Source organism: Dermacentor albipictus, chromosome 1 (genome assembly GCF_038994185.2).
Source record: "Dermacentor albipictus isolate Rhodes 1998 colony chromosome 1, USDA_Dalb.pri_finalv2, whole genome shotgun sequence".
Taxonomy (NCBI): Eukaryota; Metazoa; Arthropoda; class Arachnida; order Ixodida; family Ixodidae; genus Dermacentor; species Dermacentor albipictus.
The window spans coordinates 395,291,161-395,417,897 of record NC_091821.1 but is presented as its reverse complement, the minus strand read 5'-3'; the positions used below and the strand labels follow the sequence as shown (position 1 = coordinate 395,417,897).

The 126,737-nt window shown below is 44.8% G+C and overlaps 3 protein-coding genes across 9 annotated transcripts in view; 2 read left to right on the top strand and 1 right to left on the bottom strand.

Annotated features, from left to right (window-relative positions):
- Positions 1-12,479, top strand: part of LOC135913654 (uncharacterized) — a 51,244-nt gene extending 38,765 nt beyond the window's left edge. For 3 of the 4 annotated variants that reach the window (XM_065446219.2, XM_065446201.2, XM_065446229.1), the window contains 5 exons: positions 1,395-1,532; positions 5,667-6,211; positions 6,283-6,324; positions 9,333-9,357; positions 12,314-12,479. In XM_065446219.2, the coding sequence (XP_065302291.1) occupies positions 1,395-1,532; positions 5,667-5,739 (211 nt within the window). In that variant the 3' untranslated portion in view covers positions 5,740-6,211; positions 6,283-6,324; positions 9,333-9,357; positions 12,314-12,479. Of the gene's footprint in view, positions 1-1,394; positions 1,533-5,666; positions 6,212-6,282; positions 6,325-9,332; positions 9,364-12,313 lie in introns of all 4 variants that reach the window. The other variant, XM_065446209.2, reaches the window with a different exon arrangement.
- Positions 12,480-34,751: 22,272 nt separating this feature from the next.
- Positions 34,752-89,141, top strand: LOC135915030 (optineurin-like). Of its 2 annotated transcripts, none has more exons than XM_065448007.1 (13): positions 34,752-34,846; positions 35,589-35,863; positions 39,574-39,767; positions 47,598-47,708; positions 58,325-58,387; positions 59,008-59,094; positions 59,561-59,676; positions 64,199-64,297; positions 65,347-65,452; positions 70,101-70,286; positions 79,143-79,306; positions 84,722-84,767; positions 86,739-89,141. In XM_065448007.1, the coding sequence occupies exons 2-13, from the start codon at positions 35,593-35,595 to the stop codon at positions 86,844-86,846; spliced, it is 1,551 nt and encodes a 516-aa protein (XP_065304079.1). In that variant the 5' UTR covers positions 34,752-34,846; positions 35,589-35,592; the 3' UTR covers positions 86,847-89,141. The 2 variants fall into 2 exon arrangements, with proteins under 2 accessions (XP_065304079.1, XP_065304070.1); XM_065447998.1 differs by having other exon boundaries at positions 34,789-34,924.
- A 136-nt stretch (positions 89,142-89,277) lies between these two features.
- Positions 89,278-115,044, bottom strand: LOC135913758 (uncharacterized). 3 transcript variants are annotated; one of them, XR_011511409.1, is made up of 5 exons: positions 114,905-115,044; positions 106,731-106,766; positions 106,464-106,496; positions 98,958-99,029; positions 96,764-96,814 (listed from the first exon to the last, which is right to left on the bottom strand). XR_011511409.1 is itself a non-coding variant. In XM_070532056.1 (4 exons), exons 1-4 carry the CDS (start codon positions 100,550-100,552, stop codon positions 94,120-94,122), a joined length of 585 nt encoding a protein of 194 aa, XP_070388157.1. In that variant the 5' UTR covers positions 100,553-100,639; the 3' UTR covers positions 89,278-94,119. The 3 variants fall into 3 exon arrangements, 1 of the variants encoding a protein (XP_070388157.1); XM_070532056.1 differs by lacking the exons at positions 106,464-106,496; positions 106,731-106,766; positions 114,905-115,044 and adding exons at positions 89,278-94,360; positions 100,487-100,639 and having other exon boundaries at positions 96,609-96,814; XR_011511408.1 differs by lacking the exons at positions 96,764-96,814; positions 98,958-99,029 and adding an exon at positions 100,934-101,028.
- Between the last annotated feature and the right edge of the window lie 11,693 nt (positions 115,045-126,737).

Sequence of the window (126,737 nt, the reverse complement as noted above, 5' to 3'; positions counted from 1 at the left end):
CATTTGAGAGAGAAAGTTGAATTCTAGTGACTGTTGGAAGCAGAATTTCGATTTAGGGCTTGAATTTTGTTAAAAATATTTCCAAATATTCGACCTCCTGAAAAAAAGTAGAAGCACGAAGTTTAGAAATTCATAGCTCTGTAGCAAGAACAGGGATCGTGGTTCTGTAAACGGCATCCGTTAGATCATTCAAAGCGGACAACTTCGATATGTCATTCTACATATTACGTGAATTTGTTACGTTGGTTATAAGGGTTCTGCAAAAGCTGTATTTCCTTATTACTAAATTTGTTTATATTCATATGTAACATATCAATTTTGTCCGCTTTAGATGTACTATTAGATGCAATTCAGAGAATTGTATTTTCTCCTTGTTGAGTTACAGAGTTGGAAACTTGATAGTTTCGTTTTCTGAAAATTTTTGATTTTTGCCAATTTTTAACATAACGTTGACAACCTAACTAATAAATTCGAAACCAACCGTCACTAGACTTTAAGTGTTCCTTTTAAATGCAACAAACATTGTCAAATTTGGTACAGTGGTTCCCGAGAAAAACGAGTTCTCCTTTTACATGTATTTAGATAGGAGCACCTGAGCTTAAGCTTCCTCTTAAAAGACATGGTTTTGGCCGCAAGTTAAAGCACACACAAAAGGGAGACACACAAAGATAACACGGGCTGCCCGTGTTGTATTTATGTGTCTTTCTTTTGTGTGTGTTTTAACTTGAGGCAAAAAACATGTCTCTTGGCAAACACCAACTAGGCCAACAAGCAGTTATGTTGCAACATATTTCTTGTATTATATGTATTGACTACAATCAGTGTTGTAGAGCAGGATCTGCAATTGTAAAGAACGTTTATGCGTCAACGAAATTAGTGAACCAAATATGCACCGAAAGGAAAATAGCTTGGAGTGAATTATCCACTAGCAAAAGCCGGTCAAAATAATCTTGGCTGTGTATGTTCACCGAACAACGCTGAATTTCAAAGTGGGAATAACAAAGAAAAAATTTACGCCCCGATCATTGTGCACACAAAACCAAAAAACGTAGAACCCCCACTTAAAAATTTGTTTCTCTTTTTTTTATTTTTAGTTTTACTTTCTCAACCACTCAGTACCTCTCGGTGGGGATGCAAGGAATTTGTTTTAATTAAGATAATTCGTTCGATGTTAGTTTAGTTTAGCCAAAGTTACGTTAGGCTAGGCAAGGTTATTAGTTCCAAAGGGAGATACCATGGCTCTTTAATGGTTGCTACTGTTTTTCTCAGCTGTTTGCAAAGAAAGCGGCTTAAGGTTTTTATTTCACATTTATTTTGATTTATATTTCTTTGTTCAAAAAATGACACTCCCAAGGACAAAAAAAATATTTGTTTTACCTATTGCTACTTTTCAGGTCCGAATTAAGCCCGAACCCTGAGAAGTCATCCGAAGTTCTTCCGGAAACCGAAAAAATCGGACATGAAGTCCCCGAAGGTGGTGAGAAAACCGAGTTCGACCACACGACCGGCACGGACATGAAGAAGTCATCATCGTAAGTGCATCAGTCGACTGATGAGCGTAATTTTTGTTTTCGTCCCGCAATACTCGTTTTACGAAACTCGCGAACCAGGCAGTCATATGGGTCTCCGGTTCACGTTAGTGCGACTTAAAAAAAAAAACGACATTCTGCCCAGCTTTCGAAGCATTGACGTCAATATATTGTGGAGCACCGGACACACCCAACGCTTGTAAATTTTCACGTTTTTTTTTTCTTTTAGTCCGGACAGCAGTTATATGAGCTACGAAATCAGAACGACCGAACGGCCCACGTTTGTATTCGGGCACAGCACAACGTCACTTCCAACATAGCAGGTGTCTTTTTTTTTCTTCCTTTTTTTAAGCGAGGCTTTTGTTGATTCTTGTCTCACCTTGCGACTGCTGCATGGTTACTGTCATGCCGGGTATACAACAACTTGGGTCATTCGATGTGTGCAACTGGGCTCGCACCCCTGGGTCCGTGAACATTATTCGCCAATCCCCCAGAATGTGCCTATGTACCCCTGTGTAGGCGGTGTCCGAATAGAGCAAGGAGAACAAGAGGCAAGAAGTCGAAGGAAGGCGGCGACAAAAAATTTGATAAGTCGACTGGAAAGCAGCGAAGAACTGGGCAACAAAAACAGCATAGTGTGGAGAACGAAGTAAATGAAACAAAATATAGAACCAGAACATGCGTTGGAGCGAGGAGCGTTCAGCTACATATATATTGAAGAAGGAGTGAATACATTTCAGTAAACATCAAAGCAGGCGTCGCTATAGTAACCAATCCCATATGCGGGAGATGCGGGGAGTTGATTTTTTTTTCCTAGACCGTATAGAAATTACATGTGGCTGGTAGCACCATTCACGTCCTCGAGCTGGAGTGCTCCAAAAGGCGGACGTTAGTTCTCGCGAGAAATCGAAACATTCGAGAACATAGTTAACAAGATTTCACTGATTATGCTGCTTTAAATATAATTACCTTACGTCACAAATTCCTATTTCAGAACTGTCAGTGTGTATAATCACTCGGAACGAATTATGAGGACGGTCTCGATCCTAGCTGTTTCTGGACATGCGTCGTCAAACTTGCGGTGAAAATTCGCTGTTGTTGAACTTACCTTTTTTTTTTAAATAACACGTCGTTTTCTGCGTTGAGGCGCAAGAACGGCGAACACCAAGGTATTTTGTAGCACGTTTCGGGAATGAATATCTAGAAATTGATGTCATCCCGAGAATACGCCTTGCACAGTCATCGGCTAAAATTCGTAAGTTGCAATGTGTACTGTAAACTAGTTAGATGAAACCTAATTAGGAAAAGTGCGTTAATTAATCGAACATGCGTTTCGATTGCTTCTGCAAGTAATGTACGCCTCTTCGGATAATCCAGCCCAAGGAGTAGAATTATGCTATCTGCCAGAGGGGGTCTTTTTTTTTAATTCTGTATAGTCTGACAAAAAAAAAAAGCTGCCCTGCAAGTATTTATTACGCATAGACGTCCTGGTTCGTATATATCATAGACTACATGTTGGTTTATATTATGTATAGACTACCTTTCTCTTTCGCCAGTTGTCGTGGTGGTTGGTAGTAATCGGACTTTCACCACCGATGCAAAGGCGTCGATGCAAACGTGTCATCTCGCCCAATACGTGGTGTCCAAAACCCGACGTCCATGACGTGTTCCCGGCTCCCAAAAATCGCTTCCTCCGCATTCAACCTGCAGAAGCATAGCCTTTGAGATCCGCAATTGAATTTCAGAGGGCGCCCACCCTACGAGACGTAGATTTCGACACCACCTGTTGATTTGCAGGGCGTGTTCGTCACCGAACGCCAACTGTATCATAGTTTTTTGAGATGCACATGCTGTCACGAGGGAGCTTCGGGGGCATTAAAGATTTAGAGGCTTCTAAATCTTTAGATGTGCTGCACATAGACAGGCTATAGATGTGATGATTAAACGGCTTTGTTCTCTACGAACTCACGCGATGAAGCAATAAAACGGTACACTTATAAATATCCTCACTGCAACAAATATATATATATATATATATATATATATATATATATATATATATAATAGACTAAATGATATATTCGAGTGCTTCATCTTTTTAATGAAGTGAATAGTTTTCTAGAAGTGTATGGCTTTTCCCTTACATTGACAATCGTCGTCGATGGTTTATGCACATATATTTATTTTCCTCTATTAGGTCTCATAAAAAATACGCCTGTTACAGACAGCGCTGTCACACGCCTTTTCAGGTACATTTTTCGAAGAAGCGCAAATTATCTGCATGCGGATATCACAATGTCAAGCTGGCTAATTAGAAAGATTCAGTGAATAACGTTGTAGTTATTCACGTTATAACAAATGCTCCCTTTGCGATTGCGAAACTGAAGCGGAGCACTAGTGAAGTCGTGTTTATTAAGGAACATGTTGTTAGACCGGCAATACATTCGAGGTATCCGAACTATGATATCTTTTGGACATATCCCAGATATTCCGAGATGCACGATATTCGAGAAGTGGCGCTAGGAAATTCACTGGCGTTCCATTCCAGTCTCCCAAAGGCACGCGTCAAGCTGTTCGAAAGTATCTTACCTGTAAGGCAACTGCATATTTTAGCGGAATTTGGGGGCAGATATCTGGAGAGTGGCGCGAGCTTTAGCATTTCCACTGAACCGACATGGCTTCACTGCACAGCTCGGTTTCCACTTCCTAACTATATAACATGTCTCCTTAAGAGAATGATGTAAAAAGTTGTTTAATGAATTTCATTTAATTGTGAGTCCGCCTCTTAAAGTCACCTATACCTGAACGCACCAAATTACCTGTATGCACCATGCGTTCCTTCTTTTAAATTCTTCGTACAAAAGAAAAAAAATTGGTGGTATATATTCTGCCAGACCTAAGATCAAGTCAACTGGCGTGGATTATTATGCGAAGCATACTAGCCGCACAACCACGCTCTTCCTTGCTGCGCCGCGCGCGGCCGCGTAGCTACCATATGGCGTCATAACAGCTGCAAAAGCGGAGGCTCAACTCGTGCGCTCGCCTGCGGTCGCACAGATGGTACTGCGGCCTAACTCCCGCTCCTCCCGCTAGGGCACTGACGTCACAACAGCTGCAAGCCGGGCTCAACTCTTGCGCTCGCCTGCGGTCGCACAGCCGGTGCAGCGGCCTAACTACCGTTCCTCCCGCTAACGCATGAGTTGTTTCTTCGTCTAGGCGAACCAAATATAGCCAAGCAACAGCAGTTCACCAGGCTAAACAGTGGTTCAACAACTAAAATAAAGGCCAGTATGCTTCGCATCCTGGGTTTAACCTTAGCTAAGCCACAGCCATTTTTTTTATTGCGAGAGCAATTATATGGACACTCTAATCGAATTTTTGCCATCGTCGTCATCGCCGTGAGGGTCTGCATATATTTTGGTGTACGTATGCTGTATGCCACGCCCTGCTATATTACGTGCGGCATATACGGTTTTTTTTTTTATTGCCAAACCATTCTACCACCGAAGTTGCTCCACCGGGTTTTATATTCTTGACTACATTATTCCTCAGAATTAGGACAATGACAGCCCACAAACAAATGTCATGAAATAAAACACCTGCAGCACATGCCTTTCATCTTAAATCTTCTCAAACTACAATATTAAAAGTGCGCAACAATAACTGAGCCCAAGCCTTTAAATGACGTAATTTCATTGGCGCGCGGCTGTGCACTACCACCGGGATCGGCCCACACAAGAGGTTTGAAACATACCCTATACGGAAAAGGGGAGGTGGCAAATTCGCTAAGAAAGAGGTTGGCTTTTATTAATGAACATTGATGAAATTGTCCGATGGCATCATTTGAACACAGGACCCCGAGCATAACAGCTCGTTTTTACTTCGTCAGCTTACGTTTACTTCAAATTCATACTGCCACTACAGTTACGAGTCTTACTTCGTGTGATATTCTAACATGTTGTTATCGCATACATTGCTTCGCCAACCCTTTTTTACCAAGATTGCCTAAAAGCGGTAGCTATAAAAGAAAGTGAGGCACGAAGTTTACAAATCCTGCAGCCAAACTAGACTTCACAGTTCAGTAAAGGAGCATCCATCCTTGATATATTATTGTGTGCCTTTTAAATTATTTTGCAGAAGTGACGACACAGATGATAGCCGTAAGTCTGACAAGGCTGAGAGGGCTGAGAAGGGACCCAAATGGCGGTAAGGAGGATGGTCACGTCGTGTAGGTCACGTAGTGTCTACTGTATATTTATACTCATTCGCAATTCTTCTTCTTTTTTCTATTTCTTAGGAGAGGAAGAAGGTAAGAAGTTGTTAAGAACAGTGCGAAATATAACGGTCTGTTAAATGTTTTAAAGTAAAATACTCCGACGAAGAGCAGCATGCCGTGCTTGAATCTTTGAAAAAGTCCATAATTAGACGCAAGTCTGCCGAAAGGAGTGAATGCATGCTCGCACGCTCGTCTTAGTAGCGGAAGTTGCATGCATCTTTTCTGTTCTGAGCAATAAGTTGTTAGGTGAATGCTAAACTAACGTGACAGTTCAAGGTCTCATCAAGTTTCTCTATTGTCATGAGCACAATTCACAAATGCCTTCTTATAACTTGTTTATAACTTCTTAATCCTTGTTTGTTTGTCCGTTCGTTCGTCGACGCGGCGACAGGAAAAGTCAAGCCGGGTAAGCTCACAATTTTGTACAGTTTTACTGATCGTGCGGGCAAGATAACGTCGTGGTGGTCCTATTTGCAGAGCTCTTCAAGCGTCTACACTACACAGGTTGGAACTCGGAGAGTAAGTACATGGGATTCAACATTTCGTTATTTTTTTTTGTGCTTACTGTCAAGCCTCTCTGACATCGCGGCCTCTAAACATTCAGGATTTGAGAAATTAGTGAAACATAAGACGACGTGAAAGTTTCAGTGAGAACCTTTGGAACAATATTTCCGAGGTACGTGCCACCACTACTTGCTTAGCTCTGCAGGTTGTAGGTGTTAAAGATTGAATACACGAATCTTCTGTAGCGCAAGCTTCCTGCATAAAGTGTTCTTTTTATTGCGATTGCAGTAAGATTAGTCATTGGTTTAAGAGAGAACGCTTACCGTCTATCTCAATGAGCTGTGAAGCACGAATAAACCGATGGCTTCATCGAAAGTGCCGTCAAATTCACGTTGCTGTCTTTCTTATTGACCAAAGTTTGCTGGCGGCGAAATACTCAGCTCATCCAGTGGAAGTTTACTGTAGTAGAAAAGTATGCGTCAGACAAACACGCTGAAGAAATTTCAAAGCTGCGTGTTTACTAGATTTGCCGTACAAATCTGTCAAATTTGCAGACCTTCGGACCTTTGGAGCCCGTAAACCGGTCATTCGAGCTTCAAACTAATTATTCGAAGGGTGGCAGTTCGGACTATAGCTGGCATTGCATAGTCTAATAAGTTAACAGCGCGAACGAAGACGGGACGAAAATAAACACAGACCAAGCGTTTACTTCCAACTTGAGTTTAATGCTCAAAGCCGAGGATTCCAACTCAGTTGCAAGTAAGCGCAAGTAAGTGCATAGTCCCATCTTCGTTCCCGCTTTAAACTTATTAAGCTAAATATTTGAATTGTTGCTGCAGGCAAAAGAGGGCTCAGCATTTCTAAGGTGGAGCGTGTCGTGGATTATTAACGCCCCAGCACTGCATGTGGCTTTCACGGAACTTGTTATTACGGTAGCAATTATACAGACGTTCGAGGAGCATTTTCGCCGTCGTGCTGTCATGGCATCGACGGCGCATGCATGGCTACGAGACAGGGTAGTGGTCTGCCTTCCGCTGCTAGCGCGCGGAATCCACTGTTCCCATTTGTCAGCTATGTTCATGTACCACATCATGGTGCGTACATCGATATGTGCGTAACGAACTGCAACCATCCATCTAAGGCTATCTAAACTTTTATTTGATCGTTGGCAAATGCCGATCGCGTTCCGTTGATCTCATCTCCTGCACCATCGAGGCGCAACACCTGCAACGCCGCTGCCGGTGTTCATTACAGTGCCAACGTTATGATCTGCCACGGTACCCACCGCGGTAGCTTGACGACTGCCTCATCGTGGTTTCGGCACGTATAGTACCCTAGGATTTCATTGAGGTACTCTTCCAGGGGGCTGTTTTCTGCTGCGCAGCAGCGATTTACGTCGTTTGTACTGCGTCGTGTCAACATGTCGCCTCTGCGTATTGTTAGAACAGAAGGCGTATTGTTAGATACTCCCGTTTTCAGTATTAATACTTTGGGACCCTCATCTGTATAAGAGATTTATGTATTTAGGTTTTGCGCACGAATAACCTCAAAGTTCGAACTCCAAATACAGTGAGCCTGGAGATTACAGAGAACCTAGAGAGATTACATCAAGGACAGAGTGCATCATGCTGCCCTTTTGCCAGCATCTTCTGCAGCTACGGGTAGCCTACTATAATCACGCTTTAATCAGGTAAAAGAAACATCTTATGATAACTGAATGAGGCAGTACCCCATTGTTCAAAGCCAGATCAGAGCGTCCTATAACTCGGAGTTAAGGGGGAAAATTATCTGAATAATTTTCATGCGTAGCGTGCGAAAATAGGGCAGAAATTTCGAGTATATTTTGTTTACAGCCTATCGCCGCGTTCATCCACTGTTGAGAGAGAGGCGTAGTAATACTGGACCGAGGCCTTGGGTGTTAACGATAGCCCAGAATCTTTTATATATGTGCAGTGGAGAATAGTAAAAAAACACCTTGAAGATCAGTGCTGTTAAGACCGGGAAAACGAAATGAAAAGCACAATTTTCTTGATGCAGTAATATGTGTCAAGATTCTATGGTTGGTTCGCAGAGGCAATAAACGTAGAGTGCCGACAATAGACGCAGCAATATGGTTTGGTGGTATCACCCCGCTTAATAGCGGTTGCCTACAAAATCCATCCATCAACTCAACACTCAAACAACCAACTATTCAATCAACCCGCTCGTGCGTCCGACAATCAATCAACCAACTATTCAATCAACTCGCTCGTGCATCCAGCAATCATTCCGTCAATCCATCCATCAATACATCAAACGTCATAGGTGGAACACCGTCATAACCTTATGAAAGTCATCTTCCATGAATTAGGAACAGTGAATCAACACGGTAAGGCAAAAAGTATCGGATAAAACTACGCCCGGCTCTTCGTAATTCCGATACATGCAAGCTGCTCTAAAAAAACTGAATGAATGACTTCTGGGGTTTTAAGGTGCCAAAACCACGATTTGATTATGAGGCACGCCGTAGAGGAGGACTCCGGATTAATTTTTACCATAAGGGGATATTTAACTTATACTTAATGCACGGGACACGAAGTCTTTGCATTACGGCCCCATCGAAATGCGGCCGCCGCGGCCGGGGTTTCATCCCACGACGTCGTGCTTAGCAGCGCAGCACCATAGCCGCTAAGCCACCGTGGCAGATAAAAAAAAAGGAAAACTCGTGAAACTGTGTGCTTACATAACAAGGAGGATAAATGAGCTGTGATTTTTTTAGCACAAGAACCTAGGTAGAAACGAGTAGACAAGAAAACAATCTTCATCGTCCCGCATTTACCAACTATAGCCCACAAACGGGTGATGGCAGATTCCATAACAAAGCATGGAAGTTTGTCAGGTATAATGCTTTTGGGCATCCGTTAGAATATGTATGCTCAAACTCGAGCTCCAACCTTTGAACAGGACGCGCAATTGTCTTGATGTTTCTCTCTCTCTCTCTCTCTCTCTCTCTCTCTCTCTCTCTCTCTCTATTTTCAATGCAGCATACCGGAAGATCCTGCGCCAGGGGTAACGGTATTTCTGATCATTTGATTATTTTTCTAAGCGCATCAACATTCTTACCAACAAAATGTCATGCCTTGTCAAAATAGTGGTGTGGTGCTCCAAAAGTTAACTAGTTTTCGGAAAACATTGATAAGCAGCGTGACGGAAAGCGTAGTTTTATGCATTTTTATCGCACTCAGCTCTGGAAATGTTCTGAAAAAAATTATAATTTTTGAAAAAGCCTCAGCAGACACGTAGAGGTTGCTTTATGCACACCACCCAACCCAAGCTGAACAGAATTTAGATACAACTAATTGGGTGACTTGCGAGTGCCAAAGGAGAAATAGTCAGTCTGATAGCGTTCGGGCTTATGTAGGACTAATGATCACTTCACTCAATGGCTTTGTCACCTGCTCGTATGCAGTGCCGTCACACGCGACTGATGTGCGACCATTCATCTTCGTCTAAGTATTTGCAGTCCTCTTAGACTGTACAGCAATACATTGTTATTCCTTCAGAATGCATGTCAAATGGCGAACGACTTACTCTCTGGACGGTCCCTGCTCATGACTGTTTTTAGCGCTAATAAGACTTCCATTTGGCAGTCATATCCCAAGTCAAGTTTTGGCAGTTTCGTGCTGCAATAATCGGCGCAAGCTAGGTTCTAACTTCTGAATGTATGGCATCTCGTAAAATTATATGTCATCACTGTGAATCGATTTTTACTACTGTAATGTTAGTTTCAAAGTATGGCGGAAAAAGAGGCAGTCTTTCGTGGTTTTTTTGTCAAAATGTCCAGCCTTCTGGTTCTCAGGTCATTCGTCATTCTCCACAAGTCATTCGCTACAAGTCATTCGTCATGTCTTGCGTCTTGTTTGAAATGGGGCAAATGAATATTAATTTCTCCAAGCCGTTTTATTGTAATTTACAAAAAGCACAACTCCTTCGGTTCCTTCAGTAATCCCCCTTTAGGCAGGGTACCTAACTTTAAATATGTAGGTGCTGTTTTCGCCAACAATTTATCCTGGTCTCACAACGTACACGTGGCCGCTCATGACGTGCAAGAAAATTTTTGTGAGGTGCGCAATTCCATCTACGCCAAAGTATACGAAGGTGTTCTAATTCACACAATATAGAGACACCTGCCCATGGTGCGGGGCCACACCCACACTATACCATGTCACATGGGAATGTAAACACAATAAATCATTCCACCAACACAATAACCCGAGTGCGGAGCAATGGGAGAGTCGGCTTACCAGCTGCGAGCTCACGGCCCAAAGGGCCTTAGTGCAGCACGCTAGTGAGGTAGCTAGGCTCAGTGGAGCCCTGGAATAGGGGCCCACCCTTGCTGGAAGAGGCTCCAAGTCGCCGGCGCCCAAGACGACCGAGACCTCGAGACGCTAAATCCTTGAAGGAACCAAAATAAAGTTTCTCTCTCTCTCTCTCTCTAATTCACACAGGTGCCAGTGGTGTGGGCATTGGTGCTGTACTGGCACAACGCTGCGGTGGCAGTGAACATGTTATTTCTTACGCCAGCCACTCTCTAAGCAAGCCAGAGCGTAATTACACCGTGACCGAACAGGAATGTCTCGCCGTAATCTCTGCAGTTCAGAGGTTTCGTTCATACTTGTAAACGACGGGCACTTCACAATTGCCTTACACCACCACTCGCTCTGTTGGCTTGTGAACTTGCGGGATCCATCTGGTCCACTTGCGTGCTGGGACCTTAGACTGCAAGAGTATGATTTCCCTGTATCGTACAAGACCGCGATGTCGCTGACTGCCTTTAAAGGATTCCACTTGGTTCCACGGACTGCGACGCTGACAACTTTGACCACTACCTGGCTTCCCTGGCCCCTGCTTTTCCTAACAACAATGTGTCCATGGCTGCAGATCAGCCGAAGGACTCGAGTTTGCAGCTGTGCTTTTCCACCACGCAAAATTCTGCCCTCTGGCACGGTGTTTTTGTGTTCGCGATGGCCTATTATATATATAGGCAAAAAGAAATACACTACAACTGGTGCACCCCTACTATTGGTCGCTCTGGAGAACACCCGCGTATCATGCACAATGACCCCACCTCAGACCATTAGCGATCAGTGTGAACTCTATTATCGGGCTAAAGAACGCTTTTATTGGCCCAGAAATGCGTCAGGCTACCGATCGATACCCTGCCAGCTGCACGACGTGTCAGCGTCATAAGCGACCGGCTAAAGCTACCGCCGGTCAAATACAGCCTGCGCGGCCTCCCAGCTTCCCGTTTCACTAGGTTGACATTGATCTCCTGGGCCCTTTTCCGCGATCCTCCTCCAGAAATGTTACAAGGCGGGCGGCGTTTGTTTAGAAAGCTCAGTGATAAAGCACTGGATAGGCGAGGCCGTCAAACCAAAAGCCAAAGACCTCGTGTTTCTTCCCTTTCACAACTCCTTCTCTCCTTGTTCGTGTGCACAAACGCGCCGTTAGAATATAAAGCGTTAATGCGGCCGATAATACAATATGCACCAGCTGTCTGTCGTCTTCATCGTTTGTGTAATATGAAAAGTTGAGACTGTACACCTGAAGGCTGTGCACGTTACACGTATGCCGTAGATACGACAGATACTGTTCACCGTCCTCTTCTCTTTCATTTTTAAAGCTAGTTAGCTAAATAGCTAAGTAGCTTTTTGTGTTCATTGTTAGTTTAATTTCTGATTTTATTGCTCGAAACATTTCTACAGTTTTTAAAACATACTTCTGTAATTTTCTATTCTGCACCTACAACTTCAATAGCCTATTCTGTGCTGCAGTATGCTCGAACAAAAATTTTAAAGATCGTTTGCTTCGCGCCTGTTCCTACAAACCACTCTATAGTACGAAGTGCTTTGTGCATTACGCTTTAAGGCGTGTTGAAGCTTTTCATTTCTGAAAGTCACAATACCGACAAACGCGTCTATACCTCCTCAGGAAAGCGATATAACTTCTGTGTGTTCGTTCGCAGATGCAGAACGTGGTGACAGTGTCCTACATGTCCGTCTCCACTACGCGCAACTTCCGACCAAAATGAAGGCCACCGACTACGTGCCGAGGCTGCATCGCATGTGCTGTTTCGCGAAGCAGTTCAAGCAACCAAATATGCGTCGTGTAAAAAGAATGACATACCCTAATCGTTTGCTTGAATTATAATCCGTCAGTCGTGCCTTTCTGGTGGTACCAGCTCACGATGAAGACGAAGCTGACGATTAAGCGCCCACGGTCACCTGCGATACGTGTAATTCGCGGAGTGTTCCGTGTGGTGTAAATATTCTATGTTCGCGCGTCGTACGTCATGTAACATTCCTGGAGCCGTAGACAAACGGGACGGGAATCCTGATGTGCGAAGGATATCGACGCGATAAGCTGAGTTTTCTTCTTTTAATCCGACAAAATGTTTCCGCTATTACGACGGTATTTTTAATCGAAAGTATGTTCCCTTTTTTTCGGCTAGGATAGCAAAGCGACGAAAACAGCGTTTGTGATTAATCTGAAACCCGGTATTCAGAACTCGTGTAAGAAACTATACTTCGCAGCGTACCAACTGTCGCACCTGTGCCTATGCTGAACTTCGTGGGAAGATGGACGAGGCCAAGGAAGCGCCCCTCTACGCCATCCAGTTTTCCGTGAAGGGTGTATACGAATTCCCGCGTGTAATCATTAGCTTGTGCATATGCATTCCCAGAGGTCACTCAAATCAGAATAAAGGTTGCTAGAAACTTTGAGAACGCTCTGTTGCTGAAGACTAGTCAACTGGGTAAGTTATTAAAATGGCAAAAAGACAGAAAATTAAAAACAAAAAATATTACGCGATTTAGGCAGGTGCACAAAAAACGACACTATGTTGCTGCTTCCGCGGCGCCCGCCAACTTTGGTTACCAAGGTTTATTGCTTTGGCAACATTTTGCGGCCTTTAGCATTTTACTATATAATGTTTAGTGCTCTCAGTAGTACGTAAACGCAAAATGCTTACTCGGATGCTGCAATGTTGCTTGAATGAACTTTATTAAATGACCGTGGTGACTAGCTGTGCCTCGAAGTATTTCATCTTTATGTTGACGTCTTCTCGTCCACCTGTAGTGGCGTAGTATCCCGCACACTCCTGATGGAATGAACTATTATTGGCTGACGCTGGCATGTCCAAATGGCTAAGCCGGATAGAAAAGGACGGATTGGGATGAAATAAAATGTTTTTTTTTTCGGCAATAAATGGCTCACGCAGTAGCTCCCGTCAATATATAAACATATTTTATTCGAATATATTTTACCTCGGTTGGCACCACGTGCTTTATTGACAGTGTTTTTCCCCGGTTACAGAGGATTCAGCCAGACCATCGATTTCAGTAGCTCCTGGTAGTTGCAACAGATTTAGCTTGTGCGTTTACGTATACATGCACCCTGATGTTGGTTATTGGCGTCCCATTTGAAACGGGGCCGGGATACATAGGCAGTTAGCCTGCTTGAGCTAACCTTGAAGGTAACCTATAATGGGCACCTCAGCAACGTCTTGTGGCACGCTTATTCAATAGCGACTTCTTATAAAAGGCTCAGTTCCATGAGTGTTTGGGTCGGTATGCATTGGGCGGTAATAATCATGTTGCTACTGATAGTTTCCGCCAGCAGTTGTAATTCGAATATGATTGGTCGTTGCAGGAAGCTGTGCGTGTTGTGATTGAACTCAGTGCCGCAAGATAGCACCGCCAGCCCGACTGCTCGGTGTAAGACTCCAGCATTCCTGCATTCCGTAAAATGACCATAAATGCGCGGACAAGCTCAAGGTGTCTAACATACTATAGTTACGGATTGACATGCATATTTTCTTCTTGTGGCCAAGCTCCTTGGCTGCTCGCGACTTAAATCAAACGCTAACAGTAGCGATAAAATCCAATTACCCAAAGGGAAATTTTAAGCAACTCATTTTGCGCGAACAGCGTTTTTTTTTTTTTAACGAACAATTGTCGATCATGGCTCTTCTATTGTGTGAGCGTGCCTTTATGAGTTAGTCGTCCATTCCCTCCGCCCCCCTCCCCACCCTAAGTTTCTTTTAATCCATAGCAATGCCCCAACAACTAAACTACTGCAGGTAGAGATTCTGCACAAGCATATGAATCGAGGTTCAATATGTAAGCATTATTTATCGGTGTGAATTATGAGCAGAGCGTTCGTTCGTTGACGGTTAAAAAATTTACGTTGCCCGCTCCCAAGCTCAACGGGAGTGCAGTTTTTTTTTTTCTCTCAAATCTGCGACTTCAATAATTTCGACGAAAAGAATGTCTATAGATACGCGCAGCAAAGAGGGGGGAGGGGGGAATAAAAAGCAATAAATGGCTGCTCTTGCATACGCGTGCCCTCGGGCACCTTCATTCGCCATATTTCAGGCTCACAGTCTCCAGGCAAATCGCCCCGCCGCTATTACACTGTCGCGGAAGTTTCCTTCCGCTTTTCTGATTTCCGCCGAGCGGCGTTTCCTCCCCTTCCTCCCCGACGACGTCTCCGCTATACAGCACTGCGTATGTGGGCGGTGGAAGTAACTACGCTGGCGCCTTTATCGTGGGAGGAGGAGGAGATTTTTCTCATCAACGAGACGGCAATATAGCGCTTTCTGCTGATGCGCCTGTGACGCGTCTTCAAACCGAGTTTCGAGAACAAACTCGCACAAAAAATATATATATGTATATATATATCGAGGCGCAGATTACGAGCGTCCGCACGACCTGCGAGCTTCGGTCTCGCGCTGTCGATTCCATCCAATTTGTCATATCGCATTTATCGGGTACGCTCCCCAAACTGTTCGCTTTTTGGGCACCAAACTCACTTCGGGCGCTGAAGTTTGCGCCGACTTATAAGGGAACTTATTTATGGCCTCGCCTCGGAGATTTACTTTGTCAAGATGCCCCGCGGCTGATGGAAAGAAAGAAAGAAAGAATCAGGATAGCTGATTTGATCCTCCATCGCCAGTGTGTGGTTTTTAATTTTTTTTGTGTGTTCTAACTATTCTTTTCTCATACCCCTCCCCTTCCTTCTTTTCCCTTCGTTTTAAGCCAAACTTGGCTAGTGACGTTCCAAAGGGCAGACTGGTGGGCTAGTCGGTATGGCATTATCTGCACTGCAGTAGCGCAGAAGCACACGGACGACGAAAGAAAAAGACGGTAAACAGCGCTAACAGCTGAGTGTGTATTGCACTAGAGCAGATATATATATCACCACGCAAAAGGAAGGGCAAAGGTATGCGACTGCAGAACGAAAGTTGTCCGATTATCCTCAGGAGGATTCAACTTGAGACGCATTACGTGATGTACGTGTAGAGCAAACGGGGCATGCAAGACGACCGAGATTACTAACTTCTATGTCGCTTAGCGTGCCCCGTTTGAGCTATACGCATCGCTTCATTCTTAAGGTATCTCCGTGGAACGGAATCAAATTAGGTACGTTTGACCGATAATTTTTGCCAGCCCGTCAATGCCTTGCCCCTTTAATGTCTATCGTTCGCTTATAGTGCGCATGTGAAGTGCACGATGGCTCTTCATATCCCGCCTTTTCAATTCCACGCACTTTTCTCGCGACGAGGCAAAGTACTGCCCCGCATACAGTTCAATGACAGTGCATGAACTTCAAATTGTTTAGCTTTTCTGACAGACAATACCATTTCCGCCACTTCAATCGAGTACACGGGGGCAACTTGCGGAGTACATGGGGAGTAACCATGGCCATTCATCCCCCCATTGCTCTCTTTCCGACCAGGGAGGGACTAAACCCTCCGAAATTTTCAGACGCCGCACACACTGCTGCAGTTAGTCCTTTGAGGGACGAATGCGCTTTTTTGTAGGACTAATTGTCCCCTCACTCCCGTCTTTCCCGGCACTTGTCTTATGGAGTATATATGGCCCCATATAACGTGAATAGTGCGCGTTTTATCATATCGGCTTCCCCTTTACACACGCTTAGCGCTCTCTTCATCTTTCCTGGTTCTTTCTTTCTGTTGTGCTCTCTCTCTCTATCTCTCTCTCTCTCTCTCTCAGGCACGTGATCTCGAATATCGCGACTAATATGGCGCCACGCGCAAGGAAGAAGCGGATCTCATTTCGTTCGCTTGTCAGGCCGTATCAGTTCATGCCCCGTGCAGCGCGATCATGACGAGACTCGGTAAACTCGAGGGATTATCAAAAAGCCTCCCGAACGGAGGCACAGGCGCTGCTTGCAGAGTGCTATGTAGGAAGGGCTGAGAGGCAGGAAAGAAAATTTTCAGAGCAAATGAAAGAAGAAAGAAAAGAAAGAAGGTCGGCGCTATTTAGATAGGCGCAATTTGTTCCCCGAGCGCAATAAAGAGAGATTTATTGACTGGACGATCTCGCCGCATATATACACTTGTCTTCCGGTTCAAAGAGCAGGTCGCATGAAGGGGAATCGCCTCATCCGAGTGAGCGGAGGTCTGCGTAAGCTTCTTAAGCACTCGACCCAGTTTTTTTTTTTCTCTGTGTGGGCGTGTGTTTGTGTGCTTTTATCCATTTCTATGTATCTGAGGCGCAACCTGCGCACAACGAGCTTCTTCCTTAGCGCTGAGGCGTATATAAGTATCGAGAAACTCTCGCCGCTGTACTTTCGCTATCGCTCGATTGAGCTCTTCTTACTCATAATATTCTTCTTCCTTGTAGAAATCTTCTTCGTTGTGTTATTCTTCCTCGCTGCTTAGATAACGATCCGCTTTCTGCTTCGCTGGAGGACAAGCGATGTATATAACGTGGAGTGACTGGCCGATTACGGCAGTTTACTGCCACCCGTTTAAAGTTTGCTTCAGCGGCAAATTACGTTTTCACGCAGTCAAGGCTACGTGAGCGAAGAAATAGAAGCAAAACATGGTGGCTCAACGTATAAGCCAAGTGTCAAATCCGCTAAATGAACTTTTGGCATCTATCCTTAAGGTTCTGGACTCAGAACGTTATATCGGTTTAAAAGTGCTTTGACGGAGGCTCGTTTGTATACGGCGCGAGTGTATACGGTTGCGCTGCTGTGGTGGCGCACAAATAGACAAGCAATTACGAAACGCACACTGATTCTTCGCACTATGGGAACTATTTCTTCATTCACTTGACGCAAGATCCGTTTCGTGTTTGCGTATCAATGTCCCCGTGTGTGCCACCCTAACAGCGCAAACATCTATCATATATAGATTGTTTCGTGACAAGTGCGGATATTTACAGCGGCACAGATTCAAACAATTGTTTAATGAGAAATGTGCAGTGTTTTCTCACACTCATGTGTGCAAAGAAGCGATCTTGTGACATTGTCAAGGTATAAACGAGCGATGTGTTTGTAATGTAACGCACATTGTGATCTCGTTTTCTGTACTGACGCCAAGTGAGTTTGGCATGTGTGGCATTCATGATGAGCCTCGGCTGTCGCCATATACGTCTTTGGAGTGGTTGTCGCCGGCTCATGCATCAAAAGTTCCGGAGAACTACAAGCTTTAGCGTGGCACCGATAACCCGAATCTTCATCCGGTGAATGGATTTGCTCGCTTGCGGAGGAACAAAGTTATTTAGTGGAAAATAAATCTTTGTGTATTTTAAACATTCATTTGATTGGATGACTGGGCTTGGTAGGTCGACCGAAAGACCGCGCCATAATAGAGCTGCTTAGCGTAATCACTTCTTTTTATCATCTTAGTTATCATGTCAGGAACAGGTGTAGCCGGCGTCACCTGCAGGTGTCAACATCTCTTTGAGCGCATGCAGCTGGTACTACTGATATTGTTATTACTACCACCACCACCACCACCACAATGCGACAGGTCCTTTGGCTTCTGAGCCAAAGCGCTCCTCCAGGGAATGCATCACGGCACCCTATTTCTACAAGGTTAATCACGTGATGCAATTGTGATTCAACAGGTTCTAATGCTGAATAAGTGTTCCACTTTCTCCGCATAGTGGCTGAGGGACGTGTTCGTCACTGAAACGTGCAGCGTGTCTCTTGCCGTGACGCGCCGTTTTGCCTTGATGGCCCGTGATAAGCTTCGCCTATACCAATTCCCAGTGTGAGATCTGCACAATTTTCGGTTAGGCTGCCACTTTTTTTTACCAAAATTATTTAAAATTTCAAGATTTCAAAACAAAAAACCTAGGTACCAAGTTTACTACTCTATCTCAACAATAAAACATGCTAGCTCAATTCTATAAACTTTATCTAATTATACCTTTAAAGGGGACAAAACTGATTTATTACTCACTATATTTAAATGTGCCGCTAATTTGTGATTAAAATTTCCGCGGAGAAATTGTAAACATAGTAATAGTTTCACGTAAGTTGTACATTCCTATATCAAATTTGTTCGCTTCAGTTGCTATAACAGATGCAGCTTCTGTGATATGTGTTTTTGGTGCTAGGTTACAAATTTTTAAGCTTAGTGCTTCTATCTTCCTTGTTTTTCTCAACTTAACGACTTCATTAATTCAAAAAATTTGTCCGAAATGAAAATTTTGCTTCCTAGACTTACCATACAATTTAACTTCCTCTTTCACATGCAATAAATTTGATTCAAGTTGGTACAGCAATTATCTCATAAGCGCATTTCCGCGTTTTACATGTGCTTGAATAAGAAAAGTGGAGTTAGTCTAGAGCTATGGATTTCTATTAACAACAGAAGAGAAAGAGCGAAACAGTTATTCATCACACACACCCAAAAAGGTAACAGCGAGAATTACACCCCACATACTCATTATATTCCCATTTTTCTCCTTATGTATAAGGTATACGATTTCTTTGCAACATCAGGACGTTCAGCCCCGTTTCTCACTTCACTCGCTGCTTCTTTGCTAACTAGAAGCAAATGGGTTTTGTTGCTGTACGGAAGAGATCCGAAACCTTGCCAATATCTCAGGAATACGCGAAAATAGTTTTCTCTTGGGGAAACCTGATCCAACAACCAGCCACATCCTTTTTGGTTTTGTTTACTTGCTGATACCGTTTTTTTTCCTTTCCACTTCCGTTTTCCTCTCAACAAACTCTACTCTTAACTCCGAAGAGTCTTAAATTTGGAATGAGTTCTGCGGCATCCAAAGAAAGTTTTGCACGCGCGCCAGGCGGATCCTCCTTTCCTCAGTAATGAAGGACTTCCGCGCACTATGCTTAGACATTTCAACACGATCGAGCGACACTAACCTAATGCGCAGTCGTATTCTGCCTCAATTATCCTACGGTGTATTTTTTTTTATCCGCGTTTATTTCCGTCCCTTCCTCCCGTAGACACGGTGTAATTAAATTTGGCGAGTGCCCATGCAAAACACTACTGACACCATTGGGCAAGAGGCGTCTTTTTAGCTATTCTACATTTTCTCTTAGCCATACCAATTTCTTTTTATTATTTCCTTTTTTTTCATCGCTAGTGTCTTAGGTCTCCTATTTCTCTAGACAGCACTTGAAACGAGCACTGTGCCTTATTATGTGTCCGTTTCTGTGATTGCCACTGACATGGGTGGTTCTACACAGAATTCCTCCACATGGTCAAATTCGCTATACCTTGTCAGATCTTATTGGCCCAGAGGGCTGCTATACGGCCTCTCTGATTGGCTCAAAAAGCCACCAATGAAGTATTCGACAATTTGGTAGAAATTTAACAATGTCTATAGTAAGTCGCTAGTTCTAGTCAACCGAATAACCGTGCTCCCCACTGAGGCCGCAAGCCAGCCCTCTCTAATAATATAATAAACGGCCATCCATCCACCCATCCATCCATCCATCCATCCATCCATCCATCCATCCATCCATCCATCCATCCATCCATCCATCCATCCATCCATCCATCCATCCATCCATCCATCCATCCGTCCGTCCGTCCGTCCGTCCGTCCGTCAGTCCGTCCATTCATTCATTCATTCATTCATTCATTCACTTGAGTCGTCCGATTCTTGGCCGGTCCCTCAGTATTGGTAGTGTTATTCAAGCACAAGCTGTAGATCTACACCACTATGTTCATCATAAAAGAATGAAAAGGCACTAAAAGCAATACTTTTAGTCTGGTTCCCACCTACATCGATCGTATCGCTGCTCAGCAGTTACAGTAGCAAAGTGTCGCAGATGGCCCTTAGGTGGGCATGGGTACTTCTTGGAAAACCTGGTGCAGTGTGGACACGCCCAATCGCACCCGCTAAGGCCCCATCGGGCCTATTTACTTCGCATTCGGCTAAATGTTACAAACGCTAAATACTTCCTGTTTTAATTTAAACGACTAAGAGTGTCACCGTGCCCTGGAAAGCAACGTACAAAGGAAGACATAGCCCACTTAATGTGCCTTTGCAAGCTATTAACGAAATAGCCCTTACGTCCGCACTGAATATGTATAAAAAACCGTCATCACTTGAGCTACGACGCGTATACTTGGCCCATAGACTAATGCCACTTGTGCAACTCGCGCAACGAATGAGCTTTTAACCTTGCCACAGGCACTCGCCTTAATTAGATATACTTCATTTTGTAAAGCGTTGTATAGTGTGTCTCGCACATGTCGCGTATCCGTCACATGCACGCTGTTCATGTCGTTTCATTTTTCACCATACCCATCTGGAGTAGCATGCTATAATTATGTCGCCAGGCCAACCTTTTCAGGATTCATTAAAGACACAAGAAAAGTTGACCCGCTGGTCCTTGATTACGCATAGTTTGAACATATACGAAAAATATCGAAGCAAACGAATCTTTCCAGCGAGTGAAGCCCCCAGACTCGGCGATCGGACATAACGTCTTGCCTTGAGCGATAGAACATCGCCCCTGCAAGACCTTGGAACAACGAAGGAAAAAAAAAGGGAAAACGTAATGAAAGATGCGGGCAAAGTGAGTAAACGAACTGCTTTAATGGAATGCCTCGGTCTGCGAACCTTTCTTTCCCGTAGAGCCGCGCGAGTGTGTAGACTGATCTCGATTGGTTCCGGCATGTATCGAACGCGAGCGCTGGCGTTCAGCCGAAATAATATTCCTGCGCGGCGAGTGATGGATTGCCTCATTAATGCCAAGGCCCAGTGCGGCACATTCCTGAAGATCGTCTTTTTTTTTTTTTGGTCACTGTTACGGGTACCTCGGCTTCCTGAACGGTGGAGGGACGCCCGAGGCCCTGGTCCGAAGGCGATGATCGCGAGGAGTATCGATCTCACCGTCCACACACTCTACCGTCGACTCGGGAGGACAAAAAAAAAACGCAGCAAAATGATTAAACAAACCTCTACTCAGGCGAACGACGGCATAGTCCATGTAATGTCCAAATGCCGTCGGGGAGCCGTGACCGTCATGCCTTGATGAGAAACGATTTGATTACTCTGCTCGGTGGCGAACGTCGTTTTATGGTCATTGAGTCGTTGGAAAAGCCATCGCAATCTATTCCTGCAATCTAGCGGGGCTTCGACGTGTATATACGGTTGAATGGATATATATGTGTACACGTGCACACCAACGATTCAGCGGTTATCTAGATGACAATGCATTCGAGGGTGTCAGAACGCAGGTAGAAAGGTACAAGCGTGTAGGAGGGGCGGACCCGGGTGTGTATACTTTTACCTGTCCCATGTGCTTCTGCCTATTTGTACTCGTTTCGATTCGAACCAATCGGACGATGATTAGTGCAGCAGCCGTAGCCCAACAAAGTGTATACGGTAAGCGCACTTAGCCTTCCCCGCATAAACTACGGACTATAGAGATGGAAATTATTTGATCGGGAAATGCGACAAATACAGAGATGGAAAGTATCCGCGATAGGTCTTGTTCCGCAGCAAAAAAAGGTACATGTAGGGCGAACAGTTAACGAGGCCATATTCATGTTGCTGGAATCAGATATTGATCGGGTTGTTGTTGTCCTTACCAAGAAACTAGAGATCATAGCCTGAATGACCGATTTCCAAGCGAAATTGAATTTAGGGCGAAAGGTGGCACAAACCATGGACATACAAGCACTTACGCAAAACACGGCAACACAGCATATTAATGTTGCAATTTTTTTTATTATTTTGTTAAAGTGGTGAAACATTTAAAATTAAGACGAGGGAACTAACGCTCGCGCAATGTATTTTCCCAAAGGGTTAGAAAAAAAAATTACTCAAATGCAACGTACATGCTGGAATACTGCGTGAAACGAAGCTTTAGTGAAGTAGTAATTTAAATAAATTCAAATAATAGCAATGCTTAAAATGCATCCTGCTTAATTAAGGTGTCATATAACGCAGCATTTATGTTCACACAGAATACAGTCCTAACGTTAGTGTATTGTCGCGCTTATGTTTATGCCCTGCGCCGCTCAGAATGTATGCTGAAATGCAAACACGTATGCACCGGGTGATACGACGGAATGACGACTCGATGAAACGACCATGACGCTATGACGAGCGTAGCACGACCATTCTGTCTGATCTGTCTATGTGCGTGTGTGTGTATATATATATATATATATATATATATGTGTGTGTGTGTGTGTGTGTGTGTGTGTATATATTTAACAAAAATTACTAATTAGTAGTTTAACTAATTACCTGATCGCACATATTGCAATTCACAAATTCTAGCGGGTGAGACTGCAAGGAATGTCCACTTAAATATAATTGTGTGGACGACACCATTTACGAGATATACGCCATCAAACTTGCGGTAAAAATGCACTTTCGTTCTACTTACTTTCATTAAAGAAGTCGTTTTATGCATTGAAGCGCAAAAGTAACTCGAACGCCAATGCATTTCTCCGCAATGTTCGGGAATTTATATATCGAAACTGGTGTCATCTCGAGAACTCGTTCCAAGTGGATCCGCCTAGCGAACTCCCCGGCTAGAATTTGTAAATTGCAATATGCACCACGAGGTAATTAGCTAGAAGCCTAATTAATGTTCTTGTTGATTTATCGATTATGCATTTCGATTTTTTTGCTAGTAATGTCCACCTCTTGGGGTAGACCAGTTCACGGGCCAGAATTGTACTATCGGCCACAGGCAACTTCAAAAAATAATTTGAAGGTGTTCGCTGAAACACACGATATTTATTAAAGGGAAAGTCCACTAGTCCACATCCACTAGTTCGTAGCAAATGCTACAAAGGAAACCCATACGGGTTCCTCGAAAGATAAGCCTCGCAGTTGAAGATTATTAGCCTCTGTAGCATTTGGTACGAACAGGTGGATGTCTGATTTTCCCTTTAATAATTATTCTCTCCACCTTGCGGATTTCCGCAGAACTATTACGTCAAACACACGGTATGTACAGGGTGCCCCACGTAACTTCAGCCAAACATTTAACCCAACTAACATGCAACAAGATTTTAAAAATATGCAAATACGAAGTAGCTGGACAGAATCAAGATAGTGTTGTTTGTCGTCGCTTGGAGATACTCAGATTACTTTTTTCGTTCTGCATAATTAGATAATTAGCCTGAATTAATCAATCAGCTTCTCAAATATTATATTTAGATGAGAACTGTCGATGAGAAAACTGTAGAGCAACATGAAAATCTCCCTAAGCAGCTTTCTGTTCCTCTATAGGCGCTACATAAAAGTGTTTTGCCAAGCGTCAAAGTAAAAAAAAAAAACGCGAATATACGCAAAGCGCCTCGAGCGGCCAGTCTCCCGGCAGTTTCGTAGCATTCCCGTACACAGCGCTTGTGAAAAAAAAAAGAAGAGGAACGTGATAAAAATTATCTACGCAGAATACTGTTATCTGCTGTCATGAGTGTCATCGAACCCCGTCGCCGCTACTAGTGCATATTTTCGTCCGACGGGCGTGTCATTTTAACGTGAAGACAGACGAGGCAAGTTTGTACGAAAGAATAAGAAAAAGAAAAGCACACGAATGATCCAGATCTGTAAAGAACGGACGTGCAAATATTCAAACGCGTCGCCCAAGCACTTGCGGAAGCTCTAAAAGAAAAAAAAAAGAACTGCGATAGCCCATGTATTAAAGGGTGTCGTTTTTCCTCCGAGTTGGCTGATAGCATTGCGCTTCCCAGCCGCCGTTATAATGACAGCTTCGCATAATTGGTTTCTTGTTTATGCAATTCTTCTTATGCAGTTTTTCGGCGATGGGCAGCTAGGCTGTTCGGTTCAGTGTGACGCACAAAGGCTCGCACGCAAATAATACGCCCGTCTTTTCTTGTCCTCCTCTATATACATGGTAACGTCACATAATGATGCAGAGTCGGCGGTGTATATACGTTGATCTCCGATGCGCTATAGACTTTCACTGTATACTTTCCTTTCTCTTTTATATGTAGCTCTTCCTTTCTTTCTTCGCGAGCACATTCTATGTCTAAGTGCGAAAGCCCAGCTCCGAGATTCGCTTTAATGACACAAGCGATTTCGTTTCACCGAGGAAGACCTGCGTTACAGAATAGCTAACGTGCGTCCGTGCACGGTATGGTGCGTATATAAAATCCAAGAAATCGTTTCCGAGGAAGCGAGCGTATAAAAGTCGAGAAAGTCTTGATTGCATGCAGTTCTATACGTTTACGAAGAACCTTGGCGCTGTTGAATATCTGGATACTTCGTTGTGCACCGTCTTCGAAATTTATTGTTTTGACGATTTCTATAAAGCCTTTTAAGAAACGCTGAGCTGATTTTTAGAAGAAAAAACAAAACACAAAACAAAAGAAAGATACCTAAATGGCTTGGTTCCGGTGAGCACAATGAGGAGGCCTAATTCCTTACGGTTCCCCGAGTTTCTTCAACGCATGGCATTTATATCTCTCCCGTTCTCTCGTCCTCCTTTACTTTGTCTATATATTGCTCCCTTTAAATCTGGCGCAGTCAGCAGATAATGCGTCGGCAGAGTTCACTGCACACGTGTTCCTGCCGCAGGACGTAGCGTCAAATTACGTCTGCGCCTTTGCAAATTTCATTGACCTTGCAGACGACGTACAAGAATGCTAATGCCGCGTTCCTTTATGCTAATGTTGTTTTCACCGACCTAATTTAACTTTTCGGTTAGTTCGTTTCTTTCTTTTTTCGGTCTGCTTGCTGATGTGTTTTCTTTATAGCTATAGCTGCGCTATAGTGAGACTAGAAGCACTCTGAAAACGTTATATGCGTGTTTTCGCGACGTTACGGGAGAACTATAGATCATTCACCATGTTTGTGTACGGACTGAATAAGCGGCATGTCAGGAGTGCTGTGTGGGCAAAGTTTTAGACTCTGGTGGAAGTTTGTTGCGCCCTGAATGATAACGGCTAAACCCCCATTTTGTGTCTATAGAGGCGTTAATGAAACGCTTAAACTTTCAGCACTTTACTCTGCGAACCAAACATGGTAGCCACCGTACGCTGATTAGGGTCACGTAATGGGTGATGAAACCAAGCGTTTGAAATACAGTAGAATCTCGCCGAACAGAAATATTTGAAACAGCATTGCCGCCTAAACGAAACAGTAGTATCTAAATTTGTTGTTTTTGTATTCGGGTAATGCAAAACAACAACAGCAACAATAACAACAACAAAAGTTCGCTAATCGGAACCACATTTTTCGCAACTCTCTGTAAACGGAACCACAGAAGGAAGCTCTGAGAAAGAGGCAAGGTTGAAATATAGCCATCCTTAAGGAAGTGGTGCCAAATACTCAAGCCTGCAAGGAAAAAAATTCACACGTTTTTAATGCGCACGTACAGACCTGCACAGCTTCGCGGTACCGCCACTCGCCGCATGCACAGACGACTAAAACAGGGACAACTGAAATTTCAGACGCCTTAGAGCGCATTTTTGGGTGTTGCTTGGACTCGTTCTGCACGATCCCACGTGTTGTATATTGTACCGCCGATTCGATCACTAAGAGGTATATGTTTTTGTTTTAATACGTCGCCGCGGCGCCTCTTTGAAACCAAAACTAGTGAAGCTAGTTTTCCAGTAGCCGTCAACTGCTCCCAAACCACGGGACAAACTAGCTGCTATATTCACTACATCGTGCTTAACATGTCTAACAATGTTGAGAAGGTACTATGGCGAGTAGTATGAGCGGGAACACGCGAACGCGTGGCAAATAGCATCGAAACCGAGCTAGCGCGATACGGGGATAGCGCCGCCGAAAACAGAGGGGAAAGGGAGGCGCTCTTTCGCAAACTGTTTGCACTCCCGCCTCGATAGCGTTGTTACGAAACGGCAGCTGATTGTGTTTCACCGGCAGCTAGCGATGATAAGGCGGTTATATTGTCACGTGGTGGTGACGTTGAAGAACACAGTAGCAATACTGTGAACGACAAAACTAACTTTTATTGGGCGAACCTGTGCCCAAAAGACAGGATACACTTATAGCACAACGACAGCGGCGAACACGGTCGACGATCGTCGAAAATCTGATCAACGGGTCAAGCGCGTCGGCTTTTATACATCAATCGTCGAATGTTCCAGACTAATCGTTGGGACCCGCGTGCCTTCCACAAAGTTCTACACCATTCGCGTCAGGCGATGAAATCAGATAACATAAGGTTCGGCGACAACAGAAAGCGGATAGAAGCATCGATAACTTTCCAGAAGCTTCGGATACATGCAGGCGCGTCCCGCGCTGTGCGATAACATTTGTTAGGCGGCGAAACGTGGTCGCCCGATAAAGATAAGTACACGTGTCAATATCACGCAGGGGGTGGCAATGTGCTGCTTATAGTTCCGCGCAATATATATATATATATATATATATATATATATATATATATATATATATATATATATATATATATATATATATATATATATATATATATATATATATCTGTGTGTGTGTGTGTGTGTGTGTGTGTGCGCGTGTGTGTGTGTGTGTGTGTGTGTGTGTGTGTGTGTGTGTGTGACACGCACGGAATGTCTGGCAGTGATACCGGCAGTACCGGCTTGTTACTTTAGCGCCTGTAATAGCGTTCACGCGCAGGAAAAAGCAGTATTATTTCCTTACACCCATTTTGCTGTGTCCTGATTCTTGTGAACGGAAAGAAGTTGCACGCAGCAGTCAGTTGAAAAGTTGTTATTGGGTGCTTGCGACATAGTAACAAACTTTGAATGCACATAAAAAAAGTACTCAATTATATCAGCATTAGCTTGCCCTTGTGCGTTTGGTGGGCTAATAACGGGTCATGGCTCCGCCGGCTTGAATGACGGCCTCCATTATTTCCGGCAGAGATCCGTAGAGAGCCTCGACAAAGGCTATAACACCTTGAAGACGTTTCCATTCTTAATCGATAGCTTCTCACAGTTCATCAGCGGTCGCCAAGTTCAAGGAGAGCGTGGAAAGATCAGCATTCATAAGTGCTCAAACATGCTCTATTATGTTCACGTCCGCACGCTTCCCGCACCACTCAAGGTGTATTACCCTCCGTTCATCTAAAAGACGTGCCACGACCTTTGCTGTATGCACAGGAGGCAAGTCCTGTTGAAATAGATAGTACCAAGGACTCTGATATTACACATCCGGGCCTGGAACATTCAATGCATATTCATTCAATGCATAACATTCCGTGCTCCAGCAATGTGAAATACGCAGCACTCGTAAATCTACCAGAGATTCTTACAAGGGAACTCATCCGTCACGCGAAAAAGCCGTCCACACGTTCACTGGTACGCGTCCGCTTGCGGCCACCTCCTTGATGTTCTGCGGACAGAAGCGGATTCTCCATGCGGCACACTCTATTCTGGTTCCAGCGGCTGATAATCTAAAATAGATTAATCTATTTTAGATTAATTGGCTAAAGATAGATTAATCGGAGAAAATGACATATTTCCAATCCGCCACCCTCCAGCTGCGGTGGTCGTCAGCGAATTTCAGGCGGGCAGTTTTGTTGGCAGATGGGAGAGGGGGTTCTGATTGGCGATGCGACTTAACCTTCGCCGTACTGTGCTGTCACGTAGATTTTCCAGGTATAGAGTACTGCGCACGACCTTCGCACTTTGAAATGGCTTCTCATTGACTGCAGCAACAATTCGTAGGTCTTGGTCCATCGACGTGGCGCGGGGTCCCCTCTTGTGCGGCGAATCCTTAATGCGTCCTTCACCTCGGTATGCTTGGACTGTCCTGTTGACGGTCTGCAACTGGCAGCCTGTCAAGGCAGCAATGCTGCGCTGCGTGTAACCTTTCTTCGACAATTCGGCGACCTCTTCCCGCTTACGCAAAGGCACTCGCGACATCGTTGCGCTGAAACGCAGATCACTGCTGGGCAAGGACAGCCGCCTGGTCTGCTTCATAAGCATATTCCACGAAAAATAAAAAAAAGGTAGACATCCAACAGCACCTACACTCTAAGAAGAGTTTACACCCTTTGGCATGCCCCTTCTGCCACACAACAATAATCATCTGCCTTGATGCGTTTCCTTTCTTTAACGCTGCGAGCCCAGAACTTTCCAGTAACGAACGGCACGCGCGTTATCAGAAGGGGCACTCCAAAGGGTGTAAACTGTTCTATGCTGATAACCATGCTGATATATATATATATTTCTTGCGCTTCTAGAAACTTTGTGTGACCTCGAAGATTAGAGCGCTTAAGTGCCGGCGTAATACGAGTATACATACAAGACCTCATAGTAGGGGACAGTTCCATTTCACAGCGCGAGTCCTCTCGGTGCAATATTCCTTCGTGTAATTGTCGCATACTTCGCTATCACTGATACTGCTTCGCCTTTCCAGTGGAACTGCAGCGTCTCTTTCCTTTCTTTTTTCTTTTTCTGTGAGTGCGAGTATAAGCGCTGTGGCGCATGACTGCTGTTCATTCTGATTTCGACTGAATCCAACTTGGCCTCATCACGGTTACTGAGTGATTTATAGAGTATTCCACAACTATCATGCACCAAGACTTAAAGGAAAGAGCGGTTGCGTTACTCCAGGAAAACCAAGTGCATATTGTTTCCAGTGCAGTGGAGTATACCGCCACTAATTCTTTCGTTACTGAGATTTAATTCGGTAATTGCAATTAATTATCTAACTCTAGAAGTACTGTCCTAATCTTCAAGGTGTCGATGAGGCATTTGTAGGCACCCAGAATTACCTCTAGCGGCGGTGTTTTGAGCGACGTACTAATTGCATATATCATTTTTTTCCGAATGGCAAAGAAACCTCCCGAAGTATGAATAATACCACGTGAGTGCGCTCCCACCCGTATCATTAAACAGCACCCTCAAATAAGCTGATTGAAAGCAACTGCATTGCCTGTCGCAAGCCCGAAGAGGCAGCGTGGCACCTTGATTATGACACGGAAGGAGCACCAACAGCAGGTTTCGCGGCTTCGCAGCTATTCCTTCCTCTAATTTCTACGTCACACTTAATATCCGTCTCTCAAGGGCGACTGATCACATTGATAACAAAAGTCCCTTGATAACGCGGCCGAAGCGCCGCTCTGACCACGCACGAAATGCTAAAAGCAATGCAATAGGCATATGGAATGTTCCAAATCGCGGCTTTGCTCGCACCGCGTCGAAAGAGTGCGCGCGAAGCTATATTTTGCACCTGAAACTTCCTTCGGACCGAAGCCAAATTAAAGCGACCGTTTTATTTTTCATGGAAGTGTATACGAGCTGCAAAAACATGTTCGTGTAAAAAAAAATAATAAGTGCAATAAACAGACTGGGAAGCGACCAACGTGTAGAGGAAATGCGATACCGGTGCCTTCAAGAAAGTAAATATACAGCTTCTAAACGAGCTGAATTGGCAATCCCGCTCTCTGCCCGAAAAAAAAAAAAGAAAGAAAGAAAGAACATTTAAAAAATCAGATTTCAGTGTGCCCTTATTATCTATGAATTCGTAAGCTCCGTTAAACACCAGCTGCTGCCTACAGGACATGTTCGAATAGGTCTCCTTTTGCAGATCACATCTTTAGTGGCTTTCTTAATTGATGACCGACGCCGGAATTCTACGGCAGACATCCGTTATCCTTGCCTTGAACAAATCTGACGTCCGTCTCGATCATGTACGCACGATCTTTCACATAACCCCTAAGAAAGAAATCGAGTAGAGAGAGGTCAGGTGACTATGGCCAGCCAATTTACAGGCCCGTCCCTTCCAATCCATTGCGCATGAAAAGTCGCATCCGGCTAGTCTCGTGCTCGGCTGCTGCTTTGTGCTGGCGCCCGATCCTGCTGAACAGAAGTGGAAGATGTGACAGCGGTACCTCGCTGAGAAAGTCGTCCACCACTCCTTCGAGGATTTCATCTACGTAGAACTATCCAGTTCAGTGTGCGATCAAAGAAGATGGGACCGATTATAGCACCGGCGTAATTTCCGCACCACACATTGAACGACCACTGGGTACTGGCGCCGATAGCGCTTTACCCAGTGCGGATTGGAGTCACTCCTATAGTGTGCACTATGTAAATTCACCCTTCCGTTTCTGCAAAAATTGGCTTCATCTGTGCACATGATGTTGCTCAAGAAGTACGGTGACTCGTCGGCTTTTTCGAGGACCCAATTCGAGAAATCTAGACGACATTATAGGTCCCTATCTCCCAAGCATTGGTGCTGGTTAAAATGTTACTAGTGAAAAGCCGTCATTCACAATCCTCCAAACTGATGACTCGGAAATTGGTACCTGGACGGCCACGTCCCGCGCGCTAGCATGAGGGCTTGAGGCCATAAATGCTATGATGCGTGCGTAGGCTATAGGACTCAAAGATGGAGTCCTCCACCGCTGTTTCTTGAACCTGCCGGTTTGTCTCAGGTTTTCGTAATTTCTGATGATAGTCGATGCGTTTGGTCTACCGCCACACTTCCATGACTGATATATATGTTTACGGCCTTCCTCTTATTGCCATTTGCAGATCCCAAGGCAAGGATAATGTCTACTTTTTGCTCATTAGAGAAGGACATGGCGATTGGGACGAAACAAAACGCACCTTTACCTTTGCGCTGACTTGGACAATTCGCTTTTGTGGTGATAGGTGTTGTGGCGAAAAAAAAAGAAAAAAAAAACACATCCGTGCACTTTATCTACGCTAGACAACAGCTATCACAGCTTGTTTCCAACTATAGCACCAAACGCGACGTGTAACTTCGGCCGGGGCGCGGCAGATGAGGCACTAGCTCGATCACGATGCTTTTCTTTATTTCCTTTATTTCGCTCTGTCTAACTCAGAAGGAACCTGTTCGAGGGCGCTGCTTTATGATGCGGGTGGGAGCGCAGTCACGTGGTGTTCTCCATATTTTGCGGAGTTTGTCAGTCGGAAACAAATTTGTACGCATTTAGTACGTCGCTGAACATACCACAGTTAGATGTCCCTGTGCTGTGCCTTCAAATGCCTCATTGACACTTTGATAATCAGGATAGAATGTCTTGAGTTAGATAAGTAATTACAATTACCTAATTAAATCTCAGTAACGGAAAAGTTACTGGCAGCTACTCTATACTGTACTGTAAACAATATGCACTAGGTTTTCTTCGAGTAATGCATTGGTCTTTTTTAAAATCTTGGTGCACAATAGTTAATTGGGACATCCTGTATATATTTATGACATTTGCACGCAAGTGACTATGTTTCCGTCCCTAATAAATGTTGCAAATTATTAGAATTCTTTTTTCATGGGTCGTTAGCATTTCTTACAGGAAACAGAAGCGATACTGAGACACATAACATTCACGTGCATTTCACACGCCATTGATAAGACTCTGCCGAAGGGGTCACTGAAGTCTATAGGTTTTTTTTTTTTCATGGGCGAAAATTCCCGCAAAGCAATTTGAAGCGTGGTGAACATACAGCAACGTATTCATTCTCTAGGCATAGGCTATCCATAGTTTTAGAAATAATTTTTAATTGACTACCTCCATCTCTTTCAAAAACATAATAAACTTTGTCGTCCTGTATGTAGATCTAAATATGGTGTTTACAGTGGAAATTTAAAACAATGTTGAAGTGAGAAAATACGGATGAGGCAGCCACCGCTAGTGCTTCTAATGCGCGTGTCTACATATTGTCAGGATTTGCAGAAATAAAGCGAAAGTATGAATTAAAAGCCGTGCACATCCGCGCCAACAATGATGCAGTAAGCTGTTAGCCCCAGTAAAATTTCAAATGAAAAGGTTGAGGAAAGTCAAAAGAAACCTCAAACGATGTGTGTGACAAAGCTCTGGTAATGGCACTTTAAGTGTGTGTGTCTGGAGGGGGGGCACTCAGCCTCCCCCCTCCCCCCGGGAAACTCCGGAGGGGGCTCGGGCGCCCCCTCCCTGAGTCAGTGCCTATGCATGAAGGGGTAAGTCATTGATGTATGTTAAAAAAAACGAAGTGGACCAAGGACAGATCACTAAGAGACACCTGAAAATACCGGATGGACAGAAGACTGGTCGTTGATAGTAACAAATTGCTCACGGTTAGTGAGGAATGTTTCAGGCCATTTCAATACGTGCATCTTTAAATTCAAGAAAGAAAGTTTATGTAATAAATGACGGTGAGAGTCTTCGTCAAAAGCGTTTTCATAGTCGAGGAAAATAGCGTCAGTTTGTTGATTACAGTCAAGATTCGCATGAAGTTCATGAACGAAAAGAGCCAGTTGGGTCTCGCAAGTACGGCCCTTACGAAATCCATGCTATGCAGGATGAAAGAAATGGTTTGCGTCCAAATGGTCCATGATGAGTGAGTAAATGGCGTGCTTCATTATCTTACAAGGAAGACTCGTTTAGGAGATGGGGCAATAATTTAATGTGTTATTCCTGTTGCCTACTTTGCAGATAGGAATGACCTTTCCCACTTTCCAAGCATGAGGGATGCAGCCTGCGGAAAGTGATTGAGCAAACAAAAGACACAAAAATAAAACTTAGATATATTTAGTATTTTTTAACAGTTCCGAGTTAATTTTATCGACACCGGTGGAGGACGAGAGTTTGAAGTTATCAGTTACATTGGAGATACCATCTACGCAGAATGTGATGGCCGGCATTACATGTATACGTTGCTAGACAATAATGGTAGAGGAACACTAGTACATTTAGCAAAAACTGAGGCGAAGGCATTGTTGAAAGAAATGGCGCAGTCGGAATCAGTCATAATATATCCCGAATCGTCAGCAAGAGTTATGGCGTGAGCTTGAGTGAGGTTTATTACTTACCAGAATTTCTTGTGGTTTTCTCTGAGTGTTTTCGGCAAGTCGACGTGAAACAAAGTGTGCTTGGGACTGCGAACAGCAGATAAGTACATCTTTTTTTTTCAGCAGAGTAATACTTTTCCCGTGTGCTGGCATTCGTACTTTAATAATATTTGGGGTTTTACGTGCCAAAACCACTTTCTGATTATGAGGCACGCCGTAGTGGGGGACTCCGGAAATTTTGACCACCTGGGGTTCTTTAACGTGCACCTAAATTGTACACGGGTGTTTTCGCATTTCGCCCCCATCGAAATGCGGCCGCCGTGCCCGGGATACGATCCCGCGCATTCGTACTTTGCTCGGCAGCTCGAAAAAGTCATTTTTATTTTCTTATTTTCTAGTCGCTTTACATGGTTAATGAACCATAGGCTCTGACGATTGGCTTGGAAGGTAATTTTAGATATATGTTTATCTGCTAATTCAATCATTTTACTTTTAAACAGCATTCAATTATTGTGAATGGGTCCTTTGTAAAATCGAGATTGAAAGTTTGGTAGAAAGGCGGTCAGTTTGTAAATAATGGCTCCGAAGCAGTGGCGTAGCAATAGGGGGGGCCGGGGGGCCGTGGGCCCCGGGTGCAAGGGGCCAGTGAGGGAGGGGGGGGGGGTGTCATATACGTCTGAAGACACCCCTCTTTCAGCTGGCTACACACAGCGGGGGGGGGGGGGGGGGGAGGGAGGTGTGACAGAAGACCTAAGGGCCCCGGGTGCCACGTGACCTAGCTACGCCACTGCTCCGAAGTTTCCTTTATCGTACAAGCTGTTAATTTTGCTGTATGTTGCACTTGGTGGTGCGGAAAAGAAACAAGGTAGCGTTAAGAACTCTGTGGTCACTGATAGCAGGAAGGAAGGTTAAAGGTGATAAGCTGTTTGGATGATTAGTTAGTATAAGGTCTAAGATGTTTGCACAGTCACGCGAGGCACATGTTGGTTCAGAGCAAGCTGTGAAAGGTTAAAGTTCAAACAGACATCGATGAAGTCTCTAGCCTCAGCATTAGTTGATGCTGCTCAAGAGAGGTCATGCCCAGATGTCATGCCCATTGTGCGATACTAATCTTTCCATGAAGCTGCCATTAAATCGACATCGCTCGGAGGGTGGTCTCGGACGAGAGCCCTTACAATACTGCGTATGGATGGCTTCCGAGATTGCGACGTTCGCCAACCAAAAACTAGTTTCAAGTACACTACCAAAAACCAATCACCATCTCGCGAGAGAAAGGCTATCAAAGAGAACAAATACCCTTCGAGAAAGCCAATTTCACTTAGTGTACTGAAATTCAAGATTCCGTATTGTAGTGAGAAACTCTATGGTAAAGGGGGTATAAAGAAAAAAAGGGGGGAGCAAAAGGCTAGGTGGCGCCAGCCGCCGCCCGTTAGCCGCCAGTCATCCGTCCATCCATTTTGTTTTCACGTCCGCCGTCACAACAGAGAGGACCGGTGCTAGTGCTGTGAGCTGCCGTAAGCACTTGATACAGGAGCGTCTGTAGTGTTTACTAGTGCTTGTTTGCATATACATCACATAGAAGGTCACAGACGGTAAGCGCTCGGATGTTACGAAACCTAACGACTTTTTGAAATATGTAATCGATGGCGCTATTTTTGTGGTGCATGTCGTGAGTCATGTTGTTGACCTCGTTCGCTTATCGCTGTGTGCGTGTCGAGTGTTTTATGCGAAGGGAACTTTCCAGATCTTGACATGACATTTGACTGTCACCAGTCGATAGCCAACTGCTTAAATACTGCTACACATATATTGCACGATTGTGAGTGACTGTAGTATCCTTATTTTAAAACCTTTAAAAAGCTCAAACGCGGAAGTCTCAATGTTAGCACCTCCGCAATGGCGTCTTTCTTCGGCTTACCAGTCCCGTAGCGCAATAAGGCACAACGCCAATATCAATGCTCAGTGTTATCGCGCAGCATCTCGTCTAAGCTGTGCTGTCAGGCGTAAATAGGAAAGTAGATACCGGGTGTATTGGGGGTATTTCACAACCGTTTGCAATGGCGTCACGTCGTGTGCTGGCCATGCATTGTTTGTAAATCGCCCAGCTCAAATTGCTGCGACCGCGTTCGCGGCGCAGTCAACGACTTTCCTTGCATTCTTGACTGCGCCTTCTTTTCCTCCGTACTCCTGATGTAAGCTTCTTGAGTCGCCCGCTCTGCGTGTTCAACGACGTTTCCTCCTGTCACTTGCACGCAGAGAGATGATGGCCGTCAGCTCTCTTCAGGAGCACAACACCATGCCGGCTGGCTCAGATGGCAGCGACGACCTCATGTCGGATTTCGAAGTGCTACCGGCGAATGACGAAAGCCTCGCGTTTGGGCCTATCGCTGGCAACGGGCCTCTCGAGACCCTGCACCTGTCGCTGCCCCACGGTGACAGCACCTCGCTGTCCAGCGCGAGCGATGACCTGACTCATCAAGAGGCGGAAGAGCGCATCGCCAAAGTGCTCCAGGAAAACGCCAACCTAAAAGGTGATCTATGCTGCCTCTTTCAGGCACTAGAATATGCATGTGCATAGTATGCTGCGGACAAAGTCGCGGTATTATTTCATTTCCGAAAAGCGCTGGAGATGCAGTGCTTTGATGCCCGCGAATACATGGAATTCTCATTGTTCAATATCTTGATTTGGTTGAGATAACTTACGCGGCACTCACGGTGCGATCCCCAGCGTGATCGCCCAAAATAGATTGTGAAATTTGCGATACAATTGAGTACCTGCGGCAACTGTTGTGTTTTGCCTCATGGACTTTCAGCATATCGAAACATTTTTTTTTTTTAATGAGGATATGAGCAGAGGAATCAGTGATACAGATAAAATTTTACTGCAGGTCAGTGCCAGCTGCTTCACCTCATGCTTGAGTAGTGTAACCTGGTAGGATAGGTATTACTCTTAAGTAGTACCCCAACATCTTTTAATGTGACAAATTTAGAAAGCAAGCCAAGTGGAATGGGATTCGTGTAAAAGGCTTTTCTGTATGTCACAAAATTGGGATGTTAGGGTGGTAGGTCATGTATCACTGTTGTCATTGCTGACTTGTGCTTAGACTCGTGCTTAAGTGGTGTTGGCACAGTAGATGAGGCAGTTCTGTGATAGTTTTCCGAAAGCTTCAAAGGTGGTATGCAGGGCTTAAAGTGAACTTTTGAACCGTTGCATGGATATTTATAAAAATTTATAGGTCTGTGTGTCTTCTTGTTATAAGTACATATTCTAAATTTTATTAATGCAGATTAAATTGAAAAGAAGTTATGGCTGTAATATGGACCGATTAGGCATGTCACCTTAGGAAAACTATCATTTCATAATAATGAAGATGCACTGGTTGTTATTGTTAGCTACCTCCTAGGGGGGTTTTAGTGCAGGATAAGGCCAGTCGCATGTTTTTCATTACACATCTTTGAGGCTAAGTTAAAATCTTTTCATTGACATTATGTGTTAGATATGTAATACTTTTTTCTGTGAATAAAAATTCAGAAATATAAAAAGTACCTCACCTTGTTCCTGACAAAATTTCATCTGTGAGACAACTTTGAAAGCAGGTTTTGGCGAAGCAGGTTGAAAATATAGTTTTTCTAGAGGTTTTGCTCGGCCAAAATGTGCAAATTTAGAAAGATCAGCCCAACGATTTCAGAACATGCTATTTGTTTTTTAAGACAAAAAAAAATTTTGAGGACACATAACGTTTGCCATTAACAGTGGAACACGATAGCATTCAAAGACTCCTGATTGCTTCTCGCACTTCCAGGGCAACTGCACCTTATGTAACCTCAATGTTTAACGGAAAACGCTGGCAGCGAATGCTGTGCATGTAGGTGAGCTTTCTGGTACAAATGTGATCTGTTGTGTGGGCCGATCCAGGAGGTAGTGCACAGCTGCGCTAAAATAATTGCATCATTTTCAGGTTTCTTATATTGTTTTGCACTTTTAATATTTCAGTCTTAGACGAATTAACATAAAAGGCATGCGCTCTCGGTGTTTTGTTTCATGACATTTGTTTGTGGGCTGTCGTTCTCAAAATTCTGAGGAATAACTTTGTCAAGAACGTTAGACAAGGTATGAGCAACTTTAGTGATAGAGTGGTGTTGCAATATAGCTCGCATATACATATACCTAAATATATAGGAGAATTTTCACACGTGGGGACACCACTGATGGATGATGACACTGGATCTTCTGCGACACAGGGCTCTGAACGCTATGGCGTTAATAATTGACCAAAGTGCCCAGCTCCTTAGGTTGGACCCCCCTCTTCAGTTTGAACCTGCTCTGTGGCAATTGTTCCAAGGTGTCTTTCTTTTTTTTTTTCTGCTTCAGAGCAGTCCAGCACCCTTGTCTGCACTTAAATACAAGGACGCCGCAGCCAAAATTATGCCTCTTTTTTAGTTCTTACTTTGCACTCTGCTGTACTCTCTATGGAAGGTATCCCATGATCAAAACACGCGAAAAGCAGCCTTTCTAACGCAGGCAATCACTCTGTGCTTGGTTTGGGGCACGCTCTGTGGCCACGTCTCGAATACAGTGTTTGTGGGCACTATCGACAGTGAGCATGCTCCACCTTCACGAGAAGAGAATTCATTTTATTTTTTTCTACAGTGCAAATTGCAACCAAACTTGGGAATGAGCTTCTTTATACATACAATAAAACTTCGTTAAACCGTACCCGCTTAAACAGTAGTTTCGTTTTAAAAGTAGTAAACTCAAATCCCCAACTCAGCGGCCATTGAACATAATATGTTTTATATCAGGGTAAACAGTATTAGCTTATTGCGTTCGTATTGCTTAACACGTTGTGTTCCCACTTTTCGTTGCGCAAACATGGCGGTGCGTCGTCCCCATTGGGTCGCCCGGCAAAACAACAAGCCTCAGAGATCGGAACCATGTATCAGAACAACAGCCTCCAAGTGCCCTGTGTGTTTGCGCGTGAAGCCACATCAACATCATTTCGGTGCCATGCCAGAGAGTGCTGTGGTGTTGTGCAAACAAGCACTCGCGTCATGCCAAAGCTCAGATAAAAAAAAAAGATGCCAGGTGCTCAGTATAGAAGAAAAATTAGACATCGTTCGTGCTATCGAACGTGACATGAAGAAGTCAGCGCTGGCACGCAACAGGGGATTTACTGTTGACTACGGTGTGTGGCATTTGTAATGCGAAGAAGTTGATCGGCAGCGCTGTTGCGACTGCAAAGAGTTGTCGGTTAGGAGGTTCGACTTTTCGCCATCGTTGCCTCTGTTGTCGAAGTCGCCTAGCGACAGTGAAGGACGACATGGAAAAGTGACAGCACAGGTGATTCAGGCCTCACAGTGGCAGAAGCTGCACATTACGTCAGCCTCATGAATGCAATCGTTGCAACGAGAACAGCACCCCGCGACATCTGCAATGCTACCGCGCCTGTGCACGGAGAAAATGCAATGCCAACAAGGAATCTGCTATGCGAGTGTGCCAAGAAGAGGGGAATGACTGAAAAGCTGGCTCACAGCTTCAGTAAGTTTGAGGCAGAGGTCGTAACTGTTAGGTCGCTGCGGCATCAAACAAAAATAACACTTCTGTCGCGCGAAGTGAATAAATACTGCATGTTTTTTCCACTTTTGTCACACTCTCTCCGAGTTCCGTTTTTGACAGGTAAGTGGACAATTTCATGCTATTTCGGTTAAGCAGTACTACCGTTTAGTACATACGTTTTCCAAGCTCTGGCCAACTACGGTTTAACGAGGTTTCACTGTATATGAATCGAGAATAAACAAAATTGGAAAATGTGTTCTTCTGGCGAAAATTGCGACTTTATCCCCAGATCCCCCCTTTAACAACAGCAATGGACCAAGCTTATTATCCTCTGTCGAATGTGAAAAAGTGCAGAGTTAAACAAGAAATAATAGCTTGTGCAGTGTCCATTCTGTGCCACTGCATTGTAGTGATGCCTTTTCTCCTTAGTGAGTGGTCAAAGCGGTGCTTTAATTTGGTGCGCATCGAACGCGATCACTCACGAATGCAAAATGCATTCATGAACGCAAAGAGCAGCACCATGTTTGAACAAGGCAAGATGTGTTTACTGCTAGCACTCAACCTTCATCAGCCCTATAAATGGGCATAAAAGAATTTTAACTAAATGTTTTACCGGTCTAAATTGACTTCAAGTTACTCACCACTTTTCCTGTAATGAATTGCTCACCTCCAATGACCCCACAGGAAAGATGGCACATAGCACGGCCAAAATCCAGCAGCAGTACGACACCTTTGTGGCATGGCAGAAGAAACTGGCCGAGGCGCAGCTGGTGCTTAAAGAAGAGCTGGCAGACACGCGCCGCAGGCTGGAGGAAAAGTGCTGCTTGGAAGACGAGCTCAGGGAGATGGTGGAGAAGCTACAGGCTGCATGCACAGAGGTAAGTTGCAAAGCTTTACCTATGAACCAATGGAAATTTCCCTATTCAAGTACATGGAAAACAGAAGTGCACTTATTAGACTGATTAGAAAGCTGCATTCTACTGGTTATTTGAAGTAGAATTCATATTCGGAGCCTAAAATTTTTTTTTTTTCATTTGCTGGAAGTTTGAGCTTAAGAACATTGAAGTGTGACGTTTGCAAACTTGAAACTCTGTACCAAGAACAGATATCTTATCGAAAGTTATCTTCAAGCCAAAATGCATTGGCCTTCCCTCTTTCATAGTAAACTGGATTTCTGCCTTCTTGGCAAACTGCACACAGTTGGTTTAGGTTAATGGTCACCAGTCGCCTTGTTAGCCGGTTACTTCCGGGGTATCACAAGGTAGCGTACTGGGACCACTCTTATTTTTGATTTTTATTAATGATATTGTTAGCGTTATTACTGAACCAGTACAAATAGGTTTGTGGACGACTGCATTTTGTTTCATGAGATCGCTTGCCAAGAGGATCAGAAACTTTTAAATATTAACCTTCATAACATTTATTCATGGTGCAAAGAATGATATATGAAGCTGAAGGAAGGAAAAACAGTATACATGCAGATTACAAAAAAACAAAGAAGAGACGTAAGTGGGCGTTTCCCTATAGTCTTCTGTCTCATCTTCTCGTTGAAGTAAATGAATATAAATATTTGGGCGGGACAATAACTAACAACCTAATTGGAATTCTCATGTCTCAAATGTATTTGCTGCATCATTTCGCTAAATCTGTATTCTGCATCATAAACTAAAAGAAACATCCCCAGAAACTAACTTCATGCATACGAATCACTCACTAGGTTGAAAATAGAATACGCATGTGCCGTCTGGGTTCGACATAATAAACAAAATATTAATGCACTGGAAATGATTCAGTGGAAAGCGGTTAGATTTATTTTTTCCAAGTACCATGTAACTGACTCCCCAACCACTATCATGCACAATCATGGTATGCAGACATTATAACTATGGCGGAAAATTCTAAGGATTAAATTTCTTTTTCTACTCAAAAACAGTAAACTCTCGATCCATCCTTCTCCATATACCCGACAATTAACCACAAGGCAAACCAGACATCACCACTCTGAATCCTTAACTCCCTATCAAACAAGAACTAATGCCTTCAAATTTTCCTCTTTTCCCCATGCTATTTAAGAAAGGAACGCGCTACCATTATCATTCTTAAACAGCACTGACTGAATTGATCTAATTTTTTATCTGTTAATTTCGCAACAAAGATGTCAGCGTTTTGTTTTCTTCTGAATGCATGTATGATCTTTTTTTTTTGTAATTTTAGCACTCCTGCTTGGGCCTGCATGGGCCTGCAGTATTTTGTTCTTAAATAAATATATATTGCAGTTCTGTAATGTGCGTCTGTTAGAGCCTGCAATGGACAAATTAGGTATGAGTGCACAGCTTACCTGAAATAGTTTATAATGTTTACAAAGGTTTTGCAAAAGTCATGCCTATAAATTACCTAGACGTATCTTTCAAAGCAGTGCATAACACATCAATTTTGTCCACTTTAAATGTCTCAATATGTACTGCTTACAGAATTGTGATATCGTTCTTTTATTGCAGCGTTGCACATTTAATATTTCAGTTCTCTTTTGCTTTTTTAATTGTGCTATTTCCAACAAGCTTTACTAAAAAATAATTTGTGCCAATAATAAATAATTCGTTCCCAACTCTCGATAGATCTTAAGTTTTTTCATTAAATGCAACGAACTTGCCCAAATTTGATGCAGTTGGTGCCGAGCAAGTTTCCATGTATTTCGATGGGAGCTCCTGAACTAAAGCACCCTCCTGTAACATCTACCAAAAACTGAGATATTATTATACCTGATGTTTCAGCGCCAAGTTGACATTGTAGAACGCAGTGTGCATGCTCTATGTGTAATGACGAAGGCAACTCATAATGTTGTATGTGAGTCATCATCTCTGTTAGCTACGTCCAATTTCATTAGGTAGCTATTGATTTCCATGCTCTTCTTTTTTGCTGCTTCAGCATATTATCACCGATTTCCTCCTTAGCTTCTGTGATGTTTGGACTTGAGCCATTAGGTAACTTATGATAAGCCAATAGTATGAGCAGATGGTGAGGACCACTTGTCTTCTGCGTTCTTGTCTTTCGGTTTGGGCTATTAATTTGTTCGTCATGTTGAGATCTCTGTTTTCTTGCCAAGTTTTCTTAAGAGGGAAAACGGGCTCAGCGCCGAGCTGCGAAGATGGACTGGTGCCGCGCCCTGCCTTCTCAAAAGGTTTTCAAGGGGACATAATTATATATTCTGCTTCATGAAGTTGTACGGATCCTGTAGATATCAGAATCTTGGACTAGGAACAACTTTACAAGGAGAAACCATTTTCGGAAGTTTGGAAGCACATGTAAGGACGCTAACCCTCACAAGAACTATGGCTGGCATCGCGCGTTGCGGTAGACTTTCGCACGTGCAGCGTGTGATGGCTTTGTCTGTGTAAGGGCGCACGAACTAAGAGCCAGTGACCTTTAGACACTTCCCGACACGGACAAAGAACTCAAGGTGAGCGATATTTACCTTGCCTTCGTGCCTTTGTGTGTGAAACGATAAAAAACCAGCGGGAAACGTGTGAGCCTAATACCAGGCCTAGCCAAGCTTTTTTGCCATATGTAAGTGTAAAGAGCTTCCCGGTCACTATCAGGTGCCGAAATTTCTAACCAATTAAGTTTGGACAAGTTCAGATGTGGAACAGGCGCCTGCTGATGCGACTCTCGGAAACGAGAATAGCAACACAAACTGTTTGGAACGCCGCGCTTGGATTGAGGACGCTTGGCACACCGTCCTCTCGCACAGGCAACCAAAGAACCAATTAAAAAAGCAGAAATCCGAGATGGAGAAGCCTGCAAACATAAATGCACAATCCAAAAGCGATCCACTCGCTTAAAAAGAAAAAAGGCAAGCCATTCAGGGATTCCAACAGATGAAATGCCGCTGCCCACCTCCTCTGCCAAATGAGAATATCAAGGTAATTCTGAGGCCACACACGGGTCTTTTGGTGAAAAACATATTGGGACTGGAACTCTCCAGGGCGTTGATAGCTGCCTGCCAACAAAGTTTCAACGGCAATGACTTTCTTTTGCGGATCTACCTAGGATCAAACATTGTAATCATGTCTACGCCATGCGAAGACGTGGCAAGTAGACTGCGAGAGATCCACTAATTAAACATCAGGGAGCAAATTCCCTCCTTCAACACATACGTGGCCGACCCCGAAGGTGTCCTGCAGGGAATAGTTCACAGAATACCGCCCGAAACTTCTCAGGATGACCTTGGAGAACCTGCGTGTTTGGACACAAGGAGCGAAAATTCAGGGAGCAAGGATGTTGGGCTTGTCAAAGACAGCAATAAGCACATTTACGGGCAGTGTACTGCCAAGGAGTGTATACATGATGGGAGCCGAGTTAATCTGCTACCAATACAAGCCAACAGTACAGGTATGCAAGATATGCTTCTTAACCGGACACCGAACGGACGTATGTCCAACTCGAAATGTCAACGTGTGCCTCAAGTGCCGGGCAAGAGAACCAACACTAGGATACAACTCCACCCCCAAGTGTGCCATCTGTGATGGGGAACACACCATGGGAGACAGTCTATGCAAGAAAAAACTAAGCATTGCTCCTCCCAGAAAATAGAAGATAGAGCAGCCAAAACACAAGGGAGGCCCACCTGAGTGGACCGACAATGCCTATTCAGACAGAGAATTCCCTCAACTAGAACTGCACAAGCCTTGATGGTTCAGCTCGGATTGGGAGGAAGAGCACCAGTCGAGATCAAGATCCCAATCCCCAGCGAGTTCCCGATCAAGGAACTGGTGTCAAAACAACAGCATGGTACCTTTTTTTGCCTGGACATCCAGCCTAAACAAACAGTGAAGGACCCTAGACCAAAACGGGCATCCTCCAGGCCACGGAAGCAGAAAGCCGGCAATACCTGTCCAATGCCTTTGACAATATATCTCTTGAAGCTATACTCTTAGAGTTAAATATAATTGGTCGCAGGGAAAACATATACAGCTGTATAAGGGCTTTCATCACAGAGAGGAAGGCAACACATGGTACTTCACAAGTAAAGTCTGAACCTTTCCAAATGCCGAACAAAGGCACGCCTCAGGGAGCCATCATATCTCCATTGCTGTTTAACATTGCTATGCGCAGACTCATGCGGGTCTTGGACAGTGTCCTACAGCTGGGTTATACCCTCTGCTTGGATGGCATCACTCTATGGGCCATGCTCAGGTCTGGCCTGCAAGGAGCACACCCTACAGGAGGCAGTCCTCGCCTTAGAAAACTTTGCCAGAGCCAGCGGTCTCAGCTGCACTCCTGAAAAGTTGCAGGATATCCGCATACAGTAGAACCCCGCTGTTACGTTCCTCACTGCTGCGTTTTCCCGGCTGCTACGTCGTTTTCATCCGGTCCCGACATAGCTTCCATAGGATCCAATGTATAAGGAACCCTGCTGCTATGTAGTAGCTGTGAAAACATTCCCGCATGATACGTCGCAACTTAGCACCTCGAACCCACCTGGGCTAAATTAGGCAACGCGCTCCAACCGCCATTTTGGCTTTTGACGAGTGCCTGCACCTGCAAGCACCTGCATGTACACGTCCTCGATCACCAGGGCCGAGTGTTTCGCCATCCCCTTGGTAATTAAAGATTGAGAGTGAAAAGTCAGGAAGGTGTATATCATCATCATCTCAGATTTGCAGGAGGTGTGCCACCTCTTTACGAATGACCGCCTCCCATTAAAGATACGCAGCCTATCAGGAAAGGAACTGAAAAACACTTATAGGCTGGTCTGGAGCCCGGGACATGCAGGCCTAGAGGGTAACGAGAGGGCTGACACTCTAGCTCGAGAGCTCACAAACAGAGTGAAGCACCAGCCGCCTTCCCAATTACGTCCAACCCACACGACACAAGATGGCATTCGCAAGGAGCAGGACAGTGACCCTGCTCGGTTGACCCTGTGCGAGATTCTTGCTTATCAGTGAGGCGTGCAGCAAAACTATGGCACCCTACACAAATCTCTTGAAGGGGAAGATGCAATGGATCTCCGTAAAATTCAAATGGGGGTCAATCCAACTTCATTTCGATTGCACAAAAATTTTTCTACTCTGTATGGGCCTGATTGTCTATGGTGTTGCGACTTGCCACCGACCCTCTACCACATTTCATGGGGATGAAGTATAAGACCAACCAGATACACTAAATTCCTTACAGGATAGGTATAGAATAGAAAACTCTTTGGAGCAATGGGAGGTACTCCTTGCTAGCTCGGACCTGGAAGTGCAACTAGCCCTTCTGGGCCACGTCTACCTAGCAACAGAAGCCAGTGGAGCCCTGGACTTGGGGCTCCTCCTATCTAGCTCCTAAACCCTTTCGCTTTTACCTCAATAAAGGTTAGTCTTCTTTTTCTTCTTAAGAGCCCTAATTTCCTCTTGTCATCTGAGTAATTTGTCATAGCTCTGTATGGCTTTTGTCTTTCATTGTGTTAATGTCATAGATTTGCGCTTTTGTTGCAATTGTTGTGAATTCGACCATTCCTCAGTTGTCGTTGGCTTGAACTTTTGCCTTGCCTGTCATTGTGTTTCCTTGCGTAGCACTAGCACAGAGCTAGGGGTACTTTTTTTCTTTCTGTTTAGCAAGGACTTTGAGCTATTATGAGCGTTACCTTACAAAAACCCACACAAAAGACTTATGCAAATAATATATGAGGAACAGTTTTGTGAACACATTGTAAAGCAAGCACACATTTTCAAGCCTTATCAACTCAATGTGATGCACCCATTCATTAAAGCATTTTAGCATAGCACAATACATGATCTACCACAATTTGCACTGGTAAACTGCGATTGTGAACATACAACAGATGCAGTCCTGAGAGACGGAGGGAAATGGGATGGCAATGAAATGGGAGAACTGATGCATCACTTGTGGGCAAGCATTACAGCTTTTGCTTTTTCTTAAAGACGCTCGCAGGCATAACAGCCTCTGAGTTTTCAAACATGAGTTTTCAAAATGTAGTTTCAAACATAATGTAGTTTTCAAACATGAGTTTCAAACATAACATGAGTTTTCAAAATGTAGAAGCCAAGGAAGTGCACTTTATTTTCGTAGCCTGAGCACACTGCTGATAATTTCAGGACACTGCTAATATCGCAGGACCTAGTACATCCAACGACTGATTTTTCGGACCTGCCTGATAACTCTGGCACCTTCGTGGCACTGCCGCATACCCACTAGAGCCAATATATAAGGACGTCTGAAATTTGAATGTTGAATCCCTTTGTTGTCCGATTTTTCAGACTTTTTGCCATGACTACTACAGATCAGAAGCCACTATCGCCGCCATTTTGATTATATTGTAGCCTCAAACCAGCGCTCTCATACGCCAATCCACTGGCAGCTCTAGTAGCCTGTGTACTGTTAGGCCTAGCTGCTTAAGATGTTTGCTACCAAGCTTCCTGCATTTTGGTGCCTTGTTGTTTATTTAACCCTTTAAGTGCCGTGGACAATTCTTAAAGGGGCCCTGAACCACCCCTCTGGCTTGGTGAAAAAAAAACAGTCCATGGATAGTGTACGCTACTGTGCTCAGCTCAGTCAAGTTTCGCAGTCGTGCGCTGCACATGGAGCTTGCAAGCAGAGTGCATAGTCACCTTTCTCTGAAACGCTCTCTTTTTAACAGATGCCTACTCCTCATTTTTTTCTGGGTGCTTTATTTTGTAATATAACGGACTCTATATGGTCATCAATCAAGAAGTATGTTTGATCAGTGCGCTTCTTCCTACCATTACTGTGTATCTTTATTGACACAGTCTAATAAACAGAGTGACGTAAGGGAAAAACTACTTTCGAATTTCTATAATAAATTGCGTGCTTCTGGAAGAAGCTGACTATCGACTGCTCATGCTCGGCCGCGGCTGTCCAGGTAGGAATTAAACTGTGGCTAGCCTGCTTATCAGTGTTGTAGCCATTGGGTCCCGCTAATTTCGACTAGTCTTGAACATTCAACTAGCCTCAAACCCAGCGAGACTTAAGGTCAGACCACACGCACTGTGGCCAGCACGCGCTCACTTCTGGCCACTTCTGGTTAGGTGCTTTGGCAGACTTTGCTTTGGATTGAGCTGTTGATAGCGCTTCAGAATGCGCAAGTTCAATGTGGCTGCTATCCATTGGCCAAGCTAGTGCAAGACAAAGCTGGTCTGCACCGTGTAGCACAGCCAGACAGGAGCATATGAGCAACACTCCTCCAAATTCATCAGCTTTTTACTGCCAGTTATGTCTAAGAAACCTCACTGCAGCACCCAGCAATGGTTTTGGTAGCTTAGAAATGTTTAACATAAGCTGTAGCTCTTGATTTCATGTTGTGAGCTTAATAGAAAGCCTGAAAACTGGGCTTGTCCTTGTGTTGAATGTTTTGGGAAATAGGCACGAGCAGCTGAGAAAACTGTTGACAGCCCACAGGATGAACTTTGTTGTGGCGAAGTTCCTTGTTAGCTAGTTGGACATCTTTGACAGCTTTGTTTCGTTCCCTGTTTATTGGACGTGCTTCTTTAAAGCTAATAAGATGATAGTCTTTAGACAAGACGCACTTATGAAATTCTTTCATGTTCTTAAGGAGTCTCTACTGTATTTGTTCATAGCGCTGCAGCTTGCAGTGCATGCAAAGCCAAAATGGCAGACAAGCTGCTGCAGTGGCATTCGTTTCTGTTGCCAGCCTGCTTCGAAGTGAGCAATGTTCTTTTGATGTGCAGCATGAAGTGGAACATCAAGCTTGGCTGGAGGCGAACAAGGCCCTTTCACAGGGGGATAGCAAGGCCACAAAACAATGCAGTGTGGTTGAAGGAGCAAGCATTGCGTCAGGGGTGAGAAACTGTCGCTTGGCATTCCTAACTCTTATGCTTGCCTTATAAATTTTGTGGTTGTAACTTGTGTGTAGTGGTTGAGATCAATTTGTTGGAGTATGTATAGTTCACTGTCTTTTATTTGACCCTGATAAGACCAACGAAATTGGTGGGATTATCTAGTGGATTGGATTAAACAAGGAAAAAACAGCAGAACACATGGCTGATTCACTTGCCAGTGTTTGCCCTAACTTAAACCTGTCCCCTAATTGAAAGCACATCCACTTTTTTATGGGTTCGTTCTGTTGTTATTCTTGGTCGCCATCCGTGGTCACCATCTCCGATGGCTTGCACTTGTGATGCTGTCTTTGACAGTAGGCTGCTGCTAATGCGGTTTTGGTTTCGTCTTGGCTTGCACCACCCTAGCGATTTCCGGGTGAACTTCCTTGAAAATGGGAAGACTCGAGATAAAATAGGGTGAATTCTGTAATAATTCATTGTGAGCTACCGTTTTCACATTGAAATTTTCCTTGGGCAGGCCAAAGCTCTCAACGAAAGATGCCGTATGTTCAACGCATTCACTGTGCCTTAAGCATTGCCAAGACAGACGATGTCACTGTTGGCATTACCGCTGCAATCACTGTTGGGATTGGGCGTGTGTGTGATGATGACCAGTCAAGTTCGAATGATCCAATGAAGGCTTATTTCAGCATTGACATAGGAAAAGATTCGCCCCATAGAAATGTATAGGCACCAGCCCGTACCTTTGATCAAGTTCGGAATAACCGAAAAATTTCATTAACCAAACTCTACTGCATATGCTATATAAAAGCTTCAAAAAAAAAAAAACAGTTGCTTCTCTGTAGTGTTTACTTAAGTGACATACAGAGCATTTTCACCTGATCACATATTTTTTTGTGAGGAGTTCAGTGACTCATAATAAATTGGCTTGCGGAAACTCGGCCATGCAGCATGTTCTTCTGATATAAGCTTGCTTCAATTTGCAGTTGAGCATGAATATTTTTCAATTTTCTTAAAAGATAAGGAAAGAGATGACACTTCAGAACAGGACATAATTAGCCCTTTCAGTGTCGATTTTTTTCGTCATATGCGACAGCCCAGGGTCGATTTTTTTTATTGCATATTCCAATTCTTCTGAGGGACCTATTTCGAAAAAAAATTACCGTAATTTTTCTAGGGTGTCTCTAAAGTGAGAAAAAGGTAGTTTGCATTGGTATATATGTACTGTTTATTCATGAGTAATAACAATAAGAAAAGGGAATAAACTTATAAGAATAAGAAATTTGATGCATTGTTATACACATAGTAGTTCAAGGCTTAGAATATGTGTGCGCAAGCATATTTCGCAACTCTCAAATAAATGTTCCTGCTCTTGCACTAATATTTACGTCTTTAGCGTAATCGAACCGCTTAGGTGAGCGCATTCAAGAAAACTGTGTGGTTGTGTGTCCGTCAAAAATGCAAAATGTGTGACACACTTCCGCTAATCTTCATCTTATTGCCAACCAGAAGCAATTAGTTTTCGCACATTTCCGAAAAAGAAAAAAGAAAAGGAAACGCATGCACGGCAGCATCCTTCCTATGTGTACCCCTGTGAGCACTAAACGAGTGAGAAACAGCCGGTCGCCCTTTTAGTGATTAGTACTAGCAAGATAGCCATCAGTTTTGCGAGCACAAGAAGCCGAAACTGCCCGCGGAACAAAACCCAAACCGCCACCCGCCTTCGCGCACACCAACGCGCGAGTGGTAGTATACAGATGCGCCGGAGCAAACTAGCTCTAAAACAAACCACGCAACGAAAACCAAGAGAGGGGGGCACGAGAAAAAAATTTCCTGTATTCCCACATAGTGGCAGCACATGCCAGAAAAGAAGTTAGGAAATGGGCATGCTTTTTAAACGTACAGACGGCGCTGTAAATGCAAGGCATTGACCATTTTGGGCTGGTTCGCGGCACCGTATATTTACGTCATTGACCCTGAAAGGCTTAACATGTGCAAGTAGGTACTCATGTTTTTCAGCATCTGCATGTCCTGTTGTAAAGTGGTGTCCCCACACCTTTCCTTTTTTTTTTTTTTACTCATGTATGCACTAATTAGCCTCGATTAGCGCTCTTATCTTTTTATATCCTGTAGAATGTAATGCAAGAATTTAGGTGACCGACCATTGTTATTTGTTAAACAGTGTGCACTGACATCTGCACCTCTTTAGCGTAAAGCACGAGCAGAGAAGTACAATGTTCATACAAATAACATGAACTGTAGTGAGTGACAAGTCAAGAATTCAGGAGTGGAGCTTTCAAGAAAGTGCATTGCGCTTGCCTTCCCATCGTCTCTCAGCAGTTCACGAAGAAGTTTGTGCCATTGCCATGAAGGGGAAGTCCCCCATTCATTCCCCAACATAATGAGCATGTCATTCGTAAACCACATGCAGCAAAAACAGGCAAAATCGCTAGATACGGGGTGACAAAGCGGAAAGCTCACAGCACAAACAGATCATTTGAAAAGTTACTTTCAGAGAGAATTCCCTTACCTTCTGTACAGAGTATCACCTCGTGAAATTGCACAACCCCTCTCTGTGTTTGGATGCATGCCACTGCCAAGAAGATCCCTCATGAAAGGTTGAATGTACCTAATGGAACCGATCACAGAGAAGCCATGTGTGTTTATCAATAGCGCCCGATTTGCAAGAAGTCCTCCTATAGCATGATCAAGAATTCATACCTAACTCTCCTAAATTTAATGTAGTTCATCAATTTAAGCACATGCTTTGGGGCACGTTAGAGATCCCCTAGTGGTCAAAATGAATCCGGAGTTCCCCACTATGGCATGCCTCATAATCAAATCATGGTTTTGGCACTTAAAACCCCAGAATTCAATTCAACCACTGTAAGCTCATTCTATGATTTCACAAATGTTGCATATAAATTATACGAAAAATAAATTCTGCTCCTGAATATGTTTTAAAACTTTTGAGAGAGGTGGAGGCAAAAGATTGCAAGAAATGCATGCAAAAAAAAAGAAAGAAAGAAAAAAATTGTGACAGTACCTGCGCTGCCGTACTGTAGTGAAAGGCACCATATGAACTAGAGAGTATACTTGCTTCAAGCAAGGTTTTTCAGAAGTTTTTTCAGTAGGCAAAATGTGCAATGACCAGGTCACTGCAAAAGTATCTAATCTAAAAAAATCTGTTGCTTTTCTTTACATGCTATTTTACATTTGCTGCTGCTTGTGTACTGCTTCTAAAGGTAAACAATCGTCCATGCTGTTCGTATGTACCTCACAAAAGGTTGTGGAGATGGGTTTGCACAAGGTTCACCCTATGAGTGACGGCTAGGAAAGGGTACAATGCCAAGCGTGAAGATGAAAAGTTGTGGGAACGAAGGTCCCATGTACCCAACTATTGCGGGCCTGTGAGCATTTGCCGCGGCAATAAAGCACTCAGCGGAAGAGAGCTCGGGTGGAGAGGGCGCCCGGGGGCCACCACTTGAGAGGCCAATGAGAGCGCGTTCCAATGAGGGCGCGTTCCAGTAACACTTGCTCATGTGGCGATTCAACCCAGGGAGGGAGAAGCACGGTTTGCGTGGGAAATTAGCTCTGGTGCACCAGCCGTGTCTGCCATGTTGCTGTTACGGCAGCGGTTCCCGGTTATCGAGCAAAGTACAACGTGCGAGCTAGGGGACGAGGCGCGGGAAGGCACCTTGATCCCCACAGGGTGTGGGCTGAGGGCAAACTAGAGAAAATGCGTTGTATAACCCCCTTCCCGCACTTTTGTGTTTACAAGATATTTATGAATTTTGAAGTTTATAGGCTGACATGTATGGGAATTGCATGACTAGGAAGTGTTTGAGCAAGGTAAAGTTCGTGAAATAGATACAAAATGACCAAAAAGAAGAGGGAGCAAAACTAGGATGACATTATTTGCTGGCACATTTATGGATATTTCCTTCGAGGGGCACTTGTCATTGCAATCTTTGGCTTACCTTCCCTCAATATAATAGTTCCTAATCGCATACAGTTCTTACTCGTTTCTAATGTACACACTAAAATAAAAAACCATTTGCACCCAAGCCTAACACACGCCTGATATTATAACTCATGGAAAGTAAAATGCCTCCAGTTCTTGTGACCAGAAAAAGATGCAACCCGTGCAGTTCGCCGTTGCAGAATGGAAATTTATTTGCAGTCGCTCTTGAAAGGTTTCATCGCTGTACAGTTGAACCTTGCAATGACGAAATCAGCAGGGAAAGTGAAAAAATTGCCTTTTGCAAGAATTTTATTGTCATGAAATGAGGCAGCAAGAAATGCACTGGAAAACAGAAGTTTATTGTCAACATTCATTTAGTCTGGTGAGCCTTGCTCGAGGCTACCTTGAAGTGCATTGCTGACAGCGTAATGTGCGCCCCATCTGCCAGTTAGCAGTGGCGGCACTAGCGTGGAGTGGTATTCTCTATTGCTTTCGGTGATACGATTTCGCGTATCTCAGCACCGGATGCATTCGCGTCTATGAGCAGTGTTCCTGCTGTGCTAAGCACACTGCCTTGGCGCCAGGGATGCTGTTGCCTTGTGCGTGAAACATTGTAGCCAGTAGGCACTGACACATCTGGTGCTGACTCGCGTGAAACCTCGTGAAAGGATGATCAAAAATATGAGCCTCTTTTGGCAAATGTCTGTCTGACGACACCAAATGCTCATACCATGCCTGCTCGGTGGTACTGAAACCAACATGCTTGAATCAGGGGCAGTATTCTTGGATGATCCCTTCTGGTGAGACAATGCGGCCCCAGTTTGCAATGAAGGCTGGAGGTGTGGCAGCCCATGCGGCAGCCACCATCTCAAGCGCCATGAACAATTCCACATCTTTGTTTTTGCGGCACTTTGCTTTCTCTCAGCCGCACAAATCATCCTCTTCATCGTCAGCTGTAATTGCTTCCCTCTCAGCCGCACAAGTCATCCTCTTCATCATCAGCTGTAATTGCTTTCGATGACTTGCTGTTTTTGTAAACAGAAATAACAGCAGCTACACAAGTATGCTGTGGCAAATAGTATGCAATTAAAGTTGGCAGAAAGTGTATTTGGGTACTTCTTGGACTGTGAGCGATACACAGGCAGATTTTGATTTCAGGCAAATTTCGTTATGGTGAAATTACAGTTAGTTGATGTTCCGTTGTCGAGAGATACGAAATGCATTGAATACTATGTGCACTCGCCGGAGTACAAAAAATATGTACTTTTGGCTAGAATTTCCTTGTCACTGGTTTTTATTATTGGGGGTTCGACTGTACTATATGTATCACAATATTGAAGCGAAATAGGTTTGCGCGTGTTGACACCGGACCCTTAAGGCGAGAACGACGAAGTTCGTGGTTGCGCGCGGGCTCTCCGAGGACCAGCCATCGCAAAAGGCAGACGTTTTGTCCCAGTCTGTCGGTGCTAAACTGTTTTAGTTGCCATAGCTGGGTGACATTTCTGGTGGAGGTGCGGGGTACGGTCGATGTTAAGATCTCCGGAGCATACCCCAGACCTAAGCCCGGCGAGTAGTTCAACCGAGCTTATCCCTGTGCACGTACGTGCCAGCCGACGCCTCCAGGGACTCCAGCCACAGCACGGTCTGCTACCTGAACGAACTAAAATGACGACCCAACCACCTCCGACGCATTCGACGGCTATGAGGGTATTGCCGAGGCAAATATCCAGCTGCTGCTTGAAAAACACATCTGCATCGCCCGCGGCCTTGTTCGAATACAGCATACGTGCTCGCAAGTGTTGTTGACAAACTTCAGCCATGAGTATCAGCACGTCCCTCAAGGTACAGCCGTGGCATTCCTGAACGAAATTGCTGACTTCTCCGATATCGGCACGTTACAAGTGACTTCACTGGACGCAACAGCTCACGCCAGCCTGAATACCCGCGTCCACATTAATGCTGACTTAGCAGATGTCCAGAAGGATCAGCTGCTGGGCCTACTGACAGAATTCTCCGGCTGTTTTTCCACGGAATCCAAAGTCCAGCGCACTTCCGTTACGCAACACCGGATAGTTACAGAGGAGTCGGCGCGGCCTGTTCGTCAGCATCCGTATCGCGTGTCACCTATGGAGCGGGAGGCGATTAAGCGTCAAGTTCAAGAAATGCTAAATGATGACGTCATCCAGCCGTCGACAAGTCCGTGGGCATCGCCTGTCGTACTAGTAAAAAAGAAAGACAACACACTCCGCTTCTGCGTTGACTACAGACGGCTTAACCGAGTCACCAAACGCGACGTTTATCCCCTGCCACGGATCGATGACGCTTTGGACCGTCTGCGTCATGCTCAGTTCTTCACTTCGTTAGACCTAAAGTCAGGCTACTGGCAAATCGAAGTGGACGAGCGTGACCGTGAAAAAACCGCCTTCGTGACTCCCGATGGGCTGTACGAATTTAAAGTGCTGCCTTTCGGTCTCTGTTCCGCCCCTGCTACGTTCCAACGAATGATGGACACTGTACTCGTTGGACTAAAGTGGCAGACGTGTCTAGTGTACCTAGACGACGTTGTTGTGTTTTCCAGCACGTTCGATGAACATCTCGCCCGGCTACGAAGTGTTCTTACCGCAATACGCAAGGCCAACCTCACCATCAAGCCTGAAAAATGTTACTTTGGCTTCCAGGAACTCAAGTTTCTAGGCCACGTGGTCAGCGCCCAAGGAGTACGACCAGACCCAGAAAAACTCGCTGCCGTTGCCGAGTTTCCTCGTCCTAAAGACAAAAAGTCTGTTCAGCGGTTCCTGGGCCTCTGCGCTTACTACCGTCGTTTCGTTGAAGGCTTCTCAAGGATTGCTGAACCGCTCACGAGACTGACGCGACAAGATGTGCCCTTTGCGTGGACGGAAGAACAAGAGCAGGCCTTCACCGAATTGCGTAAACGCCTTCAATCCGCTCCAGTGCTGGCGCATTTTGATGCCACCGCGGCAACTGAAATACACACCGACGCCAGCAACGTAGGACTCGGGGCCATTCTGGTTCAATGGCAAGATGGCGCAGAACGTGTAATTGCGTACGCCAGTCGTAGTCTGACAAAAGCAGAAGCTAATTATTCAACGACCGAAAAAGAATGCTTAGCAGTCGTGTGGGCCATCAGTAAGTTCCGACCCTACTTATACGGCCGGCCATTTCGAGCGATCAGTGATCACCACTCGCTCTGCTGGCTTGCCAATCTACGAGACCCGTCAGGTCGCCTCGCTCGTTGGAGCCTCCGCCTCCAGGAATACGACATAACTGTTGTCTACAGATCCGGCCATAAGCATAGCGACGCTGACTGCTTGTCACGTTCTCCTATTCCCTTGACATCCTCCGACTTGGAGCTAGATTTGCCGTTTCTTGGTGTCGTCGACGTGGTGCGCATGGCTGACTATCAACGTGCAGACTCTGAGCTGCTTCCAGTCATCAGATATCTCGAGGGAGCTGACGTTGTTGTCCCACGCCCACTTTCACGAGGATTGACGTCGTACTGCCTGCGAAACGATGTCCTGTACAAGAAAAATTTCGAGAACAGCCAGGAAACGTTCCTTCTCGTCGTTCCGACGACACTGCGCTAGGAAGTTTTACAGGCGTGTCACGACGATCCCTGTGCCGGCCACTTAGGCTTCGCGAGGACATTAGCGCGCATACGGCAAAAATACTATTGGCCGCACCTATTTTCATCGGTTCAGCGCTATGTGCGAACATGCCGTGACTGTCAGAGGCGTAAAGTTCCACCCGTCAAGCCTGCCGGCCTCCTCCAGCCTTTGGATCCGCCTCCGGCGCCGTTCCAGCAAGTCGGAATGGACCTTCTTGGGCCGTTCCCCACGTCCTCCTTGCAAAATAAGTGGATAATCGTGGCAACTGACTATTTAACTCGCTATGCGGAGACAAAAGCTGTGCCGCGGGGAACTGCTGCTGAAGTCGCCAGCTTCTTCGTCCACAACATCGTGCTTCGCCACGGTGCACCCGCTGTACTCATTACTGACCGCGGTGCAGCGTTTACAGCGGAGTTATTGCAACAAGTCGTCACACTGACGCACACCGACCACCGAAAGACCACAGCCTATCATCCCCAAACTAACGGCTTAACAGAGCGCCTAAACAGAACATTAGCCGACATGCTCTCCATGTACATTGATGTGGAACACAAAACATGGGATGAAATTTTGCCATACGTCACGTTTGCTTACAATACCGCTGTGCAGGAGACCACCGAGTTTACACCATTCGAGCTTGTTTACGGACGTCGCGTTACAACCCCCTTAGACGCCATGCTGCCGGTAGACCAAGGAACCACAAGGAATGACAACACTGAAGATTTCGTCGAGAAAGCCGAGGAAGCTCGCCAGCTTGCTCGGAATCGCATCCGCACCCAGCAGAATGCCGACGCCTGCCGTTACAACCGGACCCGACGGAATGTCCAGTACTTACCAGGCGACCGCGTGTGGGTGTGGACGCCTATCCGGCACCGCGGGCTCTCAGAGAAATTGTTGCGCCGCTACTTCGGCCCCTACGAAGTCGTACGCCGCCTCAGTGATGTGAACTACGAGGTGGTGCCTCTAACCTCTGATCCTGGTTCGAACCGACGCCGTCCACGTGCTGAAGTCGTCCACGTAGTACGGATGAAGCCGTACTACGCACGCCAGGGCTAAGCAACCCTCACAAACCGCTTCAGCATTGTGTACATTCCTTTATGTGTTTTTTTTTGCCTTTTCATGTTGACGCTCTTGCCCATAGTGCGCGCCCGCTGCCCTTGAAGCGACCGGGCCGGTCGCTTTTGAGAGGGGAGCAATGAAGCGAAATAGGTTTGCGCGTGTTGACACCGGACCCTTAAGGCGAGAACGACGAAGTTCGTGGTTGCGCGCGGGCTCTCCGAGGACCAGCCATCGCAAAAGGCAGACGTTTTGTCCCAGTCTGTCGGTGCTAAACTGTTTTAGTTGCCATAGCTGGGTGACAATATGTCATCTGTCATGTGGTCCACTGCCTTTGATACTCCGCATTTCTTGTACAACTCAACAACAGTCTCTAATGGGATGGTGGCACATGCCTCTCCTAGCCACTTCACCAATTCGTCCGGCGATACGCACGTCTCCAGAACGACGGAATTGGGTGATGTGGCTATGTTAACACTAGCTTCGTATGTAAAATAATTTCCCTTTTGAGTGTGCTTTTATTGCTTTCATAATGAAAGCGGCACTTCGTTGTTGCCAATTTGCATGAAAACCTGTTCTGTTGCCATATTGTGATTGCAATGGCACTGGTTTTGACAGTAGGCTGTTGTTGGCTCCACAAAGGAATTTTACAAACGTATACCATTACAGTGCAAAGGCAATTTCCAGACCCATTTCCTTGGGTAACATATTTAAAGGGGCCCTGAAGCACATTTTTAAGTAATCATAGAGTCGCCTTACTATTATGTTATCTCACAAATCTCATGATGTTCCCAAACTTTTTCCAAACCTTTAACAATTTTTTTATCGCACAAATACCAAGCTTTCTTTCTCTTTTCGTCTCCACTATCGTACTGGAAGCTACACAATGGAGAAGCCACAAGGGCAAAGCCCCGGTCGAAATTTAGGTGTCGCGACAGTAAAAGGGTCCGTCGCGGCAATCTGTGTCGGTTGCAGTAGACTATGCTATGCAGTTTGCCTCTGCCATCTTCGAGGCAACGTGCAGCTGACACAGCTGCGCACACTGCGAAGATGAAATTATTTTTCTGTCTTATTGGGGTAGCATACAAATACATTTTTCGTCTATTTAACTCAAAATTGGCAAGTATGTATTACAGAGAATGCTCTCGCAATCACGAAATCAGCCAATAACATGGTTTGGCCTGCTGCTTTCGATGTGACGGCATTGCGGAAGCGAGGACAAGTGATTTTTCATTGTGTTTGACACGATATTGCAAATTCCCTGCTGCATGCAGTGCAGTAGCGGTAATATTTGGCTCACATGTTCACAGCAGCCTCTACGACAGATCGGCAACGTTTTTTTACTATGTTCAAAAAGTGTTTCAGGGCTTCTTTAATAGGTACTGATGGGCTAGTTGGCCATCCATGATTTTGGTAAACTAGCACACTTGTTTCGTGCACCTGTTTATGTCCCAATCATTCATGTCTGTCTTTTTTCTTTAAGTGGGCTGCTTCTCCAAAATTCTTAGGGGAGAAGTGTGTATTTGAATCGGAGAAATGTTATTTGTAGTGGATGGGGGAAAGAGCAAGCTGGGTATATCGGGCTTTCCGTTACGTTAAGTAATTTAAACATATGCTGGCTCCTAACCTTTCCCTGTATGTCGTGCTCATATAATTTGGTTATGGGACTTGGACAAAAGTACAATTAGGTGCTAATCACTGCAGCCTGTCCTGTGACCTTCAGTGAAGCCCCTGCCCTTTTTCTTTTTTAGGACAACTTAGACGCCTAGTGCACTGTGTTTCCTGTATATTCTGTTGGGCTGTGCAAGCCCACTTGTCCTTTTAGACTTATTTTCTCTTCTTCTTCGTTGAACCCTTGGGCTATTGTCACATGTGTCCTGTTGTGTACAGTACAGGTTGCACTTTTTTTTAGTAACGATTGTTTTTATCTTGCCTCTACATAGTGGTTTGCTTGGTTTCTATCTTCTCAGGATCCGACAAGCTTTTGTGAACTAGTCCCTGGGCTCTTGCCAAGCAAGAACAAAACTGAACTGGTGGGCTGCTTTCCATCTGTTGCATGTCAATTTATGATCATAAAATCCTTACAGTATAGAGCTGTATTTTCAGTTATAGACTCAACAGTACTGTCTCTTTTCCTTAGAATAGTGCTTAGCAGTGAAGCCATAATGTAGTGAAATTTTGCTTCAATTTATCAGTAGGTATAAGTTAAGTCAGGACCTGCTGACCATGCTATCAGCACTGTTTCAGCATTGCGTATGCTTGGCAATAACTGTATATCATTGCACTAGAGACATTTAAGTACTGTATTTACTCTAGTAAAGCCCTTTTTCCACTCTAGAGTGCAAAAATTCTTCAGTAGGTGCCACTTGTATGAGGGTGTAGCCATAATTCTGACTCAGGTAAATGCACCCTGTAAAAAATTTTGAATAGATAGTGTGTTGTGTCTTGCAACTGTAAAAAAAAATCGTAGGTTCAAGCGGGCAATCTGCAGAGGTCATAACGAGTGACTCATCGCTACAAGTGTTTACACTGGCAAGCGTGACTTCAAATAAGCGCAAAAAGTGTCAAGGGCATGCAGCACTTTGCTTAGTCCTGGAAGTAGACGGTAGACAGTCTCTTTAAAGTATCTCATTTATTGCCATCTTCATTTCAGAGTCTGTCAAAGACAGTTGTGAAGCTTCATGATGAACAGAGCAAGACAGCAGAGCTCACTGAGAAAATAGAAGAATTGAGTGATCGGGTGAGAGTGCCTTTCTTCTTGAAACATTGTTTTAAGAATATTGGTAGGAGATTCTATTTCATAAAAAAACTCATTCTCAAAACTCATTCTTTCAGATGTTGATGTAGTTCATAGGTACCTGGCACCAAAGTTGTTGCCTACTGTACAACTTACAACTCTCGCATAGTGAATTTGAAATGTAAATTGTGTGACTCTTCTGCTTTCTCATTTGGAAATATGTAAATGCAATCTGGTACTATTCCACATTGGCTGGATACTCTTAATTATTACTCATAAAACGTTATCATCAGATTTTGAGAAATGTTGCTGCATCATGTGCACCTTAGTGCAAGATGAGAAATATCAATCTCTGGTCTTCGAACAACTGCATATTCTTAGTGGTTTTTGACAGGTGACTAAGTTAGGTAATGGTTAGCAGTTGTTGCATTTGGAGTGTTTCTTAAATTTTAACCATGTCCTGTTGCAGCTCGAGGCTAGGGCACAGCAGCTAGAAGACTCGGAAAAGCTCGTCTTCAAACTAAGACAGCAAGTTAGTGAGGCCGAGAGCAGGAACTCGGCTATTACTTCACAGGCGACTAGCAAGTAAGTCACTGAAATGGCACCGGTGCTTTTGGGATCTGTATCAACGAACACTAAAAATGAATGTTAAGTCATGCTAAAGCAATAAGTTACCACTGTGAGGTGTCCAGACAACTTCTGTTAACTAAAAGAGATTTTGTATGTAAGAAGAAGGCTGTAAACATAGGACAGCATTGGTGCTAGCACTATAAAAAAGTAGTGCTGGCTTCTACAGCACTACATGTCTTGCTTTTAATCAGTGAAGTTTAGTCATCCGCTGCAAGTTGAGAAGTTTCACATTAAACACCACGCTTCAGTGTGAGATGCAGTTCAGCTGACTTAGGTTGATTTTCCTGCAAGAGAATTCATTCACACTAGCTCGTCACATGAATCTTTTGGGGCTGCTTGCTTGGTCATGACACTACCTCTGTTCTGGCCTCTGGCTCAAAAGCAGGCAGTAGTCCCTGGCTGAATGTGGTCTCTTGGACTGATGGTATGACCTCAAAGGTTGATGGGGCCGCCTATATGAGGATTCGCATTTATTGAGGGGACTTCTTAAATCTCGGAGGAAGTGTGTGATGCCTTCGATCACTATTTCCTGTGCTACTTAAATCCTCAAGTCCTCTCTTGGAATAAAAAGGCATTGCAAGGTTTGTAGGCGGATATTCTAACAATCTAGCAGCAGTTCAGCATTAGCCTTTTGCATCCTTTTAAATATGTTGATTTTACTGGACCCATTAACTCTGTAAATGAGTCATACAATTTCCCTGCATCAAGGGAAGGGTCCTTTTTGCTGCATCTGTTATTGGGCATGATGTTTAATGAAACCTTGCATCAGGATGTTAAGAAAGCAGTGTCTGTGGAATGTTGGCTCATTTTCTTCCTTGGCAGTGGCAGAATATTGCGAAAGGCCTCGCTTCCAAATTAAATACTGGCACGGCTGGGACAACTCTCTGCACAAGTCATACAGTCGGGGAAGTGCGGCCACCCATTTCCATTGCGTTAAGCTAGGCCCTTTTTTGGTGAAGTCAACATTTTAGTGCACAGTGAACCCCTGGCATGTGGATGGATTGTAGCTTAGAATTTAAAGATTTTTGCAGGCTTTCTTATTTTCATCAGAAAAAGGGACCACATAAGACCAGCGTTGTTTTGAATGCTACTATTGGTGGTTTCTCGACATTCTCCACAGCTTTTACCATTCATGCTCTTTGAGGATTGAGGTGCACCCCGGCGCCTTCATTTGGGCTTTCGCCTGTTCTGTCGTCCCTACACCTCACCCTTTCAGCTTTCCTCCCGCAGCAACATGCTAGCGGTGCCCTTTTCTGCATTTTTGCCCTCAGCTTCCCGCACTTCCCCGGGACTGGGTGTTGAACACAGTACCAGACTGTGCTCAGTGACAGTGGGTGGTGCCACTGAGAACAAATAAACCTGTTTCCCTTAACTTCGGGTCTTACTGTGTTTTGTTGCATGGGCAGTGCTTCATGCCCCTTTTGTAGGCACACTAGATGGCACTAAGTGGTGGCTGATGTGGCCCTGAGGCTCGCTAAGCCCGAACCTGTGGGGGTCAGTGCTCCTATTAGATACCAGACTTCCCACATGTGTTATTGATTAAAAAGGTAATTGAATGTTACTTCATTAAACTTAAATAAATGCTTGTGCAAAACGAGAAAAATACCCTTGTCTAGCATGAACAGGGTTAATCAACATGCATTGTTAGCTTTTCTCGTAAAGTCATTTGTTGTTTACCGTATCTACTCAAATCTGGGCCGGCCCCGATTCTAAGATGACCCCCAAATGTCTGAAGCCAGAAAATTAAAAAAAAACAAACTTGCCTCGAATGTAGGCCGAACAAGAAAGTGAGGACAGCGTTCACAAAATGAAAGCAGCATTTATTTAATATGAACATGCTGAGCTCACTCTACGTCATCATTGCCGCTAGCCTCGTACACATCGAAACGCGGCGCGATCTTGGTTAAAAGCTTCTCCCAGTTATTGCATGCTTATCTCCCTTATCTCTGACATCTCCTCGTTGCAGCACAGGCAAATAGCTTCTACCGTTGCCCCTTCCAATGACGGTTGTTTTTCTCATCGATGCTGAAGTCCCACCTGTCTCGAATGTTTGACAATGCCTCTGTAGCTAGCACAACTCTTTGTTTGAAAGCAGCGCTATAGTGGTTACAATAACACCACGCTGCACAGCGATATGACACAGGTCAAAATGGCAACGTCGCTTGTGTACTTCACTACTGGCGCGGCTAGTAGCGGCTGTGATACTGACTTTTCTAGATGGTGCTAGCTATGCAGCATATTTATCATTTTCAATTACAAAATGGCGCATTTTTTTTAATATTCTCGAATTTAAGTTGACCCTAGAGTTTGGTATATGATTATTCGAAAAAAAAAAAGCTATTGGCCTACATTCAAATAATTACAGTAATAAATCTTGGTGACATTCATCATACTTACTCGTGTAATGCCTGCAGTGTTTCTCTCTTGATAATTTTTACAGGGTGTGAGCCTTACACGAAGCAAGCTTATGACTGCTTGTTGAAGCCTCCAACTGAACATACCGCAGCCCCTAGCAGCTGACTATGAACACATTTTTTTATTAACCCTCGTCACTTCCACTGCCCTCGTTGTTTGACGAGCTCAGCTCACTCATGATCTTTCACAGCTGGTCATCCTCAGTACCATTCATTACTGTTTGATATTCGTGTCACTTTAAAGCACTTGACAGTAGTCTCAAACAAAAAGCACGCCACACATTGAAAATTCATGCGCACGCTTCTTGCAGTGATGCCCTCTTAATGCATCTGAATGCATGATGCAGCTTCTAAGACAGCACATTGCACTTAACTTTTTGTCCCAAAGTGTATTCAAAAGTGTAAAAAGAAAAGAAATCCTTCAATTAACAGGGAAATGATTTACATGGAAAGAAAAGTTCAAAGAAAATGGCAAGCATGTTTCAGAAGTCCATGTTTCAAAAATCTATGTACCTTTCACAAATTGAGGCACAAACTAATATGCCTTATTATGGAATAGAGGCACAAAGACGTAATGTGTCATAAAAAAATTTTCTTCTTGAAGCACCAAGTTCTGGCACTGTGTAAATCCACCTACCAAGCCCATTATTAGCAAGGATATGTCTTCTTTATTGGACGTGGGTGAGCGCATCCTGTGCTTGCCCACGTGTCTATCTTTCCCAGTCTTGGCAGTGGTGACCCTATGTGTGCACAGAGTTGTGGGCATTGTACAAAAGGTCTATTCACACTAGTGCTTTCAAGTGGGGTCAGCTTTTTTAAAGCAAAGCTTTCTTTGCCTCTTCCTTCCATTTGCCCACTGCTGCTGCTGCTGCTGTGGGCTGCATAGGGGTGGGGGGGACAGGAGAAACTCCTTTTCACCCCACCACATCCAATGTGCACAAGGCCCTGCCACATTAGCTGCTTGACAGCTGTAATTATCCGTGACTCCCCTCAGAAGCATTGCAGAAGCTGCAGCGCTTCCCTTTCTACTAACGTGCGCGTGAGCTCGGAGGGGATGCAGACAGAACTGTAGAGAAGAGACGGAGAGGGAGAAGAGGCAGTTCCGATATAAGAGAAGGGGGAGGTGATATGAGAAGGCAAGGAAGCCCCACTACTATAGGACAGTGGTTGCGGGGTTTCAAGATACGGTACAGTACGTTGCTGCTATTTCTGAAAAATTAATGTGATGCAAATATGTCAAGCAGGCAACTTGCGTAGGGCGTGCAGAAGCAGAGCCGAATTAATTAATGCCCACCGCAGGGTCCAGGAGACGCTACGGAGGCGGTCGACCGTCAAATCAACACTTCTGCGGCCGCCACATTAGTTTTGCGGCTGTGGTATTGCTAGAGGTCGTGGATTTGATTCCACTCACGGCAGCTGCATTTCGATGGGGGCGAAACAGAAAACGCATGTGCACTTAGATTTTGGGACACGTTAAAGAATATCACGGCGTCTGAAAATTAATCCGGAGTCTGCCACAACGGCTTGCCTCATAATTTGAGTGCAGTTTTGCAATGTACAGCCCCATGATCCAATTCAAGTTTAATACTTCTGCCACAATGCGATGTGCCATGTGAGCAAATGACAACACCCAACCCTCTCAGAAGTTATAAAATATGGCGCACGACGACACCTCAAGCAAACACCTCTCCCTGTGTGTTCTGTATACTATGCAGACAAACAGCAGTGGTGCACGCAAGGTAACATTTAACATCAACTCACCACTCTCGTGTTAGCCTAAACGTTGAAATTAAGCTTTAGCCGTCAACGTCACCGCTAATTGTCGTCTATCAAAGCATCCAGCACGGAAAGCTTCGCTTACATCGATTCCCACAGTGCGTGGGATCCGCATAAATTTTTGTTTGTGACTTAGATTCAACTGCGTTTATGTGCTATCCATTATGTCCAATTTCTTTTTTTCTTTGTGCGTTTGTGAGAGTTATATGAGAAACTTGGCTGAATCATTCGCTAATAGACATTTGTGTTTAACTCTGGCCCATGTCACTCTTTATACCAATTTGCAGGCAGGCAGAGCTTGAGACAGCACTTCTTGAAAAAGAAGCCCTGGTCAGGGCTCTGCAAGGACAATGTGAGGCGAAAGTCGTCGAGATTGAAGAGCTGAGGTGAGCAGTCCCTGCGGACATAACCTCCTGCATGCAGTTTTTACTATACAGATGAATGGTTCACTCATACACGTAAGGGAGTTGTGGTCATAGTGTGGTCTATATAATTTTTGAAATGCATTATATTCTGATAGGCCCTCATAGCTTGTGTCATTATGTTGTGAAATGTTGAGAGCTAATGTTTTTATTTGTGTGTGTCCCTTTGCACATCTGCTAACTGGGGACAGCTTTCCATGGCAGTCAGAACTCTCAAAAAGGAAGGACGCTAGTTGTTTCACTACTATAAATTTCTGGCAAACATCTGGGCTTGGGGATAATACATGCCCTGTATTGCTTGCTTGTATTTCGTAATTGATTCTGCTTGCTTGTATTGTATGCCTGCATTTGGCTAATTGCTTCTGTTATTTTGTATTATCTTTATGCATATTTTAACAAGAGGTCCCATAGCAGTATTCACACTAAGGGTCCTCTTTCTGTATACCTTTCTCCGTATGTAACCCCCCTCTCCATGTGACGTTCGATAAACTCAAACTCATACAGTAGTAGCTCGTTCATGCGTTTAGGGAAAAAAAGCGAGAATAAACATACTAACCAAGAAAACATATGATTGGAAGTCACTAAAATATTTAACAGACTCAACTGTGTTTGACATGTACGTAAAGCGAAGCGTTGCCCGAATCATTGCAGCACGAGACGTCGATGAGCGCTGCTCACATTGTCGTTTTGATGGCTTTGGCAAGCTTACATCTGCACTCCCCGAATTCTGCCTTGGCCAGCTGCTTCTTCGAGCCAAGCATTTTTGGCTTGAGATTTCGACGTGCCAACTCAGTGCGAACAGTGCGGCATAAGATGCTGACGTGCGTCAAGCTGGTAGGGCCCAAGCGACCTGAGACGCACATTTTGAAAGAATGCTTTATCTTTCCAGATTGATTTAGAGTTTCTCTTTAGTGTCCCTTTAATAAGTTCAGCATGCATGTTGGTCTCTCGTGTGTTGTATCTGACTCAGCTGCTTTCAAGGATGCTGGTTGCATTGCTCTGTCTTGGTGCAGACGTGCCCTGCTGACAGCCGAGAAGAACTGTGAGCGTGCACGCAGGGACTATGCGGAGTTGCTGCGAACTTGGCAGGAATTTGAGAACACCAATGACGCTGGCGAGGTGAGTTATTGGCTCAGGGCAGTGCCCTGTGGTCGAAATAGAATGGGAACTAGTGTGATGGAACTACGATGGAACCCAGTTGACACATTCCTCACTGAGGCGTTTGCTGTTGCGTTTTCCTATTGCGACTCCCATGTATTGTGTTCCCCATGGATATGTCACCATTCTGTAATGTTTTCGGATCTTTTGTGTCACAGGAACATGGCGGTCACATAAATTTATGGACACAGCCAGCTGATTTACTGTTGCAACAAGCGACCCGCACTTTGCAACAAGCAACTGGCACATTGCAACAAGGGACCACAGTTTGCAATATGCAACCGAAGCTGCAGAAGCATATAGGGAGAAAACATGCACAGAGCAGTTGGCAAACTACCTGATGTGTGCATCCGTTGAATCCTACCTGTAACTACGCATACAGGACCAGGTCTGCCCAGCACAGGGCTACATTTATTACAACGAAGCTGTTTATAGCTAAGGTTTCGTGGAGTTTTCATGTATGCCATAAAAAGCTATCATCATCAGCAATGGCTTGCGCCACTGCTGGCTTGTTGGCACTCCTCAGTGTAACCGCATAAATGCGCTCATGCCACTGCTCGCAAGTTCGTCTCTTCTTCCACAGCCTGGTGCGATTCCGCTCATCATGCCACTATTTCCATGCTGCCCCTCGCGCTCGTGCCACTGCTTGCGCCTTTGTCGTCTTCTTCCACAGCTAGCTCCAATGGTGCTCATCATGCCAGCGTTACCATACTGCTCCTCCCTCTGTGAAAGCACTGATGGCATTGGCCCACTGCCAGTTGGTGCGGTGATTTTGATCTCAAATTCTTTGCCTCAATACAGTTAAACCTGGATGTAACGAACCTATATGTAACGATTTTTTAATTCCCCAACGCTGCCCCCATTGAAGCCCATGTATTTTCGACCTTGATGTAACGGATGCGTTGCGGCGGTTAGCCTTGATGTAATGAACTCACAAAGCTGATCAGTCATTACTTTTTGCACTTTTAAGGAAAATTCGGCTGAAGAAATGCTTTAGATTATTGAATATTAATACTGTAAGGAGCCAGCAGCTATGCGAACGCCAGGGATTGCCGCGACCCAGCAAAGTTAGCGATGATGATGATGATGGCGGAGACTAGCGCCGCTCCGTGCCTAACGTAGCAGTCTTTGGAGGCTTTGCTTGTCTAGCGTGACACCAGGTGGCATTGGTATTGGCAGTTGATTTTCCGTATGGATTTGAGGACAAGCATTCTTATTTTGTGATTTTCATTGGTTTCAACGGCTTAGACACACTTATGTGTAAGAATTCACTTGAAAAGCAATGCTGATAGCCGGTTCTTTCATTGCCAGGGTGTGGGAAGGGAGAGGGGGAGGGACGATGACGAACGACACTCCATGACGAACGACGATGCGTTGAATTTGCCATTTTGAGTGTTGTCCTGCGTTCTGCATGTGTGCGTGTGTCAACTGTGCTCTGGTATTGGTTTGTCTGACTTGTTTTGGAGGTGCTAGGCCTGCCTGTCAGCGTGTAGTCGTGCGTCTCCGCTTGTAACTGCGTCGTCGGTTGGTCGTAATGAGTTCTACTGCCAGAAAAGGAAAAGTTCTGTCTTTTGAAGACAAACTCGAAATTTTAAATGCAGTCTCCGCGGGTGAGAAGGACATTGCTGCCCGTTTCAGCATTCCAGCAAGCACACTATCAACGATTTTGAGTGTGGAACACAGCATCAGAAACGCAGTGGAGTCGTGAACAAGCTCGAAGAAAAAAAAAGAGTGAAGCTGTCCACATACACTGATGTGGACAAGGCAGTGTTCACGTGGTTTTTAGACACGCGAGCCAGAAATGTACCCATAAGTGGCGCGATCTTACAACAGAAGGCAAAAGATTTTGCGTGTATCTTGGGCCATGATGATTTCAAGGCAAGCAACAGGTGGATTTAAGAGCTGGCACGGTGTCTTTGGAAGAGTAATCAGTGGGGAATCTGCCTCTGCAGACAGTGATGCTGCTGCTTTGTGGGTGGCTGACAAACTGCCTGGAATCCTGAGTCGCTTCGAGGCGGCTGATGTCTACAATGCCGACGAGACAGCTCTATTTTATCAAATGCTTCCGGGCCGCACGCTAGCGTTAAAAGGTGATGACTGTCGCGGCGGAAAGCAGAGCAAGCTCCGCATAACGATTCTGCTGTGTGCCAACCTCGACGGCACAGACAAGCGAGTCCCGCTAGTTGTTGGCAAAAGTGCCCATCCCAGGTGTTTTAAGGGAACGAAGCGTATGCCCGTGAAGTATATGGCGAATTCCAAAGTGTGGATGACTCGGCCAATATTTTCTGAGTGGTTAAAGGAATTTAACCAGGACGTCAAGCGGCAAGGCCGTCAAGTTTGCCTACTGCTGGACAATTGCTCGACGCACCACGTCGAGGGCCTGCAGCTGTCGAACATCAAACTGCATTACTTCCCGGCCAACTGCACGTCCCTAATACAACCCCTGGACAAATGGGTCATTAACAGTTTTAAATGCTTTTACTGGCGCCAACTAATCCTGAAGATACTTCTTGACATCTGTCTGGAACGGGAGATGAAGATCAACATTTATCAAGCAGTCAAGATGCTTGCTGCCTCCTGGCAAGAGGTCAGGGCAGAAGTTATCGCGAATTGCTTTTTAAAGGCCGGAATAGCCAAAACTGCACGGGCTGGTGCTGACGAGGAGGAGGAGGAAGACCTTTCTACTCCGTCCGATGTGGGTGAAGCGTGGAACGAGCTACGTACTAACGGTGGTGTACCCAACGACGTTGAACTGAGTGACTTTTTGTTTGCTGACAACGCCGCCGTGGCTACAGAAGAAATGTCTGATGCAGCAGTAGCTGAAAGCGTGCAAAATCCCGATGGCGGTGATGATGGTGCCTGTGAGACAGATCCGTGTGACGTGCCTACTGCAAAGAGGTGATGGAACGCAATGGATGTTATGCGCCGTTTCGTCGGCTCGCGCGACGATGAAGGAGCTCTACACGATTTAGCTTCCTTGGAGCGGCGTGTTGTGCCTTCACTCGTGCCGAAGAAGCAAGTGGAAATTACGCAGTTTTTTGCTGTAAAATAAATGCTTGAAGGGTGAGTTCACCTTCACGGATATCTTGAGCTATTTGGTTTCGTTTCTGCATCATTCATACGAGCCTTCACGCGAAACCTGCATGTAACGAAAAATTGCGAGCTTTTGTCAACTTCGTTATATCCAGATTTAACTGTATATCATTTGCGCCTTTGTCATCGTCTTCTTCCACGGTGGGCTTCAATGACGCTGATCCTCCCTCTGCGGAGGTGCGGACGGCACTGGCCCACTGCCAGTCGATGTAGTGATTTCGATGACAAAGTCTTTGCTTCATTATATCGCGGAATGAAAACACGACTGTATATAATGAATGTATAAAAATAAATGTGTGCGTGCCTACCTTTCGTCGCAATGACCACTGATCAAGACAATAAAAGTTTGTACCTTTGTTCAAAATCCTGTGTCACGGCTTAGTCATGTGCTACACAGGCCAATCTGCACGACAGACGGAAGTGGAGAGTGCTGTTGGATACGGGCTATCAAATAGCATCAGTCAAATTCTCCGAATGCAGCCACTCTGTGCTGAGCACCCGGCATCATTTTTATCCGAGCTTCAGCATGACACAAGTCCTTGTTTGCACGACGCCACAACGCTGTCTTAGCTCTCTGGCACGGCGTCGAAATGGTGTTGATGTTGATGTGGCTTCACACGCAAATGCACAGCGTGCTGCTTGGAGGTCGTTGTTCTGATCTCTGAGGCATGTTGTTCTGCCAGGCCACCCGATGAAGATGACACTACCGCGCTTGCACGACGAAAAGTGGAAACACTACGTGTTAACCGATAGGTACGGAATAAGCTGGTACGGTTTATGCGGATACAAAACACATTATATTCAATGGTCGCTGAGTCGGGGATTTACCTTTACTTTTTTTAAAACGATACTACTGTTTAAGTGGGTGTGGTATAACGAGGTTTTACTGTATACTGTTCACGATCACGTGTGCCTCGTGCATTTTCTTGTTTACGTGGGATCTAGCTGTCGGAGAACGTATCATACGATCGCAATTTGGCGATGTACTGAACATTGGTGCCGAAAAATCTTGTTTTTTTGGGAAAGTATGAAGCAGTAAAAAATGAGTGTAACTCTATTGTTTTTTTTTTTGTATGTGTGTTCTCAGTTGCGAACGTTGGTGCCGGGAAAATGCACGTAACGGGAATGTATCAACGAGGTTTTACTTTATTTGGTGTTCGCACACCTCTAATTCATTGGCTAATTCAGTGAGCAATGGTACATTAAACAACTGGCATGGGACTTGTCAGTGGTATTTTCACATTGCATGCTGGTCTAGCGCATTGATGGTACGCTAAGCTCATTGCTGCAGGGAGGCACATAGTGCTGCACACCATGGCATGCAAAAGTGAAAGTATCCCAAAGAATGATCCATCTGTAATGTGGCCGCTAGTTGCACCCAACAGTAAAATGAACTTGCACATGAACTTAAAAAAAAAATGCCTCTGAGGCACACCAGCCTGCTAAGAGTAAAAAATTAGTCTTCTGAATGCTCTGTGCATTGAGTGTTGACGGGGAAGCTTTTGACGACATGCAGCGGACATTTGTGCGTGTGGAACAGCAGTCTGGCGCGGCTGCATGGCGTGATGCAGAGAAGTTGCGCCGCCATTCCGAGAGGCAGGCACAAGAACTGGCTGAACGTGAGAGCCAGGTCGAGGCGCTCCGGCAAGAGGTGGAGCGACTCAGGAAGGACCTGGAGATGCTGGCTCCTCTCCAAGCACAGGTGGGAAATGGCGCCAATTTTTGGAGTGCAATTGATTTCAAGCTCGCTCAATGTTAAAGGGACCCTGAAACAATATTGATGATTTTGCACAAACCTACTTGGATTTTAAATATCTCGCTTGGAAGAAAGTATATGACAGAATACCATAGTCCTAATCAGGTCATTTCTTACGGGCCTTTGTAATAATTGCACATAATAATAAAGTGTTTTTAAGAATATGCAGACATCTTCATAGGCTCAGTGCACATCCTAAAGCTAAGCAAATGCCAATAAAGTAATTGTGATTATCACAAATAAATACCAAAGTTGGGAAGGAAAAACAATGTGGCAGTGGTTAGCCTACATTTGATCTAATTAATAATCTATCACATTTAAGAAAAAGCGGGAAGCTTTAGGATGTAACTGTGATATTACTAAAGATATGATGCCTAGTTCACTGAAATCAGCTGATGCAAACATTATCAAAACTTCTGTAAGGCAAAAGCACTTGACATATGGAAAACCTTTAGGCCCTAGCATGTTACTCGGGTGTTGCTGAGCACAAGTACACCAAATTTACTGAAATTGATTCATGAGAACTATCAAACCTTTCATAAGGCACAGGCACTTGACGAAAAAACGCATCCAGGAAGTCGGTTTCAAGTTTTCACTTTCAAGCGTCGCCCTTTAAACAGAACTGCTGCTTAAACGGAGCCTCATGATTGGTTGGTTTGGTATTCATGCAATGCTCTTGAACCATGCAACTTTCCGGACACATCTAATCTGAGGCAAACAAATGTTGTTTGTAATAGATGGAAAGTAACAGAAAGAGAACGTACGAGGACAAATTATCACTACACTCAAGAATTCCTTCCCAGCAAGTGTCATCTGCTTGTGTTACAACATACTCCGTGTTGACGAGAGCGCCATGGTCAGTGTTGGTCTCAATCTTTCTTTTCACAAACACCATAGCTCGCCCTTGTTAGATTGTTGGCTGCAAACACAGAAAATGGCGATATGTCAAGCTGTGACATCGTGTACATCAGCAAGGCAGCAGACTAATGGAATGGCTACAGTTCATCGGACTGTCGGTATTTGAATGGCGCCAGGATTTGCGTGTTTGCAGCCGTGACTTTATGCCAGAGGATTGCTACCACAATAGTGTTTCACGTGTCTGGTATTCAGGTAAACACAAGCGCAAGCGGGCTGAGCCTGGACATTTCATGGGGTCAGCAGAGGTGTAAACGTCAACGGTCTGCGCAGTGCAGTCACCTGGTGCCACAGAGCTCAACCAAACACAGAACTAATATACTGTATAGTGCAGAATATAGGGCGAGGTTTTTTCAAAAAAATATTACTAAAAGGTCACCCCTTGACTTATATACTGGCCCTTGGCACAACATGAATAGTCGTCTGGCAACATGTAGGAGCGCAGACCTTTCGGCATCCGCATCGTTATCGCCCCCTTGGTGACCGTCGCGGCAGGGGCGTAGCCAGGGGGGGGGCTTATGGGGCTTCAGCCCCCCCCCCGAAATTTTTTCGTGCTGTCCATGCACCACCGACCAAAGCGACCCCCGGCGCCGGAAATCACTCTGGATGTCGTCTAGAACATCATTTTGACTCTCGAAAAGACATTTAACCGTGAAGATTGCGAACTCGGGCTGGATTTCGTGGCAACGCCCATACACCGGCAGTCATATAACGTCAAGCAGTCCCATCCGAGCACAAAGTTTCAAGGGCGCTTGATGGTGAGCGGGCTCGCCGCGGCATCTCACTGAGGCCACGGAATCTATGGAGCGCATGGATATCAATTGCGAAACTTTATGGGTATAAATCTCATAAGCTCTTGATGTGAAACGTGCATTGACATTTCCAAAGTTGTGCTTTAAATTTTCAATTGCGGAACTTTGTGGGTTTAATGTTGTTATAAATATTTGACTCCAAAGGTCCACTGACTTTTCTAAAGTCTTACATCGGAACATACAACGAGGCAAGCCAAATCAACACACTAGCAGACCAGTTGACAAAGGACGCAGCGAGGTCCAATGAGACGATGCGTTGGGGTGGTTCATTTGTGCCGTCATGTCACATAAAAAAATATCAACATTTTTTTTAACCTACGCCAGAACACCCATGTCAAGACACTAAAGCCAGCCAAAGTAACTACGTTCTTAATTATTTTTTCTACTTTGACTTTTATTCGCCGAGGACACATTGAGCCTCTTCAATTTTTTTTTTTGTTCTCGCTACCCTACCTGCGGGCTGCCAGAGCGAGCCAGAGCGCATATGTTTTTCTCGTATGGCCCCGACTGCCGCGCGGTACACTTCAGTAGGCGTTCGGTTTGCTCTGGCCGAGTGGATTTCCACCTGACAGAGTTTTGGAAGATTTCTGGCTAGCAGACGAGAAAAAAAAAACAATGGTCGCTCGCCGCCATCACTGCGGGGACACGAAGGATTGCACCGCGTTCCTTGAGCGGAACCTTTCCGGAAAGTCTTGTTTCGCCGGTGTAGGATACTGAGAAGTATGCGTATGGTTCTCAGTGGGCCAATCGTCTCATGTTTTCTTCGGTATTAATTCCGTAGCCCCATTAGGTGCCCGATGTAGGCATTCAATTCTGGCCAACATACTTTCCTATGATTTCATTTTTTCATTTCGGTGCCTCCGCCCCACAGAAAAAAATACGTTGTTGCGGCGCAGCGAATTGTCGCATGGTGAAAGTTCGATTTTGATACTTCTTTTGCGGAAAGTAATGGGCGACGGGACGCTTCAGTTGCCGGATACGTTTATTATATTATTGCGAAAGCAATTATATGGACACTCCAGGCGCATTCCTGCCGTCGCCCTCATGTTTCGTATAAAGTCCAAGGGTGATAAAATCGTGACCACGCGCTGCATGCTGTATGTGCGAGTGAAAGCGTAGGAGGGGAGGTGGAATGGGTGAGCCGACGATGGTGGCTCAGTCTTGTGTGCGCAGAGGAGAAAAGCGGGGAGCAAACGCGCCGCATTCCGTCGCGCGCAATACATCGGGGGGAGTGGATGGAATGGGGGCGGAATCTAGGATTCTGTGAATCTATGATGTGCAACATGTTTATTTGCCTTGTTTGACACATTACATACAGTTACTTTTTCTTACATACATAGACTCATTGGAGACTTATACGTATACTTAAATATCTTGTTGCGAGGTTTTGTGTATACATGCAGTGAACTTTGTTTCCAGTGACACTTTTTGTCTTTTATCAAGCCATATTTTCGAATTTGCTAAAATAAATTTGTATATCCCATTGTATCTTTGCATTTTTAATGTACGAGGGCGAGTCAAATGAAAGTGCGCCTACCCTAACCGCGCAATAATAGTTCGGTTCATTATCTGCGAGGCATGCGCGTAGGAGAACGGCATGTCTCATTTACAAAAGTGACACGCAGGTGTGAAGATAACTGTTCTTTAATGCTTTCATACACTGGGTTGAATATGGTTGCGTCGTATAATGGACACTTCAAAAGTTGAACAGCTCGGTGTCGCGAAGTTTTTGACAGCTAAAGGTGTTTCCAAAACAGAAATTAATCGCCGTATGGCTGCCGTTTACGTTGAACACGGCATTTCATTGACCACTGTGAAGCGTTGGAGCAAACGGTTTAAAGGACGATGTAAAGACATTCCAAGACCGGGACAAAACCATCGTGCAATCACCCCCCACACAATTTCAAAGATTTATGAGCTGATGAAACAAGAAGGGAGCATAAGCATCGATGTCCTGGCAGACCGTCTGAACATCAGTCATGGTTCGGTTCACGCCATAATTCATGAGTTTCTCGGTTATCGGCTCTTTGGTGCGCAATGGATCCCCAAGATTTTGATCCATCGCGAGAAGACGGAGAAGTTTCGCGCTGCCTTGACTCATCTGATCGGGTATCACAATGAGGATGACGACTTCTTGTTTGCATTTGTGATCGGGGACGAACCTTGATGCCACTACTACGAGCCTGAAACATGACGGCAAAGCTTACAGTGGAAACATTCGAATTTACCACGCCCAAAGAACGCAAAGGCCATCATTTCCGCTGGGAAGGTGTTGTTGACTTTTTTTTCGGTCGTCAGGGTCCATTACTGATATAATTTGCTAAATCTTGAGAGGCTATCAATATTTTTCCGACATTGTGAAACGCCAGAACGGCAGTGTGTCGCAATCCAGAACGAACAACGTGGAAAATTGACGAATGGGGTCATCTTGCTCCACGACAATGCCTGTCCCCACGTCGCTTATGTGGTTAATACAAAACTGGCAAAATTCAAGTGGGAAACGCTGCAGCATGCGCCATACAGGTCAGACCTTTGACCTTGCGACTTCAACATTTTGGAGCAACCGAAAAAACAGCTCAAGGGAACCAGATACAGACTTTTTGAAGCCGCAACCCAAGGAGTTTTATAAGACGGGAATCACGCGACTCGTTAGTCAATGGGACAAATGTCTAAATTCTCATGAAGACTACTTTAAAAAAAGTACCCCGTTGTTGGCTCACATTCATTCGACTTGCCCTCGTATATCTTGCAGAATTCCTGCTTTTTATACGTGCCCTCTGTTGCGACTATGATTTCGGTGCAATTACTCACGATACACTACCGGTAGCAGCTGCTCCTGCGTAATACATTAAAACAAATTACAGCGTCATTGAGATTTTTCACTGGCCATTGCATATATACAAGAATGTAAGCACGGTTCTTGAATGACAAAGTTTCGTTAACATATTTGTCCTCAACTTGTTCAGTTCATTGCCTTTTAATTTTTCATATCAGTGGCATGCACTGCTATCCTGGTTTCGAACTGATATAGTTCTAAAGTTCGTGTGATATTTTCTTTACTTAAATAGACAAAAATATGGAAGCATTGATACCAGTTATTTTGGGCAAAATTTTTGGCACATACGAGTATATTCTTTTATGAAAAATACATAATTTATTGTTTTGATTGTGCGTAGCGTTCAAGAATTCGTTTGCGGCATCTTTGGCAATGACAATGCAGTTATTATTCATGGATTTGATCCCTTGACAAATTGTTTAAAAGGAAGCTTTAGCTCGGGCCCAATCCGACGCGGCCTATTCAAATACTTGTAAAATGCAGAAACGCTTTTCTTAGATAATCCTGCTAATCGCTTTTGTTGAAATTCGTTGTATTTGAGAGAGAAAGTTAAATCCTAGTTCTGTTGGAAACATAACTTCGATTTAGGGCCTGAATTTTGTTTAAAATGTTTTGAAAAATTCGGAAGTTTGAAAAAATAGAAGCACAATGTTTACAAACTAATAGCTATGCATGAAGAACATACATTGTGGTTCTGTAAACGGCATCTATTATAACAGTCAAAGCGGACAAGTTTGCTATGTCAGTTTGTAGCTTACGTGAATTGGTTACGTTGTGTACAAGGGTTCTGCACAAGCCGTATTTCCACAATACTAAATTTTTTTTATACTCATATGTAACATATCCATTTTGTCCACTGTAGATTTACTATTAGATGCAATTCACACAATTGTGATATCATTTTTCATTGTTGAGTCACGGAGTTTTAAACTTTATAGTTTCGTTTTCTGAAAATTTTCGATTTGGCCAATTTTTAATATATAATTGACCACCTAAATGAAAAATTCGAAACCAGTAGTCACTAGAATTAAACTTTTTCTTTTAAATGCAACAAACCTCCTCAAATTCGGTGACGTGGTTGCAGAGAAACACGAATTCCCCTTCTACATGTATTTAAATAGGAGCAACCGAGCTAAAGCTTCCCCGAACAAAATTTCTGGCTACGCCACTGGCCCCGTATATATATATATATATATATATATATATATATATATATATATATATATACGTATATATATACATGGGGCCAGTGGCGTAGCCCCCCCCGAACAGAATTTCTGGCTACGCCACTGCGTCGCGGCCCAACGTTTACCGACGCCATCTTCCCATTTTGTGGAGCGATCGTTCCTGGCGTTGCTAATTTCCCGAGAACCCGCAAAATGAGTACGAGTACTCGACGTCAGTTCACCATGGCATTTAAAAAGAAAGTTATCGAATAGGCTGAAATTCATAGGAACATGTCTGCCCAGCGACAATTTGGCGTGTCGGAAAAAAGCGTCCTGTACTGGCGAACGCAGAAAGTCAAGCTGTCTGCCTGCAACGCGCGGAAGACGTCCTTTTGCGGGCGCTGCATGGTGCACCTGGAGCTCAAAGACAAGGTGGCAGATTTTGTCCGCGAGCATCGTGCCAGATCTTTGCCAGTGACAGTGATTTACTGGGTTCCTCGCTTCATGCGACACAAGGGATTTGCACTTCGACGGCGCACAGAATCTGTCAGAAGCTGCCAGAGGCATACGAGGACAAGCTGGTTGAATTCCAGTGCTTTGTTATCCGTCTCCAGCAGCAGCATGGCTACATGTTGGGACAGATCGGCAACGCTGATGAAACGCCGGTGTGGTTCGACATGCCGCCGTCCACCGCAGTGTGCGAAATCGGCGCAAAAGAAGTCAAGCTTCTTTCTACGAAGAACGGGCATTCGCGCTTCATGGTGATGCTCGCATGTACTGCAGACAGCAGAAAGCTGCCCTCATACATAATCTTTAAGAGGAAGATGCTGCCAAAAGAGGCTTTCCCGTGGGATGTTGTCGTTCGCGTGAATGAAAAGGGCTATGTGGACGAGGCCCTCATGCTCAATTGAATTAAGACCGTCTGGAACCGGCGACTTGGCGCACTCCTGCGGTGTCCGAACATGCTCGTCTTGGATGCCTTTCGTGGGCCCTTGACCGCAGGTGTGAAGCAGGCACTCCGCAACGGGAGGACGGAACTTGCCGTCATTCCGGGAGGCATGACGTCAACACTTCAGCCACTGGACGTCATGCTCAACAAGCTATTTAAACACCGTGTCCGTGAACAATATAATCAGTGGATGGCCGGCGACAACCCAACGGCCGCAACCGGCCGGCTGCGCAGGCCGCCTCTCTCCACCATGGCCACATGGGTGTCGCAGGCTTGGCGCTCGCTGCCCGAAGATATGGTGGTACGGGCATCCAAGAAGTGTTGCATTAGCAACTCCTTGGACGGCACTGACGATGACATGTTGTGGGACGCAGCCAGTGATAAGCAGTCGTCTTCGGATGAGAGTTCAGACAGCTCAAACGAATGATCAGGTGACAAGTCTGGCAGCACCACTGAATAAAATGAAGTTTTGTGCCTTATAATTTTTATGTTGACTTCTTTGCTTCAATGTAAGGGGGTCGACCTATATTCTGCATTATATGGTAGCAGTAATGAAGTGTATTCAACTTTGCTGCCGGTGTAGATTTTTGGCAGTAGCGTAATCGTGAACACATTGTTTTTCTAAATGTTTAAAATGTTTGCCACTTGGTTAGAGCAATATTAGCTCTTTGGCTGGTTAAGCTCTGCGCCACCAGGTGGCTGGACCGTGCAGAATGATCGGGCCACTCACATACATATACGCCAAAGCTCCTTTCTCACAGCAATAGCAATATGGAGGGGCTTTAATTTATGCCTCCACCCATCCGTTGAAACACTCAGCTTACCTGTCGTTTCTGGAATATGGGATAGCTTGGTGCTGCAACAGAATGCTAGCAATGCACGCTGCTTCTATGGCTCTCGCTTGCGATCAACTGCCAGGCGGCTGGCGGAGGGGTTGGAGAGGCTTTGCACGCTGACCCCAAGACAGCAGCCAGAAGTAGATGATGTGGCATCCCATGATGATGAATGACGAAGAGCCAGTGAAGGCTGAGCTTAGCCCGGATCGTACGGCAAACAAGTTGAGGAGGAAATGCATGGCTAAGGAGTAGGGTAACTTGTAATCATCTGTAGCTCTCCTAATATGAGACGCTTGACACAAATTGTGGTGGGAATGATTTACTGTAGCTGTACCCTACGTGTCTACAAAATTTGTCCGAACTGTTTCACGGACCCTTTAATGCTCCCACAGTTAGGTAGATGTGGGAGAATTAACGTAAAGACTTTGTTTGCAGTGATAGCTGTTCTGGGCTTATTCCCCTAGTTGCATTGATGTGTGCCAGGGCAGCTGGTGTCCATTACTAGAATCCCAAGGTGCTTTGCCAGAATTTCATGAAGGAAGTTTAGAAAGTTGCATTGCTCCATGAGGACTCAAACTTAAGACCTCAGATTACCACTCAGATTTTACCTCCCAGGTACTCCGCCAATACTGTAGCAAAGAATACTGTGCCTGGACAATGCTGTGCGTGGCCTTTTGTGCTCTCTTAACTTTCAGGTGCTTGAATGCTTGCACTGGAAACATGGCTTACCTGTGCACCACATTTCTTGGGAACTTGGTACAGTTTTTGCCATTTCCTGTGGTATGGAAAGGATCAAATCTTTCTGACCTTCTACTAGCAGCAAGCACGCTGCTCAATGTGTAACTCACGATTGCCTCATCTTTAGAACACTTACTTGCTTAACAAAATCTGGAAATTCTTTATGCACATCAGAATGACTGAACTTATTTTCATATTGCCTTCATCTTAAACAAAAATATCAAGTCATCCTTTTTGTTCCTTCTTTTCTTTGTTTTCTCAATATTTTTTTGCCCCTCTCTCTCTCCTTGGGCTTTTATATGCTTCATCTCCCTTTTCCATGCATAGTAGCATATGAGCGACTATACACACGCTGGCCGACGTCACTGCATTTCATTACTGAATTTTCACGTGTCCCTCACAGGATCCAAGTTATTCAGAGACCTGAAGTCTCCGTGGGTTAAATACAGGGGTGGACATGAATGCTGATGGTGATCATCTGGCAGGGTCATTCAAGCAGCCATCACATGTGTATTACGCAAACGAATATCCCTATTTCGTGTGTCTGCAGGTGGAGGTGTACCGCACAGACTATGATACGGAGCGAAACCTGCGCCGCCAACTGGAGACAACAGTGCAGCAGCATTTGAACACCATTGAGGAGCTCCGTGAGCAGATCACCGCCCTGCAGGAGCCTCCATCAGAGCAGAGGAGTAGTCACAGTAGCAACCAGAGGTAAAGTACAATGCTTTTGGAAGAAACAGCAGAGTGTATTAGTTAAGACAATCGTACCTGTAGGTGGTACCGGAATCCTTTGATACTTTTTTACCTTTTTGCTACTTTTAAACTTCTCCGTCATGCTATGTGAGAGCTTAATACACTGTTAACTGTGGCCATCTGGCGGTGGCTCTGGTTCAGAAGAGGCACGTCGATGAGCGGTGCGCTTGGCAAGCGGCGCAGCAGCTGGCTGATGTGTTAGTGTGTGTTTTTTTTAGCGTTTTTACACTCTCTTTCTGCCTTTAAGATTTGCAGAGAAGTTTGAATGGTCCTCAGGATCTAGTATAACGTTGCCGAGGGCCTGTTGTATGCAGTAGTGTTGTTCCGGCTACAGAGGGATGGGTGAAACCAATGGCCAACCTACTTGAAATCAACCACTGAGCGAAAACATCACACAGAAAACACGACTGCTGCAGCATTTGTCCTTGTACTATATATGCTGACTGTCCCAGCTAACGTTAATCAAGGTGTTAAAAAAATAAAAGTTAAAAAAAGATGCAGTGCTAGATATGACTACGAGACCTTCGATGCTTGGTTGGCAGACCCTGTGCTATTTATTTTTATTTTTAAATTTTTTTGAGCTTGGCTAATGTTAGCTGGGACACCCTATATTTATTCGCACTTAAAGTGAACTATAATGTGCTTCTGAAGTTGAAATGCATAATTTTCAACCCTTGCCAGCTGTTCAAAACTGAGTTTGAGGCTGTGGTATCGTTAGTGAAGGTTAGGCCCATCTCAGCTGACAAGTTCATGGACTGACTACTGATCGACTAAGTGATAAGTAATTGTGACGAAGAACACTGCTTTTGTAGTTCAGTTCTGTCCATAGCGATTTGAAGTGTTGTATGGTGTACACACAAGGAGAAAGTTGGAACACGGTGCATAGCCAATGTCTGTATGTCACCATTGTCGATTGAAGGCTGCCGGTCGTACTCGCCGGTGCTTCTATGAATGAAATGTGACTACATATAGTGGCAGCTCTGTTTGTATTGTTCATGACCTATAGAGGAGGCTGTGATATTCTTATACTCAAAATATTTGTTTGCCTCTTGCGCAACAAGTGTCATAGTAGCCTTTGTGCCATTCAACTTCATTAATCATCATCACCACCTCTGGTGCGTGCAGACCCTGTGAACACTACTTTCACAATGCATTCTACGTACCTGATTCTGACATACCTTTTTTCCTAATTAATATATCTGAAAATTGCCTGCATGGTATAATTGAATACGAAACCTAAGTGCATTTGGAGTGTTTGCTGCTATTTTTGTTCAACGTAAGCGTAATTTTTTGCTATATATACTGATTATAACTAAACCGTGTCCAGAAATTGTTCGATATATAGAATAACTTTATGTAAACGGGTTTGATGTAGTCGGGTTCAACTGTATACGGAATATCAAATGCAGTGAACTGTACGGAGAAAAATATCTAATCCAGACTGCTCTAAAGAACTCTGTGGCAGTGACGGTAACCTTTAGAGGGGCCATGACATGGTTGTCCAGCTATTCCCAGTTTATCATTGTAACTGCTCATAAGAGTGGCTTGTTGGGCTAGTTGGTACATGGTTATACTAGGAGAATGCCGGCAAACTTGAAAAAGGAAAAAAAACATCAAGAGGCAGACATAGACAAAACGACAAAAAGTGTTGGGACTGGCCATTTTCCTGCAGAATCCAAAATCCACAGACTGCTGTACAGTTCAACTTCTATATTATAATATGCAAATACGCATTTTCTACTGTACTGAATAGGCTCAAGTTTTGCTGGTTGCCTTGGAGACTTGTATGACTTGACATGCAAAATAAAATTCAAGATCTAAAATTTTGTGTAATGGCCTTGAACTCTTTCCCTACCATGGGAAAAATAGGTATTTTTTGCAGGTTAAGCCAGATTTCTTTTCTGAAGGAACTACTGCACTCAATATTTTATGTAATGCATAAACATTTTATTAACAGATACTAGCTTTATCAACAAGATGTATGTCATAAAAAAAAAGATATAAATTGCCAGAATCGAGATTGTGGGGTAAAATTGAACAAAGTTTAAAACAACTCGCTTGTATGTACAGTGAAACCTCGTTAAACCGTAGTTGACCGGAGCTCGGAAAAAGTACGTACTAAATGGTATTACTGTTTAACCGAAATAGCATGAGATTTCCCACTTACCTGTCAAAAACGAAACATGGAACTCGATGAGAGTGTGATAAGAGGGTAAAAAAAACATACAGTATTTATTCACATTGCGCGACAAAAGTGTTATTTTTGTTTGATGCTGCGGCGGCCTAGCAGCGACGACAGCGGCCTCAAACTCACTGAAGCTGCGCACCAACTTTTCAGCCAGCTCCTTTGGCAAACACTCGCATGGCAGATTCCTCATTGGCATTACGTATTCTCCGTGCACGCGTAGCGCTTCAGAAGTCGCGAGGCGCCTTTTTCATTGTGGGCTTCTCTTCTCATCGTGACGATTGTATTCATGAGGCTGGCGTAATGCGCAGCTTCTGCCACTTTCGGGCCTGAATCGCCCTTGCTGTCGCTTTCCGTGTTGTCCTCATCACTGTCGCTAGTCCACACTTCGGCAACAACAGAAGCAACAATGGCAAAAGTCAAACTTCGTAGCCAACATTTCTTCGCAGTCGTAGCAGCTTTGCTGGGCAACTTCTTTGCATTCCAAATGCCACACACTGTAGTCAACAGCAGATCCCTGTCGCGTGCCAGCGCTGACTTCTTCGTTTCATGTTCGACAGCTCGAACGATGTCTAATTTTTCTTCTATGCTGAGCACCTGGCGTCTTTTTCATCCAAGCTTCAGCATGACGCGAGTCCTCGCTTGCACGACGCCACCACGTTCTGTGGCACAGCGCTGAAATGATGTGATGTTGATGTTGACGTGGCTTCACACGCAAACGCACAGGGCACTTGGAGGCTGGTGTTCCGATCTCTGAGGCTTGTTGTTCTGCCGGGTCACCCGATGGAGACAACGCACCGCCGTGTTCGCGCGCCGAAAAATAAAAACACTACGTGTTAACCAGCACGTACGCAATAAGGTGGTACAGTTTATGCGGACGCCTACCTCTAGAGAAATTTACAAGGCAGTCTCTGGCACTGATTGACGACCTAACGAGCAAAGGATTCAACATAAGGTTTCAGTGGATTCCATCACACGTAGGAATTGATGGAAACAAGGAAGCTGACGCCCTTGCACGCCTAGCGCTGACATGTGTCCCAAAAGTGAAAGCTCCAAAACCTTTTCAAAACTCTAAGGGTGCAATCCGCCTTCACTTTAGAGAGATGCACAAGAATCCACACGAACCCTGTGTGACTCATGGATTTACACGCGAACAAGCGACGCTTTTATACCGCATCAGGACCGACTCCGCGTGCACCCCAGCTTGGTTATTCAAGACTAGGCTTCGCGCTTCCCCACTCTGTGTTTTCTGTGGTGACATTGGCGACATCGAACATTTCATTTGGCTATGCCCGCAGTTTGACACAGAGAGAAAAGCGATGGTCGACAAGCTACAAAAAAGCGGTCTCACGCACAGGACCTTTGAGGACGTTGTTTTCCCCGGTGGGCCTGCGGCATTCAGGAAGCGAGCGCAACGACTGCTGATAGCCTTCCTGCAAGACAGGGGGCTCATCGACAGCTGGTGACACACCCCTGATCTCAACTCGAAGGAGGATCAGGCGGAACAATTGCCGGCTATGTCATCATCATCATCATCATCATCAGCCTGGTTACGCCCACTGCAGGGCAAAGGCCTCTCCCATATTTCTCCACCAACCCCGGTCATGTACTAATTGTGGCCATGCCGTCCCTGCAAATTTCTTAATCTCATCTGCCCACCTAACTTTCTGCCGTCCCCTGCTACGCTTCCCTTCCCTTGGAATCCAGTCCGTAACCCTTAATGACCATCGGTTATCTTCCCTCCTCATTACATGTCCTGCCCATGCCCATTTCTTTTTCTTGATTTCAACTAAGATGTCATTAACTCGCGTTTGTTCCCTCACCCAATCTGCTCTTTTCTTATCCCTTAACGTTACACCTATCATTCGTCTTTCCATAGCTCGTTGCGTCGTCCTCAATTTGAGTAGAACCCTTTTTGTAAGCCTCCAGGTTTCTGCCCCGTAGGTGAGTACTGGTAAGACACAGCTATTAAACACTTTTCTTTTGAGGGATAATGGCAACCTGCTGTTCATGATCTGAGAATGCCTGCCAAATGGCTATGACCTGGCAGCCTGGCATAGCCTGGCATACATAGCCGGTTAGCCGGCTATGTATGCCAGGCTAACCCCGCCTGCTTCAACATCACCACCACCACCACCCACCACCACCACAAAACACATTATGTTCAATGGCCACTGAGTCTGAGTTGGGGATTTGACTTTACTACTTTTAAAAATTAACTACTGTTTAAGCGGGTACGGTTTAAAGAGGTTTTACTGTACTAAGAAAAAAAATGCAACAAATATTATGAGATATACAAAATTGACTGTCATCTAATAAGCACTATCTCAGTCAAAATTTTTCATTGAACACGTATTTCACTACAAAAATTGACCTGCAAGCACTACAGTTGGGCATGCCAGGCTACAGCCGCCGATGTTCTGGGCTGGTTTGCGTCGTCGTTGCTTTCAAAGTCTGACAAAAAGGCTCCCTACTAAGACTCCCTGCTGCTTGATCCATCGATACAATCTGCTGCAGGCGCTGCGGAATTGCCAGACCTGCGTTCTTTAGAAGCACGTATGCAGCTCGTGGAGGTGGCCATTTTTTGCTTTCTACTTTGACAATTACAAAACTTCAGAATGCATTCAAAAGTTACCGCCTGGTGGAAGAGAAGTCGAATTGCTTAGAAAACAAAACTAAAAAAAGTTATCCTCCTCCTTGTCTGATAGCGCAGTGTGTCCGTGAGTGGCCTGGAAGGTCTCGAAAGCGTCGTTTCAAACCATCATTAGCAGGCTAACGATGCCCAGTGGGCGTGGTACGGAAAGAGTTAAGTGTGAATAAATTTGTATCCTGTGGAGGTAAACTTGCGGGTATCACTTTGTTCTGATTGCAAAAATAGAAGACAAGCTGCTTTTTCTTGTTTATAAAATTGAATGTGCATTAGATTTGGGTGCACATTTTCTTGCCTCGAACCTGTAAAACTGAAGGTGCATTTGAATTGGGCTAGTACAGTGCTTCAGCCATGTATTGTGATCGGACAGCGGAAATTTCGGGATGTAAATGAATGCCCATCACTCCTTTGACTCATTATGCTTGGACGTTGTTGCAAAAAAGTATCTTCAGAATAGCGTGATTGATAGTGTTGTTTTCACCCCTGCTGCTTTACACTATCTGCATGTAAACTGCGAATGGCTTTTTTTTTCATGCAGGTCTTCCGAGTCCAACTCTACATCTGGACAGCAGGCTGATTCTCAGGTGAGCAGCTTGCCTCTGTACACATTTAGTTTTATTTTCGAGCAACAAAGGTTTGTTTATCCTGTGAGCATCAAGAATATACTTTGTAGGACACTGGCATGAGACATCAGGCTAAAGAGTACTGCACCAGGCCTCATTGGTAATTTTGTTACAAATTGGAAGTTGTAAGGTGTCGTCTAGGGTGCATTTTACTGCAAAAATTATTTTCAGATTGGTTCATTATTATATAAAAGAAATTGAGATGTCACGTTGCCATGCTGCGAGTAGAGCTTCACTGCCTATGTAGACACGCTCCCTTTTTGCCTCGACCAGGGTCCGTAAGTGACATTCCTTCCCTGCCTTTGTAGCTAAAAGGCTGTGTCACAGTTATGTCATGAGCCACACCCTTCTTTTCTTTCCCCCCCCCCCTCTTTTTCTTGCAGCATGGAGCACTTCCAGAGGCGAGGTTGCCCCCTCTGTATTCTATGAGTTAACAAAGTCACATGTCAGATTCGGTGACGTTGCAGGCAATGCATCTTTCATAGAGGCATTTGTGCATATGACCTCGACTCCAGCAAAAGAGCAGGGCTCCCTCAAAGGGAAGGGCACGGGGGTTTAAGCGGTTGTCATGAGGTGAAGCCATTTGATACTCTGCAACATGATTGCCACAGCACGATCTATGCGCCACATTTGTTTGTTCGCAGTGTCCAAACCTGGGAATGAGGGGTCCATTAAGCTAGATTAGCATTAAGCTAGCTAGGGTCCATTACCTAAGTTGTTCATCTGGAATACCAAATCGGTTGCTCTTGCATTGAGGTGGGAAATTTAAGCCAGAAATGGGGCAAAAATGAAAGGCTGGTGATGATGCCAACATGAAATCATTGCACCATTTCCTTTTAACAATTAATTGTGGAACCGTTCACTTGGCACTGGTTTAGTGGCTATCAAGAGTAGGGTTACGCTGCATTATAAACTGCAACTTGAAAACGATTCTGACTTTTTGAAGCCTGTCCTGCACGAAACTGGTTGAAATGCACCAAAATGCATGGAAGGTTGTGATGTGCAATTGGCACTCCGGTTCCAGCTTGAAAGTAAAGAAAAAAAAATGTGTTCCCCTCCCAAGACATTACAGCAGGTGGGGTTTCGTTGAATAGTTAACACTGTGATGTCACATTTTATTCTAACTGGCTCAGCTAAAGAGGTTCTCTTCGGTTGGCAGGAAAAGTCTGTTACTAGTGGAGAAAATGAAAATCAATGTTTCCCTGTCTAAATTTTGCACTTACACTGCAGCGCCTGTAAGCCAGTCTGTAGCCACACATTTCAAAGCATTCTCGTGCGTATGTGTCCCAGTTTTGTCTAAAAAGAAGTTCTTGAATCTCTCTATACTGACTTATTGGCTCCTCTATAATGCAGTATAGTTCTTGTTTATAAATGAAACTGTTCAACTACTCCTCAGCAGACACTGTCAGAATCCATGATGTCACATAAATCTAGTGTCGGAACACCACTGACCCTCCAAAATCTCTTGTAAAGCTCATTTGTAAGTCACTCCTGTACAAACAAGAATTTCAGCATTTGGTTACTATTATATAGTATAACTTGTGTAGTATCATGAAAAAAGGGATGTGTGTTAACAATTTGAACAAACAGTGCGAAAAGTAAATTCTGGTATGATTATGGGACACGCTGCAATGGAGCCCTCCGGATTTATTTCGACCACCTGGAGTTCATTGATGTTCACTTAAATCGAAGTACACGAGCGTACTTGCATTTTACCCCCATCGAAACGGAGTAGCCGCATCCGGGATTGGTCCCGAGACCACAAGCCCAGCAGCACGACTAGCCGCTAAGCTACGACACCAGGTTGTGAGCAAACAATGTGTGTGTACATGCATGCATACTTTAACAGTTTTATTTGCATGTTTCCACATTGTATGATCGTGCCGGGGCATTCTCTTGCTTCTGAACTGAGACCGTGTATGCTGTGTGCAGGGAATGGAATCAATGTTGCCGTGTCCTCTGTGCATGGAGGTTTGTTCAACACGCTCACTCTACATAGCCCACGTCCAGAGCTGCGCCGATGGCCAGGAAGTACGCTAGACTCAATTGCCGTCAAGCATGCATGTGCCAGAAAAGGGAGTCTCAGGCACATCACCTCCTTGTAGATATGACCTGCCAGATTGTTCTTCAGTCAGCTTGGATTCTGAAGCGAGGGTCAAGTGTGAAATTCTCCGTTTAGGCACATGGAAGCACTTTTTGGAGCTGCATGTTCTTTGTCAACTCTTGGCTATTGTCGACTATGCAGTGATTCTTTTATTGGCAGTACAAACACAGGCTTCAAAATTGCTTGGCTCAAGTAAAACGGTGCACTAAGTGCTCTCTTGTGTCTGCCGAATTGCGCCGTTTTTGTCTGAAACGCGTAAGCCCACATTTGTATGTGGTTATGCATCCTGATTAATTGATGTTGCTTAATTATAGATGTGCTGAAATTCTTACCTTCTGGATTAAGGCACAGTTTTCTGTGCACATTCTTTTTTAAAATAGATGTGCAATAGCATGCTGTGCCTTCGTCTATAGGATCGTGAACATTTTCTCAAGTTCCTTGGTTTTTCACTCAGTATTAATGTGTCAAGTTCAAGTTAACCACCTTCATTATGCAGCATACTGACTGTCTCTGCAAGTGTCTTCTGTATTGAAGCTTCTGCAAAGCAAGGAAGAGAAATTCTTCCTGCTGCCATTGCTGCAGTGAGCCAGTGTGTTCTTTGTTCTCTTTAGTTGGCTGCTTGCGTGTTAAATGAGCCTGAAATACTAGAGCTGCGATGTGAATGTTAGCATGTTTTACATGCACCTTTTGTCCATCCAGCTTTTCAGATAAGTGCAGCCATCTTCAGTTGAGACTTGCTTCTGTTGCAGTGTGCACTGAGAGAATGCTTGTACATTGTTTAATTATTATGGTTGGCTATGGATATCTGGTGCAGTACACATGTTATGGTCAGAACGGGGAACAACATTTTTCATATTCCTTCTAATACTTTGTTTGATTGTTAATCACTTTATCAGAGATGTTAGAGTGTCCGTTCATTGAAACGTAATATAACGCTGTTGCACACCTTAATTGCAACAAAGCTGCATCTTGTTGGAATTTATGCTTGACCGTACAGACAGTTTACTGAATGCCACCGATTTCGATCCATGCATGGCATGCTGCAACAAGGTTGCTTTTGTTACTAGTGACTGTAGTAATGATATGTGTCACAAATATGACTATTGCGTGAATTATTTTCTTTCTAAGGAAGGTGTTGCAGTAGAAGAAAGAGTCTGCTATGTGTAGCATGGGTAGAAAACTGCTTTGTGGTGTAGATTTGTACAGTGAACAAGCCAATGCTTTATGTAGTTGTGATGTACACATTTTGTTGCTTGTCTTTATTTTTTTTTTCATACTTCAGGACACTTCTACATGCTTAAGACACAAAGAAGCTGCGCATTATTGAAATCAAATTGCAGTGTGTTAAACGCTTCAGTTATGCACAGAACACTTGATAAACACTGTTGTTTGGAAATACAATCAGGTGCATTGCTAGTTAGTTGAGATTAGTGGTAGATAACCTGTTGCTATAATTTAAGTATGCAAAAGCCTAGATAAATTGTTCCAGATAGCTGATGCATTGTGCAGTGGTTGGGTATATGTAATATTTAACAAGCATTTAAGAAATTTTCTAAAGCCAGATTATTATTCATTCTGTTTTTTTTTTTTAGAAAGATACACATGTTTGTGTACTGTGTCTAATACTCGCTCTCTAATGTCTACATCGGTAGGTGCCTGCTATTAAATAAAATAATCTTTGTCACACAAAGCTTGACAATACTAGAGTGTAGATTGTGAAAATGTTCTGTGAGGTTGTGCTGTATCAGGCACATACCTTTAAGCAAAAATTCCCCCATGTTTTTATTTTTTCATGTTTTTCTTTTTAAATATATCCTCACTGACATGAGCACAATGTGTAATTTTTAAGGAAGCCTAAATCAGTAGCTGACATTGCATTGCTGACTAATGTGTGCTAGGCTTGAGTATGCCTGACACTCTTTATATCAGTAGTGTCAATCTGAAGACATTCATTAGTTGCTAATTTGTACTAGTTAATACTTATGTGCAGTGAAAGTATTGTGGAATTGCATGTCCATTGATACCGTTAGTTGTGTAGCTTTCAATATACGTATGTTACATGTGAAATGCTTTATTGCGCAGTCAGTTACTGCAGCATGCAGCTTTTGAACCTTGCCACCTTATTTGGCATGCATGTACATTTGTGCTGCATGTGTACTTGAGCATATCTACGTAAAGAAGTGAAAGATTGACGCCATTTCAAATGAGAATAAAGAGGCTTTTATTCTGTCTGTGCTAGTATGTTTTACATATGAACATCTTTTTTCGCTTGAATTTTATAAAAGTGTGGTAGTAGTACAAAAGAATGGCATTTCTCTGCCTCTTGTGTAGCTGCAATACACCTGCGAACCCATGAACTTTAAAATTCGTGACAATCACGTAAACATGATAATGAAGGGGAATAGCATGCCATCTTTTGTTTAAGTTTGCCCTGAGCGCACACCTTTTGTGATACACGTGCCCTTTATTTAACGGTGACTTTTAAACGCAGCAACATAGCCAGCAGCAAACATGGAACAACAAATACTGATAAGCAAAACATTGTTTTTACATCACAGTGTCATTTTCAACGGCTTTGCTGTTAAATCTTGCCTGCTTGAAAAGCTTTCTTTAATAAACTTACTTGAAACAAGTACAATTGAACCTCGATATAATGAACTTCAATATAACTAAATTTTCTATATAACGAAGTATTTAACTTTTCATAACATCTTGCCCATAGAACATGTATTTAAAACCTCAATATAACGAAGTGCGTTTGTCTGTGATTTCAATATAACGAAATTTCACTGCCGCCGCAAAGGAATGCTGAGACAAATGAAAACGTCCGCGGATGCAGATGGTCAAATGTTTGAACTACAAGTGGCTCCTTGCAAACGCGCCTCTCAAATCGTGCACCATGTGACAAGAGCGACTGCTGAAGGGGAGCTGGTATATAGTTCTGTATAAAGTCCTAGTGCGATAGGATCGCACCCCATGCACTGTGTGCTTTAGGTGCAAGTGAAAGTGTGCGAGAGAGAGACAAGAAAGGTGGTGGCTTCAAGAGTGCCACCTTGCCGTGTGAGCAAATGGAAAGAAGGGGAGGGGAGCAAGCTCGTGGTAATGCGATCAACCGTGCACAAGGGGGTGCGGGTGGTATGTTTGCATGCATCTCAGCCATGCCTATAAGTGCAACTGAGCACATACGCAGCCGCGCACCCTGCTTTAGAGGTAATCTGCTGCGTGCGCAAAGAGTGGGCATGCCAGGACGGCGTGGCACCATGTAAGCTTTCTAACCGCGTGCTTAGTAGTGGGGTTTGCGTAATCTCGAGTTTCAGTGACCTGTTGGAGCGAGAGGCAGACGAAGCATTCGCTCCCCTCTGCCGGCGCTTTTCCTGATAGCGTCTCCCAGTGCGGGCGACGCTATCAGCTACGGGGGCATAGTGCATGCAAAAGTGTGGCTGGCTTCGCCTAATTCATACGCCAAGAAGATATTGTTGACGTATGTGAAATGAAACCGTGTCATCGTTGCCGACTCCCAAATTTATCAAAATCAATTGTTTTCTCATTCAAATTTGCTTTTTCCAGTTGCCCGTTAATTCGCAAAATTATGTGGCCCCTTTCTGTGCAAGAAAAATCTATCGGTGACTGTACTTTGTATAAAACGTCAAATTTCAATTGAACGAAATTTCAGTATAGCGAAGCAAATTGCCGATTTTACCAACTTCGTTATATCGAAGTTTAACTGTACTTTTCCAGTATATGGCATCTTGTGCTAGCATATAAGAGTGGCGCAGGTACAATTGCAATTTCTTTTGCGTGTATTTTTTTAGACCTTGCAGCACACCATGTTTGAACACTTTTAATGGTGTTAAATCTTAGTGCAATATTCGTAAAATCGTACAACCAGCCCAAATTCATGGACGTTACAAAAAATTTTAGTTGGAAAGTATGTAGGTGCAATGCTTAAGAAGTGCATATATATGTGCGTAATGACTAACCTTGTTAATTGGTGATATTCAAGTCGCACATGTCAAGGCCCTAACGTAGTAAGCACCTACTTGGAAAATGTGATGGCGCTCAGGAGAATAGACTATGCCACTGAACTTGAGTACATTTTCTCTTGTCAGTTTTAGTCACTGCTGACACAAGGCCTTGCACAGAAATGTTTGAACTTTGCCAGCTATGCGAGGTGAATTGTGACTACCTGTATCAAAGCTGCTCGCTACCGTTCTTCAGGCCTCGGTAACTTCGAACAGCATGTGTCCTGCAATTTTTTATTGTAGAAGAGGAACCCGTGTAGCTGTGCTCAGTGGGCAAACAATGTTTTGTTTCATTCTTCTAGTGCATTAGTCACCTGTGTATAAAAAAGGATACGGAGCAGCCAAACTGCTAGAGGCCGCAGATGCTGACATTTAGCAATATCACAAGCACGATGTCGACATTTTGTTGTATGCATTGCAAATTGGGCACCCTGTGTGTTCTGTTGTCTCTCCAAGATGGTTTGATAGCTGGCTTTGCCATCGCTGTGCAGACAAGTATGCTCAAAACAACCACAGTAGGCAATTTCAGTCGCACACTTTCTCTGCCTAAGTAACTGCTCATACTGCATATTTGAACAATGCTTCTTTAGTTAAACATTCCATCTGTGCCCAGTGTTTGTGGCCCACTTATAGACTGAAACAATGGAAGAAAGCATTTATCTGCCACTGTCGTATGCCTGCTACATTGCTTCGCTAAAATGTTGTGCACGGACCTTTTTCGTAACTGTAAACTATAACTTTCCCACGAGGTAGTTTGCAAAGCCAATGACAGTGTAGTCATTTCTGCAATCAGCACATACAATGCTGTTTGCTTAAGACACAAAATGTAAATGTGACCCTTTTGATGAAACCATGGGCAAAGGAGAAGTACCTTAAGTGCAGGTAGCATTTCTTGATTGGAATCGCGAATGGCGCCGCCATTAGTTGGCCAACTGTGCTATGCAGAGAAGTGCACCTGTTATGAAAATTTTTATACTGTTAACCGCTGAGCCAGACGACATAAACTGGCAAACTTGGATGTTTCATGTTACATGCAACAGGCTTTCCTATGGAAAATCGTGCAGCGATGAAAGCATGAGCACGATAAGCATCTCTTCTGGCTTAGCGGTGCCTGCTTTTGGATCTATGGGATGTTGGCGCACTAAGTGTGATGTCCGAGCTCTTTTTTCACTAGCCTTGTGTTACTGACCTTGCCCACTACTAAATACGGCACTTGGTCACACTCAAGGAGCTGTGTACTATGTAAGCAATCGAAGCTTGAGATTTCTTACACAGAGATAAACTTGCCCATTTTGCCTCTCAAACAAGTTCGGCCTATCGCTTTTATTTGTGCAAGTAAAAAAGATTAAAAATGCATGACCTGCAAAGTTCCTTGCTGTAGAGATAAGAAAGAAACAACGTGCAGACATTATGACCCTTGCAACACATTTCGTACTTATTTTAGTATTCTGCTGCCTGCCAGCATTAGACAATGCTCCAAGGATATTACTTTCATTGAATAGAGAAAAAAAGTAAGGCAGAGTGCTCAAAGCTGCTTACAATGCAACAGAAAGCTCCACAGCTATTAACAGTTCTATTTCGGTATGTCTATAAAACAGAAATCCTTCTGTTACAGTCCTGTCGTCATCAAATGGATTGCCAATCTTGTTCAAGGTATTTGGACACTTCTGACCTCATTTCCGTGCCTTATGGGCATGTATTACTGGATGTAAATTCAATAAGAACAGTTCTGGGAATTTCAGGAAGATTGTATGATTCGGCATGCCAAGAACTGTGATCCAGCAGGGCAACTAAATGACAGTAATTTCATTGCGTCTGTTGATATCGCATGTTGCTAAATCTTAACTCTATTCAAAAGTAACATTGAGCTTTTCATGATGCTGTGCAGGCGTGCAACACATCATTTTCAGGTTCTCGAGGCTAGGAATGCATCGCAACTGTGGCTTATGCTATGCCTGATGGGCAACCTTTACTCCTTTGCTGCCAGCATTGTGTTGCGTAGTTCTGTGTAGTGTAGGCAAACACGTGCAGGTGGACTAGCACAAGCTTAGTGCTTTGACTTGTATTTATTAAACACCATGGGGCTTTGAAAGCTACCTGAGATAGTCGCTGGCAGCCAGCTATAGCGATAAGACAGATAAGACAATTGCTGCAAGTTCTTCCTGCTAGTAAATAACTAATACGTCTTTCCCCAGGCCGTACAACATATATAACGAGCACCCACCAGTCTGCGGTTTTTAAAGGCTGTGCCGCCAAAATATAAAGCAAGTTTGCGATCTATAGTGTCTCAGTGCCTTAGTGTTAAGGTGAATAAACTCGAGAATAATTTTTTTTGTTCGTTGAACGACCATTTGCAAACCATACATATATTGTGGCTGTAGAGTAACATGTTGCAGTGGCACTTCCAAAGTGCATCATGCTCTAGTATTGTATGGTACTAGAGCATGCTGTCATCGTGCTCTAGTAACGAATGAGACTTGCGGTGACACTGCTTGCTGCCAAACGATGTTTTTCATGCCAGCTCAGATGAAAGTTCAAAACTATAGGTTGAACTTGCCATTATTATTGGCATGTGCTTGTTACAGATCAGCAAATACTATACATTGTTTTGCTCCCGGAATGTGTTATTCTATTACTCGAAAGTACACTGACTATGCAAACTTTCATGGCAGGCACCACTGTCATTTCAACTCTGTTAGGCCTAACCACTGAACAAATGGCAGCAGATGGCCTTCTCATGTCTGCACGAACAATGCCAGTCCCTGTTAGCTTTGTTCTTTGTGAAATGGCGAATCAAACGAGCAGCGCACAACACAGATCACTACCGGCATTGGTTAAGCTTCTTGCAGCGACTGCTTTGAAAATTCGTGTTCTGTAACAGTGTCACGGTTTCTCATTTACAAAAGGCGCTGCGGTCCTGGACTATCTGGCACTGAGTTGTATACGAACTCTGTTGTAGTTGCCAGTGATTCACGAAAATGAATTATAGGAACGAACCACGACGTTTCGTGATATCGGGCGGTCAGTCCACGATGTGAGGCTGTCCAGTATGTATCTGTTACAAAGCCGCCACGCCCTCTAAGCAGCGGAAGCGGAGGGTCGGCTTGCACAGACGTTCACCTCGGTGGTAGATAACCTCGCGACGTCGATCACTCGAGTTTAGTATTCAGCAGACACGGCGTGATGTTCAACAGTCCTCGTTGGACGAAGAGGCCGGGCTGAAGACCCTCGAGTACCAGTGCGCGTACGATGTGGCGTGCAGCGGTCCCTTGAGCACGAGCCGGCGCCGCGGTAGGCCCATCTCACGGTCCACGTCCTCGCGACGAGGGCAGGGCTCGGCTGGTGGTCGGGCCGGCCGCCGTTCCACGTGCTCCACTGGTGCCATGGGAGCCTTCGCCTCGCCGCACGAGTGGCTCACCACTCTTCGCCTGACGGGGTGAAAGGCAATTGGTGACAACTATCATCATCACTAGGAGTGAAGTATGGACACACAGACCTCGCAACTCCGCCCGAGGGGGGGGGGGGGGATAGCAGGCTACCATGTGGTCAGCATTAAGAGCATTTGTTGTCATTCTAACTGAATTGACTGAGAGGCCGCCTGATAGATTGGGCTTAAAGGGACGCTGAAGAGAGGCACTGAATCAGTTTAGACTGATAAATTATTCTTTCAAATCTGTCCGTTAATTTCGCGGTAATAACCTAAACTATTTGAGGAAAAAATGACGATCAAAGTTCACTGAATTTCGCGCCGTAACTCCACCTCCCACACGTCAGTGTGACATCTTGAATTTCCAAGTACTTTTAGTATTTTAGCCATTTTTAGCTCAGTGCGAGTTCTTGAAGCTTGTCATGTTAAACCTTTGGTTCTTTGGGAACACAATTTGTGGTCCATCTCAACCGATAAAAAGTTCAGCACCATGTCGCACTCCTGTAACCAGCGGAGGCGAAAGCCTGCTGCACACTTGGTAATACGCCGTCTCACATCGTCGCGTTGCTGCTTTCTCAGTTCGGCTTCTTCAGCTCGTTTTCGACGCTTAGCTGCGGTCTTCGCGCACTTGTATAGCGGGGTCAGACTCAAGCCAACAATGTTTCTCTTCGACTTTGTGTTGCATCCTCCCAGCAGGGCATTGGAACGTATGCGATTCTGTTGGTTGTATCGGTAATTTCAATGAATGTATGCACTGTTCGCTTCACTTTGGCGAGCGCCTGTCGCCTCAGCCTTACGGGGGTATGAGCCATTGCGTTTTTGCTTGCTTACGGGGGTAGGAGCCAGTGAGAAGGTCACGTGGGTTTTTGTTTCACTCGATTAGGCGCCGCGTTTCTGTACGTTGTATGCGTTATTTCAATGAATGTAAGCACTGTACGCTTCACTTTGCTGAGTGCTTCTAGCCTCTGCATTGCAAGAGGGATGAGCCATTGACTTTTTTGCTTGCTTGAGGGTGGGGTGGTGTGGGGTGGGGGGTATGAGCCATTGTTGATGACGACAGTTTTTTACCATCGGACCGGACGACACGTTTTTTTTTCAAGGTCATCGGGGGTAGGAGCCACTTAATGCCTTTGCGTTAAAAATAAATGAACTGGGCCCCAGCAGACGTCGTCAAATTTCATGACGTCCCGGCAAGCTCACCAAGTTCATTTTTATAATGAGACATGTAATAAGAAGCCAACAAACAAAGACACAACGTCAAGGCGTGAGGCACTGACATGGCACTTGAAAGAAAACGATGTATGGTTCTTGTTGAGAGAAGAATGATGATAACACGTGCATGCACATAAAGGTATAACAAGCGTCAAGCAACAGTTAAGGAATCTGTACCTCGATCTTGTTTCACAGGGGGACATACCCATTCCGGAGGATTGGCCAAGAACGGGCAGACACCCGGTGGCACATACGAAATGGCTAAATAATAAAAAAAGGAGTATATCAAAGATTCCATGAAATAATTCACCATATTTTATTAACAGATTGAAGTGCTTTGGAGGTATTTGTGAGCCGACATAAGTTTCAGGTTTTATGCAGGAATGGTAGTGGGGAATCACCATACTAGAGAATTGGCCAAGGACGGGCACACACGCAGTGGCACCTCGTCATCATCATCATCAGCAGCAGCAGCCTATGTGACACATATGGATGGCTAAATAATATAATCCGTTAAATATAATTCACCATTCTACGAACAAATCGGTGTGCTTTAACGATATTTATGAGCCGACAATATATGTCCAGGTTTTATACACGAAGCTTATTTCATTTTTATTTTTTTTTTGCTCAAAACAGGAGGCCTATTGGCGCACAAGGGTTATTATATAAGTGACTTGGGGGTACTTCCGCACAACCGTTATATATAAATGCACAAATATATTTCATTTTTATTTTTTTTTTTTTTTGCTCAAAACAGGAGGCCTATTGGCGCACAAGGGTTATTATATAAGTGACTTGGGGGTACTTCCGCACAACGGTTATATATAAATGCACAAATATATCAGGTGAGATAGTGACCGACCCAACAGCCGGGCAGTCGCACCAAACCCAGAACAGTGGGCAAAAAAAGAACAGAAAGAAGACTTCGATAAAATAGGGACAGTTGTGGGATGCCAGTCACACCAGAAAACTGGGCAAAAAAAGGAAAAAGAAAGAAGGCTTCGCTGAGACAGTTGTGGGATGCAGTCGCGTACCGGCCCCTCTTGCGGATGTCGCTGTCGATGTACATGTCGGCGCTGATCTGCCACTGGCTCAGCGGGCCCTGGTAGCGGCCGAAGCCGCCGCGCAGCACCGATCGCGGGGGAAAGAAGGGCACCAGGGGCGGGCCGGTCGCAGCAGCCGCGGTCGAGTGCAACGAGGCCGCGTCCGGTGCTGGGGGCCCCAGGGTCCGCAGGGACACCTGCGCGAGCCGCGCGGCGATTTCCTCAAGCTGTACACGCGGTTCCTCAGTGCGAAGTTCACTCGCACGGCATGGAGATACAGAAGTGCGCTGGTACGCAAGTGCCGCGGTAGGAGGTCTCAAAGCAGAACTCGAAGAAACCTCGATTATTACTCCATTACAGTTGATTATAAGGCAGGTAAGTACAAATTAGCAGTAGTAGTCCAAAGAATAAGAAAGGGCACAACTGAAACATTTATTTATTTATTTATTTATTTATTTATTTATTTGTACAGTTAGCCTTTATCAGGCCTGCATAGATGGTAGGATAGAGAGCAAAAAAAGCGGCGGAATCTATCTCGCGATGACTGTCCACAGTAATGCGTTTAGCATTGAATAATTATATCGACACGACATATTGTCACCGTCGAGACGAGTTATGCCTGAGGCGTGTACTGCAGCGGGATTCCTCTTTCGCGCTTCCCTAAGAGCACTCGGCGCCATCTAGCGCCGCCGCCGCGAAGCTTTCGCGCGGCCTCAGAAATGCATGACGCACCGGTGCGTGTGAACGCTGAGAAACGCTTCGAGCGGCAACCGGACTTTTTCGTCATCGAGACATTTTTTGCCATTGTAAAGCGACACAATCCCACTGGCACATTACCTAGTTACCCAAGTTGACGTCAAATAGGTCAATTAAAGACTAGCACAGACCGAGTGGCACATACCCAGCGGTGCTCCAAGTCTGCGTCCACAAGTTTCTTGGAACTGCGGCACCCCGGTCTCGCGTCTACATTGACCCATGTTGGCGTGGATGAGGTTCGTTGAAGAGCGGCACGTATTTACACACTGTCACATATTCAGTGACCCAAGTTGGTCCGATGGTTTGCTTCGCACCCTGTTTCCTCAGCACAGCATCCCGACGGGCTAACGATTCTACCCTGTGACCCAGGTAGGCGGGAAAACTGCTACATACATACGTACATACATTCCTGCGATAACTGTAATACGATCCTGGTGGTTGTCTGACTTCTGTCTCACATGTCACTTGTGTTTCATCCATGCTTTTTCCCGACTTTCGTTTATGACGTGCTTTTTCGTGTTTTTTTGATATTAAATGAAACTTATAATTATGTGTTTAATTTGTCGATGTTATTCGATGATAACGCTCATTTGCTGGGTATAGATATCGCAACAAATGTTATTGTTGACCGATGGTCCCGCTACAGTTCTTTCACTTTGGGACCCTCGTCTGTATATTTTTGTTGCAACCACTTTTTTTGGAACCAATAAATCTGAATTCGAACATGTAATTGAATCTGCATATTTCTTTCATGATATTAGTACATGAACATGGGTTCGAACATTTCACTAAAAGATGTAGTACTACATGCACTAAGAGAAAATACTCATTGATATTACCTTTCAAAGCGAATTTTAAAGCGAATCAACACTGAGACACGTTGCGTTGCATTTACATTAATATCGACCACGCCGCCGCACGCCGGCCTTCACCATGCACCGCTCAAGAAGCACTGCGTAGCTCCCGTCAACAACTTCGCTGTAAAAAAAGAAAAAAAAAAGAAAAAAAGGAAAGAAAAACTGCATTTATCCCTACGTGGATGAATACGAAAGCACTGCGACCACCTCGCAATGCTTAGACATTGTACAACAGCGCAAGGTCATCGGTTTGACTCCCTCCAAAGCTCGTGGGTTCCACGCCCCAAAAAGTCGAGGGTTCGACGACCTTTTAGGCCATCGGTGGTCCAGCCAACGCGAATTTCAAACACACACACACACACACACACACACACACACACACACACGCATATATATATATATATATATAGCTTACCCTTTTGTTCACTAGTGTATATGTGTGACATTGCATTGCCTCCAGGATAGGTCCGCTTTACAAACCAGTAGTATTAGGATCGTCCAACCAATTTATTACCGTCGATTATATTGCCTTCGGGAACGCCCTTGCTTTGATTAGTGTCTCCGATACCGGCCCAGTTTGCTCGGCCAGACAATAGGCGGAAGAGGCAGAGAGAGATTCGCTTTGAACAAGTTGAGCTACGCAGGTACCTGGGACACGCGTGTATGTATGGCGTGTTAGTGCAGCCATGGGATTGTTCGTTCTGATTAGAAAATAAACAGAGCTCACCCTGGACCCAAAGAGAGCTGAGCCGAACTCATCCTGTGCAGCATCCTGGGCAACTTTTGGCTTCTGTAGAAACTGCGTGGAAAAAAAAAGAAAATTGCAAGCTTTACGGTAACGGCACAAATCAGTAAATTGGCCGCTGCCTATTATAACATATGGCATTTTGCACGACTGAGCGAGTCACAGATGATGTGGAAGAAGGTGCAAGGACTTAATTTTGAACATGGTAAGGGAATCGTTAACTTCGAGTCTTATATCCACGTAGGAGCTTGCTTAGCTTTATCGACTCTTACATTTACGGCGCCCTGTTCTCCTATATTTTTTTTAACCTTGCACAAAGTTCGGTAATGCTTCCTCCAAAGATGACTTGCCTGTCTTCGTTAAAAACGCTTCGTGTGTCATGACGTCTATCGCATGCAAAAACACTAGTGCGTGTGTGTGTGCATGTGCATTCGTGTGCGTGGTTGCTTGTGAGAGAGAACGTGAGTGTGTGCTTTGACACCTCTCGTCACTTATGGTGAGTATATACTACAAATGTGATTCGAATCACCAGTAAGCTTAGGTAATGAGCTTTCACAGTATGTCGCTGCATGGGGGAAAAGAAAGTTATTGTGAAATGTACTGGCACTTCAAAAAAAGTGGCTGACATGCCTATCCCCCTAAATACTCGTTACTCGTGGCTTCTTGTACGATAAAAACTGGAATAGGAAAATCACTTGAGCAGTTTAGAAAGAAATTTCGTAGTTGCACTGAACGTAACCAAGCGGTAAAATGAGCGCGTACGGCAAAGTTTCATAGTCATGAGCATCAAATGCCTCTAATTGCAGTGCATTGAAGATCAACACGTTGCATACGTAACGATATCTGCAGTGTACTCGCCACTGCTGCTTTACATTTCTTCATTCACGCTGAACGCATTGCATGAACGATCGCATTGCGTGAATACTTTCGAGTATATGTAACAGTAAACCGAAACAGCAGGGGCACTGCTATTTTCCAGCAGATTTTTAAAGCAGACTTTTCCGCGTACACAACGGGATTCGTCGTTCTTGAAAAGCTTAACACAAACGCACCAATGGAAACAAGATAGTCTTCACATTCATGCCAAATTTTCACATACGTACTCGAGAGAAATGGTTCACAAAAATGCTCGAATTGTTCGGTAGCATGCTCTGTACTCACTATACTTAGACGTGGCGACGGGCACGCGGCAAGCCTGGTATTTCGTACGTGATTGGCAAAATGATTGTTCTCCTGTTAAAATTAATTTTCTCAGCACCAGATACGCGGTACTCTCGTTGATAACGGTGGGCTGTCGATTTTTTTAAGGAGAGTGCGACTTCACCTACCTCATCGCTCAACGATAGGTCCAATTTACCCGTGTCACTTTCCAACAGATTCAGCAAGAGCAGCACATCAAGGCAGCGGATACATCAAAGTTTGCAAAATTTCTGGTGTATGGTTGCGAATGAATGTGCCTGTCTCAACGATATCACAGGCGTTGAGAGCAACAAAACGTCCGCACAGCGCACCTTGCGATCCATGTACCGATTACGTTTGTATCTTGCGACTACGGTGGGGTCGACGCCAGGGTCCATCTGCGACACGAGCGTGGGTTGAGGCGTTTTTTCCGGTGCTTTGCTGTCCGCTCGCGGTGGGAGCGGTGATTTCTTCTCCTTCCTCCATCGGAATTTGGACAGAGTCCACGAGTCGTGCTTCATGACGGCCACGGAAACTGCGTGTTCCAATAAGGCCTCGTGAGGTCGTCGGTTTACTATACAGCACGTGAAAGCCATGCAAGCATGAGAAGAATAAGAGAAGCGTTTGGCAAGTTACTTTCCACACCGCTACTTGAATATTACCAGCAAAGCAAAGTGCCTCTTCAACCAAAGGGAGTAAAGTCATTGAACGCACCGGACTTTCTCTAATGAGAACTCGTCAGCAGTGAACGAGTGGAAAAGTGTTGAAATTGAACGCACTTGAATTTCAGCTCCGAAGAAACTTGACTCGTGCCCTGATGACGGATCGACCCTTGCGTGGAATGAACCTCCAAGAGCAGCGGCAGGAACATGTGCTGCGCGATAGAACATACGTTAGCGCTTGAGAAAGAAACTGCCAAGGCTTATATATCGTGCTGTGAGGATGAAAGCTCACAGTTCAAGGATGCCACAAGGCTGCTGAGTGCGAAATGTATTGAAGTGACAGAAAGCCCATGTGGATATACAAAAAATTATCATTGACAGAGACGAACTTAATGTACAGAGCTCGTTCTGTGGGCCATGAGGACTTAAAGCATGGATTTTAGTGTCCTAATTGTATGTCTTAACTGCATGCCACAAAAGTGGTTATGAATGTGCTCTGACATACAATGGAACGACGAGCCGTGCGAAAGAAAGGGGCAGTGTCCGAAACAGCCCCAGTTATGGAAAACGATGGACTGACCACTTTGTCGCCAGTGGACAAGTATAGACCGAAAATTGTTTACAGTGAAGGCACATGAACACACACGACAAAGCGCAATACAAGCTGCATTGCAAACGAGTAATGCCGCAATTCACACGGAAATAGAAAGTACAGGATAAAAGGAAGTGAGTTTGGCCAGATTTCATTTCAATTGATGACTTCTGCACATATAAGGAGGGACAAGAGAATTTCTTGGAAAAGTTGTGGCAAAACCTTAACAGAGTATTGTAGGTGTTCTTTCAGATCCGCTGGCTTCGAGTGCCGTGGCAGTGGTCTTGTGGCTTTCTGCGTTATGGACGTAGGAAGCTAAATAGCCGGCGCATGTTTCTGAAAGCACACGTAACAATATGTATTGTGCAACATGCTTAACGCTGCTCAAGGCCGGGTCGTTGAAGGTTGCAGCGAGGACGAGACAGGTCGATGGTGTGCTTCACTCAGTGCCGGCAACGTGCAGTAGTGTCTTATTGCCAAACAGTACGTTACATTGTCTCACAAACCAACTCACTTCAGTTTTCTTTTGCATTCTGTCGCTGTTGAAGCCATTACAGCATTCTGAACAAGTGAACAGGACGAAGTCAATGCCAAGTATGAGCAATGTTGGTGGAGCTGCAAGCCTATATCGGCTTCGGCATACATCGTCGAGCGTCGGTTTGTAGAGCATTGTTTCCTCAGAGGTCATTGTCTTCTAAGCAGAAAACTCAGTGCCTTAATTGAAAGAATGCTTTTTGCTGTCGTGGGCTTCAGCTACCCTGCTTAACGGGAGCTGATTACAGTTGTTCGGTCTGTTTTACAGCGAAACTGTATAAGGAAGCTCCGAGGTCTCTCGAACCGGTTCCGTGTGTGCTACTATTAAGGAAAGCAGGTGAACAGAGCACAAGATTGCTATGGTAGAGGAGCCGTCAGCTGTGGGGATGGAGTCGCAGACCTCTTCACTCGCGTGTTGCTGGAGCCACGTGTGACGTCAGCATCTTTTCATAAAACGACTACATCGGTGGCTGTCGCTCGTTTGCATAGTGTCACCGGCAAAGAAACATGATATCACAGAGGAGCGCCGTACACTGAAGGCTGCGACTTAAAGGACGCGTGCGCCGAGCGAATCGTACATAGCAGAACTTGTCGACGCGCATACACAGTGCTGAGCGATCAAGAAATGGTCTAAACGTGCAGGAACTGCTGTAAGACGCATGGAACAGCAAGCAGCACATCGGGGCGCTGAGGTTCCGCAGTAATTTATGCTCGTGTACCATATGGTTGCCATATATCTGAATAATTTTGTTTCGGAAAGTGCCATATTGCACCATATTGCCGTGCGACGAGATGGCTTTCTACGTTCACCCGACGTATAGTCGCTGCCCTTGCGCCAAATACTTGCGTGATATTGCATATCTACAAGGTGACATGGTGATGCAAAATGACAGCTTCATAGTCAGCATGCCGTTGGCAGACTACGTGTTCGAAGTGGTGTCAGCAAGGCGAAGCATTGCGGATGAATATTTCTTTTTTGAGCACCTTACTTTATAAGCGAGAACCAGCGCATCTAGGACAACGGCTAATTGCGGCGCACATACCCTATGGTATTTATGTTGCGCGGCTCCTCGGTCTTTCCAGATTTAGCCAACCGAATTTTTAATCTATGAGCATTAGGAGTGCTAAATTGTAATTGTGTGAAGTGTGGGGAGCCGGTGACGTGGTATATATATATTAAATTATATATTATATTAGAAGGATGCATTTATTAAAAACAACTTTATTGTGTGGACCTTTCGGCCGAAGACCGACCTTTCATATAGTATACATATATAGCGCAACTGACGGTGGTCTGCTCTGGACCACCGTCAATTGTACTTCGCTCCTCGAAAAGGCAGGACATGTGTCGAGTGCAGTGGCGTAGTAACAGGGGGGGGGGGGGGGGGGGGAGTGCGGCCGTGGGGCCGTGGGCCCTGGGTGCCAGTTGCCAGGCAGGGAGGGGGGGAGCCCGACAGAAGGTAGTTTTGATGTGTCGCAACAAGTTTGGAAAATGATATGGCTCAGGGTCTTTGTGCTGGCAAAACAGCAATACAGTGACTGTGTACGCGATACAGGTGTCGAATGTGTGCTCTTCTATGGCTGTCACTCGTTATAGGTATACGTTGGAACCAAGTATAGTCTCAAGCAATCACGATTGTTGTGTGAGTCGAGGCGCATCGTGGTGGCCCAAGAACTGTCCGTAGAGCCTGACCTTGCTAACTTTCGAGGGTACGAATGTTTGTCTTACATGCTATCGCCAAAACGGGCAAGTTGTACCGTAAAACGCCTAGAAACAGTACTCTGCACAGCTGCAGCATGGGCCGTACTGAGGTGCCCGAGAAGACAGAAGGCACATAGGCCCCTGGTGCAGGTGACCTAGCTACGCCACTGGTCGAGTGAGCTCATGAACAACACTTTGCAATGTGATTACCGCTGTTTAAATCGTTTCTCTCGCATTTACCGCTTAATCGCCACTGAATATTAATGAGTTAGCATTCTTAAGGGACTTCATGCACTTTCCGGGGCTATGTATGTTTGTTTGTAACCGTTTTCCATCCTACCTCGGTCACTGGCTAGTCCATGGTCGAACTGCTAGCGCATTAGGCTGCTGTGCTGAGGGAAGAACGTTTGAAACCAATCTTCGGACCAACTAGGGTTACTGAGCATTTTGTAACGTGTACATATACGTGCGTCAATCGAAAGGAGAGGTTCTATCGATGTCTTTCATTGTTTCTTTTTTCGGTTATGCGATGGTTTTGAGGAAGCAGCCTGGGTACAATTTTATATGCGCTAGCATTCTTTGGGAACTTCATGCACTTTCCGGAGGCTATCTATGTATCTATGTTTGTATATAAAATTTTTTCCGCCTATTTGTGTCACTGGGTAGTCATTAGTGGAATGGTTGTGCATCAGACACATGTGCGGAAGAAGCAGGGTTAGAAACCAACCATTCAACCAACTTGGGTCACGGAGCATGTGGCAATGTTTACATACGTGCAGCTCATCAACGAACCCCTTCACACAGTCATAAGTCACTCTACATGCGGGTCTGGGCAGGCACTGCTGTTCAATCAAACTTTTTGACACCGACTTGGAGCACTGGGTATGTGTCACTCAGTCTGCGCTGGTCTTCAATTAACCTCTTTGGCGCCCACTTGGGTCACTGGGTATGCGGTGATCCAAGATTCTTTAAATTTCTATGATGCTGGAAAGAGTCAAACCCACGTCACGAGGGTTTATCAAGACCAGCAACCCGACGTGCAATTCACCTGGATGCGCCACAAACACACCGAACAGGTGCCGCTTTTCAATCAATGTCTTTCACTCCAACGCGAGCCGTGCAGTGAATGTATACTTTGTAGGTTCCGCTATTCAATTAACCTATCGCCGAATTGGGTCACTGTGTATGTGCCACTGATTGTGCGGCAAACGAGGGGACAATTCTCAGAGTTCACACGCACCAGAGCGCCACGCTTCTCGTATCGGAGACCACGCGCGCTCTTCTCGGCAGCGCCACTGACAGCGTGTCCAAAAAGAAGCGCGAGAGATTGGTTGCCACTTGGTTGCCGCAACCGCACCATGGTTTCCACACCTGGTTACCGCATGGCGCGTTTTTTCAGCGTTCGCACGCACCGGCGCGCCGTTCATTTCGGGGGCCATGCGCAGGCTTCGTGGCGGTGTCGCTAGATGGCGCCGAGTGTTCTTAGGGAAGCGCGAGAAAGCATCCCCACTGCAGCACACGCCTTATACATAAGTCGTTTCGAAGGTGGCAATACGTTGTGTCTCTGTATTGATTCAACGCCAAACGCGTTGCCATGGGCAGTCATCGTGAGGTAGATTCTGTCGATCTTTTTTTTTTTTCTTAGGTGGATACCAGATGGAAAAATTGTTTATTCTTGCTTCTTGGCATGGAAGGTTAGAGTTACAGGTACTGAGGAATAACTTTGTGGGTGATTTACGAGGTTGGCTTGGAGAAGTCAAAATCCAAATGAAAAAAAAAAACACTGTGATTGCTTGTCGCTTTGTTGCTGAAGTGTACGCAAAAACATTTCGAAGCGAATTACGAATCGGTTGATCACATGGTCGATTTTTTCTTCTCCGTCTTTCGAAAATACTTTGAAGGTTCAGCTGTAGCGGACAGATCAATTCCACCCTTTCAGTAGAAGTACTTGAAGAGGTTGACGTAATAGTTTTGCGGAAATCCGCAAGGTGGTGGGAAGTAATGAATAAAGGGAAAATGAGACGTCCACCCAGTCGTAGCAATTGCTACAAAGGAAACCCATACGGGTTCCTCGAAAGAAAAGCCTCGCAGTTGAATAAAAATTCGTCCTGGTCCGGGAAAGGTGGTGGTCCCGGGTTCGAGTCCCGGACCAGGACGAATTTTTCTTCAACTGCGAGGCTTTTCTTTCGAGGAACCCGTATGGGTTTCCTTTGTAGCAATTGCTACGACTGGGTGGACGTCTCATTTCCCCTTTACTTGAAAACGTGCCATCATTCCTTGACACAGCTATGCGCCATGGGTGGTTAGACGGGCTAAAATATAGACCAGTTAGCATTTCATTAATGATTTATAGGCATCATGTTGCAATCCCCGAATTCAAGCTGGCGAGTGCACAACACTCACGGTTGAATGCATTGATGTTCACGTGTTATAAAAAAATACTTTGCTGCGTGGCATGATGGAGTGTCACTGTATGATGCCGCGCATTTTAGTGATGACCAGGTATCTCGGCACCGGAACCTATATTTTCACGTTATATTTATTAAGTAGGCACCCGAGCAACGGGAAGCTTGAATAACGCGATTGCAATGTGCACTGTGCCTTAAACAAGGCAAAATAAATAAGTTAATGTTTTAAGTAGCTAACTTCTAGTTCAGTTTTGTTGCGTGTGTGTTTGTGTGCGTGCTTGCAGAGTCTGTCTCAAGCGACGAAACTTCATAACTTACCTTGGAGGAGATGTCATTCACATGAATGCATCAGAATAAAGGAATCTCGTTCGGGCTCATGGAAAATATTCTAGTTAAAAAAATATAGCTCACCTTGTGCCTCTTCTTTCCTTCACTCTTCGGACCCTGGAACAAAGTGACAAATATATGGTTCAAGCGAACGCAGGAAGTGATACAAAATCATCTTTTTTTTATGTTCCACAAAATATTATTCTCGCAGCGATGCCAACTGGCTCAACTTGGCCGTTGGGACAAGGCATAAGCCGGTCTGGCGTAATTTGTCGCAGTTGTTTTCGATACCGGTACATGCAAGCAAAAAAGAAAGAAAAAAAACGAAAAAGAAATGACGATATTGCTTACAGCATGGTAGATGTTCCTGAAGTTGGGTCTGGTGTCCTACGGAAAACAAAAACAGAAAAAAAATTTACTTTGTAAATTTAGAAACCGCGTTTGCGCCGACTACTCCATGTCACATACATGTTATCTAGTGCGCAGTAAGCGGGGGAAACTTTTTATCAATAACCGCGTTACAACGCATTCACAGATGTAGAATTACACTAACACATATGTACAGCGCGAAACAAGGGCATCGTGAATAGCAAGTACAGAGATTTCGCGAGAGACTTAGTGGTCAAACTGTCACATCATCCCTATACTCACATTCATTAATCACGTAAGTATTCACACATATTAAGTTTGCGCATGCGACATATCGCAAATGTGGATCCAAATAGTTATGCGTGGAGGAAACACCTATACATGTCGTTGCTTTTTTGAAATAAAGAGAGAGAAGTGATGGGGATAAAAGCAGGACATTAACCGGGCTGACCCTGGTTGGCTACCCTGTGCTGAGAAAGAGGGAAAAGGGAAGATGACAAGGGGAGAGGAAAACTACTCCCAGCACGCACGCACACACATCCTGAAGCATTCACTGTTCAGTCCATGACAGGCGGTCATATACAGGCTGGTGCATCTCAGTAAACGCAGCAGCGCTTTTGTGGCTTTGTACGTCTCAGGATCTTCTCTTCCCTAAAATCCATGTCGTCTGCCTTTCCAGGAGTGTTTCCCCAAGGGCAAGCGTCGTATGATGATCAGTCAGACAACGGGTGTCCTAAAGTTGCTTCTGAGCCACATTTGTACTACGATTGGCTCTGACCACCATACCAATAAGGAATGAATGGGCTTTTGAAAAAAAAAAGAACGCATATATAAGTAACTTACAAGAAGCTACTGCGTATCAGCTTCCAGCTCTTGTTTTAGTATTCGTTTCTGTTTTTCCTTGGATAAACGAAGGCCAAATGAAACGATTTGTTTTTCAAATAACCAAGCATTCTTCTTTGAAATGTGCTTTGCAATGGTATATTATTGGGTATGGTAATGTAGCGCGCACTGTATTGTACTTATCACACACATCGCGTTACCCGAGGTCGTAGGTAACCTTCTGAAGCGTCTAGCTTGCGGTTCAGTCGATGGCAACCAAAATATACTGCGCTGACTGTGCTCCAACGGGAAGCAAAACACATCACCACCCGAGTGCTCAACTTTTGGTGCCGTCGGAGGGGACCGCGATCCCAGTGCTGTATGGCACCTCACACAATTACACTGCGAACTGTACGAGTATGCGAATAGTTATATCGTATATACTGCAGGAACTTGCGGCTTCTATGAGAGTGAGAGAAAACATTTTGCTGTAACTTGCATGGGTTGGAGCACGGTCATTCTTACTAATATCTCTGAAAAGTAAGAGTTAAGGTTGTCATAAAAAAATTTCCTCTGAGTTATTCATCATTTGGGCCTCGACAATACAGCGATAACTGTATCGCTACACGTGCCACACGGACTCCAATGCTTGAATACCAGGCTGTCTTGACAAGAGTTGCACGCGAGTTCTCAATGTCCGTAACTCAACACACTGTGTTTATGATAGTCACAATGATGGAGTTCATTGTTATGTTTTAATCAGCTTCATAGCATTTTTTTCGATACTCTCGGCGGACAAGGTCAGTGAAGAATTGCGCAGGAACTCTCAATGTAGTACATAACACGTGCACTGGAGCACCACCAATATAACAACGCTGTTATCAGAGCTATTTAATTTATTGTGTGTGTGGAAATGCCTCCTCATCTATAGACAAAGTGTCCACGTAATGCGTTGCGAGCCAGAACGAACTTTATTTCACAAAGCCTTGTGATGACCTAGCTGAACCGGCGGAGCGTTTATAAAGAACAGCGCAAACGCTCACTCGCCGTAAATTGCGAGTGACCAGCTGTATCTGTGTACGACGCCCTGGTAACGTCGAGATTAGCCGACGCGCGGGAGATTTCGCAAGTTTGTCGCGCATCTGCGGGCGTCTCATCCCCGTCGTTACATCCCTCTCTTTCTTGCCGAAACCGATAAGAGCGGTCGTTATAACTGCAGTACGTACTTCGAAAACTGCTATAACGGGGCCGTGCACGTAACCGCGTTGACGCTCGGTGAGTTGGATTCTGAGAGACCATGTACGGGCGTGCCGTGTAACAATAACAAAAGAGTATATAACAGGAAGGCCGACACGTCCAAAACGCGTGACCCCCTTCGTTGTGGAGACTCCACCCCTGCAGCACGAACATTCACTTCACTTGCTCTCCGGTCATCGCTTAGTGACGTTCAGCAGACCGCTGAGGCTTTGGTCGCTGTGTCCTCTTTTGCTCCCTTTGTTTCACATTTCAATAGTTCTCTGCAGTACAGTGAAAGAAGTGGGAACATGACGAATCAGTGTGGCAACACTCTACAACTTTGTGACATTTCTCGGGACTGTCCCACACAGTATCTCCTGGGGTTTTATTTCTTTTTCTTCTCTAGGTGCACTCTCGAGTAAGTTTGTGTTGGTATATTTTTAGAGTGGACTAACAAGAGCAGGCGCCCGAGAATCCGCGTCATTTACGACCCGCTCTTCCTGGCTCTCCTGCGAGCTCTCGGTGCTATTTTTACAGCATTTTTACACCTTTCAGAGTTGTTGCTAGCAACTGCTCACATAGCAGTGATTCTAAGTGCTTCACGGGAGACCGAGTACACCGGCAGCTTCCTAGAACATACGAAACAGACGCGTCACTTTGTGTCTAGCAGTTCACGACTTTCGGGGAAAAACTGTGACCACTAAGGTATCGGCTGCCATGTTCCTCCACCGAAGTCCTCGTAGCAACGAATCACACTCTCCAGAACCGCGGGCAGCCCTCCTCTCCTCCGCCCCCCCGCCCCCAAAGAAAAGAAAGAATACCATCATAAGCATAGCAAATCATGCATATGGAAATGAAACTTCCAGTGTTATGCAACTGCAGACTTGTGTATGCGATTAAAAGCACTGCGCATACGCGGCATAGTTTGTCACCCAGCTCTCTCTAACCACGCATCTGCAACCTCGACCTCTTCCATGCTGTAAATATAGTGCTATAATATCATCACTATACTCCTGATTTTCTGAGCTCCTCTGCACGCCGTCTTCTGGTTCATCCGTTGATGTGTCGTCGGTTTCGCGGGCCGCATGTTCTTCGCAAGTAAATACGACCTTTATGAAATGGACACATGGTAACTATAGGAAAGAAAGTTCGTAACGATTATATTCCAGCAACGACCAAAGCAGTTGTTATTGAAGTAACGGAGCAAAAATTGAAATGTTTTGGCCGTTACTTAGGAAGGCATGAGAGGCGCATCGGCAAGATGGCAATGACGGCTGACTCTTGTTGGCAAGGCGAAAGGATGCTAGCCTAAAATGCGGCAACAAAAGAAATTTTGAAAGGATTACAGTACGAATATTCTGAGTATCAAATAAATTGCCGGCAAGGCATATTTCAACAAGCTAATTAAAAAAAAACAGCTGCATGAAGATATATATATATATAAAAGAAACCATACACAAGGAGGTTTGCCTGGGCTTGTGCTCTAGCCTGCTATACTTTGCACAGGGTGAAAATGGGGAAAAAAGGCGGATGAGTGACGATGAGTACAAATTGGAGGGATGCTAGATGCACAGTCTTATAGCATTGCTAATAGCATGGGCCCACCTCCATATTCTAGAAATGTTAGATAACATTCGCCAATCAAGATTGTTGCTCATCTTGACAAGCGACCACTGAACGCGTAAGGGACTGTCCCTGAAAACTTTTAGAAGAAGCTGAAGAGTTTACGAAAGAGATTGGAACATCATACACAGAAGATCTATACACGATCCCGTGCCCGTAAATGCATGATTACGAGTGCCACCAACAGGGACGATTAAAAAATAACCGTAGTTTTGCCGCGCAAATGATATTTCCTATTTCAAAGATTCGCAGACAGGAACACGGAACATATGTTTAGGTGTAGCGGAATGGAATACGGTGTAGTGGCGAAAATATGGAATGCTTAGTTGACGACAAGTAATTATGCGACTCGAGGGATAGGCAGTGTGGTGATCGGTTTCCACTTTGGCTGCGCCATCTAAAAACAAAAAAAAGGGAAAAAGAGAAAAAAAGAAGCATCAGGTTTGCTGGGGTTTTCCGGGCTGAGGCGGCGCTGCACAGCACACAACTATTAGGAGTGAGTACAGGGAGGGGCGATATTGCGTAGGTTCAACGAGAGACGCCATAACACCGGGACAAAAGCGTCCCCAGCGAACTGCGATCACACGCATGTCATCGGACGTGCTAAGCGAGCTATCCGGAACTTCTTTTTCATTTTTCCCTTTTATCTTCGATAAAAATTAGTTTAATGAAAGGTCCGCCCTGTGGTTACTTTGATCTTTCGCTTTCAGATGAATCGAAAAAAGTGTGATAGGGAGCAACGAAACCACGCGACGTAATGCACTGACTGCCTGTCGTTTAAAGTTAAGTTAGTATTAGGTAACTGTGTCGTAACAGCAATGGCTGCAAAGCAAGGGAGCAGTGCCGGTTCGAAAAAGGAACGTTCTGATAAGAGTTGTTCGCCAGTAGCAGACTCGGCATTTAAGAGCCACAGCTGCAAAACTATTTGATTCGATTAGTCCTAAATATGGTCAGTCCCTTTAGAAACCGACAGTGTGCTTTGGTGAGCGCCGTACATGCAGGCATTGCAGGGATTTGCATCACTCATACTACATGTCTTATTTAAATACCTTGTAAAGAGAGAGATCTTGTTTTATTTAAGTTCTGTTTTGTTTAGCTGTATGACTAGTTTTGAATCCAAACAAATGGAATGTGTTCTCTGCCATACATTGGTCATTGAAAGCCGCTATATCTGCACAACTGTTGATTAAAGAGAATGAAACAGGAAGGTTTAGGTTAAAAAAACGAGAGCTCAGAAAGTCTATGGCACGAAATGTCCTGGAAATATGTACGACTTGCTGTTGGTCATCGTATAAAACGTGATTGCAAAAAAGAAAAACGTATAAACATGCAGGATGCAGGAGCAACAGTGTCTGGAGAATTAGCATTTCCGTGATCTCACCACGATCTCATCACATGAGGCCGAACTTCCTTCAAGGTGACCTTATTCCAACCTCTAGCACTCCCCAACAAACTTATATCTAATACAAATGTTGCCGTACAGCTTCATGGAACCTACAAGTCAAATTGACATCGTGTTCATCACAATCTACAATCTTAGATCGGTCAGAACTTCGGCTGACATCACCGTGCCATTGAACAGCAAATAAATTTTTCTTATACTCTGCGTCAATCGATATGCCGACAAAAAGACAGATGTTTAGGATGATAGGCTATGTCAATGGTGAAAAAAAACACGTTACGCCAAACTTCGGTTACCATTTTGATTAAGTGATCATGCTTTAAATGTTTGTGTAACACATACTGCGTTAAGTGACGAAACATGATCCAAACAAACATGATAGATTCATCTTTCTCGCATGTAGAGGTCGCAAACCAGTGGGATCACGATCTCAAAACGAAGACTTTCATAATTCTGCTCTTCAAGTTTTATAGATGACGCAGGCGGCTGCTGTGTCAATGACGGCAAGACAGACGCAGCAGAATGCTTGAAGATCATCATACCGAAATTCGCAGGTGAGTGAGGTTACTCAATGCCACATGGGACCACGTATGAAATCACGTGACGACAAGGTCGCACTCATACACAAGTTCATACATAAGGTCGCAGTCATTCACTTCGCTCACGTTACTTCAGCCAACTATATCTAAACCAGCTTAGCCTCAATGTATGTGGCCGACCGCACGAGAACAAAAAATTATGCGCTGTGCAGTGAACACTTCCGACCAGTCATCTTCGCAGTCCACTGACCTTTCAGAAGTTATTTATGGCTTGCGGGTTCTGCGTTAAATGGCTCAGGATTTACAACCTCGAAAGCGGAACTAATTTTGTTTCACAGAGACATGCGCAAGGTAAAGATGTACCACCCAGGATGGTGGCGTATCTAAGGATCCATTGATGCCTGCTAGTCTAGCATCGGATTTTGACGTGGAATCTGGATGTGCTTTGAAGTAATCGCCCTGCACATCGCGTCAGGGTAGCACGAACGATATACTGTCATGAAACTACACTGTGAAAATCAGATACTTGCAGGAAAGAACAGAATTGCAACGAGACTTGGTCGATGGGTGAGCAAAGGTGTCCCAAACAATTTTGGCTTCTTGAACCACCCGCTCTTTCTTTCCCACAGTTCCGGCCCTCAAGAAGAAATGGTGGTTCGTTAATACTATTGCCTTAAAGTGAGTTTGTGATCACTGCTTTATTTTTAATTATATGGTACATAGGAGATGTTGTCGCCTCTTATTGGCGCCGGCTACACCTTTTCACATAGAGATATGAGAAAGAAAATTAACATAAACTCATTAAAACTAAAAGTCAATTCCAAATCACAACTAAGACACATGCTAAGACAGCTCTTAGCCCGTGGTTGCAAAGCGACATGGTTTGACCAGAACTCGATATCTTCAGATTTATTTCACATTGACCAACCATTTCAATTTAAAACCCCGTCCACATTGGATACAACCAGAGCCTTTGAAATAATCATTCACCGTCTGCGGCTCGGTACCGCGTGCACAGAACACTTTCTACTGAACATTTCAATAGCTGATAGTCCAGAATGTACTTGGGGCCACGCGGATGAGGATGTACTTCTTGTAGGATGTCCGCGACACGATACACACAGGCACGCTTAGCACGGACGAGTGCTATCAGATGAATACACCGTTCGGTGGTATGAAGGTCTAGGCTTCAACGAATGTCACATTGGTAAACGTACTCGTATTGACCATAGATCCTCACAGGCAGTAGACTGGATGCATAGAAGTGTACCTTTTCGTATCGTGAGTGCATGCATGCAGGCTAGATGCTAGTGATACCTGTAATGAAAACTTGGATTGCATTTGGAAATCATTGCAAACGTCTAGATGTTTGATTACTACGCGGATGCTGTTCTTAGTGTAGTGTTTTTTTTTTTAACTTGGCATAGATATTCCAAGGTTTCTTTTGCTTCTGTGTGGCTGTGACGAGTTGGATTCATTTGCTTGACTGGTAAATGTGCAATAAAAGTTTTATAGAGCTTTATGTATGTGTCTAACTATATCATTCAAATGAACAGCTAAATTAGGAAACGTGTTCCTGCTCACTGTCACTAGAAATGTTTCGCTTTAGGAATCAGCTGTCCTTGAACGTCACAAAATGAGATAAGCTGATCAATACCCTTAAGAAGCACTGAAATTTAAAGCAATATTGAGTGTTGGATCCAACGGCATCACTTGTGACTGCCTGTTCCCTGGTCATTAACGGAAGTGTCCAGCAAATAGCAGAAAATATGATCCCAAGAAAACACACTTGTTTGAATTTCACGCCAGTAGTAGACATAATCAGAAATATAACAAAAATGACACTCTTGCCATTCTGTCAAATAAGAATGCTGGACGTAACAGTCAATGAAGAAATGACATTATTAACACCAAGCTATTTTTGTGACTATTAATAGCATGTATAATACATCATAATCGTGTCGAAACGCATTTCTAGTACTTTTGACGACTTTCCCTTAATTTAACTGCGGCATTGCACTCATATCGTGCTCGGATATCACCCACTTATTTTCTACTCACTGCTGATACGCAACTGAAGAGTTAATCCGAAAATGCATCAGGCATGCTCAAACGTTTGCCCATCTATGCATTGACTGCGAAAATATTGAAATTTCAACCACGTATGGCACATTTCCATGCTTTCAGTCGAAGGATCCACGTCACATCGGGAAGCATGTGTGTCTTGCATAGCTATGGTGGCAACGCGTAACTTTTGATATTAATAGCACTGGTGAAACGCCCACCTCTATTCTGTTTGTGCGAACGTGACTAAACTATAAAGACCTAGAACATATTCAAGGGCAGCGATCATCAAAAAGCATGCGCTTATGTGGTTGCACAGACACGAGGACCAACCTGTTGGCACGGAAGCTTTCATTTTTTTAAGCATTTGAATATGGATTCAGTTGTGCACCACGTGGCTCTTACGGGTCAAAACCTCACAAGTCAAGTGACGGTCGCTACTCTGCCGGCACAGGACGAGCATATCTCACCTTTCGCTATCGGTGACGGCATGTGGGAACTAATAACGCTGGCCGGACTGGCATGCAGCTCTCATTTCGCAATGCGTGGACTTGCTGATTCCTTCTCTTTGGCAGAACGACTCTCCCAACTCAACCATCTCGAACATTTCCTCCACGCGTTGTGGCTCGCGGTTCAACACCTGGTTCTTCGCAAGGTCGCGCTTCTGCCATTGGGCAAGTCGGCTCCAATCACAGGGCGACCGACCGGCAGCGTCGTCCCATTAGGCCGATTAACCGGGCACTCCCTCGCTACCAACCTGCAGCTCCACGCACACACTACATACACACCCAGTTTTCTTCCTTTGGATTTTATTTGCGCTGCTTTCGTTTATGGACTGCGCACGTCTTGCGCTTTTTGAGCTCGGCCGCATTTTTACGTCTCGTGGGACGCGGATATGGGTGTCACGTGGGCTCGCGCGACTCTCGGGCTCGGGGCGAATGTGTCGCGGTGGGCTTTCTCCGCGCACAGTGCGGGGACAATTAGGCGTCGGTGGGACGGGAACGACCTGTTCCCCCCCGAGGGATTCGGGATACTAGAACGGCCGCTGCCGGCGGCGTGCCAGGGACGAAGCTGCCCCCTCGGCTCTTCACCGCGATGGATTATCTCGCCGAAACTGGCTGCCTGCATGCTGGCGCGGGAGAGTCCCTTTCCCTCCGAATTCGAGGCAACCTGCGCACAAATTTCTTCCTTTTGTCCCCTGTTTGTTCCTTTTCCCAACAGTTTATGTCACTGCTCTGGTGGGCGCGCGTGATCCGAATGACCTGACCCTCCGAGAACCGCTTATCGGGTTTCATCCCCGCGTTCTGTTTGGCCGTACCGATTCTTTCGCGGATTGGCCCTTTGTGTATACGATCACAGGTTAAATGCAAGGGCGCTTCTGCCACTTGTATATAGTGAGCGATTTTTCGACTTTCTTTGCGTCCTCGGTTGTAACTCCGGCTTAATATGAGAAAACAGGCAAAGCGTTACCCATATGTCACGTGCTGCGGGCACCATACAACGGCAGAGACTGGCTTGCACCTACTGTTGAACGCACTCTTTTCTACTCGCGGCTTGTCGTTTGGTCACTGTCATTGTCGTTGTTGAAGAGAGAAAGAGGAACGGGAACAACTAGCCATTGCCGTGTCTAAATCGAGTGTTCCCCGACTCACTTTATCCATCATCTCTACGCAACTGCGGAACAAAAAATAAGAACCGATTACTGAAAAAAAGATTGATAGAAGCTACAACCAGAAAAAAAGAAAGCAAGTGGGGGGAAACAGGGAAGACGAACTGCCATTGAAGATCACGCGGCCAAGGGCGGGATCCTCGTGGCCTCGATAAAGGCGCGGAGTCATTTGTCAAACTGTTTATGCGCCTACGTAATGACTTTCCCCCCGGATGGCGCTCCTTGGCGCTCGTTTAAATTCACGCCTACAGGGTTATTGTGTTTGCGGGGACTCGATTAGGCGTGATTGTTGCGGCGGGAGTTCCGGGAAGTGCACTTCATATGAGAAGTTGGCCGGTAGCGTAAAAAAATGGAAAAGAAAACGTGAAGCGAAAAATAAAGCGAGGTGGAGAGGGGGAAGGTCAACTTGAGTTAGTCGGGCGGCTTTGTCGGAGTTTTACGATAAGCCTGAGGCTATAGTGTTGACACTGAATGTCACAGTTCGCGTCTTTACGCAGGCGCTTATTTATTGTTGTATTGAGCCTCACAAAAATATTACTCGTGTAGTCTATATTAAATGATGCACTGGCGTTTTTTTTTCTGCGGGTGGCACATGCTTTCTATAGACGGCCGGTCAATAAAATTATAGCCTTAAACTTTTTTGTCGACTAATATATCTATAAACTTCCTGCAAACAACCAATATTAAGGCCTGCGGATAATAACAGACCTTATTAAGTTATTGTTGGCGACTTTTGGACAATATATATTGTCACGTGTGAATAGGACAAATACACAAGATACTATTTAAACTGTATTTATGCTGAAGGCAAATGGCCATACGGAAACTCGCTCGCGCCAAGAGCCCAGACACTTCGTCGTCTTCCTATCGGCAGCTCTTCTCTTCAGCATCTGTCGATGGCACAGACTAACTCCCGGCAGCGAAAGCACCGTCCACGTGATGTTATATGTCTAAGGAGCGCGGAGAGATATAAGGCTTGAGACTGGCGACATGGACAATGTCACTGGTTGTCATCTCAGAGGACATATAGTGGGCGTGGCTAGAATCATCTGATAGGTGACATTGGTCACTTGGCGGAGCACGCTGCGTACGGAGCTGCGTAACGGGAGAATAGTTTTTCATAAAGGCCAACTTTGCGGGATGGTGAATAAAGCCGCATGAAGGTGCCGGGCGAAAGAGAGAGAGAGAAAGAAAATGGAAGAAGGAAAGGCTAGGAGGTAACCAGACTGAGTCCAGTTTGCTACCCTACAGGCGGGGAGGGGAATGGGGAGTGAAAGAGAGAGAGAAAACATGAGTCTGTACCACACTTTCACATGCACTAAGTTAGGTGCAGGATGTCTATAGTCTGGCACTCAAGTCTGTTGCCTTCAGGTAGTGAAGAGGCGCTCGATATGCTTTCTGGGCTAATGAACTGTGAGGCCAGGCTCCCAAGATCTTTGCTCCTGTGAATGGCCTGTCGTCCAGTCTATTCAAGGCACCCTGGAGAGTCTGACGTTGGTTATTAAAGCGAGAACAGTGGCACAGAAGATGACTGATGGCCTCTTCACACTTGCACTTAGCGCACATTGGTGAATGGACATCACTGTTAAGGAGGCTATAAGCGGTGCTTCTCGTTCTGTTGAGACACTTACTTGCAATATACAGGTATTGAGGCACGTATATGGAGGCTGGACCGAACCGAAGTAGCTGGACTGAACCAAGGTAATGTTGTTTGCCGTTGCTTGGAGATACTCAGATTATTTTTTGCATTCAGCCTAATGAGGTATTAGTTTTAATTAATTAATCAGCTTCCTAACTATTATAGATTAAAAGTGTCAATGAGAAAATTGTAGAGCAACATGAAAAACTCCTGATGCAGCTTTCTGTTGCTCAACACGGGCTACATAAAAGTGTTTTTCCGAGCGTGAAAGAAGCCCACGAATGCATGCAATGCGGTCCGAAGTATACAGAATCATGCAGAATAGAGAGGAAAGAAAAGCGAGAACAATTTGCACTATACACTATAGTGAATTTGGAAGAGTGGAAGACGTTTGTGAGGTGGCGATGTGTTCGCGACCACCGTGATAATAACTGTTGCAGTTGCTCGATGCAGACAACGCTGAGATGCTAGCGTGCACATCTACTCGATATGCTTCAATCCTCAGGGAATGCATCACGGATCTAAGTTGTAAATCTCGGCTGAGAGAAAATCATCGTCATTATTAGCTTAATTTATGTCCTCTGCGATGTTATTAGTGTTCTAGCAATCTCCAATTACATTTATCCGGCGTCGACTGGTTCAGTTATACACTTACAAATTTAGTAATATCTGCTTTCATAGACAGCGTTCCCCGTGCCCCTCCCTTCGCTTGCCCCGGCACACGTTCGGTTACTCTGAGACACCACCGGTTATCTCATCTATGTCATATTACATGGTCTGCCCAACTATATTTCTTCCTCTGAATCTCAACAAAAGCATCAGCTACACCCGTTTGCTCTGTAAACTATTCCGCTGCGTTGCCGTTTCTTAAAATTACATCTGACTGTTTCCTTTCGTCACTCCTTGCGCTGTTCTTAGCTTCTTCTCGGGCTTTTTTTGTTGCCCTCGTAGTTTCTGCCTCACAGTTCAGTACGCTTAAGCCATGATTTAACGAAGTCGATGGGACACGAGCATTACTTCGTTAAATCGAGAACTTCGTTAGATCCCAAACACCTCGAACACTTTCGCGAATAACAAGACGGAGGTACGTGGAAGTATGGAGACATGAAGGAATGAACAATGGTCAAACAAAGGATGTCTCCGGAGCTAATGTTTCGACAAAGGGAACTTGTCTTCGTCAGAGTAAGGGCGTCAATCCTTGAACTCGCTTTGCTCCTTCGAGGTTTCCAACACATTTAGCCCAATGAGCCGAAACGTTGGCTTTAACGAGACATCCCCTTTCAGAGCACTGTTGAGGCAGCAAATAGCTATATATTTATTCAAGACCAAGAAACATATTTATTGTCCGCATACGCACTTCGTGATCACCCGTACTGTAGACAGCGAGTCCGTTAGCGAGATTTGTGTTACTTCAGAGAAGCGGCAAATCTTCTTAATAGTTGAATGGTTATCCGACACCTCTACTGAATGCTGCCACTTTAATACATTCCTAACATTCTACATACATTCGTCACCAAAGCCTCGTTAAAGTGGGCAAGGCATGGAGGTCGCTGTGTTGCTACGAGGTTTTCAGCCCGTTACGCCAATGAATGTGTGTCGGTGAATCGCGAATTGTTCGGTAAGTTAAAAAAAGAAAGTTAAAGCGGGTGTTGGTAAATTGAGGTTTGGCTTAATGCTTTCTTTATTCAGGGATAACGGTAAGGTCAAGTAGAAACATCATAAATAAATTTAAAGGAAACGACTTTTGCACCTTCAGACCGAGCACATCCACAGCTCGGAACCGGAAAACGGGACGGGGGCGCCCTTTCATGCGCCGGTGCACGTCTGTCTTGCAGGTTTACCGTTCAAATATAGCAAGCGTCTTCGTATTTCACTGGCGTCCACCTCAGACTGACCTTGAACGGCGGCATTCCCGGGTCGCTGGTTGACGCCGAGTCTTCGGCACCGTTGACGAAGGCGACCGTCCGACGACCGCCCGCTCGGCGGCTGTCCCGCCAGCGAGTCGCCGTGCGCCTTCCCGAAGCGTCGCCTCCGTCGCCGCCGTAGCACGAGCCGCCGTCGTCGTCGACGCGCGCCCATCGGCTGAAGAAACCCACGGCCGGTCGGAGGGTGTCACCGGGCGCGCCCGCCCAGCCCACCACGTCGGGGGAGTCCAGAACGGTAGCCAGACTGGCCGCGCGACGTCGCCGTCCACACGCTCAGAACAATCCTGGTCGGGGAACTGCGCGGCCGTTTATTCCCCGGGAAAGAGGAGCCTGCACGTTAAACACGGTTAAACGTTGTGAATTCGCAATAAATAAGTCATAAACGAAGCGGGTGAACGCAAACCATCTCTAAATTTGTGAGGGGGGTCCAACTGTAGAGGTTGGAACCAGCACGACTCCGGCTGCTCCGTTTCACGTACAGAAAAAAAAATGTAAATTTGCTTTAAGAAATGAACAAATTAAAATAAAGAAGCTAACAGTTCCGTCCGAAGGGCCAAGCATTGACAGCGATAGCAAGTTTTGGCTCTGAGCTTGAACTCCTCGGGCGGCGTCTCGCGTTTTGGATTCAAAACGTGAGAAGCGCACTCGAGAGTGACCCAGACCTTTCCTTCAAAAGTGAAAATGAAGTTTTCATCACTGTTTGGCAGAAGGAACAGCCCCCTGGCAACTACCAGGCACCTCAGAATGCTAGCGGCATGAGCGCCACCAGCGGCGTTGCAGGGCGTCGCTGTTCGACGCTGCCCGATATGAGACTTATACGGGAAACTGTCGGCATTAGTCGGCGCCCAGTGAAATATCACATCCATAAAAAGCACTGGCGCATGTGCCAGTTAAATTGCGCAACTTTCAGATTTTAGGTCGCGGGATCGAATCCCAGCCATGGCGGCCGCATTTCGATGGGGGCGAAATGCGAAAACACCCGTAATACTTAGATTTAGGTGCACATCAAAGAACCCCGGGTGGTCGAAATTTCCAGAGTCCTCCACTACGGCACGCCTCATAATCAGAAAGTGGTTTTGGCACGTTAAACCCTATTATTTAACTTTCAGATTTTATCTCTAATATTCTTCTGTAGTTTTTAATACTTCGATTAATTGGCATATACAGTGCGAATGAAATGTTGATGAGTTTTCCTTACGCTCTTCACTTGCCAAAATTCAGACGAATGAATTCGTCTGGCTGTAAATTTTGGCGAGGGCAACTTTGGTATTTCAATATTATAGCATATACCTAGCATATCGAAAACTTCGTACCGACCACCATGTGAACGCCGACAACCACGCCGTCGATGACGGCGAAAATTTACCAGGAGTGTCCGTATAATTGCTATCGCAATAAAAGTAGTAAACACTTTAGCACGAGAATATGCCAACACGTCTAAGTAAAAGATAAAGACCAAGATCAGCATCGAACACAAGCCAGGGCCTATAATTGTCCCCAGTATTCTGAGCACAGGTCCATACACTAATAAGAAAGCCCTTTATTGAAATGGAAGCAGTTTTTTTCAAGGGTACTAACAGCCCATTGTCCAAGCATCGTCCCAAGGGACAATGAAAGATGGCTCGGAGCCTTAAATTTCTGGCGTAGCTGTTGCTCTTGCTGTGCAAACTATATACAAGGGGAACTTCAGCAATTTCAGCAGTCGCTAACTTTAACAATTGACGTAATTCATCTGTAAGGTCAAGGTGGGGTTGGTAATTGATTAGTGGTTGTTTAACTGCGCAGACAAAGCGCACACAACCATCAGGACGCACTAGCTCAGGCCAACCTGTCTGTCATCCATCCATCCATCCATCCATCCATCCGTCCGTCCGTCCGTCCGTCCGTCCGTCCGTCCGTCCGTCCGTCTATCTATCTATCTATCTATCTATCTATCTATCTATCTATCTATCTATCTATCTATCTATCTATCTATCTATCTATCTATCTATCTATCTATCTATCTATCTATCTATCTATCTATCTATCTATCTATCTATCTATCTATCTATCTATCTATCTATCTATCTATCTATCTATCTATCTATCTATCTAATCTATCTAATCTATCTATCTATCTAATCTATCTATCTATCTATCTATCTATCTATCTATCTATCTATCTATCTATCTATCTATCTATCTATCTATCTATCTATCTATCTATCTATCTATCTATCTATCTATCTATCTATCTATAGACCAATTCTATACCGTTCCTGTGACTTCGAGAAGGATATAAAAATTTTATTATCTGCGCTACCGCTTAAAACTTTAAATGAAGATGGACCAATCTTCTGAGCTTTTTATTTTTGTTTCGAGGTCAGCGCTCGTGCTTGCTTTTCAGCGCTTAGTATTTTTTGGTTACCGCTTCTACAATTTACGGAGTACCGGAGATGCAGACGTGACCAGCTAGCAGGTTGGTGGCGCCAGTTTGTTGTGTTGAGTTTAACTGTACGCAGTGATGATGATGATGATGATGATTGTGATGATTTATTGGCATCCCGTTTGAAACGGGGCGGTGACAAATAGTCACCTAGTCTGAGTTAGTCTGTTATGCTGTACATGCTTTCCATTCTAGCATTCTCGTTTACATCTCTTTATTTTTTTCTCTTCCTGAAAACTTCTCTATGTGCCTTGTACCGCTACCTATGACTGTAAAGGAACCGGCCGTATCAATCGTTTCCCTGCGTTTTTCTCCCACCAATACTCTAAATGTGTCTCTTGCTTATCTCGACTGCTGACCGGTTGATGCTTCCGTTCACTTTAAATCGGAGCGCTTCTGGAAAGATTACGTTACCTACGGGTCTCACTGTTTGAATCCTTTCGCATTCCATTAGGGTGTGCGGATTTTTGCTGCGCCATACGCATGCCTTATCTTCTTGCGAGTGTTTGAGGCAACCTGCTTGAGCCTCAAATAGCAAGACACTTCCCTTCGCGTTATTGTACAGATAGTCCCTTCTGATTTCTTTCCTGCCGTTTTTGTAAATATCCATCGTCTTTTTCGTTTCCATCGTTTGCATCCAATCTACCACCTTTGTTTCTCTCACTTTCTTTTTTATGAGTCCTGCTTGTCTATCTACGCTTTCAATTACGCTCTACTTGGTTGCCAACTTTCTTGAACTCTTCCTCCCTTCTGCGCCCACGCTTTTCAGGCACAGATACTCGTGTACTTGAACAGCCCATTTATGATGAACCCTGTTCCTGGGTCTTTCTACAAAACTAATTTTCTTCTGCGCTTCTCTCACTCCAACGAGGCCCTTGCCCATGTCACATTGCACTGCCTCATTTATGGTTTTTCTGCGGCCCCCCAAAGCAAACCGGCCTACAGATCTTTGGTTAACTCTCAGCCCCCACAAGATAACTGATTTTAAACACAGAATGGCATTTGCGAACGTTGGCGCTGGTACCATTTCTTCTTTCCAGATTTCACGCACCACCTCATATTTATTGTGGCCCCAAAGAGCTCTATGTTTCTTTATTGCTGCATTCTGCTTCCCCGCTATTTTCAGATAATCATCGTGAGTACTTGAGTAAGTCTTTCCTTGGTTTATGTGTACGCCGAGGTATCTATATTGTTTGACTATGGATATGACTTGCTGTTGAATTAACACCGCGTAATTACTCGTTTCTCCATTAAAGATCACAATTCCCGATTTCTCTGTGCTAAACTTTAGGCCCGTATTTATCGCTGCGTTGGCACACATATTCGCAAGTGCCAGTAGATCTCTATCTTCATCCGCTAGTAGTACTATGTCGTCCGCATACAACAGTCCGGGGACCTTTTGTTGCACCATTTGTCCATTATGCATATGTAATAAATCAAGCCCTAATTCACTGTTTTCCAGTCGCCTTTCTATGCCTTTAACATAAAGCATGAACAACAACGGAGACAGAGGGCATTCTTGTTTCAGTTGTTGGTGAATTTCCACCACTTCATTAGATTTGCGCTCTTCCCATACAAATTGTACTCGGCTGTCTCTGTACATCTCCGTCAGCAGCTCCACGAAATCATCTATGCCTTCGTGCTTGAGAACATCCCACAACAATTCCCTGTCTACGTTGTCGTATCTTAGTATCTAAATATAGTACACATAAAGGTCTATTCTGAGGTACTTTCACATAAAGGTCTATTCTGAGGCCTTTCACCGGGGTTTGAGAATGCCTTCGGACGGCAGGTGTCTGTTGTGTTCCCTAGCCTGGACCCTACCTCGAATACTGCGTACTGCGAGCACGAACAAGCGCCAGTCATCAGACGCAGACTACCTTATCACACGGATCAGCTAACTATAAAGAGAAAAGTGTGCCCTGACTCAAAAACGGAACTCTCGTTTATTATTATCCCAAGACACACCGAACAGGTGCATTAAAAGATTTTTGCCTCGTTCTATCATTGCACAATATCCGTATTTACCTTATGAAAGTACGACAGACATTACTGCCTATATATTGTGGGATGCTATGGGATAAACTGCAACATGAGTCACCGTGCGGAGTTGTCTATGAAGATCGAAAACAGTCACGGAGGGGTATCATACTTATAGTGCAGGAGCAAGGCCGTTAACAAGTGCTTGCACCTTTCGGAGGCCCGCTACGTACGATCACTTCCTTTTTCTTTAACCACCGGCTCGCTTCAAAGACATTGTATTTAAAAAAGACTGATACAGCTTGCTAGGCCGGCCGCACGCTTGTACGCACAGGGCAACAATCTCCGTGGCTTCTTCATTGAAATTCTTGTGACTGATTAAAATAAGGTAATCCGTAGAAAGGGTCATTTCGACTTCGACAAAAGACCTCGATTCTAGGCCACATACGAGAAACTTGAGCACAGCACCAAGCGAAACAGCCGCCCTGAACCTGGATGTCATAGCCATATTTGTTTATTTGGACAGTGTGGCCAGCACATATATAACAGATTCTGGAGTTGCCAATAGCCACCAGAACATGACATCTTGCGCCGCCTGATCTGGGAGGCAACGCACAGAACTATCAGCGCTTCGCTTGCAGTAAGCCCTCGATATAACGAAGTCGCTTTTTTTCGAAATATCGCTGTATTAGGAGCTTTCAGTGGTACCGACAGCAGTGCATGCATTATAAACTTGGTTCATTCTATGTGCAGCATAGCACCGGACTCCGCTTAGCACGAAGTGCACAGCGATAAATACGCATGACACAGATCGGCGCACCATACACGAGTTTTGAGTCTTTTCGGACCAACCCGCTGAGAAAACGAGCACTGCGAAGGTTACCCCGCCACGTGGCGGCAGATTCTTAGGACCAACTGTGTCCCTTAAAGGTAACCGACTGACGAGGCGGCAGTTCACGGTCGTCGGCAGAAACTTATCGCTGTCCTGTCGTCACTACGGAGTGCTGTTTTATTTCTGCGTACGTTGGATGAGCTCAAGCGTTGCTGGAGTGTGCTATAGCGCCTCCGCTTTTAACAAAAAAAAAACCGCTTATAACGAAGTAAACTTTCTGTTCTACTGACTTCTTTACAACGAGAATTTGGCGCACACATAAGAATCTTTCGTCTCTACGTCAAGAACACTCATGCAACACCAGAATGTTTCTGATGCGATGTTGTCGCATAAAACACCTAAATTATGACGTCGCTACCAGCGCTGCAGCCGTCATAAAGTTATCCCTATTCCGTGTTCGGATATTCCGTATAAACGGCTTTCCGTAAACAGTAATCCGTAAACAGCAATAATGTACAGAGTGGCTGAAAACTCACTAATAAGAAATCGTTCCACATGGTCTGTTTATCATAGTTTACATCGCAGTGCTTTGTCGAGGACCTGTTTCGCCGTTCACCCGTGCACTGCACCGTAATCCAAAGTGATCGCCGCTTATTAAGCGCAATAGCACCGTCACGAACTGGCGTGTTTTCGAAGATGAACGATGTGCTTGTGAAGTGCGTAGAGCCTAGCGGCTCTGATAGAGGCCTCCTATGCAACGTGACCTGGGCGTTAAATGCGAAACTACCGGGCGAGGTCCGAAGGGCGCCAAAGTGTTTTGTTTTCGAAAAAGCGAGCGAGGAAACAATGGTGAATGGCCTGTTTTAGCTTCTTGCATGACAGTGCGTCAAAAATGTGACTTGACTCTTCACGGTACGTGCGCGCTTGACAATGAGAGTGTGGACCTGCTGCTCAGTAAAACAGTTTACTGTTGACCGCGTGTAATCAGAGCTCACGCATCGATGCAATAAGCTTCAATATTACTGGAGCGTAGCCACTCTCAATAATTTTCCGCACGCACGTGTTAGCGGCATTAATGCTAGCCGAAGCAGCGAAACTTGAACAGGTCAAGTTCGCTTCAGTGGTATTAGTCCACGAATATTGTTGCACAAAATTGTACATGCTTCTGTCATTGTCGACCTACCTGTGACATTTGTTGGCTCCTAGGCACGTGTAACGCGAAGAGCCAATCCCTTGAATATTGTTCCCTTTAGAGCTCACATAGATAGCTTCAAATTTTCTTTCTTGCCATTAACCATTGAATTGTGGAACACGCTACATACTAATCTACGAGAATTGCCACTTGAGCGTTTTGTGGACGAAGTTCGTTTACATGTGACATGTTGATTGTATGTTATCTCGATGTACTCACCCACTCCTGCTATGTCTCAATTTTGAGACAGCAGTATTTGTAAATAAATAAATAAAGTAAATTACCATAGGAAGCACAAACAGACTGGTTTCGAATATCAGGGCCGCTGCGTGCAATGTGCTTTTGTTTTCCGGATATCTCTCATACGCAACTGGGTCAGGTATGACTTCCTCCCTTAATGAAGGAAATATTCGGACGATCAATTCTTATAAGTTTAGCTATCTCCAGCAAGAAATGGGTACAGATAGTGGCGGTTACCTGGTTTCACACAAAAATGGACACTGAGTTAAAACGAAAAATTGCTCTTATGGAAATTGGCTCGTCCTACTGCTACGAAAGTGGCCGTAGTGTCGGCTTGGATTGCTGGTGCTGTTGTTGTTGCTCTGCACAAGTGGCACATGCTTGCCATGGGGGATCGGCCA

Bases quoted from the DNA above. Each gene is read 5' to 3' on its own strand.
- LOC135915030 (XM_065448007.1), top strand. From the start codon at position 35,593: ATGATGGCCGTCAGCTCTCTTCAGGAGCACAACACCATGCCGGCTGGC. The intron at 70,287-79,142 runs GTGGGAAATGGC...GTGTGTCTGCAG, and splicing joins TGGCTCCTCTCCAAGCACAG to GTGGAGGTGTACCGCACAGA. The intron at 79,307-84,721 runs GTAAAGTACAAT...TTTTTCATGCAG, and splicing joins AGTCACAGTAGCAACCAGAG to GTCTTCCGAGTCCAACTCTA.
- LOC135913758 (XM_070532056.1), bottom strand. From the start codon at position 100,552: ATGGACCCTGGCGTCGACCCCACCGTAGTCGCAAGATACAAACGTAAT. The intron at 96,815-98,957 runs GTGAGCTCTGTT...CGGCTCGCGCAG, and splicing joins CAGCTCTCTTTGGGTCCAGG to GTGTCCCTGCGGACCCTGGG. The intron at 94,361-96,608 runs GTACGCGACTGC...TCACCCCGTCAG, and splicing joins GACATCCGCAAGAGGGGCCG to GCGAAGAGTGGTGAGCCACT.